The sequence below is a fragment of the Alligator mississippiensis genome, chromosome 5 (genome assembly GCF_030867095.1).
Source record: "Alligator mississippiensis isolate rAllMis1 chromosome 5, rAllMis1, whole genome shotgun sequence".
Lineage (NCBI taxonomy): Eukaryota > Metazoa > Chordata > Crocodylia > Alligatoridae > Alligator > Alligator mississippiensis.
The window spans coordinates 89,063,369-89,207,547 of record NC_081828.1 but is presented as its reverse complement, the minus strand read 5'-3'; the positions used below and the strand labels follow the sequence as shown (position 1 = coordinate 89,207,547).

At 43.8% G+C, this 144,179-nt stretch overlaps 1 long non-coding RNA gene across 1 annotated transcript; it reads left to right on the top strand.

The window, feature by feature from the left end:
- Window positions 1–34,665: 34,665 nt before the first annotated feature.
- LOC132250639 (uncharacterized) lies at window positions 34,666–97,427 on the top strand. The gene is made up of 3 exons (XR_009462236.1): window positions 34,666–34,819; window positions 70,912–70,988; window positions 95,508–97,427. It is a non-coding gene; the product is annotated as an uncharacterized LOC132250639 (long non-coding RNA).
- The last annotated feature ends 46,752 nt before the right edge of the window (window positions 97,428–144,179 follow it).

Below are 144,179 nucleotides of genomic sequence, written 5' to 3'. Positions count from 1 at the left end.
AGCACTTTGCAGCCACGTACTTCTGTTTGGTCATGGCTGTAGAGTGCTTTCAGGAGCCAGATTGGATGAAAATTGTCACTTCTGTCTGCTCCCATTGTGTATCAGTTGGTACATGAGAATGTTATATGAGACTAAGCCCCATGAAAAGTGCACTCTCTCAAACCTACCTTGAGCTGATATAGGGAAGGTTAATTTAGTCAGGTTTCATCTCTGAGAGTTACATTTATCATGATAAGCACAGACATTTTTTAAAATCTGTCTGGCCACTGCAGCCATTGGGATTCCAAAAACAATGCTTGGTCTAAAAATGTTTAAACTGAAAACTTTTAAAATGGGTACCACTCTCCTAAACAGTGGTAATCAGTCCAAAAGTTATAGTTATAGGGCTGGTGATCTCCTTGACCCTTCTTACATCTCTCCCAGTGCACCTCCATGGATGTCAAGCATTGTGCTTTTACCTGTGCTAAACTGGAAGCATGTACTACATCCCCTCTGAGGTTAGGCTACAGTCCATTCTAGTTTGTATTGACTAGGGTCCCCCGGCAGTGGATCCAACTGGGTTTATTACTATACAAACAACTATTTTCAGTGGAGAACAGTGTCTATTAGGCAATTTATGGAAGTAACTTGTTACAGTCTTTTTCCTTTCTGAGTTCTGTAAGATATGTCGAGCAAGGTAGAGCCAAGGATCTGCCTACCCTCATCCCTTTGCTTCTCCATTCTCCTTGTCTATGTGGAAGGGCTGTAATAACTTCATGTGAGTTATTATTTCACTTTGATTTTGTTCAGGAATTGGAATAGCATCCACACAACAGATCTTTCTACCCCTTTCTCACCCACCTATAGGCCGTTTCATAACTGAATCCATAGGAGAACTTTCTAGAAATGAGACTTGGGGCTTTCTTTCTCAATACTCCGCTCTGCCCTTCATTATCAGAATGCAGCTGGTTCTTCAGATGGTCAAAGCAATTCTATTCTTTATCAGTAATTTAGTCTGTAAAATATTTGCCACTATAGTAAAAGAAAAGCTCTTTTAAAATTGGGTTTGTTTTCCATGTATCCTAAAGTGGGTCACCAGACCGTGACTCTAAAGTCTGGTCAGGCAGAACCTCACGTTTGTCTGTTTTTTTTAAATTGATATTAGGGTCAGTTTTGATATATCTTGCCTCTGATAAATTTGTTCAAATGCTTCCCTTAATTGTTTGTTCTGCTCTGCATTCTCTGTGGAATCTCTCCTCACATCTTAAGGGCCTTACAAGAGGGTGTTGTAATTGTCACTGCCTCGTGAAGCCATGTTGTGAAGGAATAATGTTCATTCTAGGAAATTACCTTTTTTTCATGATGAAGATGCTAGTCAGCACAATGGTGTTACATCAAAACATCTTACTCTCATTCTCTCATGAGAAAATATTCAACTGCTGAACGCAGAGCCAAGAGATAGTGGCTGATCAGGTAGCTGTCTTCTGTCAAACTACACCTTTTATTTGAGAGAGAGAACAGTTAATTAAAATGTGTCTGTGAATGGTTTTGTTAATGCTCTTGCATTCAGAAATCATGCATTGGGTGGGTGAAGGAATGATAGAAAAATCCGAACAGTTGTTTTTCACCCCTCATCCAATTTTCTGAGTACTGTTTTCAAACTGACTGGGAGCACTCTAGTTCTCTAAATTAGGTAATTTAAAGTTCTGTAAAATTATCTAGCATTTACTAGTATGCTAAATATATACATACATATACACACAGAATGTGGCCTTCATAGTCATCATTGGGCTATTGGGGAGTTTTGCTGTATCCTGACCTGTCTTACAGAACCAGGAAATGTCATAAGACTTCATAGAGGGGAACACTGTCATCATTAATGCATCCCTAATTTGGTCCCTGTTTGGTTTTAATCAGAACTATGTAGTTATTCTAGCATAGTTTCTAAATGGGATTCTTCTGGGTATTTCAAATTACACCATAGGGGAAGAATATTGTCAGTTTTCATAAAATAAACTTCACATTATTAATTAAATGTTAAATTAATTTACTTGTTTTTCTTCCTTATTGCACTACTTATTCAGTACATTTTTAATGAGGCCCAAGGGGTTTAAAAAAAAAATAAATTCACTGTTTGTTTGGGGTATAACTACTCAGCTTCACTTCAGTCCTATGATATTCCCACATTGAAGTGTTTGTAAGACATTATATATTGGGAAAATTGTTACTGTATCATCAGAGCTGTGCTTCTAGTGTACAATAGCCTATACTTCTTAATTCAGAACACATGCTTGTTCATGATAACATTTCTAATTTGGAAAAGAGAGTTAATTGAATCACTAACTTGGAATCTGTAATATTTAACACCAGAAATATTTAACACCAGTAGCCATATTACTCTGGACATCTCATCCAGAATCCAAAGCTAAGCAGCATTGGGCCTGGTGACTGTTTGCATAGGAAATCCCCAGGAGGCTATAGGAAAGTAGGGTGCAATTCAAATAGAACAGGTTTTCATGTCAATACTGAGCCAATGCCTCTGCATCATTTTCAAATTTGCTTTCCCATGCATCTACAGCACCCCTGTACCAAGAATTCTGCAGGACAGGTTGGAAGAACTGGGGTAACTGATTCTGGGTGAAAAAAAAAGATTAAGTGAAAATTTGGTAACAGTCCTCAAATACAAAAGACTCTTAAAAAATGCAATTATTTTCTGTGTCCACAGGGGAATGGACAAGAAGTAATGGTCTTAAGTTGCAACAAAGGAAATTTACGCTAGGTACCAAGGGGCACGCTACACATGCATTTCATCCAGGAGCAGTTTACTTTCAAGTAAGCTACCTGAGAGTAAGAACTCCTGGGCAGGTGTCTACATGTGCAGGGAATTGGAAGCAGTTTGCAAATATGTTTCTGTTTCCTGGGGCCCTGCAACGAGCCCCTGCCACCACCACAGGAAGCTGGAGGCTCCAGCCATAGGTCCATTAATGCCCAAGTCAGGTGGGTCATAGCCCAGGGTCCTTCAGGAAATGGGAGCCCTGGGAGGGAGAGGCAGGCAGTGCAGCATGCATGTGTGCATATGCAGGCTGGCCGCAGGCATTTCTGGTGGCCAGGAGCCAACCCAGCCAAACAGAGTTGAACAGCTCACTTACTGCATGGTGATAAGTTTGTGGAAGGGAAAAAGGGGCGTGGGAGGTGGGGGAAAATTAAAGCTCCCACTGTGAGGGAGGGGGCCCGTGCTGGGGCCAGTGCAGCAGGGGCTAGGGCCATGGCACTGCCCAGCTCCAGCCAGGCCAGTGCATGCCTGGGGCAGAGAACAAGGTGATGGTGTTGGCAGGTGGCTTGCCCAGGGGACCATGGGTGGGAGGAGGGGCAGCTCCCTGTTGCTACATATATCTCAGGCCAGGGGAGGCATGGGGGTGGGGGGATGTGCCTCCCATATTTGTGCAGGGGTAGAGACAGGCTACACACTGTTTGCTCAGGTATGTGCCTATTGCCTTTGCTGGGGCCCTGGGGCCCCTCGCTGTCCTGCCAGAAGGGGGATAGCTTCCAGCCAGCCCCAGCTGGGTGAGGAAGCACAGAAGTCCCCAGTCTTAGTGCTTTTGGCTCCTGGCTCCTGTAGGAAGCCAGGAGGTGAGTGTGCTGGGATTGGGGGGAGACAGAGAGCTACCTTGTCCTGGTGTTGCTCAGCTCCTGGCTCCTGGGGGGAGCCAAGACCTGGGCACCACCAGGACCAGGGGATTTCCTTGTCCCCTGTGGTACCCTGGTTTTGGGACCAACAGGAAGAAAATTTCCTCTTGGTCAGCATCAACACATGAGCTACTGTGCAGTATCTACTGTGCAGTTAGTTTACTACCTATATTTACAGGTAGTACCTAACTGTGCAGTAGACTAATTTACTGTGCGGTAAACGGTGTACATTAGAGAGACCAACTGGCAGCTTCGGCAATGGTGTCTCGAGGCAGGCATCGGCTTCCTTGACAATGACCCGCACATCACGACGAGAGACATGTTCAGTTGGGATGGGCTTCACCTGTCCCCCAAAGGTAAGCGTGTGTTCTCTTCTAGGTTGGCGGATCTCCTCCAGGTGGGCTTTAAACTAGGCTCGTCCGGGGGAGGGGATGATGAGGACAGGGGAAGCCGTGGACAACCAAACCATGTGGCACCCACAAGAAGAAGCCTGCCTGAAGCCACCCAGCCTGAAGAAGGAGAACATCAGGAACCTGCAATGCATGGGGCGGCCATCAGTACAGCACAGGTAAGCAATAAGCAGGTAAGCAATAAGGGACCCCTTGGGATTCGGAGCTGGGGGGCAACAAAGGCGCCAGTCACAGAGCTCAAGTGCCTATACACTAATGCTAGGAGCATGGGGAGCAAGCAGGATGAACTAGCGCTCCTGCTTGCAGAAAACACCTATGACTTAGTAGGGCTAACAGAAACCTGGTGGGATTCTTCCCACGACTGGGCAGTACACATTGAGGATTATAAGCTGTACAGAAAGAATAAAGTGGGGAAGAGAGGGGGAGGGGTCAATGAGCGATATACATCGACCCTTATCAAAACAGAATCGGAGGAGGAGGAAGTAGAAGGATTGTGGGTTAGGTTACATGGAGGTCAAGGAGAAAGGGATTTGGTGGTAGGGGTCTGCTACAGACCCCCACACCAAGGGGAAGAACTAGATTTGGGGGTCCTGAGGCAGCTCTTGGAGACCATAAAAAGTAGGGAGGCAGTAGTCATGGGGGACCTAAACTACCCAGACATCTGCTGGGAGACACAGACAGCAAAGTCCCACCGTTCATGCAGGTTCCTATCCTGTGTACAGGACCTCCATCTGATGCAGAAGGTACATGGTCCCACTAGGGGGAATGCCTTACTGGACCTGGTATTGGCAACGGGGGATGACATGATAGGAGACTTACAGATCGGTGGTCACCTGGGGGACAGTGATCACCAAATAATAGAATTCATCATAAGACGTCGAGTGGGTAAGGTAACTAATAGGGTGAAAGTGCTAGACTTTAGGAAAGCTGATTTCAATGAACTCAGGCGTTTAGTCAAGGACGCACTGCAGAGTAAGAGTTTTGAGGAGATGAGATCCCAGGAAGGATGGCAGTGCCTTAAGGAAATGATCCTTCGGGCACAGAGGCAGACGATCCTGATGTGGGGAAAAAGGGGGAAAGGGGCCAGAGACTGACCAGAGAAATCCAGAGTAGCCTACAGGCAAAAAGGGGGGCATATAAAAAGTGGAAACAGGGAGAGATTACTAAAGAGGAGTATACCTCCTCTGCTCGCGCTTGTAGGGAGGCAGTTAGACAGGCCAAAGCTACCATGGAGCTGAGGATGGCATCCCAAGTTAAGGATAACAAAAAATTGTTTTTTAGATATATAGGGAGTAAAAGGAAGGCCCAGGGTGGAATAGGACCTCTACTAAATGGGCATAAGCAATTGGTGATGGACAGGGGGGACAAGGCTGAACTCCTCAATGAGTTCTTTGCCTCAGTGTTCCTAAGCGAGGGGCAAGACAAGGCTCTCACTGGGATTGTAGAGAGGCAGCAGCAGGGCGCCAGACTACCACGTGTAGACCCTGAGATAGTGCAGAGGCGCTTGGAGAAACTGGATGCGTTTAAGTCGGCAGCCCTGGATGAGCTCCATCCGAGGGTACTGAAGGCACTGGCTGACATCATTGCACAGCCACTGGCGGGAATATATGAACACTCGTGGCACATGAGCCAGGTCCCAGAGGACTGAAAAAGGGCCAGTGTGGTCCCCATTTTCAAGAAGGGGAGGAAGGAGGACCCAGGCAACTATAGGCCAGTCAGTCTCACCTCCATCCTTGGCAAAGTCTTTGAAAAAATTATCAAGGCTCACATTTGCGAGAGCCCGGCAGGAAAAATTATGCTGAGGGGAAACCAGCATGGGTTCGTAGCAGGTAGATCATGCCTGACTAATCTAGTCTCTTTTTATGACCACATTACAAAACACCTGGATGCAGGCGTAGGGGTTGACATCATTTACTTAGACTTCAGGAAGGCCTTCGATACGGTATCCCACACCATACTGGTGAACAAGTTAAGAGGCTGTGACTTGGATGACTACACAGTCCGGTGGGTGGCGACTTGGCTAGAGAGTCGTACCCAGAGAGTTGCAGTGGATGGGTTGGTATCAACCTGGAAGGGTGTGGGCAGAGGGGTCCAGCAGGGCTCGGTCCTTGGACCGATACTCTTCAATTTCTTCATCAGTGACTTGGACGAGGGAGTGAAGTGTACTCTGTCCAAGTTTGCGGATGACACAAAGCTGTGGGGAGAAGTGGACACACCGGAGGGCAGAGAACAACTACAAGCAGACCTGGACAGGTTGGACAAATGGGCAGAAAACAACAGAGTGCAGTTCAACAAGGAGAAATGCAAAGTACTGCACCTAGGGAGGAAAAATGTCCAGCATACCTACTGCCTAGGAAATGACCTGCTTGGAGGCACGGAAGCGGAAAGGGATCTTGGAGTCCTAGTGGACTCCATGATGAACATGAGTCGTCAGTGTGACAAAGTCATCAGAAAAGCTAATGGCACTTTATCGTGCATCAGCAGATGCATGATGAACAGAACCAAGGAGGTGATAATTCCCCTCTATCAGGCGCTGGTCAGACTGCAGTTGGAATACTGTGTGCAATTTTGGGCACCGCACTTCAAGAGGGATGTAGATAACCTGGAGAGGGTCCAGAGAAGGGCCACTCATATGGTTAAGGGCTTGCAGGCCAAGCCCTATGAGGAGAGACTAGGGCACCTGGACCTCTTCAGCCTCCGCAAGAGAAGGTTGAGAGGTGACCTTGTGGCTGCCTATAAGTTCATCATGGGGGCACAGAAGGGAATTGGTGAGGCTGTACTCACCAAGGCGCCCCTGGGGGTTACAAGAAATAATGGCCACAAGCTAGCAGAGAGCAGATTTAGACTAGACATTAGGAAGAACTTCTTCACAGTTCGAGTGGCCAAGGTCTGGAATGGGCTCCCAAGGGAGGTGGTGCTCTCCCCTACCCTGGGGGTCTTCAAGAGGAGGTTATATAGGCATCTAGTTGGGGTCATCTAAACCCAGCACTCTTTCCTGCCTATGCAGGGGGTCGGACTCGATGATCTATTGAGGTCCCTACCGACCCTAACATCTATGAATCTATGTGTAGACAATGATGCTTTACTGTGCAGTAGGTTAGTCTACTGTGCACTAAAGTATCTCATGTAGACATGCCCATTATGTCCTTTACTGCTTCAGGATTTGGAATGAGTCTGGAAGTGGGAGGAAATATTTAAATGTGGAATGCTACTAGCAGGACATGAATGCTAGAAATGTGAAGACAACAGCTGAATTAAGAATAAGGAGTTATGGGGTGAGGGAGGCAAAGAGAACCAGAAAAAGTCTCCATAATCTCAGAGACCAAGGATGGAGGATGGATAGACAGGATATAGACATAGTAGACTCATCAGAAGAGTGAGTTGTTCTTTTTTTTATGTGGCCAGTTTCAGGAGCACCTTGAAACCAGAAAGGGAAAGGAGAGAACGAAGGAGAATGTAAGAATCATAGGGGATGAGGTGCATGCGGAACAGGACAGTACCCAATATGGGATGAGGTAAATGAGGAACAGCTTTGGTGAATGAGGAACAGGATTTGGTTGCTTAAAGCCAAGAGTGAATATTAAAGTGTGTGCCTTTATCTTGTTGATGGGAGGGGAACTGGTCCAGGAGCTCATGTATTCACAGTAGACTTTTATTAGAGGCTCCCAGTTCCCCCTCCCCACCCCCTCCTTTCTGTGGTACTGTCAATGATGAATTGACAAGAGGAACATTTAAAGCTATTTGCTATTCAGTGCCTAAATGCAATCCTAATCCACCTTGTTTGGGTCCCCAAAAAATGTTTAATACAAAAAAGGGGTGGATTTTCCTCCTCCACATTGCCTTTTTTATGATTCTGAGTTAATGGCCAGATTATAGCATGGTACAAAAGTAGATCCATTAATAGATTTTCAGGGTTTTAACAGGGTAGAACAGAATTATGTTTTAGGTGCTTTCAGATCATGGTGAACTCTCCTGAGATCATACTTTTTTTTTTTTAGATTAATCACCGTTTGCCTGCAGGTGAATTATAGTTGGGAGTGATATTACACAAACTTTTGAGTTCAAAGTGCTCTTTCTTCACGTTTGGGGGAAAAAGCAGCGACATCCTAAGTGAACTACCAAATAAGATAATGACTTCTGTTTTAATTCCATATGTAGATTAAAACAGTCTCTTAAAATGGAATAAAGCTACTATTTTATGGACCAAAGATAAATTATCAGTACTAGCTACAGAAGACATGTAGGGGAGTAGAAATAGATAGCTTAATTTGTGTAAAATAGGAATGTAAAAGATATAGCCTGCAAAGCCATGGTGCCATCTGTGGGATTGAGACTAGCACCATGCTCTGCATGTAGCACATGCCAGCCCCAGCCCTGGCCCTGTGTGACATGTGGCATGTGGGTCCAGTCCAGAGTGCATGCTGTTTGTGATGCCCATGCTGGACTGGTTCTGCATGCTAGATTTAGGGACAACCTGAATCAGACCCACAGGTGGCACCAGGTCTAGCACACAGGGCATCTGCATGAAGTTTGTGTCCCAGATCAGCCCTGCGTGTGTATGTGGGAGGTAGGATTGGAGCTGGCAGAGTGTGTGCTGTGTTCAAAAGGGAAGATGGTCATTATTATCTGTTGAGTACAGTTTAGCAGTTAAATTGAATGAGCCACTAAAATATTATCTTTATTTTGTAATGTTTTTAGCATCCAGTAAAGTTATGAATTGATTTGGTTTGTGTGGCATATGTGTTTTGGTCCCAGGAAAGGAAATGGATAGGTTCCTTTTTAGCTGCTCTGGGGGAATAAGTATGGCTTCAAAAAGAGAAGTATAGGCTGTTTGCAGGTAAAGAAAGGAGAATAAAGATGACATGTAAAAAGTTTCCTTGACATCATTTTGGATGCTTATCTTGCTGGGATCCTATGACCCCAGCTCACTTCCTGCCCTTTGGGCAGGAGGCTGGACTCGATGATCTTCTGAGGTCCCTTCCAGCCCTAATGTCTATGAAATCTATGAAACTTTTATTCTTAATCTTCATAAGACTCCTATGGCAGAGGGTAGGGAATGGCCACTTATTTTCCAGAATTGTTGTCAAAAGGTCAGGGGGTAAGAAATGAGGTAACTGGTGGGGTAAACTTGCTTTAAGATGTCTTTCCTATTGGGTAACTTCATTCTAGCAATATGGGTCACCACTTATGAAAGGAGTATGCCAAAATAACATTATGGTATGTGTATACATACATGTGTCATGGTTAATTTTATGTCAGAGACAACCTATAGCAGAAGTACATAATAGAGAAAGACTGCAAAAACTGTTGTTGATCAGAGGAAGCTATAAAATGATGTTAAGCCAGGGGATAGGAAGAGTGGAGCTATGGGAAAGGTTCCTAGGCTTTCCCAAGACCAGGATTACCCTGATCTGGAAAAGGCATGGGGATTAGCAGTTTATCCCTACATATCTACAAGTTGGGATGGGAATCTCCCAGTTGCTTTTCATCTGTAAGAAGCAGACAGGGCCTTTGCCATGCTGCTCCCTCTTGGCTCTTGGGCACCGGGAGTGTAGCTCATGGAGCACTGTCCATTTCACTTGTCCCCCTTCTCAGCTGAGTGATAGGGGTGGTGAGCCAAGTTTGCAAGTCTAACTCCTGGACCTGCTGGATTTTCTTTGTGTACCCCTGCCACTCAGGTGAAGGGATGGGAATTTATAAGGTGGAGGATCTGGGAGCTGGACTTAAGGACAGTCTTGCCACCCTTTTGTTCCCACTTCTTAGATGGGAAATGGGGACAGTGATTTAAAAACCAAAGGGGCTGGGAACCTTGCATGTGGAGGCTCTCATCAAGCCCAACTCCCAGTCCTGCCAGCTTCCCCTTGCTGCCCAACTGACTTTGGGCAGAGCAGGGTAAGACACTGTGCTATGCCACTGCAGCATGGCTCAGGAGTCTTGCTGCCATGGTGAAATGCTTCCACCTTACCCGGCACTGTCCTGGGTCAGCACCTTCTGTACCCCTGCCACAAGGATCCCAGAGCCTTGTCCCAGCAACTGAGTGCCCCCCCCTCCCCCAGGAGAATGACCACCTCCTGCCAGTTAATTTATTGATGGGAAGAGAGGACATTCTCTCAGGGCAGGAAACTTCCTGTGCTGTCTGTGTCAGCTACTGCTTGGAAAACAGTCTCCTAGTGCTCCCTGGCTGGAAAGCCTGTCCGTGAAGTTCTCCAACCATTAAGTTGGAGGGCATCTGTATAGTCTAGCTCATTGGCTATTTTTCTACTGGAAGAAATTTCTTATGGAAGAGATGAATGCCTGTAAGCAGCCTTATTGACCTTGGAAATGCTATGCATCTTAAGACTATACTCACTTTTACTTGTGGTTCTTACCTTGGGTTCCCAATCCAGCATGTCTATGTATTAGTCACAAATAATGAGATGAATTTCAGTCCTGTTGAATTAAGTCACAGATCTTTCTCAATGTATGACGACATTTAGGCCAAGTGTAGATGAAAGGAGGGGCATGTGTGCAAGACACTTTAAAATGGGCTAAATGCTTTTGTCCCGCTTTAATGGGGTCAGTGCTTGCATGCGTTGGCAGTGCACTGCACATTAATTACAGACGCTGTAGGAAATTCAGCATCATAATGCACCTTCAATGGCTTGGGGCACGTGAAACTAAAAGTCCTTTGAGCAGTTTTAGTTTGCTGCCCTATGGCTGTGGAGCAAAGCACTGGGCTGGGTGCAGCTCAGGGGCTCTGCAGGAAGCCCTGCAGGGAGCCTGGCAGCAGCCCAGGAAAGCAGGCTCTACCCAAGGAAAGTGGCAAGTCTGATCTTTCCCTCCTCCCCCCCTGGAGCCTGCCTGCATGCATGAGCTGCACCATGTGCTTCCCTCCACAGCTGAAGCACCCAGTGCTTCCCTGCACAGCTGCAGTGCCCACCAGGACCACCCAAGCCGGGTGCCACCTGGGGGAAGGGAGCTGCCATGGATGGAAGCACCAGCCCTCCCCACCACAGCCCAGGAACCTCTTCACCTGCCAGCAGCTTGCCCTCCCCACTGCTGGAGAAGCAAGTAAGTGCAAGGTGTGTGCATGACATGGGGTTTTAAAGGGCCCTAAATTGAAGTGGTAGGTTTTTAAACTTCAATTTAGGGCCCCATTTTGTCTAGACATGCCCTCAGGTAACATAAGCACAGGCAATAGCTGAACATCTAAAACAAACACATTTTCCTAATTATATTCTGTTAATTTCTTAAAAAATCTCTGTTCTGGTATGAGTCCTGTTTATTAGGGGTGTGCAAAGCAGGCCCTATTCAGTTCAGATTCAGCCCAAATCAGGGAAAGTGATTCAATTTATTGATTCAGATCACTGTCCCTGATTTGATTCAGCTGAATCCAAATCTGGAGATTTGATGCCGATTCAGAGAATTAGCAATTCAGACATAGACACAGCTTTATATGTTTTTTCTACATACCTTGAGGTACCAGCATGGCTTATGAATGCTGCAATGTTGGTGCAGATGGAGCATCCCACAGGAGTGTGTGGGGGGGGGGGGGCCCTCCATGTGCTTGGCAATGAACCCAGAAGTGGACCAGAAGTACTTTTGGTCCACTTCTGCATCTGCCAGGGTGAGCCCCCGGTACCCACCTGGCTTAGTGATCAGCCTTAGGGGGACACCAGGTGACCTCCCCCAGACCCAGAAGGTACCAGTTGCCAAGCCAGGGAGATGCAGAAGGCCCCCCTGCGTGCTCCCTAGTGGACCCGCAAGTAGACAGGAAGTGCTTCTGATCTGCTTCTGGGTCTGCTGCCAAACACACTGGGGAGCCCCCTGTGCTTCTGTGGGATGCTCCATGTGCTCCAGCACTGAAGCATTCATGAACTGCCTGCTACCTAGAAGTATGTAGAAAAAATATTTAAAGCATTGTCTATGTCCAAGTCTCTGAATCAATTCAGAGGGTTCCACTTTGAATCAAAGAGATTAAAGAGTCCTCTGATTCAATTCGGATTTGGAGATTTGGCCACTGAATTGAGCTGAATCTCCACCAAATCAAAACAGGGACTGAAGTTTCACACAGCCCTACTGTTTATCTTCTGCTTAGTGGATCATCAGAAATCTCATATAGAAGTAGATCCTTATTTATCATTAGTCAGGGCTCTTTCAATACTGCCTGTAGTGTTCAGCACCTTTATCTGATAAATAATTAAGAAACTGTTCTCACTTGCAACACATCAAACAACCTTAGATTGTGTCATATAATGAGCTTTATGCTTGTGTTCCATCTTAATCAGCTCTTTCTACTTTTTTTTTTTTAATATATATAACAGGGGAACCTAGATGTTTTGAATTGCTAGAATTAACGTATGTGATCAGACTTGAATACTTCTTCTAACTAAAATATTCCAAAAATGTTATGCTTTCAAGTAGTTACAGTATTTTTTATTAGAAAGTAAATTCAAGTTCGTGTATGTTGCTTTGTAGGCTTCAGTTAATCTAAAGCATCTATGGGTATGTCTACGTGGCAAAATCCATTGCTATGCAGAGACCCAAGCAAGACCTAAATAAACCATCTCCAGGATGAAAAGCAGTGTAGCTATACCATATGCTTTGCAGGCCAGGTTAATTAACTCTGCTGGGAAGCAGGTTAATTCAGACAGAACACCACACTCATTTGGCTGTCCTGCTTTTGGTTAATGCACAAAGCAGCCTTAAGTCTTTGGTCCATGCCTGTTTCAGATTACAGGACTTCATGTTTTCTCTACTTTTGCTTAATCCATTTTCTTGCTTTGTGGGAAAACACTTGATTTTTATTTTCTTTCTTTTCTTTTGATGGGGCTAAAGTGATCCCGGTCAGTTAAGCTGATCACCTGTGTGGCCATTTAATTGCTCTTGATCTGCACTTATTTTCCTGTCCTGTCTGTTTTCTGTAATTACTAGGCTACAAACTATATGAGGAAAGGTTATGAAGCTACTTACATTTTGCCCTTCATTTTATAACAGGCTCTTTCAAGCTTTTATTTTCTTATTTTCCCAGAATAACCTACTAAAGAAAGGAAAGTTGTCAATCTCTCCTAGTTCCCCTCAAATTGTCATAAAATATATCCTAGTATTATTTGTTATTGTTGTTGGAGGTGTGAACCAGCACATGCTTTGTCATCCTCTAGACACTGGAACAATATAGTATGACTAATGGGGACAAATACTGAGACATAGAAAATTAGAAGATAAAGCAAGAATAAAGAATCTAATGTTTGGCTTTTTTCTTCTTCCCTGGGTTTAAATTAAAGAAAATGTGAGATAAGGCAATTTTAAAGCCTTTTTTTTAAAGAAAAGTATAAGCATCAGGTACAGGCAACCTTGCAAATGAGGTTCCAAAAATATACCAATTTAAATATCCTTTTCTTCTTGGAGAATCCTGATGTTGTGTTCAGCAAATCTTATGTAAAATTATTCTAATCTTAACTGTTTAGATGGAAAAATGGGAATTATTTTGGTGATGATTTTCCAGAAACGGGATGCCATTTTAACTGAAATATTTGACATGCATTTTCCCCTCTTTCCTTTAAATAGCCTTAAGCTCCTCACTTAAGTTGATTTGGTACATCCAATGCCAACCAGGATAGCAGTCTCAAGACTGGTTCTTTTCAAGCATTGCACATATGCAGCCATGTTTCTCAAAACCTTTCACCAACTTTTATTCATTAAACTCCATAAGTGATATTCATTTTAGAATGGATTCTGACCTTCCAAGTAAAGTAAGTTATCTCCATAATTAATCAGTTCTAATGATATGGTGGTAATAGCACTCTTTATATTGGCTAAGACTTCTTGATGCTACCTGTTGATCAGTTTTAAATAAACTTGTACATGCCTATGTGGTGAAGTAAAATAATAGATCAAGTCAGACTGAGACATTGCAAATCAGGCAAATTATAATCATTGGAAGCTGTTAAGAAAATGGATGACTCCCTCACTACCAAGAATTAGGGTCATCTGTTTGAAATGTCTCAGTTGCATTGGAGTGACACCCATCAATGGAATAATTTTCCTTCGTGTCAAAACAAATACAAAATGTCTAATTGGAATTGACTCATTTCATTTATCTGTTTTTACTCACTGAATGCACTTCCACATACAATTAATTCACCTGAGTTTTCTGTGCAGAAATTTGATCTGGGGATTTTTGCCTCAGCTCACATGTCCAGACATTCACTTTGGTGTGGGGCAAGTTGCGCCACTTGGGGCAAAATGACCCTGCCAAGTTCCTCCCGGATCTGCAGCCAAGGGGAGCTAGAGCCTGGGGCCAGCACCTGTGCTGGCCACAGCATTATAAAAACCTGCCCTGGCAAGCAGCTCAGGGCTACTCTTTCAGAAACTTCTGAGGGAAGAGCCTCTGGGAGGAAGTTAGCCATGTCCCTTCCTATCGTAGCTGCTGCTTTTGCAAGCTTGGTCTCAGCAGCTTCTGGGGAGAAGATAACTAGACTCCTTCCTGCCTTGGGCTACTGCTAGCTGCTGGCTTATTTTCAGAGCTTTTGGGGGTAAGTTGGCCACACCACTTCCTGCCTTGCGCTGCTGCTAGCTGTTGCTATCCCCCCATGGGGGAGTCCCCTGCTGCATGCTACTGCCTCCTCTTGAGGAGAGGGCCACCGGACTGCACCACACCCCAGCACTGTACCCCAGCTTCTGAACCCCTGTTCCAGCCTGCTACCCAGCCTACTGGCAAGCCATAATTGGGGGAGAGCCTCAGGAGGGAGCCTGTACTACCTGTGAGGCCTTCCCCCAACATCACTGCCAGAGCATAAAGGTGGCTTGCCTGCCCCAGCTGCCTTGGCAGGCCACCCCCGACCTTCACCTCCACTTTCACCTGAAGCACACCCTGAGTGGCTGAACTGGAAGGCTCCTACCATTACTGCTGCTGTTTGTTCTGCTGCTGCCCCCTCTCAGGAGAGAGGGTGATTCCCTGCTGCACCACCTTGCAGCACTCAATATCACACCTGCATTGGATTACTCCCTAATTGACTGATTACTCCTGCACTCTCCCACAGCTGCCTCACTGCATCAGATCCTGCTTTGTTTTCCTGCCTATTGCTCTGCTGCTGAGTGCCTGGCTGGAGGCCTGAGGGGCTCCTAGACTGATCTTCAACAAACAGCCCACCACCTCTCTAGCCATTTCTTATATCTGCCTCAGCAACCTTCCCTGTATGTTGTTACCCTTGTGTGGTAAGTCTTGTGGTCCACTCCCCCTGACCTGGTGTTTCTTGTGTGGTTGAGTAAGCCAGCTCAAATCTCTCCAGCCCTTGTGTGTGTTTCCTCCTCCCCCCACATCCCACAAGCATAGCCCTCCCAGTTTGATTTTTTTTTTCCTGTGGAGCTGTAGCTCAGTGAGCTTCACCACCCGCCCCCCCCTGCCATTTCCCCCCACAACCCCAGCCTGCCCCTATTAGATTCACTAGCCACACTATATAATTTAGTCCTCTTCATTTCCCTCATGTGAAGCAGTGGCAGAGTAGGAACATTTGGAGGGGGAGGAGGGTAGATGCCCCTACAGAGTTTCCACCATAGGGGCAGATCCCAGCCAAGCCCCCAAGGGGATGCATGACCCTGCAGCCCCTACCCCAGAGGCAAAGTCCAAATGACCTCCTCTGAGGCTGGAGAAGCTTGAGATCTCTGCTGCACAAGGAGGTGAGACTCCTGCAGGGAGCCAACAGGGCCAGGGGGTCTCCTGGACAGGCCCCTCCCAGAGAGGTTCCCAGCCCCCTTGCCCACCATCAAGGACCCAGGGCAAGGGCAGTGGGAAGGGCTCCTCTTCAGCCTCCTCTACAGCTGGGGATGGGAAAGGCAATGGCCCCACTCCCAAGCCTAGACTACCAGTGCCTGAGGGGATCAGGTGTGCCACACCAACCAGCAAACCCACTCAGCCTGTCCCTGGCCCTAGCCCTAGCCCTGGCCCCACCAATGCATCCCCCCAGTAGGGAAACTGCAGCTATGCACAGGTAGCTGTGGGTTACCCCACAGCCACCTGTGGGGCCTGGAACCTCCACCACTGGTCCTTCCAGCTTGGGGGGTGGCAACTCCTTTCAGGCACTCACCCACAGACATGGGGTGAAGTGCCAACAGTCCAAGTGGGAGAACCTTCACTTTGAGACCTGAGTGCAGGCCCTGGCTCTGGTAGTGGGGGCCCTCATAATTGTGATGGTCTCTAGCTTTTATGGCAAGAGGGTCTTTTTCCTTGCCTTGGAGGCTGCCACACACAAGGCAGTGGAGAGAGGGCTCATGGTGGAGGGTGAGTGTGTCCCCCCTCAAGTCCTTAGAAGATCTGGGTACCAGGGTGGTCCTTGGCTCCATCTCGCATTATATCCCTAATTGGTCCCTGTTCCCCCAGCTCCAAACCCTGGGGAGAGTTATCTCCCCAGTGGTGGCCCTTTCGCTGGGGTGCTGAGACCCCAGCCTCCACCATATGTGCTCATTCTATCATCAGGTCATGATCCAGCTGGTGGTGGGAGCATGGCTGGAGTTAGAGGACTACTTCATGATTCCTTTGCAGGGGACCCTAGTGAGGATTTTCTCTATGCTCTGAGACCTGTGATACTTTTGGTGCACTTGCATCATGAGTGCCCCATGGGCCAGGTGGGAAAGGCATCTGTAGGTCCCATTGTCAAAACAGGTGCCTCTACCACCACTGCCCCTTCCCCTCAGGCCACCTGGCACCCCAGCCACAACTACCAACACACCTGTCAACTCAGGGGACCCTGCCCCTCAACCAAGTTTGGTGGGATCCCGGGGAATGTAGCAGCAACCAGGGGAGAGAGGGAGCAGGGCCCCCCTGCCTATATTCATGCCCCTTCCATAGCTGCCTTACCACCCCCCCCAACCCTCACCTTCTCCTACTGGAGCCTGTCCACCTGAGGACCACCCCATGGCTGAATGGGTGCAGGTCCCCTCTGGGTGCAAAGGCAAGAGGAAGGCCTGAGTGCAGTTGGAGCCCTCTGATGTGGAGGACTTCTCACCACTTCCCAAGACCACCACATGGGGGGCCTCCCTGGCTGCACCTGACACCCCACCCCCAGGAAAGATCAGATGGGCAATCCCCATGGAGGAGTTTTCAGGGCTGCTGGACACTCCCAAAACAGCCTCTCACTCTGCTTCCCAGGACCTACCCGCTGAGACCATAGGCACAGAGGCTGAGGCCTTGGCTGATCCAAAGGAAGATCCAGCAGTGGACCACCTCAACAATCTGGGGGAGACAGGGACCTTGGGACTCACACTGATGAGCCCTGAGGAGGCAGGTCTCCTTCTCCAGGACCCCAAGGCAGACATCAAGGCCACCCCAGTGCCTGATCAGTCTCTTTTCTCCCCCTCCCAGAAAAACCTCACTTCCAGTCTGCCCCATGGTCTTGCACCAGAGGGGTTCAGGATGGGCTGCCCTAATCAACATGCTGATCTTCTTGTGGACCCTGAACACACCCCCTGGGGCTCCAGCTCTACCCTAGCATATTGTAGGATGAAGAATCCCCAACACATCTAGAGGCTCACCAGCACCATGACTGAAAGGCACCTATGGGTAATAATAGACCACAGTATGAATATAAGCCAACAGTGTGATGCTGTAGCCAGTAGGACAAATAATACTCTGGCATGCATCAATCAATGCATCTTCAGCAAAACCAAGGAGATGATTCTTCCACTGTACTCAGCACTGGTGAGACTGCAGCTGGATTACTGCATCCAGTTCTGGGCACCACATTTTAACAAGGACATGGACAAGATTGAGGGAGTCCAAAGAAGAGCTACCCATATGATCAGAGTCTTACTCAGCAAGCCATACATGGAAAGGTTGAGGGATCCGGGACTCTGCAGCTTGAAGAAAAGAAGGTTGAAAAGGGACCTGGTAGCAGCTTACTGCTACACTAGAAGAGTACATCAAGGGCTTGGTGAGCAACTGTTCACCAGGGCACCCCAAGGAAAAAACCAGGAGTAATGGCCACAAACTCCTGGAAGACCAATTCAGGCTCAACATTAGGAAAAACTTCTTCAGTCAGGATGTCCAGTCTGTGGAATAAGCTCCCCCCAGAGGTGGTGCAATAACCTACCCTGGAAATCTTCAAGAGGACACTAGACACCACCTTGCTGGGGTCACCTGACCCCCAATTATCTTTCCTGCTTGGTAAGAGGGTCACACCTGATGATCTTCTGAGGTCCCTTCTGGCCTTACAATCTATGACCCATCCCTGACAGTGAGCCCCACACTGAGCCACCAGCCTCGCCAATCCTGGGCATGTGGTAAGTCCCTCACTGGGGGAGGGCCCTTAGTCCTTAGAGCGGCCCTGCCCCTGCCCTCACTTCCTACCCAACCTGCCCACACTCCCCTGGCCCCAAGTTCCACCCCACAGCATGCAAAGAGGTGAGACACAGGCTTCTCATTAAAGTTTTGAACTATGTCCCCACAGCTGGGTGGGCACAGGCCTCTGACATGCCAAGGAAGGGGTCAATGCAGGTGTGCCTTGAGCACCAGCAGGATAAGCAGCAGCAGGGCGTAGTGACTTGGGCAGCCCTCTACCTGCACAAACAGCTCATTGTATACTGGCCAGGGCATATACAATGGCACACTTGGGGTGCAGCAGCGGCATGAAGCAATGTCAGCCCTGGGGCACCTTCCCAGAGAGGTCCCCAGCAGGAAGGATGGGGGTGCTGTCAGCTTCTCACCCACATTGTCTAGGAGCCCTACATGCTGAAGCCCAGGTGTCATGGGCTAGGCAGCAATCTGACAGAGTGCCTGGCCTGTAAGGAGAGTGTGGGGGGGAGTGGGGTCTGGTGCTGCCAGCAGCTTGGCCTAGCCCACCCTGGGAAGGGGGCAAGGGGAGCAGGCTGCCTGTGGCCAGCAGCCCCAAGGGAGCAAGCAGGGCCGGGACGCTTGGCTGGCAGCTGCCTGGACCCAGGCCTGCCCAGACAGCTTACCATGGTTCCTGGGCACCCACGCATGGCCAATCTCTGATCTGAGGCCAGGCAGTGAAGGGCGCATGGTACAGAGCATCTTATCTCTTCAATGCTGTAAACTCGCATAAAATTTAATTACTTCTCATTCTGGGACAGCTTTGACTTGTTCAAGATGAGATCTTCAGTTTCTTTAACTAGCCACAGCTGTACTAATATCAGCAGATTTCCTTCAGCTCTGATCTTCACGATTTCTGATGTTACGATCAGCTAAGAGGGCCAGTATTTGTGGGAGGTCCATAGTAATATTTTACTAAACTTTCACTGGAAATAATAATGGTTTGAAATAAAAGTTTCCACAGGAATATGTAAGGATAGATTTTTATACAAAAAACAAAACAAAACAGGGACAGTCTCTTGCCAACCCTTGAACACCAAAGTTCTGTTAGGGCTGTCTCCTAAGGTACAGAAAACTAAAGGCAAGCTTAAACCACAGGGGGAATGTGTCATATCCAGTCATTCCCACTCTCCATGCACAAAGTCCTAGTAATGAAGCAATATAGCCATCTTAGAGCAGATATGAGCACTGTAAAGCTTCCTGTCCTGGGTGTGCCTACTGGAGGAAGTTCAAGAGCAACTTTCACATAGTGGCACTGCCTCCATTCTGGTGCCTGGTATGGGTAGAGAGTTGTCCTTCATAGCAGTGTTTCCAGGAGCAGCAGAGACACACTATAAATGAGCTCTGAGATTCAAATCCCTAATTTTAATTAGGCAAAGCAGGGACTTGAAGCTGGGATGCCAATAGAAGTTCCCTAACCTTTGGGTTGCTGGACTCTTTAGGCTAGTGGTGACATGATCCATGTCTCTTCTCTGCCCTTTCTGCCAGGAGGAGGTGGAAAAGACTCTCTTCTATGGATTCCTGTACCTGCTATCCAAATCATAGAATCATAGAAAATTAGGGCTGGAAGGGACCTCAGGAGATCATCTAGTCCAACCCCCTGCTTCAAAGCAGGACCACCCACAACTAGATCATCCCAGCCAAAGCTTTGTCTATCTGGGTCTTAAAAACATCTGACGATGGAGAGTCCACAACCTCTCTAAGTAACCTCAGTGTTTTACTACCCTCCTAGTGAGAAAGTATTTCCTAATATCTAACCTAAATGTCCTTTGCTGCAACTTGAGACCATCACTCCTTTCTGTCATCTGCCACTCTCCATGGACACACTGCTACCATCAGCAGTCTCTTTGGTGAGATGGACTTGGAATTCTTTGAGACTGTGTACATAATCTCTATCCTGTATTGAGTGGTCAAAGGGATAGCAGTCTGCATGGCCAATTTCCTGTGATCCAGAAAGAAAAAAAAAAAGTCAGGAACCAGCTAGTGGGAGGCAGGGAGAGAAGTTTATAACCTGGGTGATGCTATTCTTCATTTGCAATTTTCTCTCATGCCATGCTATAGACACACAATGTAGGGCTCACCTCTGCAAAATCAATGATCATATATTCCAGAAGAATTTGTGTATTCCCCAAATTGAGTGTCAGTTGTTACAGCTGGTAGGCATATTTACCTAAAAGTCATTAATCAATTGAAGCTTTTCTTTTACAGCAAGCCCCTTCTTAGTTATTTAGTGTTTCTTAGGAGGGGTTCTGTGGATATTTTTAATACCATCCGAGTGTTTAAAGCTTTTGTATAAAACAAAACCCACAAAGTAATTCTAAACATTTTAAATCACTCTTAATTTCTTAATAGGACCTTTTATTCCGCCCCCCCCCCCGCTCCCAATTCTCAACATTGCTATCTTTGCATGTGAAAAACTGCATTTCACATTAAGGAGTACATTCTTAATGAACCTAGTTAATGTCATTGAATTCTTTTAATGTTAAAGGAGTTATTGCTTGCTTGTTTGCAGTAATGTAAGTGAAATCAGAATAATGCCTTTCAACCTGTGGATCACTGCTTCTATACTGTACTACCAAGCAGAATTCATATGATCACTCTTTCTGGTTACCATTATGGCAACCCTCTATTAAATTTTTGCTACTGACATTTTAGGGACCCATTTGTTACTAAGCAACTGAATACTTTTACAGCCTGCCTGCAGTGAAACTGTGCTTCCAGAATTAATGATCACTTGGGTGACCTTGATTAAAATAATCTTAGCATTTTCCTATATATCAGGAATATTTTCCTATACCAGATCATCTAATGGCTAAAAGCAAGATTTGGGATAGTAAAAAAGTATAGTATAAAGTAAATTCTATGTGAGGCCTCAAGAGGTACAGGGAGGACATAAATGGATATGAATAAAAAAAAAACACAATGAAAAAGTTTGTTAAACTAAGAGGTTGTGGAAGGGGACCGGGTGCCCATTATGTGTAAGATAAGTGGATCAGACGTTCATTTTTTATATATTTATGAAAGTGCAGACATTGCTTAACATGTAAAACTCAGCCATTCAAATTTAATTAATTCACCAACACCATTTTTTTTATGACTCCAGAATCCACAAGCCTGCTAATGGAATATTATTTTTCACCTTTGGCTCATGTTACATTTAGATCATCAAATTAATCTCTCAATTAGTGCAAAAACTCATTTGGAATATGCTCTTCTTTCTTTTGCCTGACATGAAGGGGAAAAAAAGTATGTGCAAAACTGAAATTACTCAGAAGGAACTCTACAAGAAAATATGTGGGATGCTTTTATCCCATTTCTCCTCCCTTACCTATTAATTTTAGCCTCAGTGTTCTAAAAGTGATATATGCTGTTACTGGTGAGATCAGAAACAAATTAAATATTTAACTTTTTTTTTTTCAAATGTGTGTGTTTCATGTCCAGAATATATGTGGTGAGACATAAAGAACCTGTTTCTCTATATTATTAAAAAAGAAAAACAAACAAAAAAACCCAATAAGCATAATACACAATTAAACATGCTCAAGCCAGGTTTATATCCTGGCCTGTATGCCCAGTCCTAGTAAAAGACAAGAACTTAGGACAAATCCAAATACATGCAGAAATCTGTGGGTGGACAACAGAATTTTACAGCTGCTACTGCATGTGCACAGCTTCTACATTCACTACCTCCCTCTTCAGAGATGTATGTTTTCTCTGTGCATCTTAATCATTCATCAACCAAATAAGATTCTGGCCTCTTTTTTTTTTTTTTTAACAAGAAAAATGTTTTTAAAAGTACATGTCTACACGTGCTTTTATTCATGCCTAAACTTAATGCTCATTTGCCTAATGTGTATTAGGTGATTTAGGCATACATCTACACATGTATGTCCTAAGGCACATTAATGTGGTGTGTGGACTGACTTGGGACTAAAGTTTGTCCCAAGTCAGTCAACATAAATAGTGCTAATGCACCTTAGTGTGTCTACATGTGCGTTAAGGCACTTTAGCTATTCGCATTTAAATTTGATACATGCTTTTGGAGGTATCAAATTTAGGCACGAATAGCCTAAAATCACCATTTTTAAGCAGGATTAAGGACATGCATATGAAGACTTCACCCCAAATGCACCTTAAAAATGACTAATGCATCTTAAATTGGTACATGCAGATGCTCCCATAGTGTCACAGCTGGAAGACCCCATATGGATTTGATGATCCAAAAAAAAATAAAAAATAAAAAAAAAATCAAAAAAAAAATCAAAAAAAAAAAATCACTGGAGGTATTCCTTTCATCCCTCCATGTGTAACTCCCAGCATGACGACTCCCATTTCTGGGCAGGGCTACTACTTATGGTTGACCACAAAGGTCCCCACCAACCCTGAAAACTCCTGAGCTCAAAAGACTATTTTGGTAACTGTCTCGGCCGGGCTGAGCCGACTCAAGGTGATTCAGAATTTACCCGTTCGTCAGGGCGGGCTGGTGAATGGAGAGGCTGACAAGGCTTAATGGTTGTAAAAAACTTTACTTACGTCACGGGTGGCTGCGACGGAAACGATTCGGTTGTCTGGACAACAACGTGAGTTGCTCCAGCTGGTGAGGCCAATGCCAGTAAACTCATCCGTAATTCAAGCCGGCAGGAAAAGGGTACGTCTGGGACTGCATTTGGTGATGGGAAGAAGGATCGATAGGTGATCAGTCTATCGATCAGCTAGCCACAAGTCGGATCTCTAAGAGGCACTCTGCAGCGTGCTCAAAGCTCTTCGACTTGGGCGGAAGTCGCACTAATTTTTAAACGGCCAGCAAGCCAATTACCGGCCACCACGTGTGAATAATTTAGCACTAGCCAATTGCGGGGCACGAATTTACATCCGAATGGCGGGAACTCTTTGCACCGTGCATCTCCGTGCTGCAAAGGGAAAATGCATCCTGCAAAGACAGCTGCAAATTGGCGGGAACTCTCTCCTGCACGCAGGTTCTTTATGCAGCAAAAACTCTTGCTGTGCAAGGGGCTCTCGTGTGTCAAGAAAATTCCATAATGCCGAGGCACCAAACTCACTGGGTTATGACATGACCCCTTGCCGACGGCACAACTGGAACTTTCGACACATGAGCACATTATACGAATTCACTGACTTGGCAAAGCCTTCGCAACCAATATATATATATAAATACATAAACAAATAACTTTTGAAAACATAACAACAACTGTTGATCATCGTCTGATTGGAGAACAGCCGCTTCAGTCCGTCTTCTCCTATAGCAGACAATGTCAGTAAACACTTAACAAAATAAAATAATGCCATAACAAGTCCTGAGTAGATGGGTTCTTTGCCATCTCAGTGCCTCCCTCGCAATTATCGCTTTCTGGCTTCGAATGGACTGCAGTCTGGTCTCACAATCAGGTGGTTGTAGATTACCGCTTTTGCTGGGGTCAAACCTGTGAAGAAAACAGAATAACAAGACAAAACACAACGAGAAAGAATCATAACTGGCTTCACTGTAAGGATACTGGGTGAACATCGGAACGGCGTGTCATCCAGTTGTGATGAACAACAATAGGGGGACAATCAGGCTTCTCTTCCAGTTGGACAGAATAGGTATTGGGATATTGTCCCGGCCGTTGAACTGTCCCTTTGTGAACTTGTGGATGAGACTGATGTGGGTGAGGTATTGAAATCCACACTAACTCGTCAGGTTGGAACTTGGGCTCCCAAGGTGGGGGTTTTTAGACATTAGCTTCGTCCCATAACGGTTTAGCAGTGTTTAGTGAAATAAGGACATCGTGATTAAATTTAGTCCAAATTTTAAACGTCCCTCCTCCTCTAAGGCGAAGCTGCTCCTTGTATAGACCTATGTGTCTCTCCACAACACAGTTGGACTGCAGATGGTATGGCAAATGAAGATGCCATGCCACATTGTGAAGACGAGCAAATTTATCCAGATCATTAGAGTTAAACAGAGGTCCTCCATCAGACTGAATTTCATGAGGGGGTTGCCAGGTGGCAAACACAGCAGTCAAGGCAGTAATAACAGCAGTGGCATTGCTTTTCCGTAAGGGAATAACCTGCAACTGTCTGGTCCCCAAATCAACCACAACTAGTCCTTTATTTGGTGGTTTAGACCCTGGGAGGGGTCCCAGCAGATTCACCTGCCAATCTTTTCCTGCCTGAAACTGTGAAGAATTGAAAGCTCCGATCTGATGCTTGGTTTTATGACACTTCTCTTTAGCACATGTTTCACAAGCCTGAGCTACCCTTTCCCAATCCCACCTGGCTCCATATGAGGCCGGCTCTGTAATGGTTCGGCACCAACGTTGATGACAAGCCCATGGTCCCGGGTGACCCCAATTTTCGTGAAGCCACGCGAAGAATGGATTTGCTTCAGGATCAGTGGTAGATGTGACAGGCAAAGCTATGTCGGTCCGGAGTGGATCCTCCAAGAGCTTATCAATTACCTCATGCACTGGATCAGTATCTGAATGATGGGACTTAGTGTGCCTAATCAACGGAAGGCGTATAAATCTAGTTAACGTCCTCCAGATGTCTCACCAATCATCCAAGTTTTCGGTGGGAAAAGCTATGCCCGTAAGGATTTTGTAGATATACTGCGAATCAATTGCGATGATCGGAACTGGGAGTGTATCGTTATGATATATCAAACAATGTTCCAGTACCTTCAGGAATCCTAATAATTCACATTTTTGGGACGAATTATCATCTGGGTCGGCTTGGAAAATTCCCCTATCATGACAAGCTTTACAGTAGTACCCATAGGCTCCTTCATGTCGGGAGGTTCCATCTGAGGCCATCCACGCTGGGGCTGAAGTTCCATACAGCGTAGGAACCTTTTCCTCATCCTCTGGGCTTGGATCAGGTACCGTGTCTTCCAACCTCCAACAATGCCAATTATAATGGTGGGTTAATACTAGCGTATTCCAGGTCTTAGACTCCCCTTGAAAATGTGGGTCTATTCTTCCTACGTCCAGCAAGGGTAACAATGTGGCACCAGGAGCGCGTAACGTCTCATGTCCCCTTGCTAACGGCTCCACCAGTTGTTCGGCTAGGAGAATCTTTCCCATAGCTCCATATCTATGTTGTGCCGCTTGAAGCGTCTTATGGGCTGTATATACCAACTCATCGCAGGGCTTATGCACGACAGCCCACACGTGATTGGTGGTGAATCCAAGGGTTATGGTTAGTGACTCACCCAGATCGATGGCATGGAGTTGTGTACCTTTAACCGTGGTTAGCAGGCGAAGCAGATTCTGCTGATTCCCTTCCGTCCAGGGCGTGGACCTTCGGGACTTGTCACGAATCTGTCGCTGTAATTTAGTGAGGAGTGCCAAATCGCCGGGTTCAACATAATGTCGATACCAATTTAAATGACCTAAAAGCTGTTGAAAATGCCTCTTAGTGACAGGGTGGAATGTTTTTAGCGGATTGATGTTAGGACCCTCATGCGAGACTCCGTGGCGGATGGAACCGGTGTATCGAGTGCCAAGGAACGTAATGTCATCTACAGGATGTAGGCTTGACTTTTCCTCGTTGATGGTCCATCCCTCACTTTGAAGGTGAGCAACTAGTTGGTTTACTACACTGGTAACTACAGAGCTATCGCGACCCATGATGGCAATATCATCCACATAACTCCAAATTTTTAACTCCTTTTCTGGCGGAAGAGAGTTCAAGGCTCGAAAATTCTTCAGGGTGTTATTCATGGCACCAGTGGCTAATGATGGAGCATTGAGATATCCTTGCGGACAAACTGTCCACCTGTACATGATGCCATCAATACACATATTCAGTATTCCCTCCGGGTCAGTTATTGGGATAGAAAAGAACGTATTTTTCAGATCTAATGTGACTCCGACCCACAGATTTTGCTGGAACTGTGCCATCTCAAACATACACTGTGGCAAAGTAGACGGATTAGGTTGTTGAAGTACTTGGCATCTTTTATTAACTTCTCGATAGTCTACAACCAACCGGGCTTCATTAGGCTTCCCAGGTTTCGCCACTCCCCATCCTGATGATAGGTAGGTGCTGGCTGTTACGGTCTTAATACAGCCTCGTCGCTCAAGTCGCTGCAGAAGGTTAGTAAGGAACTGTTTCAGAGAATCCTTAGTCAGGATTGGCAGATATCGCCAGGTGGAAGTGTCACGAACTGTTGGTCGATGCCAGTCCTGCTCTGGGATAATTACGGGTAATGCCCGTAGCACTTGCTCTTTGAGGTCAAGCACTTTTATCCCCGGGATTCCTAAAATGTTGATGCCCCCTAGAACAGCTTCTAGGGGATATCGGTGGTCCTGAACCCAAAACTTGACCTTCGTTGTGACGGCGATAGCGTTAAGCCCTTGTACCTTGATCGTCTTGGTGGTCTTTTGATGAGGTATCATTGAGGTAATCACACTGGTCTGAGCTCCAGTATCAAGAAGAAAGAATACCTGTTGTTGGTCATCCGGATCGGTACGGTTATAAACAGTGAGTTCAGCGTATGGTCGAGAATCAGTAGGATCAGGTCTGATTTGAGGAAGGCCACCGGCGGAGCTGACGGCCATTACTCGTTTTTTGACGGATCCTCAAAATTAAATCCCAATGCTTCAGGCATACTGGCCTGGCCTTTGTTTCCCAAAAGTCTCAATTGAGCCTTTGTTAGTCTGGAGTGAGCGAGAAGAAATCCGAACATAGTCCTTTCCTTCAGAGTTCTTTCCTTTGAGGTTCTTTCTTTTGGGGTCCTTGGAGGTGATCCCCATGGCTCTCGTCGAGGGGTATACCCTTGACGCCTAGGCCTCAATGTTGCAGCCAGGTACGCTGAAGGTAGATCCCTTGTGTCACCAGAAACTTCCTCATCCTGCTTCATAAGTGCCTGTAATCGTGGGAGATGGCCTAAAAGACTTCCCACTGGTTGACCTGCCATCGGGTTCAAGAAGAGTCGGAATGTAACAGCATTCGCTCCTCCGTATACCTCCACGCAGGCATCTATGGCTTCCAAGGGCGTTAGGATTGCCCCAGGGTCCGATAGGTGACGATGAGCCCATCTCTCTTTACGCTGGACTGCTGTTAGTCCTATTGGATTTGTTCTTGAGGTCCACGAGAGATACGACACTCCAACTATAGCCAGGAGAAGTTGTTCTGCAGTAGCCTTCTTCGGGCAACCCTCGTGCCAGGTGTGAAATTTGTGGTTTACCTGTCCTACCACAAGCGCCGGGAGCGGGATGGGCCAGCGGGCACTGTCCATGACCACATTCAAATCAGTAGCGCACCCTCCACTCCATGCCGCTTGTCGTGTCAGGGCACTCGCTTCTTCTTTATCCAGAGTGTCGGATCCAAATTCCACTATCAGTCTCCCTAACCATATGGTCAAGGTTTCTTCCGGCCTTATTTTGGATTCTTTACAAAGCTTTTGTATCTCTGGTCTGGTGCGTGTACAAGAAATAGCGGTGGTACGTGTAGCACCATCTTCATCCTCAACATGCTTCGTCACAGCTATCGGGTAAGCTGCGGCAGAGAGAGGGTTAAATTCTGCATCTGGGAGCATTGAGTATATCCCTCCTCCCATTGCCCCCTCCCTGTGGCAAAGAGGCGTGATTACAGGGAATGACGTCACCTCAGGGGGTGGGGTCACCAAGGGAATCCCCGCCGGGTCTTCCATAACTCCGCCCCTCCTTTCCGGGTTCCCCGGGTAGCTCGGGCTTCTTTCAGCACCATTTTCTGATAACAGCACCATGCGGCCGGCACTGTTAACAAACGCTGCTCCGGAGCCCTTTGCTGTCCGCTCCAGCGACTCTTTACCCGCAGTATACATCTGAGCCTCCAAATTCGCGTATTCCCTCAGTAGGCCCGTTACTGCACGGAACAGCACATTTATCATCTTTCCCTTTTTCCTTTTAATTACACCCCACTTCGGCTTGTGACGGCCCTTAGTTTCTAAATCCTCCCGTAGCTGAACGAGGAGCTCATGGCCCCGCGACTCGGGCACCAAATCCGGACAGTTGAACCAGTCTGCGGGGGTGGGTTCCCCCCCCCTCCTTTAAGTATCGGGCACATTGGGCGAACTCCTGAGGGGGGGTCAGCTGCTCTGCCTTCTGTGCTTTTACCCCGGCTAGGGATATGGTCGATGTTTCCTCCGGGGGCCAATAGTAAACCCGGTCGCTCCCCATTATGCATCCGAACTCCCCTAGGGATAGCTTTGTTCTCCATTCTTTCACCACAGCCTCTTCTCTTTTTACGGAGAAGTAACCATCAATACTTCTTTCCTCCCCTTCTACCGCCCGGTGGTAAGCGATATGCGCCCATAGATCGTTAGCGTTCTCTACGTGGCGGTTCCCAGTGCACCAGGGGCAGCACCCAATTAAGTTCTTCTCCATCACCGTGCCCTTTAATCCCACCCTCGTCACCATGTCTCGGCCGGGCTGAGCCGACTCGAGGTGATTCAGAATTTACCCGTTCGTCAGGGCGGGCTGGTGAATGGAGAGGCTGACAAGGCTTAATGGTTGCAAAAAATTTTACTTACGTCACGGGTGGCTGCGACGGAAACGATTCGGTCGTCTGGACAACAATGTAAGTTGCTCCAGCTGGCGAGGCCAATGCCAGTAAACTCGTCCGTAATTCAAGCTGGCGGGAAATGGGTACGTCTGGGACTGCGTTCGGCGACGGGAAGAAGGATCGATAGGTGATCAGTCTATCGATCAGCTAGCCACAAGTCGGATCTCTAAGAGGCACTCTGCAGCGTGCTCAAAGCTCTTCGACTTGGGCGGAAGTCGCACTAATTTTTAAACGGCCAGCAAGCCAATTACCGGCCGCCACGTGTGAATAATTTAGCACTAGCCAATTGCGGGGCATGAATTTACATCCGAATGGCGGGAACTCTTTGCACCGTGCATCTCTGTGCTGCAAAGGGAAAATGCATCCTGCAAAGACAGCTGCAAATTGGCGGGAACACTCTCCTGCACGCAGGTTCTTTATGCAGCAAAAACCCTTGCTGTGCAAGAGGCTCTCATGTGTCAAGAAAATTCCATAGTGCCGAGGCACCAAACTCACTGGGTTATGACAGTAACCATCCACCTCAAACCTGGAAGTTCTGCTGACCTACACAGCATGAGGCTAACTCTTCTAGTCCATCTCTCCACTCAGCAGATTTGAAACTTATTTGGAAGTTGCAGGACAGGAAATCTATCGGCAACAATCCTACAATCTCCTGTTCCTACTATCTAACCCTTCTCCACGTCACTTTCTGTCGCTATCACTTACAAGAGAGGCAAGTAGAGGACAGGCTGAGTTTTAGAAGAAAGCATGACCTGAGACAGTGACAAGGTGAGAAATTGATGGGAAGGGGTACCCATACAGCTTGAACTGATTGAGGGTAACTGAGAAACAATGGATACCAATCCTCAGTGGCCAGTCTTCAGCCTTATCACTTTTTCAGAACAAGTTATTAAAAGAAAAAAATCATTGTATTCCTTGGGACATTTCCCTCTGCTTAATAACCAGACAGGGTAGCCATTAACATCCATTAAACTGAAGGCTTTTATGTGGATCCCCTGAACTGGGATGAGATTGTTAATATTTTATATAAAACATTTTTTCTGTAAACAAACTTTTGCTTTTTTGAAGATTTGCAAATTTGGAAAGGGAAGGTCTTTTATTGCAAAAGCAAGTACAACAAACTGCATTTCTCTCGAAGTATAGATGCACCTATATTTGGAGCTGTTTCAGAAGGAGAGGGTGGAGCACCTGGTCTATCAAGAGGCCAAATCCATCTTGTGGTCTCAATCTGACATCTGGAGGAGGCACAGCAAGGCCCCATCCAGCTGCAGGGAGGGAGAAGGGGACAATCCAACCCTGCAGGGAGAAGGGGTTTTGATCTGCCGGGGGAAAGAAGGGGTGTGGCTCAGGACTGGCTCCTTCCCCTTCTGGGGTGGAAAGAGGGAAGCTTGGCCCTATGGGGACAACGGAGCATGACCCAGCTCTGCAGGGAGAGGGGAGAGCAGGTGTGGCCCAGCCTCAACCGAGCCCTGTGGGGGAAGAGGGTATGGCCTAGCTCCAACCTGGCAGCATGGAAGGAAGGGGGCATAGCCTGATTTTGACCCACTGCAGGGCTTGTGGTTTGGGAATTTGACAATGGGAGATAGTGGGTGTATCAATTGCCAGCAAATTTCCCAGCCCATAAGGGATCCTGCAGGCCAGGTGCCATGACTGTCTGGGCAGCACTGGTCCCTCAGGCTGTAGGTTGAGCACCCCTGAATTAGAATATAACAGCTAGTGCAAACTCCCCTTTTGAAACATTTTCCTTTTGCCATTGCTGCAAATTTATGCATGCCTCCACCTTAAGAAAAATATTAAGAAAAGGATGGGCTCTACTTGCATTCAAAAGTACATTCGTTTTAATATATATACCAATGTCAGTGTGTATGTGGATATGGAGGGAATAGTATTATTAACAAAACAATGAGAAAAAAAGAGACATTTAATACATTTGTAGTCCTCAGTTCTTAGATACTATACAAAGTTGGAAATTTGTTTTTCAATAAACTTGCAAAGAGCAGTCTGATTGCTGGTTTGTTTTTTTAAGCCATTTCAGTAAAGACTTTACCGTACATCTTCTACTCATAGTTTATCTTCTAAATTAGATATATACCCTTACAAACCTCTGACTTGCTGACACAAACTGCCCCCTGAAGTCAATGAGAATCTTTCACTGAGGTGCACTCATCTCTCTATAACCAGTTAAAGGTTGCCTGGGTGCTTCTTGCAAGCATAATATGCACTTAAAAATGAAGACCTTGATATCTGAGGAAAGAAGGGACAGTCCAATAGAGTTAAAGAATGAAAAGCACAAAGTTAGGTGGTGTCTGCACCATCTGTCCTGTCAAAGGAAAGTTACAGAGTTGCACCGCTTTAGAAAAAGGAAACATGGCCCTGAAAGAGAGAGAGTCCTGTTTGTGTTTCTATCTCTTTGTTTTCAAAGGGTAATAATCTGCCCCTGGTCCATATTTGTAGCAAATGAGCTCCCTTTTAGCTGGTTCAGCTGTGTTGGTCAAAGGTTAAGTAGTAAGTGTGTTATACTCAAAAGACCAAGACGTTGAACTTATAGGATGATAAAGCTTGTTTATTCCGACAGCCTTCTTAGCCTATTGATCTGCTCTTCTCTCTGGTTCTCTCCTGCAATTCCCAGGCCAATGTAACAAGTTATACATAACATTCTTGAAGGTTCCCCTTTACATGTAACATATCCCCAGGTAATACTCACGTTGGAAGTTTAGTCATTGTTAAAGCACATTTTAGCAGGTCTCTATTAGTTTTCATGTTGGCTTTTTATCTCTAAGTGATCTTCTCAGTTTCGCTGCTTTCTCAGTCCTTATTGGTTCAGTTCTTGTTTGATTTCCTTGTTCGGATGTCGCTACTTCTGTCATTTTCAAACTCCTCCATTGTTTCTTGTTCTCCTTTAGTAAATCTTATGATGCTGCTTCTTTTCTCCACTTTATAAGATGCAAGTGTTATCTGTTCCTTCTTAACACCTGCTCTTCCAGTGTGACTACCTTATAGGATCTGGGAGCTACTTGATGGGGAACTAGTGCTTTTTTTTTCCACATTCATTCATCTGAAATAAGCACTATATCTTTGTTGTGCAGTTGTGATAACTCCCTGGAACTGTCATAATACCATCTTTGTTTGAGTTCATCAATTTTTTTTAATGTTTTCACATTTTGTTTTTCATTCTGATGAGCAACATCAATAAGATTTAGCAGCCTGGTTTTGAGTTTCCTGTTAAACAGCATTTTTTCTGGGGACAATCTATGTTTCATGGGTGCTGTCGTGCAATTTAAGAGTGATAGGTAAAAACTGGTATGTGATTCTGTAGCTTTTTTAACCATTTCTTCACTTTTGTACTCCATTTTCCACCAAACCATTGGATTACAAGTATTTAGGACTTGAAGTGGTGTGAAGGAATCAAACATTTGTTTGCAAACTCTTTAAGCCCAAGACAGTTGAACTGAGGTCTGTTGTCTGTTCTCACAATTTGTGGAATCCCATGTCTAGCAAAAATCAATTTGATGCGAGTTATGACATGTTTTGCTGTTGTGCTTTTGAGCAATGCAATTTCAGGGTAGTAAGAAAAATAACCCAGCACTAATACATATTTTTTCCAGTATCTATGAATAAGTCTTGATACCACGGAGCTACAGGTTCCTCCATGATCATCATGGGCTCTTTTATTTGCACTGATCTGTACTGTAGGCACGTTGTACAAGCCTTTACAGCACCTTTTATGTCATTATTTATATTGGGCTAATATAGAGCACCTCTTGCTCTCCTTTTGCATTTTTCAATGCCTAGATGCCCTGATGTATTCTGTTTAACATGTCTTTCTTTAGCACTGCTGGAATAACAAGTCATGAACCTTTGAACAAAATGCCATCCTATACTGATGGCTCTTCCTTGAACTGGGAGTAGGGGCTAGGTGTATGTTTTCCAGGCTAATCAGCACAAATAGCTGTTATCACTTATTGTAATGTAGTGTCCTGAGCAGTGGCTTCTGTAATTAATGCCTATATTTTACCTGCGACAGGAATCACTCCTTTAGGTATATTAACATGTACTATGTCTAAGTCTGAAATTTTGTCATATTCCATTGTGTTGTATGCTCTGGGCAATATATCTGCAATAAGTAGATGTTTTATTGTCATGTACTGTATGTCCAAATCATATATTTGCAGTTGAAAGAAAAGCCTCTGTAATCTGGCTGGCATGTCTGATAACCCTTCAAAACAGAAATTACTTACAGCCATATACCAGAGCTAAACTTTCTTTCTCAATGTATGCACATAGACTCTCTGATTTAAAGAGTACCCTAGATGAAAATGCTACTGGTCTCCAGCTATCCCCATGTTTTTGAAGCAAAGCTGCTCCAGTGCCTTCTTTAGAAGCATCTGTTGACAACTGAACGGGTCTTTTAGCATCATAGTATTTTAATACCAGAGATTTTGTTATTTTTTCCTTCAAGTTTTAAAATTCAGTTTTATGTTCCCATATCCACTGAGCATTGTTTTGTAGGAGGGAGCTAAATTGTTTGGTCTGCTCTGCTAAGTTAAGTAGATATTTTCCTACAAAATTGACCATTTCCAATAATCTCTGCTCCCTTTCCTTATCTGTTGGCGGTATCATGTTTATACGGCTTTAACCCTTGCAGAATTGATTTGCACCCCTTTCTTAGAGAACTTTCCTCCCACGTGCGTTATTTCTTTGACCCTGAATTTGTATTTTTGTTTGTTCAGTTTCAAACCTGTTCTGCAAGCTCTTTCTAGTGCCTTTCTTAGCCTCAAGTCATGTTCTTCCATAGTATTTCCCCAAACGAATACATCATCAATATAAACCATAGTTCCATCCAGACCTTCAAAAATGTGTTGCAACTTTCTGTGAAATACTTAAGATGTAGAACACAAAAGGATGCCTACAAAAACAATACCTTCTGAAGGGTGTATTGAAAATACATAATCCAATGCTATTATTTTCTAGGGGAACTTGTCAAAACTCAAGAAGAGGAATCCAAAGTGGAGAAATATTTAGCATCTGCCACATTGCAAAAATCTCTTCCTTGGTGGGAATAGGAAAATGTTCCCTTTTGATGTACCTGTTCATTTGATTAGGATCCACTCACAATCTCAAGAATCCATCTTTATTTTCTATTATGAACACTGAATGAACCCAAAGCAGTTAGTTGCTCTAATTTTTCTATTATGTCCATGTTAACTAATCTAATTCCTCTTCAAGTTTCTCCCTAAATGCAAGGGGAATATTTATTGAAACATATATGGTGGGAGTATTTGATTCTGTCAGTTCTATCTTGTACTCAGTTGGCAGTTTCCCTATGCCTTGAAACACATCATAAAACTCTTCTTCTATGTTCCTGATCTCTTGTCCCTCAGTGGCATCCATTCTCTTAATCAAACCTAGAATTTACATGTGTGAAACCCAAAACTTGGCATTAACTTTCCTGGGACTGTTACAAACAGAACTTTTACTATATTACCCTTGTCTCTAACATGCAGTACACAAACATCCTTAGTTGCAATCATGTTCCCATTATATGTTCTAAGTTTCACTTTCTTATTCTCATTGTAGCAGGGCACTAATATGTACCTGTTCCTGTAAGGGCAGAAGCAGTCTAGCCAAAAAGCCCTGCAGGCTAGGCAGCTTTCACAGCTGCAGGTTGCCTGAGCAACAGCCTAATGGGGTAAATGGCCAGCACCTGCAGGTAATCAGATGACCAGAAGGAGGCAAGGCCCTGGAAACATATACGCTCAGGGCTAGAGCTAGCAAGTTTATCCTTTCTGGAGATTGCTAAGGGAAGGAGCCCAGGTTTAGAGACCTGGCCAGAGACATTTGGTAATCTGCTTTGCTGCTTATAAGGACTGCAGCTTCAGGAGCCTACAAGGTACCCAAGCTTAGAAGGCATGCTGTTCTAGGTTGGAGGTTTTGCCTTCTTAAAGGGACAGAACATGGTTGCTATTCTTATTGTTGTGTTGTAGCCTAGGAGCTTATGTTTGTATTATTATTTAACTGGTGGTTTTGGGATAAGTCTATAATGGGAGAAGGAGGTGGCCCCACTAGTTTCCAGTAGGTGGGGCACCCTACTGTGGAGGCCCTGGTGTCAGAGGGGCATGGAGACTCAGGACCAGAGGGTCTGGTACCATAAAGGTATCACAGACAGGGATGTGAAAGAGGCCCAGAATAGGGGCAGAATTCAGCCCCTGGAAAGAAGTTGAGTCAACTGTTTGTATCACATCTTTGAGGCATAGGACATGGTAAAGGGGAGGATGTGGAGCCACACAACTAGCCCATAAGGCTTGAGATGTCATGTAAGGGACCGTCTGAGGGGACCCAGTAAGGGGTCTGAAGGCCAGCATGTTCTAGTATGGTTTACTGTGACTGGGAGATGTGCAAAACCTTGGGGTCAGCCTCCCTATTTTTACCAGCAAGGCATGGTGGGTGAAATAAGAAGGCACCCTCAGGGCAGAGCTGGCCTGGTTATGGGGCACCAGGGAATGTCACAGCCACCCCTAGAACCCCCACCTGCCACACTCATAGTATACGGGTTTAGTTTTCACTTTTTTGAATAATATATTTTGATATTACATTGACTTGTGCCTCTGTATCAAATTTAAAAGTTACCATTAGCCCATTGGTGTCCTGGATGATTGCCCAATCCTTAGAAGAATGAATTATTTCTTGCCTTGTGCCAATAAGGAATTCTTCCTCTTCCTCACTGCATAATGCATGCACCTGCTGGTTTTGGGTGGTGTATCCTGCTTCTTTCTGTGAACTCTTGTAGAATGACTGAATATTGTGCATTTATTGCAGTTATTACAAAATGCAGGGCATTTCATGGGTTTGTGGTAACTCCCACAGCATCTGCAGCTGACTTTTTTTTTTATTAATTTTTTTTTCTTCATGCAGTTCTCTTTGGCCTCCACTTGCCTGCTTCATAGTGAGGTCCTCCTTTCTGTATTATTTGTGTATTGCCTTATGTTTTCACAGTCTTGTAATCTTGTCTAGTTCAACTTGTTCTCTTCCTGCCACCCCCCCCCCCCCCCCAGCTTCTGCAGCCTGGCGTTTGTCGTCTCAGCCCCTCGGTACATTATAACTGTGTTTTCCAAATTAAGCTCAGGTTCCTCTAACAGTATTTTCCTGAGGCTTGTATCTCTTGTATCTAATACTACTTGGTCTCCTATCATGGACTCTTTTAGGTCTCCACATTTGCATGTCTGGCTGAGCAGTCTGAGGTCTTTGACAAACCTCTTGTTGTCTCATTCTTTCTGAAGTCTCATCTGAATTAGATCATTCAAAGGTTTGTTTTTGTTTGGGTATACAGTATTCCTCAAACTTATTGTTATTGTTCTTCCATAGCATTTCTCTTCTGCTTCCAAGAGTTCTAGGTTATTAGAAAGAGACTGAGCTTCTGGGACTGCTTTATTTAAAAAAAAATAAAAATCTACCTTGAGTGGATCTTCCTTCTCTAGTTCTACTAGACATCATGTAGACAGTGAATTGCTGCTTAAATTTCTTCTAGTTTTCTGCTTTATTACTAGACAGCTTTAACTCTTCTTGAATTCTGAGATGCTCCATTTATTTCTGTCTTTGTTCATATCCCACTTCTGGTGCCATATATTTGTTTTGTTTCTTTTTTTTTTTTTTTCTCAAAAGACCAAGGAGTTGAACTTATAGAAAGATAACATTTGTTTATTCAGAGAGCCTTCTTAACCTACTGATATGCTGTTTCCTCTGGTCAACTCCTGCAATTCTTAGGCCAATGTAACAATTTATACATAACATTTTTAAAGGTATCCACACAGTAAACTAGTGCTTTACCTCCAATGTGTAATTTAAAAAAAAAAGAGAGAGAGAAAATATTGGACATAGAGCCACTGCTTTCTTCCTACCTCTTTCCATCTTGAAGAGTCTGTTTTGGTGCCAGGTGGATATCTTGCTCTCTGTTGGGCCACAGACACCAAGCTATAGCCTGGGTTAGTAACTTGGCATTAGTTACATATTCCGGTGTTGTGCAGAGCCAACTAACATGACCATCTTTGTTTTGGGTTAATACATTTTTAGAATCTTTTTAAATTGCATTGATTTCCACACTTTTTACCCTATTCCCTTTAGAACAATTATGTATCATTTGCTCTGTGTTGTCATCTTTTTCTACAAATTAACATTCATATCACTACCTTTTATCCATTTTAAGCAGATCAGGGACCCATGTTGATAACCTTGTAATTCCTATCTGTGTGCTTTGAGTAGGATTCTTTGTAGACCAAATCCTACATTCCTTACCTACCTCACTGAAATCAACAAATTAGGACTGATACAGGGTGGCATAATTTCTTGGTTTCAAGAATGAAACAAAATAGTCACTACTATCTTTCTTTTTTTTTTCTAAATTAAAAAAAAAAAAAAAAAAAAAAAAAGGAAGGAGCCAGTCCTTGGAGTTCTTCGAGCAAGTAAACGTGGGATAACAATTAATTACATATTCTTTCAACATCTTGACATTATATAAGTGTAGCAAAATTGAAATAATTCAGGGAAAGTTCTTTTATATTTGTTGCTCTTGTTAATTCAGTTTTATTTTTTAATATCATTAAAAATGTCAATGAAAGACAAATAACAATAACTTCTTGACTTCTTCTTTCAGAATGACCATAGGTATGATTTTTTTTTTTTTTTCCGTTGCCATGAATATTGTGTACTCATTTAGCCAATTTCAAATGCTCCTCCTAGTCTAGCAATCTACTTAAAGCACATGTTGTGCAAAAAAGTGAATAGTTCTGCTGTCTTCAAAGGAAGTACAAACAGGTGTATATATACTTGAGTGGTTCTGTGAAGCAAGGCTCATGTACAAAGTGGGTGTTTAAAAATAAATAAATAAAAAAATCCCAAATCGGTATTAGGCCCTTCCTTTGCAGAGGCGTAAATGATGATGCATGGAGCATTAGATGCTTTGGACATTTATATGCATATCTTTTCATCCTGCAATATGCTAGAGATCTGCTGCTTTGACCACACCATGCTGTGCCACATGCAATTTTATAAGCAGTGAAATGCATGCTGGTATGCAGCAAATGGTGGTGGTGTGCTTTTGAACTAAAGCACCTTCTGTGTGTGTCACTTCAAAAGCCCACCACTGCCATTTTCTCAGCACTGATGTGCATTTTGCTGGTTATAAAACTGCAAGCAACACAGTGCTGGGTGCTTTCATGTGTAAAAATGTTCTCTGATGTTAGGTGTGTGTGTACATATGTCTGCATAGAATTAAAGTGCTAAATGACTCCAGTGGACTCCCATTCTGTCTACTTACAGCAGGGGCAAGCAATTATTTCAGGTGGAGGGCTGCTTACTGAGTTCTGCAGAGCCATCAAAGGCTGCATGGATAGCCCTGCCCCTTTGACAGGTGTCCTGCCCCCGGTCACAATCTTGGGGTCAGAAGTCCTGCCCCTCTAACCCCTGACCTTTTGCCACCAGAAGTACCTCTCCTTCCCTCCTGGGAAAAATTCCTTTCAGCAAGGGATTTTGCTATCTCTGAACCAGAAAAATACCGAACTTATATTCTAAAAATCAAACGTACTACAACGTTCATTCATTTTATTTTAAAAAATAGATATATATTTTGTCCTGATTCACATGTTTGTGTAATATGTATATAGAGGTGATAGTATAATAGCTTAAAATGAGGTCTTACTCATGTATATTGGGATGAGGGCGCATAGGTTTGTGGGGTGTGTGGGATTTGTGGGGGATGGGTGGATAGGTGTGGGTTTTGGGGGGGGGGGTGTGGCGGCTGGGGAGGGTTGTGGTTTATGGAAGGGGAACATTTGCCCACAGACTGCCTTCTCACATGACAGGCACAGCCCCTACCAGTGCTCCTGTAAGCCTCGCCTTTGCGCTTCTGCCACTCCTGGCCCTGAGGCACCGGTGCCAGCCCCATGCTTCCATTCACTGCCACTTGCCCCCCATCTGCCACTGTTGCCCTTCTCCTCCTTCTGCTTCCCTGCCCTACCCCTCCCCACCACCACTCTGGCACCATGTCCCAGCTGCTCCTGCAGTCCTAGTGCTGCAGCTGGAAACCACATGGTGTTGAGTGGCTGGTAGGGGTGGGAGGAGTGGATCAGGGAAATGACTGCAGGAGGTGGGGGAGGAAGGGGCAGAGAGCTAGTGTGTGGAGCACAATAACAGCCAGGTGGGATCACAGGGCACAAGCCAGTGCACCAGGGCCAGCACTGGCAGGGCCCAGAGCAGGATGGCAGGAACATGGGGCTGGGCTGTCACAGACTCAATGGATCCAGGCTGCCTCCCTCCTCATGCTGCTTGAGCAGCTCAGCCTGGCTCCATAGAGCCCCTGGCAACCTGGCCCTGCACTCCTGCCACCTCACTCTGAGCCCTGCCAGCACTGGCTCCAAAGAACCAGTGCAGACTCCATGCCCCTGTCCAGCTGTCGCTGCACTCTGTGCACCTATTCACTGTCCCTTCCCCCACCCGTCACTGCCATTTCCCCACTCCCCTGCACCCGTATTGCTCCAGCACTATGTGGTTCCTTGCTGCAGCACCAGGATTGCAGGAGTTGGCCTGGCTGGCCATGAGGACTTGTGCGATCACCTGTGGTCCTTCCCTGCCTGCTTCTTGTCCTGCAGGCTGTAGTTTGCCCACCCCTGACTTAATTTTCTAAGATGAGTATTCAGGCCCCAAAGTCCTAATAGGACAGGCAGTAAATGGCTGTAATAAATGTACAGGCAGCTCAGTTCTAACTGGCTTTGTAGAGTATAAACAAAGTCTTATCTGTGTTGCGTATATAACCTTTCTAAGACTTTATACTTGTAAAGTCATTACAGAAAATTTTAATAAATAATGACTTGTACTATAAGGAGAATGTAAAGCAGATTTTTTATTATAGTGAGGAAATCATTAGCAAAATTTTGGCATACTATAGGAGTATGTGGTAGAACCCCTGCTCAATATAGGGGTTACTGGTAAGGATCGTGTATGTATACAGTTATCTACAGATCAGTAGCTGTGTTATCCTGCATTTCTGTATTGCATTAAATTTTGTTATGTAGTTATACAGCATTTCCATGGTGAAGAATTCTGTGCGACTTTTTTGCATTTTTGTGGAATTTTGACATCTCTATTAACCTCAAAGTGCCTGAATTATATGAGTGGCAGTGTCTATATATTCATTAATGCGCCATAATTACAGTACATTGTTTAGTACCTGTAATAACTTCATGCACTGTAATTGGTCTTACTGTGTAGTAGCATGAATGCACACTCATGATGCTGATGATCAGTAGAGTAATTCTACTGTGCATTAACATGGCTTTTGCCTGCCACACAAATGCAGAGTAGAATTAGTCTACACGAGACAATAAATGTGCAGTAGATGTGCCTAGTGTTTTACATCATTAATTTATTAATGCAACTGTTTTTAAATAACTTTGGCTTTAAAACGTTAAAAATCTAAAATTAAAAGTGAACGACTTTATCAGTAGACTACTTTGACCATTTACTTAGAAATCCAGTTATTCTGTCTTACAGGTGTGTAGGTTGTAGCTGTTTTGGTCTAAAGACACAGGCAGGCAAGTTTCTTTGGGTGAATCTGATATTATTTATTAGATATCAAATATATCATATCTTAAATAGTTGGAAGAGTTTAACATGCTTTCAGGTTTAAAAACCTGTTGTCAGGCTGAGGAAGCTTCTGCAGTTGGCGTGTGCTCTTCGTGGATGGAATGAATAGTAAAGAAGCCAGAGGCTGGGCTGGTATGCATGCAAGACAGGCAGTCACTGAAGGTATAAACTGAGGAGTCAGTGGGTGAGACACGGTGGGGGGGGGGGGGGTGGTAAAGAGGTATAAGGGATTAATGTAGCAGTTAAATAGTGGAGAGGTACCTGAGGAGTTGGATGTTAGGCAGATTATAATGTCATAAAACCAATGTCTATATTTAGTCCATGGGGGGGGGGGGGTTGTTTTGTTTTTGTTTTTGTTTTTTTTTATTCAGAAGGTTGTTGAAGTGAAGTTCATAGGCTTGTTTCTGAGAAGTGTTCTGTAAATTCCCTTTTGAGGATTAGAACTGAGAGATTGGAGAGAGTGGTTTTCTTGTGAGAAATGTGCCTCCACAGGTAATTGGGTATTCTTGTCTTTGATAGATTTCCAGTGTGCATTCATTCTGGTGCATAGCTGTTGTTTGGTCTCTCTCAAATGTTTTCCATCAGGGCATTTGGTGCATTGGATAAGATGTATTACATTTCTGAAGGTGCAGCTGTAAGATCCAGGAATGCTGATGGCTCTGTTGTGGGAGTAGTGGAGATGTGTTGGCAGGTTTTTGCATTTCTTGTCATGGCATGGTGATCTGGACCCTTTCGGTGTGTTCTGGGCCTCTGGAAGCTTGCTTCTGGTGATGAGGCTAGTGAAGTTTGGTGCTCGTTTGAAGGCTAGGATGGGTAGTTCTGGGAAGATGTCTTTAAGAATTAAAGAGAGAATCTTTGAATTAGTCTATATTAACATTTCTAGTGAGAAGTGAACCATATGGCTTGCTTATTGGTGTTTTTTTGTACAGTGGTCCTATTTTTATACCCTATTTGACATGTTATTAGTTTCCTATAGGTTAGGAACAGACATTGCATTTGGCCCTGGACAAGTTGTGCTTGTGTTTGTCCTGGATTAGAATTATGCCAGAATAGGCATTCACACACATCACCCTTCTAATCTGGTTTTATAGTAAGTAGCTCAATGAACTTTCCTTCTCCTAACATTGATATAATGATGCAATCCTAGGACACCCTTCAGATGCACATTATGATGTCCCTGGATAAACTGTCGGTTCTTCATATCCTGTAAACCTTTTTCCTAAAAAAATAAATAAATAAATAAAAAAAAAATGGACCTTGACATATTAAAGGTATACACTTTGTCTAAGAATAAAATGGTTTATCCTAGGACAACTGCATCACCTGCTTGTAGCTATAGATGTGAATACAGATTAAAACATTTTTTTTTTAATTAAAAAAAAAAAAGTTTTTAATAGACATGTTGATGCCTCTTCTCCCCCCCCCCCAAAAAAAACAAAACCAAACCAACAAACCACAACACCCTGTATTTAAACATGATTTGTGTGAATAGAGAGTTGCATTAATTGTTCCTCCAAAGGTTTTAGGAATTTGAAAGGCTTTTTGGATTTTTTTTTTCTGGTTGTGCTTTGTTTCTTTGTTTACTTTTTTGTTTTTGTTTGGAGAGCCTTGGTTATATTTACGTCTTCACGTCATGACCTTAACTCGGCATGTGTTGAGGCATCATACTCTGATAGAGAGCACAAAAAGACTATGGTCACATCTACCATCTTCCCATCCCACAAAGCATAGCTTCTCTTCCATGTCAAGGCACTAACCTACATTTAATCATAGTTAGAAGCCTGTGATAGCTCTGATGTTCAAGGGAAGGAATTCTGCTGCCATACTGGTAAATAGGAGGAAGGATGGAAGCAAACTTTTTTTTTTTTTTCCCTCAGTAAGAGCATTTTGGTTAAAAGTCGTTTTTAAAATTTGGGAATATCAGCAGCAAACTTCTTCTTTCCTGTATAAGAGAAATACAACAGAAGTATTTTGGGAGAATGGCCATAACTAAATCTTCCATGTTGAATGACTGTACACTGGATCTGAAGATGCACCAAATAAGAAGGTTGGCAAGGACTGTTGGTGGCAAAAACTATGTTTAAGGGTGCTCTGTACTAGTTCGTCTCTTCCATGGTATAATGATGGAGCCAAATGAACTGAGATAAGAATGCATACCCACCTTCAACTTAATCACGTTTACAGCTGTAATGGTGCTGCTTGAATGTGAATTGGAGTAGCATGGTCTGGCCTTAAGTTGAAATACAAAGTCAAAGTGCTATAGCTTAGCACCAACAGAGCAGTTGCCACTACTGCTAGGCATGTGGTGTAAACCCTAAGTATTTGTACTCATTGCAGCGCAAAATGATAGGGTAGTAAAAGGCTGAATAGGAACAATAGTGCAACAAAAGGTACAAAGGTGATGTGACTTAAGTTCACAACATATTGCAGCATGGCATAAATATATCCTAGCTGGCTCTGAATGAGTTGTTATGGGTACCTGAAGCAATGAAGTTACCTTACTACAGCACTTCAACGAAGGTAATATATTTTGCTTCTCTTCAGTATGCTAATAGGGCCATATTCCTGTAGAGGTTGGTCATGGTACTTCATTATGCCAGGGAGATGTACCTTTTAGAAGCAGTGGGCTGGTGAAAGCATTCATTTCATAGATTTATTTCATAGACATTAGGGCTGGAAGGGACCTCGGAAGATCATTGAGTCCAGCCCCCTGCCCAAAGGGCAGGAAGTCAGCCGGGTTCATAGGATCCCAGCAAGATGAGCATCCAGTTTGCTCTTGAAGGTGTTCAATGTGGGCGCTTGAACCACCTCCGGTGGCAGGCTGTTCCAGACCTTGGGGGCTCGGACAGCAAAGAAATTCTTCCTTATGTCCAGCCTGAAACGGTCTTGTAGTAGTTTATGACCATTCAACCTAGTCGTCATCCCTTGGAGTGCTCTGGTGAACAAACGTTCCCCCAGATACTGCTGGTCACCCCTGATAAACTTATAGGTGGCCATCAGATCACCCCTGAGCCTGCTCTTTTCCAGGCTAAAGAGCCCCAGGGCTCTCAGCCTGTCATCGTAGGGTCTGCTTCCCTGACCTCTGATCATGCACGTGGCTCTTCTCTGGACTCTCTCAAGCTTCTCCACATCCTTTTTGAATTGTGGAGCCCAAAACTGGACGCAGTACTCCAGGTGCAGCCTCACTAAGGTCGAGTACAAGGGGAGAATGACATCCCGGGATTTGCTTGAGAAGCATCTATGGATGCAAGCCAGGGTTTTGGTCGCTTTACCAGCCGCAGCATCGCACTGCAGACTCATGTTCATCTTGGGGGTCATCATTGACCACAGGTCTTTTTCTTGCATAGTGTTGGCCAACATAGCACTGCCGAGCCTATAAGGATGCTGTGGGTTTTTCTTCCCAAGATGGAGAACCTTGCATTTATCGGCGTTGAACACCACCAGATTCTCGTCCGCCCACTTGCTGAGCCTGTCCAGGTCAGCCTGGATCACCTGCCTGTCTTCTGGTGTGGATGCTTTTCCCCAAAGTTTGGTGTCATCAGTGAACTTGGCCCGTACATTTCTGACTCCAGTGTCCACATCATTAATGAAGATGTTGAACAGTATGGGCCCAAGGGCAGAGCCTTGGGGGAACCCACTGGTCACAGGACACCCTGATGAGTGACTTCCATCAATTACTACCCTCTGGGTCCGACCCTGGAGCCAGTTTTCCAGCCAGTGGATCATGGAGGACCCAAGGTGACAATTGGCCAGATTCTCTAAGAGGTGATTATGGGTCAAAGGCTTTTTTGAAGTCAGGATATATGACATCAATCTCTTCTTCCTTTGTCCAGGTGATAGGTCACCTGGTCGTAGAAGGAAATGAGATTGGTCAAGCAAGACCTACCCGCAACAAACCCGTGCTAGCTATCTCTTAAGATGTTGGCGTCGCCCAGTCCATTAAGGATGGCCTCTTTGATAAACTTTTCTAAGATCTTCCCTGGGATAGAAGTCAGGCTGATGGGCCTATAGTTAGCCGGATCCACTTTCCTCCCTTTCTTGAAGATAGGCACCACATTGGCCTTCTTCCAGTCTTCGGGCACTACACCAGAGCACCAAGAGTCTTCAAAGATCCGCACTAGAGGCTGGGCTATGATGCTCGCCAGCTCCTTGAGTACCCTGGGATGAAGATTGTCAGGACAGGCTGACTTGAAGTTATCCAGCTTCTCAAGACGTTCTTTCACGAAGTCAGCATCAATGGAGGGCAGGGGATCACCCTCACCCAGACTTCCCTGTCCCGTAGCGGGCATGGGCATCCCATGGGACTGATGAAAGACAGACGCAAAGTACCTATTTAATAGGTTGGCTTTTTCCTGGGAGTCAGTTGTCAGTTGCCCCATCTGGTTCAGCAGGGGTCCAACGTTGCCCCTGCTTTTCCTCCGGCTCCCCACATATCTGAAAAAGGACTTTTTATTGTCCTTGATGCTCAAAGCTAGTTGGAGTTCAGTTGCAGCCTTGGCTTCCCTGGTCTGCTCCCTACAGGACCGGACCAGTACAGAATAATCCTCCTTGGAGGTGACTCCCATCCTTTGTAGGCCTTTCTTTTTAGCCTCAGGAGGTCTGCTAGGTCCCTGGAGAGTCAGGGGGGCTGCTGTGCCCTCTTGCTGCCTTTCCTCCAAGATGGAATAGACTTAGTTTGTGCATTGAGGATCACTCCCTTGAGGAGCAACCACTCTTCTTGAACTCCCCTCTCCCCGTGGTCATGGTCCCTTAGGGCCTCACTGACAAGCCTCCTGAGCTTGTCAAAGTCGGCTTTCCTGAAGTCAAGGACTTCCGTGTTGCTGACTGACTTGCCAGCTTTTTGGCGAATGGTGTTAGGGACTGGAGCTGGAATTGAAGCAGAGCACTTTAGTTTCATTTAGCCCTGACACACTGAGAAGGGTAGTATAGGGGGTGAACTAGGTGTCAAAGAGGAAGTTGGGAGGGAATGATATGCCACAGGAACAGTTGTTTGTTAGACAGTTATGCTAGCAGTTAGGCAAACAAAAGCAAAAGACACCTGTCCAAGTTGCTGTGTAGGCTGATATTTTACTTATTCTTCGTAGAAACACATGGCTTGTCTATTGCTGTGTTTTACCAAAATAATGGTGCGTTAGTATCTGTGATTCAGAAGTATTGTCTATTGTCCAGGGGTGGCCCCTGGCTTATGCATGCAAGTCAATATGCTGACTGTAAGAAGAACCTTTAGATATGTGAACGCAATTTTTTTTAGTGACATAAGTGTTCTACAGATAATGGCAGGTAAGAATACAAGATTGACTACAAAGAATCACGTGCATTTTTTTTTTCGAACTACTTTTTTGTATCCCTTTTTCCTTTTTTTTTTTTTTTCCTTTCATCCCAGATATTACTTTCCATTCTATCTTCTTCCTCAGATCTCTAACCTCTCTGCTTTTATACCTTTCCTGGATCCCTCTCTCCAAAACCCTAGTTTCTCATTCTTCCTTCAGGTTCCTTTTCCTCTCTGGAATCTTCTCAACTCCCCAGTACCCATGTATTTACTAGCTGAACCATACTTCTTTCCTTTTTGATCTGCCACTTCATTCCTATCAGTTTTTCTCACCCTACTCTTTCTTTTCTGTCCCTCTGTTTGGTGTGTGTTTGCCCTCTTTGAATCTTGCAAACTCTCACCCATCTCTCTATCCTTCCATGTATCAACATTATCTCTTTGCTACCACCCCATTAGGGCATTACCTGGTCTTTCTCTCTCATCTTCTCCCCACAGGACTCCCTCTCCAATCTAAGTCTACACATGAATACCAAGTAGTACTACATACTGAATCAGACCACACACTTGCATCTGCTAAGAGTTTCTGTAAAGAGCTAGAGAGAAGGTGATTTTTTTTTTTTTCATTACATAACAAGTTTTGTCAGTCTTGAAAACCCCTGGAATTATATTGTACAGTGAGCACCATCTACTGGTTTCTGACTTTATACATGTATAACTTTTTATATGTACACAAGTAAAGGGTTTTTCGGGGCTGATATTTCTTGTTGGAACTACTGCATGGTTGGGACAAAGTTAGACAAGCTTTCAAATGCAAGGCATCTTGCACAGCAATGACTGAGATAAGTGGGTATAGCCTGTAAAATTGGAGAAAGTGAAATTCCCAGGGGTATTAGACAAAATTTAGCAAAAGCAGGGGGGGGGAGAGAAGCTTTTTCTACTGGGAGGTCAAGCCCTGTTAAAAGGGAGGAGGGTAATTATCATCTATAGTGTGCACAAAGAATTTTAGAAATCAGAGTATAGTCTGACATTAGGTCACTATCAGTGTTCACTCCTTGGTTCTTGGTGTCCAACCAGTTTTATGGATTTTGGTTCCCAAACTCCTTTTTTTAAAAGGTTTTTGGTAGATTTTTTCCTTTGAGCACAAAGATGGTGAGTTAATAAAGGGAGTAGTTGTTCTGTGGAAAATGTGCCCTTACTGCCACTTGTGTGTCTCTGTCCTTCATATATCTTTTTTTTTTTCTGTGCGAGTTTCTGTTTAGTTTCACCCAAGTAATTACTATGAGGAATTTTGGTACTTTGGATCAGATGCATTATTTGTGGAAGGCATGTGTGAAACTTGTGAATTCTGATGGGTTCATTGGTGGGTAGTGTTAGGCTTTTTGAGGGCTTTTGTTTTACTTTTTTTGTAGTAGTAGAGGTATATTGATGGGTTCATTTATCCTTAAGGAAAAGTAGCGTCCTTTTTTGAAGTGGGGATGTTGCTTCTGATGAGTTGAGCATTAAAGGGGTTTTTGAAAGCCAGTGGGGCAGAAGGCCTGGGGGTATTTATCTCAAGGTCTGATCTTTGAAATATACATTGTAATTATTTGATTCATCTAATCAGTTACAGTGTGGGGTAGTAGGTGACCAACAACCCTTTGCAGTCATAAGGTGACTTATCTTTGTATTGTAATAGGTTACTGAAGAATATTTGACTGATGTACTTCTGCTCTTGCTTCCACTCCTGCTTGTGTACATGACTGCATTGTATGTGACTGTAGCAGAAGGCTTGGTGATCCTGTTTCTTCAAGAGAAGGCAGGTTGCAGATGGAGCAATCTGCAGCAGGCAATTGGGGATCACATGACCCCAAAGGGGGCTGGGCTTGCAAGTCATAAGTCCAGAAGAGCCTGAGCAGGGGCACTAGTCTGAACCTGGTAGCTGAGATGTGAAGAACTCCTGAACAGCCGAGCTCCCGCCAAGCACCAAAGCTGGAGTAAGCAGACTGGTGGTCTGGGTTTGAGACAAAGGCGGGTAAGGTGGTCTCAGATGGCCCATGAATGGGGCCAGAGCTTAAAAGATTACGAATTGAGGTCAAAGAGCAGGCCACATCTGAAGGGTCATGAGAGCAAGGAGTGTTGAGACATATATGCCTGCAAGGAGTGAGCATGAGAGACGTGTAGTCTAGGAGGGGCACACGGGGCCAGGGAGCCCAGAGGTGTCAACTGGCCTAGGAGTGGGGCAAGGGGCCAAAGGTCAAAGAGGGGCCTCAGCCACATACCAACAGGGTCAGGGAACCCTAGCCCAAAGAAGGGTGAAGTTGGGGCCAGAGGCCCAGTGCCTCAAGAGCAGCAGGATTAGGGTCAGAGACCCAGGATGGGCCAGAGATCCCAGAAGTATGTAAGTGAGGGGTGAGTGCCAGCAGGGCCAGAGAACCTAGTGGTCAGAGGACTGGGGCTAGCAACCCATGGGTCAGAGCACATGTTAGCAGGAATGAGTAACATCTGTGAAGCATGTGCATGGTATAAGGAATGGTTGGAGCCTTATGGCAATGAGCACAGACACCTGTGTTCGTGGGAAATCTGACTAGGGCAGCCCTGGAGCAGCCTCCTTGTTTCATCAAGGTGTGGCAGGTGAGTAAAGGGGTGATTGCTCAGAGTGAAACTTAAGGTCTGTGGGGGTTCCGGGGGTATCATGGCAACCCCTGGAGATGAAACCAATTACAGTCATATAAAGTGTGACTAGTTTTTGTTAAAAGTTACTAAAATGCTTCATTTGGATCTAAACAATCAAAATAAATCATGTTACTTATGTCTTTGTAATTTGGCAGACTGAGGTGTCCATTGTTACTCTTTTTCCCTTCCAGTAGTGGGGAGACTGAGTGTCCAGGAACGAACCAAGTCCTAGAGGTAGCCTGATGAAGGTTACTCCAAGTTATGGATTAGATAGTGGGGAAACATGTGACTGTGAACTAGACCGAGTTAGATGTGTCAGAGATGGGAGCAGGTAGTATGTCGGTGAAGATGTGGCAGTCAGGTAATTGCATAGACTTTTCTTTAGTGGGCAAGCATAGATATATTAATGCCCAGGGGCTGCTGCCAATAAGGGCCCCCTGGGTGCTTGGGTTCCCACAGGAAACAGCAGGTTTCCCCTTGCAGGTGGACAGCATTGTAGCTTGCAAGGGGTTGCTTGAGGCTTCTGGGAGTGAGATGTAGGGGACACCACATATCTGCATGCATGTGCATGGCCTGGAACACAGCCAGGCAGCATAGACAGCAGCTCCATGCTGGTAAGTATATGCGGAGGGGGGGAAAAGGGGCAGGCAGAGGGGGCAGATAGAAGCTGCCTTGGTGAGGGAGGGAATGGGGCTTGGATGCTGCTTGGTGAGGGTTGTGCATGAAACCGAGGGCCAGGACAGGGAGCAGGATCATCCAGGGGATCTGGTGGGGGAGCAGGTCTCCACCACCACATGCACCTCAAGGGGAAACATGGGGGGGGCATGGGCCCCTCATATTTGTGCTCAAGGTGAATGCAGGCTGTTAGATGTGGGCTCAGAGCTCTCCACTCTGACTTTGCCCTGTGGGTGCTACACCAGCTGTGCACCCCCTGCCCATCTGGCCACCATGAAGATGGAAAGTTGTGACTCCAGCTGCTGTGCAGGCAAGGGGCATGCATCCAGTACAGAGCCCCCAGGGCAAAGGCAGTAAAACAGAGCTCCAAGCCCACAACAAGCAGCCTTCATCTTCCCTTGCCCTACTCAGCTCCATATGGGCTGTGGGTGGGGGGGGGGGGGTGTAGCAGGGAGGAAAGGCAGACATATGCCACCCCACCTGCAGCCCATCCAGGTCCACCCAGCATCCCCTGTGGGCAGGGGTGGCATCAGCATCTTCCTGGTGGGGGTGGGAAGGGAGGCTGGGCTGGGGCTGAGCTCAGCCAGGTCATGGGCTATATTCACCTTAATCCCCCACCCCACTGTAGCCACCCTTCCCAGAGCCCCTTCCGCTGATGCCTGCGCAGCCCAGTTTCCCCTCCCCCCCCCCCACTGGGAAGAGGCTGCTGCCACCTGTACAAGGAGTACTGTCCCTTTGCAGGCTCAGTTGAGTGGGGCAGGTTGATGGTGGTGCCGGGGGGTGGTGCTAAGGCAAATTTTGGGGTGGCTATAGCTTCCCTGCCCATGCCTCCCTGCCCCTACTGTAACCCAGGGCCCCAGTAAATCTTAATCTGCCTCTGTGGGAAAGTTGTCTTGTGTTCTTTTGTCATAGAGATGCAGTAATGTTTTAGTGAAGAGATGTTTCATGTTAAGTGTCACAGGCGTTGGATTTCATGCCTAGCTCTAACACTGCCCACAATGCAATTGACTTCATTTCCAAGTGCTGGCTCTCCAGATAATCCTTTGTATGGGTTGTTTGAGATTGAGATCCTCAGGGTTTCTTCCTTAGTTGTGCCTAGAAGCCCCTAAACTACAAACAACAACAAAAAATAACCTTACCTGTAAACAATTAGTGGAACTTCTAGCTTGAGTGTCTAAAGTTTAATAAACTGTTTACAGTTCAGAAGTTGAATCATCACTAGAATAGCACTTTCTAGCTTTTAATATGGTTTCAGTGCTTAACTTTGACATCCAAATTTTGAAAGATTTTTTTTGTACCTCTTATAACTACATTTCAATCATACTCATGCCTTTCAAATGCAATTACCATTAAATTCAAAGGAAAATTTGGGTACTGGATTATAGCTGCAGGATGTCATATGATAGGACTCTTTGTAGTTAATCCAGTTTACCATTATACTAATAGTTATGGGCAAGCACTAATTCTTTTCAATAAAATAAACTTGTTTCTGACTTATTAGTATAGCCAAGAAACTGGTTTAAAAAAAAAAATAAATCCTCCAAAACATGATCACTCTTCCCCATACATACCAGCTTGACTGATTTGTGGGCACCTGGGAAGTACTTCACATGGGAATCTCTGTAAATAATGGTATGTAACATCTACACAATCCTAGATCATAGGCAGAGTGTTCTTTAGAGATTAAAATTACAAAACTTGAGTTTCAGTGAGTCTAACAAGTAAACTAGTGGCTGTTTAGAATAAAAACATAAGTGATACAAAGCCCAATCTGTGGAAACTGTTGGTCCAGATGTAATACCAAGACACTTGCAGTGTATGAGTCCCTTTTAGACTTTAGGATAGTGACATTAGAAATTATCATCAGCAACCATCTGGTGGCTATGAACTGGCAATACTGTTCTGTCACTTTATCATAGTACAGTTCCTATGGGGAGCTCAATGTGCTTAGAGAAACTGTGAACTATGTTCTAAATTGCAAAAATGCAAACTTGCCAGAAAAGAGACTTACTCCTTTTCCATTTTTAATTTGTTACTTAAAATACAATTACTCCTCAGGTTTGTAAATCAGCTAGAGGGTATCCCAGCTTAGTACATGGTAAATCAAGGAATATAGTCTACAGTGAAAATAAGTACATTAGTCTAATGATCACCCTGAAAACAGATTTGGTTTTCTCTAGTTTAGTGACTAGTCCAATTTTGTATAACATAATATTTAAATTTTATTTCTTTGATATATAGGGCGCATTCCACAATCATTGAAGTCAGAATCATAGCTGACTTAAAGATGAACATGAATCAACAATGTGACAAAGTGATCAGTAGAGCTAATCACACACTATTGTGCATTAACAGGTGCATCATGAACAGGTCTAGAGAACTGATACTATCCCTCCTATGTGGCATTGGTAAGGCTGCAGCTGAAGTACTGCATCCAGTTCTGGGCACCTCACTTGAAGAAGGATGTGGATAATCTTGAAAGGGTCCAGAGGAGGCCCACTCATATGGTTAGGGGCCTGCAGGAAAGGTGGAAGCGGGGAGGAGGGGGGACAAGGAATAGGAGATACTCCAAGGTGCACCTTGGTAAACAGAGTAACTAGGAACAACAGTCATGAACTGAGAGCAGATTTAGATTAGACATTAAGAAGAACTATTTTACAGTAAGGGTTACCAGAATCTGCAATGGGCTTCCAAGGGAGGTCATGCTCTCCCCTACCCTGGAGGTCTTTAAGAGGAAACTGGACAAACACCTGGCTGGAGTCATCTGACCCCAGCACACTTTCCTGCCCAGGGCAGGGGTCAGACTTGATCTTCCAAGGCCCCTTCTGACCCTAAAAAATTATTAAAATGCTTATTGGAAAGTAAATCCATTTTTCTGCAGGCACAGGATTAGTTCCCATAGCCAGCTGATTCACAGCTAGGATGTGGCATGCTGGACAGCCATGAGATCCTTAGGGGCTTTACACAATAATAGCACTTCTAGGTGTGTAGACACTACATGTGATTCACTGAGAGCTTGTCCAGACATGCATGGATGTTTGGTTCCCTGGCAACAATTAGGAGTGGAGTGCCTGTCCTGGCCACAGGCGATGACCTGATGAGGGGACTGCAGGTCCTCAGCCACCTGGGTGATAGGGATCATCCCCTATTGGAATTCGCTGTCCAGCGCAGGGTGTCAAAGACCTGCAGCAAGGCAGCAGCCCTGGACTTCAGGAAGGATGCCTTCCCCCCCCCCCCCCCCCATGAGTTAAGGAGATTAGTTGGGGAGGCAGTGAGGTCCCAGAGGGGAGGGGAGTTGGGAGTCCAAGATGAGTGGTCGTTTCTTAAGGAAACAATCCTCCAAGCCCAAAGGGTAACAGTCCCAATGCGGATCAAAGGGAGCAAGAGTGCTCAAAAGTCCCCATGGCTCACCAAAGGCATCCAAGAACATCTCAAAGCTAAAAAGAGGCATACGCTCAATGGAAGGGAGGGGCCATCGCCAAGGAGGATTATACCTCCATTGCTCGAGATTGTAGTGGGGCTGTTAGGAAGGCTAAGGTGGAGACTGATCTGGGTTGCTAGTCCCAGTTCTAAGATAACAAGAAGTCCTATAGGCCCATTAGTCTTGCCTCAGTCCTGGGAAAGCTCTTTGAGAATTATCCAGAAGCACATCTGCGAGGGAACAGCAGGGGAGACTATGCTTAGGGGCAATCAACAGGGGTTCATTAGAGGCAGGTCCTGTCAGACCAACCTGGTGGCCTTCTATGACCAGGTCACAAAATCCTTGGATGCAGGGGTAGCAGTGGACGTAGTCTTTCTGGACTTCAGGAAGGCCTTCGACACTGTCTCTCACCCCGTTCTCATCTTAAAAATTAAGCGACTGTGGTGTTGATGCCTACCCAGTCAGCTGGCCCACAAATTGGCTGGAGGGCCGCACCCCGAGTGGTGGTGGACAGGTCGTTTTCGACCTGGAGGGATGTGGGAAGCGAGGTTCCCCAGGGCTCGGTCCTCGGGCCTGGACTGTTCAACATCTTTATCAGTGACTTGGACAAGGGGGTGAAAAGCACCTGGTCATCTGCGAATTTGAACACTAAGATGTGGGGAGAAGTGGGCACGCTAGAAGAGAGGGACAGGCTACAACTAGATCTGGATGGGTTACAGGGGTGGGCAGATGAGAATAGGGTGGGTTTCAATACTGACAAGTGCAAGGTATTGCACCTGGGAAGGAAGAATCAGCAGCATACCTACAGGCTGGGGAACTCCCTTCTCATCAGCACAGAGGCAGAAAAGGATCTTGGAGCTGCTATTGATTCCAAGATGAACATGGGCTGCCAATGTGGTCAGTAAGGCTAACTGCACCTTGTTGTGCATCCACAGATGCATCATGAGCAGGTCCAAGGAGGTGGTCCTCCCCTCTATGCGACACTGGTCAGGCCACAGTTGGAGTACTGCATCCAGTTCTGGGCACCACACTTCAGGAGGGATGTGGACAGCATTGAGAGCCTCCAAAGGAGGGCCACTTACATGGTCAGGGGGCAGCAGTAAAGGCCCTACGAGGAGTAACTACAGGACCTGAACCAGTTCAGCCTCCACAAGAGAAGGCTGAGAGGGGATCTGGTGGCTGTCTGTAAACTTGCCAAAGGGGATCAGCAGGCAATGGGAGAGTCCCTGTACCCCAAGCACTACTGGGTATAATGGCCATAAGCTGACTGAGAGTAGATTCAAGGTAGACATCAGGAGGCACTACTTCACAGTCAGGGTGGCTAAGATCTGGAACCAACTTCCAAGGGAAGTGGTGCTTGCTCCTACCCTGGGGGCCTTCAGAAGGAGGCTAGATGATCACCTAGCTGGGGTTGTTTGACCCCAGCATTGTTTCCTGCCTGTGGCAGGGGGTTGGACCTGATGATCTGCTCAGGTCCCTTCTGACCCTACCGAGTGTGAAAACTTGCAACTGCCACTGTCCTTGGGGAATGCCTGTGTCATGCACTTTGGCATGTGGCAAGTTGTTCTGGGTGGCATAGGGGAGGCTGAGGCCAGCACTGCGCTGGCCCCAGCAGCTTTTCATGGGATCCTGGGGGTCTTCTGGAGCTGCAAATATGGTGATACTGCTGGGCAAAGCCTGGGCTTCAAATGGCCTGGCTCCACTTTTTAAGAGTGTGTGCTGCCTGAGCATGCGCTGCTCTTGGTTTATTTTTCCACTCTTTTACCCCTGGATAACCTCAGGCCATGTCCAGATGAGAAGGGTCATACGGTATGTGGTGCTGCAAACACATTTGCAGCACCACTTACCACACAGTCTGGAGTTCTCTGCACTGCAAGGGCACACTGCCTGAGTGTGTGCTGCTCCACTTTTTTTGACAATCTCCAGGGGTCAAAAAAAACAAACAAACCATGGAGCAGCACAAGTTCAGGGAGCATGCCCTTGCAGCACAGAGATCTCCAGACTGTGTGGTAAGCGGTAACATGATTGCAGCACCACATACTGCATGACCACACTCATCTGGACATGCTTTAATATTTCAAAAAGGAATCCAGAGTATCAAAAACATTCTGACTAGAGCTGTGCAAAATGGCACCATTTCAGTTCAACTTATACTACAGATAATAGTGGTTGAAAAGGAATAGTCTAGATTCATCTCATCATACTCACCCAATTCCCTGACAGATGTATTGTTCTTAAACTTTCAATTTATGGCAGCATAAATCCTCCAAGAATAAATAACAATAAATCTAGCTTAAACTAAGAAACATTGCCCCCCCTCCCTTCCTCACCCCCTAGTAATATCAGTTACAGCTTCAGCTGGTCCACAGCCTACATATTGTGGCTTGATGCTAAAGTGCACGAAGCTAACGGTAAGAGAAAGATCACCCACTATTCAAAACCTTGAAAATATCTGTGTCTGATGGAAAGAGTCAGGGACAACTTGTTTCTCATCATAATGCCTAGCCTTGTTTTAGTAGTTTAATTTCTGAGCATTAATTAAAAGAAATTCATAGATTACTCACCTTTTTAATATCTAAATATTAGGGCTGTACAAAACAGCACCATTCTGTTTTGACTTCCATTTTGATAGGTCAGTGTTTTGTTTCGAGTTTTGTTTTGTTTTGAAACCACTGTTCTGTTTCATTAAAACTGTTTTGCTGCTTCATTTCGTCCATAGGCTGTAATGGGGAAGCACAACATTGCCTATAACTTTGTCATTACTTGCCTGATTTGGATGAAACATGCAGGGATGGCAGCCCCTGCTGAGGCCACAAAGCCTGCCAAGCTTCCTGGAGATAGGTGCAGGGGTTTCTGGGAAACTGCGTCTCAGGCTGCTGACAAGCAAAACTTGTGGGGGGTGTGTGTGTGTGTGTAAGGCATGTCCTTGCTGGTACTGCGACCTCTGTATGACACAGTAGTGTGCCCTAGTGCTCCTTCTCCCCTACAGCCTCAGCCTGGTTCACCACTTTAAAAGAAAGCAGGTAATAAAATAACTTAGTGAGCAACACCAGCAGCCAGCTCTCCCTGCCAGCCCCAGCCCTGGGGCTTAGATGTGCCCAGAGCCCTGCATCCTTCCATTCAGGTGCTAAGGGTGTCTAAGGACATGGCAGTAGCACACAAGGTCCTTTGGGTCAATCTAATCTGGGATCTTTTAGCAGACCAACTGAATAGTTATAGAAAGAAAGAAATCTTAGCAAGCTTTCATGTTGCAAAACCCTTCATCGGGCTGAGGAAGCATCTGCATTTGGGCGGTGTGTGTGTGCTGTTCCTGGATTGAAGGAATAGTAAAGAAGCCAGAGGCTGGCATGCAATGCAAGCAAGAAAGCCAATCAATGGAAATGGAGGTGTTGGGGGCTGAGGGACAGGCTAGGGTGAGGTGAGGAGGAGTGGAATGTAGCAGTACAAGTAAAAGTGCAGAGGTACCTGGGAGTCAGATGTCCAGCAGGTTGTAGTGTGTCAGAATTCCACTGTCTATATTGAGTCCATGAATTTCTGTACCTAGGAGGTTGATGACGTGCACTCCATAGGCTTGTCTATGAAAAGTGGCTTGTAAATTCAAACAAGCACTGAACCTTGCTAACCTAGTCACCAAAGCCAACTTCCTACAGCCCAAAATGCATTGAATGGATCCAGGCCATGCCATGACAAGATGCGCAAAACCTGCCAGGAATATCTCCAGTACTGAGGTCTTCATAACACAATACATATCTCCATCAAGGTGCACCAGGTCCCCTGATGGAAAATTATGTGGAGACACCAAGCAACAACTGAGTACCAGAATGAGTGCACACTTAAAATCTATCAAAGACAACAGAACACCACCTGTCTCCAATCTCTCAGGCCTGATCCTCAAAGAAAATTTACAGACCACAGTTGTGGGGGGAGGAAGAACGACACTGACATTTCTCCCTCTACCCCCTCTTACGCCAGCTTCATGGTGTTTCATAGTGTCTTGTTTTTAATAATATGTGTAAATATGTATATGTGCCTTCCTATATAAATTGTATATTATAATATGCTGCAAGATGCATTATATCTGCCATGGTATATAAATTCTATAGTATAATATCCAATATAATTATGAAATTGAAAAGAATCAATGAATATAATAATAAAATAAGAGGGTCTAGAAAGAAAAGAAAAGGTATTGTGGAATCCCACTTGCTAGGCTACCAAGTAGGAAATCAAATCAATGGTAGTAGTAGCCTTTATTGTCTAATGCTCCGGGGCTGCTGGAAGATAGCTCAGTAACTGTCAGACCCCCAAGGCAGAAAGCAGCCGGGTTCAAACTTCTATGCTGTTTTCTATCCCTCCCCTAGAGCACTGGGATTGGAAGGGACCTTGGGGGAAGTCCCTGGTCAGCTACACAGTTGATATGAAAGCTATCCTTTTCTCCCCCCTACCCCCCTTCCCTCTCCCTCTCCTTGCTTTCTGTTTCCCTGCAGGCAAGCCCAACTTTGGAACTTGAAATGTTCTGAAACATTTCTACTACCCTCATTTCACTTCAAGCCCTTCATTTTGTTTTGATTTCACTGCTTCAAGCTTGAAAAGAGTCGAAACAGACAGTGAAATTTCGCACAGCCCTAATTCTGACATGTTTTAGTCTTTCTGCATTCTTTGCAACAGAAGAATTGCTCTACTTTTCACTTGTGTGTTTGTTTTTTACGTTAGAAAGCTAAAAGCTGGCATTGTCTGAGCAGTGCCTTGAAGCAGAAAACCACTGCTATAGCCATTCCAACTATTGTTAATCAGCCTATGTTGTAACAGGTGTAAATGAAAGAGCTTCTACCATTTCGACAAGTTAATGTATGTCACTGTAAGAAAGTTCTTCCTGTAATCATTCTTTCCTTATTTCAGGTCTTATCTCCTTACAGTGATCACTCTTCTCCATACTAAATTCTTCTTTTTCTTGGGTTTTAAGTTGCATAGACTAATGCCTCTCTATTTTCGAAATAAGCATCATTCTAATTGGACTAGCCATTTTCTAGATCTCACTGATTTTTTCAATATTAGAGGGACTACTTAAGCAAATTTATACATGTGTGTCAGGGTATGACCTATAGGCAATGCTTAGGGAGGGCATGCCCCCCCTAAAACTGGCCCTCACTGGCTGGGGAGTGGGGATGACCAGCCGGTGCCCTGCTCCAAGAAGCACTGGCGGCACTTCTGGTTTTCCACTGGCACTCCTACCAGTGGCAGCAATCGGCCTCTGGGGACCCCTTTCCCCTCCATTGGTAATCGGCAGCTGGTGCCATCCCAGAGCCAGGACATACCAGTCATCTGTGGTATGACCTGTACTCAGCTTTTCACAACTTTACTAAGGCATTATTACTTAGAGCCTTATTCACCTTTTTGCATAGCTTGATCATACCTCCATGAAGCTGGTCACCTTTATTACTCAGAACACCATTGGCTCCCAACTGCCGATAGCAGCACTGATTGTGGTTGAGATGAGTTACAAAATTGCCCAGTGTGAGTGGGTTGGTTAAATCTTTCTAACTTAAATTAGTTTGCTACCTACAGTTAGACTTTTATCAGACTGTGAGTCACTCTAGAGTACTGTTACAGATGGTCTTAAGTTTTTTTTGTAATTGTAAGCTTAGGCAGCTAGGACCAGATTTGTAAAAAGTATTTTTATGCTTAACTGCAACTGAAATCAATCATGAAGTGGGAACTTGTGCTTTGTTGTGCCTTGAAAGACTTTTGAGGCAGTACAAAATGACCATGGCACATGTAAATCAGCTTGCCGCACTGCATATTTGCAGAGCAGTGGCAAGATTAGATACCAAGATTTCCTGGTATCTTAATACCCCCTTCCCCCCCCCCCCCCCAAAAAAAAAAAAAAAAAAAAAAAGGGAGAACACTGTGCACCTGCCAGCAGTATACAATGCCTGAAACTAGAGCCTGGCCAGCTAGAGCTGCCCTCTGGTTGCCAACCAGGCTCCACGCACCCAGATGGTAGCTGCTGCTGGAGTCCCAGGAGGCCCCCAGGATCCTAGATAAGGCTACTGGAAGCAGCCCAAGTGCTGGCCCCAACCTCCCTAGTGCCATCTGAGGCAATATTGGCCCCAGTTTCTTCCAATCAGAAAAGTTCCAAGATCAGCCCAAGCATAAATGGTCTACTAGGCAATTTTACTGAAGGTACTAGAGTCCATAGCTAATAGCCCAAGAAAGAGCAATGGGTCAAGCATTTTGTCCACTTCACTTTTTTAAGTTCCTCTTCTTGAACAACCAATTATAACTGGGTCAAAAGCATAGTTAGTAAAAATCCAGAACCAAGTTCAAACTCATGCCAGAGAAAGGCATCTTTACCACTGTCACAGAACCAGATCGTAGAAATTCCTGTCTTCAGTTGTACTACAATTTCATTTTTAGAAGCTGAGAATAGCAGTAGGAAATAGTGTGTGTTCAAGTTCATTGTAGCCCACGTGTACAGAATAAACTTTACAGAGTAGTAGAAGAAGTGTAAATATTGAGCAGAGTTCCTATTTGAGGAAATTGTAATGTATAGATAAGAATTACACTGTTACCTGTCAGTCTGATTGTCTCGCTGTTAAGGATTCATTTGTTTTTGGATTTGTATCAGCTGGAAACAAAGAATAAAAACATAAGTAAACAATAGAAATATGTTGAGTGAACAGGTCAATCCCAATAGTTAACCCAGTGTTTGGACACTACACATTTTATAATGGAGTTTAAGTTCCAAGTACACCAGTTGAATAGTCTTCGTCAGCTTTATGTTTCCCGACAACACATGTATCATGGTATAGAGGAAAAGACATAAAACAACACAGTATTTGTGACCAATTTAAATCAAAGTGTTTGGAAAGGAATGGGAGAACAAACTTTGCTTTTCTTTCTTTTTTAAGGCAGTTTTTACTGGAACACAGCGCAGCAAAAAATCTGTGCCTAAAAATGGAGTTGCAGAGCTGTCATATGTCCCAAAAATAAAAATTTCTGATAGAAGCAAAAAGTACTGAAGTCAAGAGAAGAGTCTGTATTAACCTGAAAGACTAATGCCCAGCAAACAGGCAGGGATGATACTTGAACATATAAAAAAAAAAAATTGCACGTGTGCATGTGTATACACACTAAGCCACATGAGAAGCCAGAATAATTCAAAGATCTACTTGATGGATTAGAAAGTACCTCTTACCTCTCTCAAATTGTTTGTTTTGGGTTTTTTTCTCTATTAAAGTTTAGAGAAAAAAATTGACCTTTCACAATTTTTTTTTTTTTTTTTTTTTTACTATCTCTTCCATATCCAACCAAAACAGCTCTGTGCACATGGCATAGCTCTATTTCTATATCTGTTTGTTCTGAAACAGTTAATATCATCATTTTCCATCTTGAGCATCATTACACCACAAAGCTTCTCACATTTTGAGACCAGATCTCATCTATCTGTTAGTTCCACATGAAATGTTTAGAGCTCTGCCACTTCTGGCTGAAGATATTCTTTTTTCCTCTGGCCAAAGAGCAGGTGATAGTTTCCAGCAATGAGGATAAATGGGGATCTTGACTCCTTGCAAGTTTTAATTTCTGTCAATTTTTTGTCTGACTCGGGTAAACTGGAGATGACTAGATGAAAATGTGCAGCAAATGCAACCATATATTGTCATGCCCTAAAAGAAAAAAAATCCTTCAGGTGTCAGTGTCTGGGATATACTTTTCTGGTCTGTTTATTTAAAATATTGTGTTTTTGAACAGAAGTGATTATTATATTTTGTTTTTTAGCTTTTGCGGTGCTACAGCAAGGTCTTACTGCCCCTCAGAATGATTTACTTCCAAGAGCATCCAACTAGATGCCACAGAAATATCTCCCTTACATATAAATTCAAACTGTTACAATTCAGTAAAATCTTTCTCACCCCCCCCCCCCCCCCCGTGTGAATTTTATTTCTATGGCTGGCTTTCCTACTGGCAACAACACCACCAAGTTTTACACATCCTGTGAACCCTTACCCCTTTTGTTAGCATCATGTGTACAGTACCAGCACTTTGTTTTGATAAAGGCAAATGTCACGCCAGTTAGTGGTGCCAAGGCTTCTGCAAAGTATAGTTCCCATATGAAAAGGCCATGCCATAGAATTATTGTTGGACCCCTGACAACTTATTTGATTTCTCTGTGCCGTATGCTCCCTTTATAGATTGGGATAATATTCCTTTTCTCCAATCCTTATTGTGAGGGTTACAAAGCCTTCAGGAAAAGAACTCTTAGGGCTTTGTTATACATTACACTAAAAGCTTCTCAGATGTTGATTAGTGTTAGCTCAAGTTCAGAACAGTCACGCATTGGAGCTAAAAGCCTTCTCTGGTTGCCCCCTACCTGCACAGCTGTGACCTGCCTTTAGGGGGCTACTGAGCAGAGGCCTGACTAGGAACAACAGCTATGAGTTGCCACTAGATGACTGGTGAGCCAGAACATGCTTCTATCTATGCTGTAGGTGGGGGTAGGTTTGAGAGCTTGGTTGGTGGAGGCAGAAGTATGGGGCTGGAAGGGGGAGAGTTTAATGATGGGGGCTGGGTAGTGAAATGAGAGAAGTTGGCTGTGGGAACCACTAAAGGATAAAATGAAGTAAAAAAAAAAAAAAAAAGAAAAAAGAAGTAAATTAAAGAGCCTCATGTTTTAATAGATTGCCATAAGGATGGGGACTGGGTAGCCCCAGCTCACAGGTACACTGGCCCTGTCCCAGGAGGGGAGGCCCAGCTCACAGAGACTCCAATCTGGCTCCTTTGTTCTCTTCTTTGCCCTCCCTATCCTTTCTTTCTAGACTGCTGTGTTCCCCTGCGAGCTGTCTGGCTAGGTCATACCTCTGGGATGGGAGAGGGAGGCTTTAGTGTTAGAACTGCCCCTGGGCAGTAGAATTCAGGGAGTGGAAAGTTTGTCCACACATTACAGGAGGGTGGGGGGACATTGAATCCTGGGATGCTGAAGGACTGAAACTTGGCCTGGTTATCTAAGGGGATGGGGTAGGGTGGAGGAGGTCGGTAGAACATGAGCAGGGTAACACAGATTGCAGAGAAACCTTCTATGGAGTGTCATAACTTAAAGATTTTTAAAGGATGCTTAAAAATAGTTTACACATCTTAATATGTGGATAATCCAGGGGATAAATGCTCCTTGAGCACCCAAAATGACTATATAACAAAGTCTTTACTATGTATATGCACAGAGCCTAATGCAATGGGTCCCTGACATCATGAAAAGATTTGGGCTACAAATATCTGTCACATTTGTCCCCGAAAAAACCATTTTATCCAATGACTGGGTGCAGTCATTCAGACATCTATGCCTGGTGTCCTGGGAGAAGTCCTAAAAAGGATTCACAGGATAAGAAATGGTAACTATTTGTTGCAAGACATTGTGAAACGCATCTGAATAGTTGTACTAGGACTAAATCATTGAATCGATTAGCAGAAAAGCGGCAGTGCATTCAGATGCTCACATAACCTTGACTGGAAGGGCAATGTGTATACCAGTTTGTTGTGGATTTTTCTCTTTCAGGACAAACAAAGGAATAACATACCAGGACAAATGTAACATCTGTTCTTAGTCTTAGGAACCTAATTCATTTATGTACTCTTTTTTTTCAAATTTCACTCGCCTTTCACTTTTCCTAATCTTTAAAATTAAAAATAAAAAAAAGTCTTTACTAGTCCTGAGCACCACCCTGGAACTATTTGATTTACTAACCACAGCACAGGTGTTACACCTCCAAGGAGGGTGACTGTACCTCCTCTGCTGGAAGTGTGTTCCAGATTCTGGCGACCCTTACAGAAAAAATGTTTTTCCTTCTGTCTAGCTTGAATTTACCCACTAAGGGCACATCCGCATGGGCATGCACGTGCCTCTTGCAGCATCTCAAATCCCCTTGAGATGCCACAAGACATGCGTGGGAACAAAAAATATTCCTTTCGCTGCATATATGAGCACTGGCTCAACATTTGGTACCTGGACATCCATGTACCAAAATAAAACCTGGGTGAAAAAAGCAGGGTCCTGGACCATGCCCTAAGGGAACCAGAGGCTCGGGTTCTCCAGAGAGCTGCTCTGGTAGCCAGCCAGAGCATCTCTATGACTGGCTGTTACCCTGGTGCTGAAGCACACTGCCTGCCTCTGCAGGACAAGCAGCATGCAGACTACAGGGACCTGGGCTCTGTGCCAGATAAGTAGGAGTTGGGGGAGGCTGAAAGAGGGGTGAGTGTACCATGGGGGCCCCACTTTGTTCCCCTAGCCCCCACTTATTCCCCTAGCTGCCCCCTGCTCATTCTGCCTGGCCCCATTTCATCTCTTCCCCCACCCCCTGGACAGCCTGCAATCACTGGCAGTAGCAGCAGCAATCTCTGGGCTCTTGGAGCCTCATGACAGAGTGCCTGCACATGGCATGGGGTAGTGGAGGGCAGCAAGGCTTGGCCCCGGCCCCAGCCACCTGGCACCCACACTGTCTCTGCTGCATTGTGTGGGTGCGGCCCAGCTTGGCAAGGGGCCGTGCAATGCCACACAACATCTGGCAGCTCATTGCCACTGGGGCTGAGTGTCACTGGCCCTGGGTGACAGCCAGAGCAGTCCTGAGCTGCCAGACTGCACCCAGCATCCTGCTGAGCCAGGCTGCACCCATGCAATGTGGCACCAGCTGAGCCCTGCTTCTCTCTGCTGCATGGGGGGGAGGGGGTCTCTGCCGTGGGTCCCTGTAGCCTGCATGCTGCTTGCCCTACACAAGTCTCTGTCAACCCTATCAGATCAAATCCCTCATTAACCAGAAGGATTGCCAGTTCTTCCTGTTTATTCCCCATGCTTCTGCCATTCCCATAAAGACACCTGAGCTCTCCCCTACTCACTTCAGGTTTTCTGTCACGCCGCCTGTGTCTCGGGATGTCAGTACTTATCTGGTTGTCCACTGCTTGAACGCCCTCTCATGTGTCATTGTGGCTAATGGATTCATGTACAGCAGTGGAACCTTTGCCCCAGCCCCCAGACACGCCTAGTTTAAAGTCTTCCTCAATAAGTAAGCAACTCTCACAATAAGGAGCTTCTTCCCTCTGCTTGTGACATGAATACCATCCCTTACACGTAGACTGCTGTAGTTAAACTGTGTACTAAGGTCAAGGTATCCAAAACCCACATGATGACACCATCTCCTAAGAGTTCAGTTGACCTCCTCGATGCACTCCTCCCTCCGACGGCCATAACCTCTGTCCAAAAGGATTGCAGAGAACACTGCTTGTGCTCCTAGGTCCTTGAGCTTCACCTCCATGGTCTTGTGGTCTCTCATGATCCTCCTAGGGCTACCTCTCACTGTATTGTTGATGCCCACATAGACAAAGAGCATGGGGTCAGTAGGGTGGACCAGTTTAGGGATTCTTGCCATAACATTTCTAATCCTGGCTCCTGGAAGGCAGTAGACCTCTTGAGGAAAGGGGCCTGGATGACAAATGGCTCCCTCTGTGCCCCACAGCAAGGAGTCTCCCATGACTATCACCCTACATTGTTTCCTTGCTCAGGTCGGCTGATCCCGCATGGGTGCATCATCCATCAATGGTGTTATCTTCATAGATGTTAGGGTCAGAAGGGACCTCAGTAGGTCATTGAGTCCAACCCTCTGCCCTGGCCAGGAAAGAGTGCTGGGGTCAGATGACCTCAGCTAGGTGCTTGTCCAGTGTCCTCTTGAAGGCTCCCAAGGTAGGGGAGAGAACCACTTCCCTAGGAAGCCCATTCCAGATTCTGAGGGCTCCATAGCTGTTGTGCAAGGTTATTGGTGGGATAACTGATGCAAGTTGTGGTTTCAGTCCTGATGTGACCAATTTCCATCTGCTATCAGTTGGGGTGTCTTGTTCATGCCCACTCTTCAGCCCAGTCTCTGTGGTATCATTCCCCAGGTGCAGGGCCTGGCAGTAAGCATCCATCTCTGGCTCATGTTCTCTGATAATCTGCAGCCTGTCTATCTTGTCCTGTAGCTCCCTCACCTGGCCCTCCAGGGTCTCCACCAGCGAGCACATCCTACAAGTGGGAGCACTCATGCCCCTGATCCCAGCATCCAGCAGATATGCCAGGCAGCCCCCACAGCCTGGAGTCAAGGGCTCTATCTGCATGGAGGCTGAAACCATAGGCTTTGTCTGGGTGGAGGCCTCTGAGGCACTGGGGAGGGTGGCCCATCCAGTCCAGGAAGCTTAGGGGTGCAGCGCGTACCCATCACCATATTGTAGGGTGACCACGGTTGAATGGCTGCCTTGGTGTTTGTATAAGTAGGAGACCAGGTGGGTGCTATTGCCCCTACGTGGTCTTCATCAGGTGCTGCTGCCATTGCTGCAGTTTAGCAGGCAGGCTTGAGCAGCTGCCTGTGGGGGGGGATCCCCTACCTTCCCAGCTTCCCAATAACTCAGGGGATTCCCAGGGTCTCCCGGTCCCTCCCTGGAGGGGGGAGAGGGTTGGTTCATTATTCCCATTACCTGATGTCCAGCACTAGAGGACTTTCCTCGATTGGGGGTTCCGTTGCCCTGGTTATGTTGTGCCATGCATGGGGCATCTGAGGGGCAACCCATGACTGAGAGTGCCTGCCAATAGCCCTTTTGCATGCCCTCCTATGCAAACTCAGGCCCCGGGTCCTACAGTCATGTGGCTCCCTGGGGGGTGGGCTAAGTAGGAGCTGTGGGGGGGCATGACACTCCTTGGCACCACTCAGCTGCCCCTACTACCTAATGCCCACCACTGTGGGCCTCACTTACCTCACTGCTCCACTCTGGGGATCGGGTCAGGGTCTGCTGGGGTCCTGGGCTCATGGGGGCACAAGGGGCTTTCACCCATGTGTCTCTCACCGAAGCCAGACCCAGCTAATGCTTTTGGCCATTGAGGGCCCTTTTCAAAATCCTGCAATGAAAGAGAAAATGAGATGTTCCCTTCACAATAGGTAACTGGTATGTAGGGCACTTATGTGGATATAAAAGCCCAAGTTCTTGATTTGCATAAGGTGGAGCTCTTGTGTCTTTTCACTAAAGATTTTGCGAAGCCTTGCTCTCATTTTTTCCTTCCAGGTTAGGCACAAAACACATTTTGAAACTTCAACATTTGTTTTGCAAAACATAAATTTTATTTTCCAATTGATAATCTCATGAAAAACATAAAGAACCTGTGTAAAACCATGTGCAGAGAGACTGAATATAAGCACCAAGGAATGTATATATGAATAATCTGATACAAAACATTCTAGGAGTACATGAAAATATATGGTTCATATTCATAGTATGACTTCTTTTCCTTTGTCTGTTATCAGTATGTACTGCTTGGGAGTCACAAGCATCACAGGATAGTCTTACACATAATGTAGTCATAAATGTCACAGGATGTTTAATTGATTGCATTGACAGATGCTGGAGAAAGAGATGTAGGGCCATTTCTTTTAGAAAGAATGTCTACCACCAATAAAAGTGAGCTTGCTTCTCTGACTGAAATAATTTCTCAGGTGTAGAGCTGCTGCCTCCAGCAAACAAGCAGAAAGTAAGAATTACATGGTGCTAAAACATGAGTCAGGATTATTTTGGGAAATGTAACAATAGTTTGGGCATGGTTCTCCTCCCAATGAAATCAATACAAGTCTCCTAAAACCCCAGTGGGACCAGGAGCCATGCCTTAATTAGCAGTTATGTGCATGTTTAACATTTAAGCTAAGCAGAGTAGTGTTGCATTCAGACTAAATGAATACACAGTGAAGCACTGTACATTATGAATTGTATTATCGAGGGATCAGTGAGGCTTTCTTGTTGTTTGTATTACAATTTAATATAAACGAAGGACTTTTAAATAAATAATCCTCATTTTATAAATCACCTGTGGCAATGTTCAAATTATAAAACCTACTGTCTCTCTTTTGTACCAGAAGCAGTTTATGGAAGTTTGATAAGAGACACTGTGGAATTCCAGGAATAAAAGGAGAGTCACTCTGCCTATTTAATGGCTAGTAGACTTTAGGACAAATTGGTTTATAAGAACCTTGATTTCTTAAGAACTTTCCACAATAAATCCTATAACCAAATTACTAGTATGCCTGCTTGATAGAGTCAAATCTTTCTCAGCCATTTCTAAGTAAAACTATCTCCAATCCAACAATACATCAAAGTACACACCATTCCTCTCTTCTCATTGAGTTATGAAAGAGTGCATTTATGTGTTTCACTAACAGTTGTTTTGGGGAAAGCTTGAAAAGAAGGTAAGGAGTAGAGAACCATCCTATCTTAATGAAATTATATACCCCCCCCCCCAAAAAAAAAAAAAAAGCCAAGAAAGGATAACATAAATAAAACAATAGTACATGACAGTCTTCTGAGATCCAGCTATGGACTATTAACATGAGATTTGGCTATGGAAAGAAATTTGCATCATGTAAAAGACAAATTCTACCAGGAATTGCATCTTTATGGGAGACTAACTTCCCAGATGTAGACTGGAGAACAAATACTACCTATAATGGAAAAGCTCAAATATACTTGGATATATTGGCTATCATTTTATTTTCTAACACACAGTAACTAATGAGTAACAAATTATGCTAAGTTTTTGTTGTTGATAACATAATGAGATTGTAGAAGGGCTGGTCATAGAAAATAATCTTGGATCACAAATTAAATCAATTTAAACAAAATGGAAGAATAGAAAAAAAAAAACAGGCATACAATGAAGGTTCTCAATTTCAAAAGAGCAAACTTTGGGGGGAAAAATTGAATTCAGTAAGTGCAGTCAAAAAAGTCAAGATGTTTAAGACTCTGAATGTGGAGGAAATTTGAAATGTCATGTCCAAGGTTTAGGAATATAAACCTAAAACTCACCAGAGGGGATCAGTGGAAAATAGGTGAGGCTCTGTTCCCTGAGGCACCACCTGGGATAACAAGGAATAACGGCCACAAATTGATTGACAGTAGGTTCAGGCTTGGTATTAAGAGGCATTACTTTATGGTTAGGGCTGGCAGGCTCTGGAATGGGCTCCCAAGGGAGGTGGTGCTCTCCCCTACCTTGGGGTCTTCGAGAGGAGGTTGGATAGATATCTGGCTGGGGTATTATGATTCCTGCCCAGAGCAGGGGGTTGGACTTGATGATCTGTTCAGGTCCCTTCTAACCCTACAAACCTAGAAACTATGAAACACACATGCACTTTTTCCCTCAGATATCCTGTTTTACATCTTTACAGTTATTGCAATTCACTCCAGGCCCAAGCTGGTTATGCTGTGGTCTCTCTCTGGCCACCTACGGGCAAAGAAGCAGCAATGCAGCCCAAAAGATTGCCATGCCAGTTTTAATCCTGGCCCAATACTGGGACAATCAATCCTGAATAAGATGAAATGTCTGCTTGCAGCCAGATGCAAAAGCTTCTATTTATATATGTGTTTAACCTAGATATGTACCTTTACCTTTGACTTAAGAAGAGTGTGTGTGTGATTCTTTCTGTCTAGAAGAAAGCTTTTTGTTCTGGGATTATGCAAACATACATATCTATAATTCTGCTTCAAGTCCCTCTGAAGTATATATTATGAGATCATAATTAACTGTTTCTCTTTACTGGTGAACCTAAATAACAAGATTTTTTTTTTCTTCTTTAGTACTCAAAGGATGTTAAATTGATGTAACCAAAAGTTTTCTTATTTGTACTTTTCCTATGTCACAAATTTATTTTGATAGTTTACCATTGTACCTTAACTTTGACTTGTAGGAGTTCTCTAATTATAGTGGGTCAATACCCTTGTTCTCTCTGAGGTTGCCAACCAGACTGCCAATTAGTGTCATTTATTAAATGAAAAACTGTTCACTGTGAATTCACAAAGGCATCTGGGCTAGGGCTGTGCAACATGGCACAGGCAGTGCCAGGCAGCCAGGGCCCACCCATACTGCCCTGCATTGTGCAGAGAGGCTGTGCCACGAGGCCCCAAGTGCCCTGATGGCCACTTCTGTTGCCAGTGAGCTGTGAGCTGTGCAGGGGGCTGGGACCATGCAGGGGCAGGCGGGGGACCCACCCCTCCAGAGCTGTCCCCACCACGGTCCCCCCACTTCCTACTTACTTGGAGTGGAGCCCAGGTCGAGGTCCCTGCAGCCTGCACCAGTGTGCCCTGCACAGGCAGGCAGCACGCTTCAGCACCAGGTCAAGGGGCAGCCATAGAGGTGCTCTGGCTGGCTACCAGAGCACCTCTTTGGAGGACGTGAGCCTCTGGTTACCTCAGGGCATAGTCCTGGACCATGCCCTGTCCTGCTTTATTCCCCCATGTTTTATTTTGATACCTGGATATCCAGGTATCAAAATAATTTTGAACCCCCACTACAAATATACAGTGCAGGGAATGGGATTTTTTTTGTTACCAGCGTGCCTCTTGCCATGTCTCAAACTGCTTTGAGATGTGGCAAGAGGTATATGTGGGCTTGTCTGGATATGCCAAAAAGTTAAAAACAGACATTGCTTTTGTCCTAGAAGAAAGCTTTTTGTCCTGAGATCATGCATATATACATGCCTATAATCCTGCTTCAAATCTTTCTGAAGGGACTCGAAGCTATAAAATTAAAACACCATATACATATATATGGTTTTAATTTTATGTCTCTGTTGCTTTTTTTCTATCAATGAGCACTCTTAAATCTGATTATTTGCACTGGAAACTTGCACTGATCAAGGTTCTGTAAGATAATGTGATATCATGTAATGCCCGAGTAGCTTAAATTTCAGACATTAAATGATCATAACTTGTTCATTGTGAGTAATTGAGAGTAAACACTCTGAGTAAACAGATTAAAAATTCCTTTCAGGTATTCGGCATATGTGAAAAGCAAGTGCATTTGAGTAAAAACAGAAGCTATTTGCAGAGAAAAGAGAGACTGGTAATTTCTAATAAAGTGAATTGTAAATTAAATACAGTATTATATCTGTATAAAGCTGTGCAAAAAAATAAGGATTTTTTGTATAAAATTTGTAACAGATTTCAGTGAAGTTTCAAATTCAAAATGCATCAGTTTCATGTAACATCAGCCTCATTTAAAAAGTGTCTTATGATCTGATCTATTCATTAAAAAATCCCATCTGGTACAGAATTGATGAAAAAAAAAAAACAAAACACACTTTAAAATAATTATAAAGATTCAGCCTAGGAGTGTGTTATTTTTTTTCCTTTATTCTTTCTATCACCAGATGTGCTTTTGTCCCTTCTGTTGTTCCATGGCTACTTTACAGATTCCACAAGTAAGGCCATGAAACATTTCTTTAGCATGACATCTTGCCTCTTCCCCTTTGTTATGCTACTTTTTATGTTTCCTACTTTTACAAGTTGCAGCTTTTTTTCTTTGAACTCATGATTGCATTTGGAATGCAAAAAATTGCCCAACATGACACAGCCCTACTACCCAGAGCTCATCACTGCTTCTTGATTAATCAAGTAAAGCTCTAAAAACCACTGAGCTCTGCATCATGTTTGTCTGAAATACTTGGCATTCCTAGAGTTATAGATGTATAAATTTTAAGACTAAACACAATCATTGTGACCATCTAGGGTGACTTCCTACATAACAAATGCTCCTGAATTTCTCCCAGTAATCCCTGCATCAAATCTAGAGGCCAACTAGGGGAGAAGTTCTTGATTTGCTGCCCACAAATGGGGAGAAATCTAGTTGAGAAGGTGAAGGTGGAAGATACTTGGGTCATAGGGTGCCTGTACATGAGCCAGGAAGCTGCTCCAATGTGTTGTAATTACAGCACATCAGAGTTGACTTGACTAATCATTTCTTTTGGAGTGTTGTAATTACCATGCAAGCCCTCCACATTTTGTGTATCAGTGTCCCTGCACTTCAAAATGATGGTGGAGATGCTTTAATTAAAACTCGTTCAATGAGCCCCCACTACCACTTTTGAAGTGTGGGACACTGATACATAAGACACTTTGGCCACTTTAATTAGAGCAGCTCTGAGAGTTCAAGATTGTAAGGAAAGAAAGGAAGGAGAGCAGCAGAATAAAGATGCACAATTTCAGAAAAGTAGACTTTAACAAAGTCAGGGAGCTGGTGGGTGGAATCCCCTGGGGGGCCAGTATAAGGGGGAAAAGGAGTCCAGGAGAGCTGGCTGTATTTTAAGGAGGCTGCATTAAGGGCTCAGAAGCTCTGAAAACATGAATAAAAAGTGAACTCGCTTTTCAAATATATAGGGAGGATGAAGAAGGCACCAGGAAATGTGGGGCCCCTGCAAGATGCGCTGGGCAATCTGGTGGTTGCGCCAGGGGAGAAGGCAGACATCTTTAACAAATTCTTCACCTCCGTTTTCTTGTGCAGGGACCAGGACTCCCCCACCGTCATTCAAGACGGACTCGAGGAGAACGCCTCAAGACCTAAGGTTGAGGAGGACCGAGGTAAAGTGCTTCTGGAGGGGCTGGATGTGTTCAAATCAGCAGGTCTAGATGCTCTCCACCCCAGGGTGTTGAGGGAGCTAGCAGGGGTTATTGCTGGGCCCTTGGCACAGCTTTACGAGCGCTTGTGGTGCTCGGGCCAGGTGCCAGATGATTGGAAGATAGCCGATGTGGTCCCCATCTTTATGAAAGGGAGGAGGGAGGACCCGGGCAACTATAGGCCCATCAGTCTTACCTCAATCCTGGGAAAACTCTTTGAGAAGATCATCAAGGAGCACATCTGTGATGGGCTGGCATCGGGGATGATGCTCAGGGGCAACCAGCATGGTTTCATTAGGGGCAGGTCATGTCAGACCAACCTGATTGCCTTTTACGATCAGGTCACAAAAGCATTGGATGCAGGTGTCGCCATGGATGTAGTCTTTCTGGACTTCAGCAAGGCCTTTGACACTGTATCCAACCCCATCCTCATTAAAAAAGTAGGCGACTATGGAATCGATGCCTACACAGTCAGATGGATTGCTAATTGGCTGAAGGGTCGTACTCAGAGGGTGGTGGTGGACAGGTCATATTTGACCTGGGGGGAAGTGGGCAGCGGAGTCCCCCAGGGCTCGGTCCTTGAGCCCGCACTGTTCAATTTCTTTATCAGCGATTTGGACAATGGGGTGAAAAGCAACCTGTTCAAATTTGCTGATGATACGAAAATTCGGGATGAGGTGGGCACGCTAGTAGGGAGGGAAAGACTGCAGAAAGACCTGGATAGGTTGGAAGGGTGGGCTAACAAAAACAGGATGCGTTTCAATACGGACAAGTGCAGGGTGCTGAACTTGGGCAGTAGTAACCAGCAGTGCACTTATAAGATGGGAAACTCCCTTCTTGAGAACACAGAGGCAGAAAGGGATCTTGGAGTCATCATTGACTCCAAGATGAACATGGGCCAACAGTGCGAGGTCACGGTCAGCAGGGCTAACTGGACCCTATTGTTCATCCATAGGTGCATCTCAAGTAGGGCCAAGGAGGTGATCCTCCACCTCTACGCAACACTGGTCAGGCCACAGCTGGAGTACTGTATCCAGTTCTGGGCACCCCACTTCAAGAGGAATGTGGACAACATTGAGAGGGTCCAGAGGAGGGCCACCTGCATGATCCGGGGACAGCAGGGCAGACCCTATAATGAGAGGCTATGGGACCTGAACCTGTTCAGCCTTCACAAGAGAAGGCTGAGGGGGAACTTTGTGACCGTCTATAAACTCACTAGGGGGGACCAGAAGAGTTTGGAGGAGACCTTGTTTCCCCTAGCGCCCCCCGGGATAACAAGGAATAATGGCCACAATTTGTTGGAGAGTAGGTTTAGATTAAACATCCGTAGGAACTACTTCACAGTTAGAGCGGCTAGGATCTGGAACCAACTTCCAAGGGAAGTGGTGCTGGCTCCTACCCTGGGAGTGTTTAAGAAGTGGCTCGATGCCTACCTGGCTGGGGTCACTTGAGCCCAATTTCCCTCGTGCCCAGGCAGGCGGTCGGACTTGAAGCTCTACAAGGTCCCTTCCGACCCTACTTGTATGATTCTACGACATTAGGGGTATGCAAAGCGGGCCATATTTGATTCGGATTCGGGCCAGTTCATGGGACAGTGATCCGATTCATTGAGTCGAATCACTGTTCTGATTCGATTTGGCCAAATCCGAATTTGAAGATTACATGCTGATTTGGAGAATCAGCAATTTGGCCATAGACACAGCTTTAAATGTTTCTTTTATATACCTTGAGGTAGCAGGCATGGCTTGTGAACACTGAGATGGTGGAGTAGATGGAGCATCCCATAGAAGCATGGGGGAGCAGTACTGCAGAAAAGGACCTATGGGTCACAATTGGCCATAAGCCAACATTTTTGTTGCAAAAAAACCCCCAAAGCATTCAGCTGCTTTGTTCAGTGCACTGTGGGAGTGACATGCACCAAAATATAGTCTCCTGTGTGGATCTGTGCTCCTTGCTTGTCTGTGATGTGTGTTTCTGTTGTTGCCATCTCTGTTATGGTAACTTTCACCACAACCCTGTGTTTATTTGTACTGTCTGCTGTTGGTGAGTACCAAACTCGTTTTACAAAAGTGGTAGAAATGGGTCCTGGGGTTCAGTACAGTTGAGGTCTTGGAACAAATTTGTTACAATGTAAAGTGGGTTCCCTTTATGCGAATTCAAGTTATGTGCCATTTTCCAGGAACACATGTACAGCATAAAGCAAGGGAAACCTCTATAGAGTTTGGGAAAGAAAAGACTAAGAGTTGATTTGATAAGTATTCTAGTACTTGAAAAGTGGATAGTGGATGGAGGTATCTACTATTCCCTGTGGTTTCAGGGGGCAAAACAAATAACTGTCTTAAATTACAAGTGAAATTTAGGTTGGATATTAGGAATAACTTTCTTACTATAAAGGTGGAACATTGCAACAGGCTACCCATAGAGGCTGTAGAATCTCCATCTTTGGACATTTTTAAAAGAATGATTTAGTCAGGGACAATCATGCATTGAGCAGGGGTTTGGACTAGGTCAAGGATGGCCAACCTGTGGCATGCCTGCGACAAGTGGCATTGCACAGCTTCTGCGTGTAACATGTTGCAGGTTAGGGGAGGAGACAGGCAGCACATTGTCAGATAGGACAGGGAATAAAAAGCAGAGCTCAGGCAGGGGAAGATGATCAGAGTGGCACTTGAGGAGGGTGGAGGGCTAATGTGTGGCACTCCTGGCAAAAAAAGGTCATCCTACACTAGACTATGTGACCTCCTGTGGTCATTTTCAATCTTAGTATTCTATAATTCTGACTAATCTGCCTTGATTTTTTATGTTTTATTTTTTTACTAATATCATATATAATATTGAATATATTATGTTAAAATTGCATATATATTTAAAATGAAAATGTCAGTACTTTCATAATTAATATTACCCTCAATTTATTAAAGATAAATTAGTTTTTGAAATCAGATGAACTTTCTTGCTCAAGCTCTTCACACTCAATTGCACCAGTTTATAGACTAGGCTCTGAACTAATTTTTAGTTGTCATGTTAGTTTAGTGTTGCATTATTTGTCTTCTAAATCCTAAATCATAATACTTAATTAAATCTTGTCTCTGCCCACCACAAATGTTTCTCTACAGCATTTAGCCACACAGTATTTTCATTGTTGATGGATCTAGCTCTGCCAGGTTGATTCTCTCATGCTATGGGCAGAGGATTTGAGACAGTTTCCATATTAAAAGTTTTGAGTAGTTGTAGAATTATAGAAAAGTAGAGCTGAAAGAGACCTTAGGAGTATATCTACTATAACTTCTTGCTGAAGGCAGGATCATCTCTGCCTCAACTCTCTTAGATAATTATTTACCTAACCAACATTTAACCTTTCAGATGGAGTTCAGTTAGAATAAAGGCATTTATTCTGAAAAAGAATCAACCCAGCAAGCACATATCTTATGGATTTTCTTTTTCTAAATGAAAGCTTTTTTATCCTATTGTCTAGATGTCCTTATCTAGAAATTTTTCTACTCCTTGTTGGACACAAAGAGTTCCAACCAAGGGGGAAAGGGCTGAGTTTTTCAGAAGACTTAGCTAGATGTTACCTAGAATAAGCCAGAGCATTTAAAACATTACACAGATTGTACTGCAGTTCAGCTGATTGTATTTTACAGTTTGATTTCTGCAGAGCTCTTAAAGGACATAGTATATTGGGAGGCCATAAGGAGCTTCTAACCCTTGTACCAAAACAGGAACTGTCCAGAGTCAACAAACCTAGATTCTCTATCCTGTCTTATCCTGCATGAGAAAAGCATTGTGTACCCTTTAAAGAAGTATAGCAGCTTGTGTGTTATGTTATACACTGGTCTCATAGTTTCATAGTTGTTAGGGTTGGAAGGGACCTAAACAGATCATCAAGTCTGACCCCCTGCTCTGGGCAAGAAAGAGTGCTGGGTTCATATGACCCCAGCTAGGTGCTTGTCCAGTCTCTTGTCTAGGTCACATATGAATGGGTCAAGGGTGATATTTTGTACAGGAACACCTAAGTACACTAGGAAATGTTTCCTCAACAGACAAGGGCATTTAAAAAATGGAGATAGCCCAATGCAGTCCTGTGCCTACATTGACAAACTTATTCTTAGACATTAAAGCAGAAAGACTTGCATGTCTTGTTATGTAATTCATAAGGCAGTGAAAACTCAAGCAGAAATCAGAACCTTGTTTACTACCATTAGTAGCATCAACTCAATTTCTGTGGTGGTAGTACCAATGGCCTTACTCTAAAATTGCCCACTATATGACTAGACCAGGGGTGAGCACTTATTTGTCCCAAGGACTACTTAACGAGTTTTGGTGAGCTGCCACAGCCAGGGTTGGCAGCCCAACAACCATGTCAGCACCTCCCCTTTTTGCTAGGCAGGGAAGCTGGGATGGAGCTGTGGGCATATGGGGAGCAGGATGAGTAGATGGGCCTGGCACTTGGATTGTGGGGCAGTGACAGCACAGGGTTGAGTCTTGGGACAGAGCCACACTTTGCACACCCCTACGATGGACACTGGTTCTACAGGCAGGGACATGTGGGGAGCAGATCATGGCTCTGCCCCAGGACCTGGCCCTGCACTGTCATCACCCTGCAATCCCGGGGTCTCCATAGAGACCATCTGGGACTCCTGAAGTCAGGGTGCATGGCCAAGCAGACAGGATTGGGCCATGGACAGCTCCCAGAGCTGCATCTGGGAGTGGGACAGGCAGGCAGGACTGGGTCCAGGATCTGGATCTGGGAGGTAAGGGGGCAAAAAAGCCCCCTTGGCTGAGCAGGGAACTCCAGGAGAGTCTGGGGGCAAAGAAAGATATATATAGGCAATGGAAGCAGGGAGCATCCACCAAGGAGGAATATATCTCCCTGGCGCACTATTGCAGGGAATCAGTTAGACAGGCCAAGGCGGAGCTTGAGCTCAGGCTGGCTTCAACAATCAAGGACAATAAAAAGTCCTTCTTCAGGTATATAGCGGGCAAAAGGAAAGCTCAGAGCAACATAGGGCCCCTGCAGGACAAATCAGGACAGTTGGTGGTTGACGTGGGGAAAAAAGCAGAGCTCTTCAATGATTTCTTCGCTTCAGTATTTCTATGTACCGACCAAGCCAATTCCCCCACCTTGATCACTGACGGATGTCCATATGGCACCAGTCTCCCTACAGTTAGTTCTGAAATAGTTAAGGAGCTCCTGGAGGAGCTGGATGGGTGCAAGTCAGCAGGCCCGGATGACCTCCATCCATGGCTGCTGAAAGAATTGGCCAGTGTCATAGCTGAGCTGCTGGCACAGCTGTTTGAGCACTCGTGGTGCTCCGGCCAGGTCCCTGAGGACTGGAGTAGGGCCAATGTGGTGCCCATTTTCAAGAAAGGGAGAAGGGATGAGCCGGGTAACTTTAGACCAGTCAGTCCTACTTCTATTCCTGGGAAGATGCTAGAGAAAATAATCGAAGAACACATTTGTGCAGGCCCAGCAGGGGAAACGATGCTGAGGGGAAACCAGCATGGGTTTGTCACAGATAGATCCTACCTGACAAACCTTGTAGCCTTCTATGACCAGGTCACACACTGCCTGGACACGGGAGCTGAGGCTGATGTCATCTTCCTGGACTTTAGAAAGGCCTTCGGCACAGTTTCGCACCCTATCCTCATTGGGAAGCTAGCCGACTGTGGAGTGGATGCCTACACCGTCAGGTGGGTGGCCAACTGGCTTAGGGACCGCACCCAGAGAGTGGTGGTAGATGGTTCCTTCTCGGCCTGGAGGGAGGTGGGCAGTGGGGTCCCTTAGGGTTCGGTCCTCAGACCAATATTATTGAATATCTTCATCAGCGATTTGGACGAGGGCGTGGACAGCATCCTCTCCAAGTTTGCTGATGATACCAAGTTATGGGGCAAAGTTAGTACACCAGAGGGCAGGGAGCAGATTCAGGCTGACCTGGACAGTTTGGATCAATGGGCAGAGAGAAATAGGATGCAATTTAATAAAGATAAATGTAAGGTACTCCACCTGGGAGGGAGGAATCCCCAGCACACCTATAGGTTGGGGAGTGTCCTTCTCAGCAGCCTGGAGGCAGAGAGGGATCTTGGAGTCATAACTGACTCCAATATGAACATGAGCCAGCAGTGTAATGAGGCCATCAACAAGGCCAATCGGACCTTGTCATGCATTAGCAGGTGCATGATTAATAGATCAAAGGAGGTGATGCTCCCCTTCTATTGTCTGATATTGCCTCATGATCCCAGCCCCTCCTGTCCCACTTCCAGACACTTCTCCCCCCTGACCATGGCCCCATCCCACCTGCCCAGCCACATGCAGGTGAGTGCAGAGCAGATGGTCCTGGTGCCTGGGCAGTGGGGCCAGGTCTGGCAGTGGTGGTAGCTGGAAGGAGCCACTGCTGCCAGGGCTGCTAGGGGCTTGCAGGACCAGCCACACATGCCATGGCCCAAGTTGTCCCCTGTACCTTGGCTGGGTGGGACCATGGGTCCCATCGCAGGCCAGACAAAATCCCTTAGTGGGCCAGATCTGGCCCACAGGCCATGTTTTGCCCACCCTGGACTACGTAGCTCTTGTGGCAAAGGCTTTTCCTCCATGCTGTTTCCAAGGTACTGAATCTTCAGCTGTCCTTCTGAAAACAAACATTTGGTATTACCACATCAGAATGCAGGAGACTTTCTTCTCTAGGGCTGTCATTTTTTTTCCTGAACTTCACAAACTAACGTGTAAAATGGAATGAAAGTAAAATACTATTTGTGTTCTCTTACATTTGAACATGGTTAGAACAGTGCTGGCTCAGTCTTTTACAAGGTCAGCTTTATCTTGCATTTTGCTCAGGAAAAGAACCTGAATCAAAACTGAACTTCTGCCAGTTTTATTACCTGTTCTTAAATGTACTGTAAATGGTTTAGTGAAAGGGCTTTTAACCTCTCTCTTTTCATATGCAGTACCTTTCAACACAAATAAAATGTTGCCTTAAAGATTTGCTTCTTGTACTGTGTTACTATAGCAACTCTGGAAAAAAAATACCCTATTTGCTAATCTTTAACAATAACAATTTGATTTAATTGATACATACCCTGTAAATGAAGAAAATATGTCTTTGGCTATTCCCTTTCTAACCTGAACAGCTATGACAATAAAATACTGTTCTATGGATCTACTGTGGTTGCATTAATATTACCTATAGAACATTTTAGGTTAGCACAGATGTTTCTCTAGAGGTAGGAGATTATTCAGATACAAGTCTTATACTAATTATTCTCGTGGTTATTAAAGAATTTTGTAATTTCATTTAATTTTTAGTTTAAACTTAAAGATAATTAGCCACAATGTTAACCCAAGTAAATCAACAGAGTTCTGTTGAAGTTAAAGGAGCTAAGCCAACTTACAACATCTGGGGACCTGAATATTGTAGTAAGTTTAAGGTATTATGGATATGATGATATACTATTGCATTATAGACATTATACAATAATAAGACAATATTATAGTATTAAATTCATGAAAAGAAATGTTTTCTTCAAATTTGTATAGGTAGCTGGCAATTCCAGTAGCAAGAAGACAGCAATTGCTTCAATTAGTATTAATAAAACTTTGAGTTAATTTGATTTGCACACACTGGTTTGCACTGACTGTCCAAGGCTATTGCCCAAATCCTGAAATTAACTGGGAACCTCTAGACAGTACAATGTCTCACCATTTTTATATTGTTGGGAAATCCCTGCAAAATCCACTGGCAGTGTATTGCTTCCATCTCACCAGTGCTATCAACTGCTCTGTTGGCACAAGGGCTGAGTGATGGGTCTAAATGTTCCCATTCTGATGATGACCCATCTGGATGTTAAATATGATGTATATCTTTTTCCAGTTGGCTGCTTAAAAACCACTTAACAAATCTAGCCTAGAAAATTACACAGAAAAAGTATCTTAAAAGAACATTAGGATTGCAAAACCAAATAACCAAGGTTTAGGAAATGCAAGAATTAAATGCAATCCTAATTTGCCCCACTTGTGCATCTGGATTACAATAGGTTGAATCTTCTTATCATATACTAGTTTTCAACAGGGGTCCCTGCTTGATTCATTTTCCAGGACAAATGTTATTCTACAAACATGTATACATGCCCTAGATAGCTCAGGGAAAATACTTATATTATAGATAGTTTTGACCTTAATCTTAGGTCAGTTTGTCAGGTCATATACATATGGTATGGTCATTACATATGGTATCCTCAGGTCACTATATATTTAGATGTAAATGTATTGTTGTTCAGTGTGTGAACCCATGTTTTATTTACCACATGCCATTCAAACCCTATTCTGAATATAGACTAATTTTCTCATGCAATTTCCAATACAGCTTATCCCCACAGTATCTGAGTATTTCACAGATATAAATAAATTATCTTCAGAACATCCCCTGTGAAAAGAGTTGATATTATCACCACTTTACAGATGGTGACCTGAGGTAGTGACCTAAGATTGAGGTCAAAACTATCTGTAATATGGGTATTTGCCCTGAGATATCTAGGTTCTGATATTTCAGAGTATTTAATGCTAAGTAGCTCTTCCTATGTTCAAAACTCAGCTGTCTTTGAATTTACTGCAGCTGTGAGTGCTCCACAGTTCTTCACATCAGACACTATGGTCTGAATATAGGCACCCAGTAACGAGGAGCACAAAATTAATAACCACCTCTTAAAATTTTGTGTCAAGTATTTTGCATAGTATCATGTTGAACTTAATGGCAGAGATCAAGATGGAGACATGTTCTCTAAGAAAGCATTCAGTTTCTTTAACCATGAGATTTGTCCTTTCTTTTTCTACTATGTCTTGTAAGTTGTGGAACAAATGAAACAGGCATTCTATAGACAACAGCTTTCTACATTAAACAAGCTAATTCATCTATATAGGCCTGAATGAAGAACCTATGGAAAAAACAAACAAACTATGGAACCTGTGCGTTGTGGATATGCTGTTTAAAACTATTTAATAATGTATAGGCATAAGTATGGCTAAGTAAGGTAAAGAGAGGTATTTAGCCATATTAGTACAAAGTCAGGCAGAAGGCAGGGTAGATTTGAACCCTTAAAGACTGATTAAATCAAAGATGTATGACATGAGCTGTCATAAACAGAGGGCTTACTTCAGATGCTGTGAAGGGACTGAAAGACGCAGAGCTGCTAAATAGAAAGCAGTGATTAGAATACAAAGGATAGGAACAGGGGAAGGAAAATGAAGGGGGATACTTTAACTAGGGGCAGAAATTACACATAAACTAGTATAAGTGATTGAAAATCTGTCACATAACTGAAGTTCAGTGCACATACACTGTTTTCATAATGGCCAAAACCAGTTTAAGATCAACCTGCATGCATGTAGTATCAGACTTAACTGATTTAGGTTAAATCGGTTTATTGAACTTTTTTTCCCAGATCCCTTTTAGATTAAAGTTAACTCACAGTTCCCTAGCATCTCAAGATGCCTTGCGTCTCCCCTGTAAGCCTACCCTCACATGGCAAGTGAGCTAGCCTTGGCCCAAGCTATCTGCTCCAGGCAAGCAGGGAGGCATGCTCTAAAACCCTCTGGCTTCTGGCCTGAGCCACTACAGTCATATGGCTGCATTTCCAGAATCAAAAGTGAATATCTGTTCACTTGCTTATTGGTTCAATCTAGAGTTTAAACCAACCTGCAAAGATTAAATCAATTCAACCTTGGGCTTTTTTACTCTGTAAAAAGTACTCTGTACTTGGCCCTTATGTAAAGTGACACAGACCCTGTTCTAGGAAATTTCTATGCAACTTTTCCTAAATGTTGACTGCTTGACTTTGCAAACTTAGCATTGTTTTTATTAAGATTTTTTTTTTGGTCATGTTTACCAGAATTATACACAACCACTCGCATAGTCAGTGAGCTGCGTTGTAGAGAGCACAGTAATTTGCATAATACATTTAAGGTCCTTCATAAAAGCTGTATCAAACTAAGTTAAATTGTGTCATCCAAAATAAGCTAAAAAGGCTCAAAAAGGTTTTTGTTTCACGTTGTAGTACTGCCCTGTAAAATTAGAGATCTACTTCAGAATGTAGCACTTCTATTTGAAGGAAAAATTAAGGAAATACTATTTATTTTAAATAATTTCATTTTAAATACTTTCAGAGTCTCAAGCTATTCTGGTAACTTTCCTCCATATATATAAGATATTCAATCAAAAATATTATAGCTTTTATGTGCCCCATTGACCATGTTCGAAATAGCTCCTTATTATGTGTAAGATAAATGCTTAGCAGATAAAGTTTATTAAAATTAAATACTTATATTATAAAAGAAAGTTGCTTAATAGAGGAACAGATGGTTAATGGACTGTGACTAGCCACAAATGGGTTGTGAATATTAGAGCAAGAATCTATCAACAGATAGGAAAATGATTCTGGACAAGGACCAATTGCCTGGAGTCAGTACACAATCTAATTTTAGACCCTTTCATTTTGATTTTTTTTTTTTTTTCAAATAACATGAACAATATGATGGAGTCACTTCGCTGGAAACAATTGAACAGAACTGACAAATTCATGATGCTTCAGACCATGAAATCCCAATTGGTCCAATCACAGATACATTTATCATGCCTGTAGAGATATTATTATAGCTACAAGTTATAGTCTTTCCCACTGTGATAACTGTTCTTTGGAAATGGGCCAGTTCTACACTGTAATCCACTCAAATAAATTTCTTCAGAAGATCCAGCACAATAATTTTTTTTAATCGGAGGGCTCTTTTGTCATTTTATTTTTCTTCCTAAGCATACACTTGACAAGCACTATAACAAAGCTCTTAAGATACAAGAGGTCACTTAAAAACATTGTTTTTTGTGTGTTTACAAAGATATTTTCAACACTGAAAAGGCATGACAAATGTAGTGACTGGGCACATCTACATGAGATACTATGTCACCATAGCAGTGGGCTACAGTGACATAGCGTTGATGGTCATGAATTGTGACATTGACGCTACTGTGCAGGAGCAACGAGCTACTCCACAGTGGTATTGGAAACAACCTGTGTGGCACTGGGACTATGCAGTAACAGTTTAAGCAAGTACTAAATGACTGTGCAGTAGCAACTGTCCATGAAATGCATCCACTGTGTTGTATTTAATAAAAAATGATCTCTCATATAAACAGTCCTATTCTGGGTAATGGAATGTTAGGTCAGTTCACCCCACTCATGCATTTCATAAAGATTTAAAATATAGATATAGAATTCTATTTTTTTCCATAAACCATGTATAGGACATCATTTAATGAAGTCAAACAAAACCTAATAAGGATAAAGCAGGATCACAAATATCATTGTGAGTTAGGTTAAGCTTAGTTGAAACTTCAGGTAGAGGACAGCATGAGGGTAGGTGGCAAAGGTATTATCACAGCTTTTCATTTAACAATGACTTCATGTCAGAAGCCATTAATGTTCTATATGAACCAGATAGCTAAAAGACTAGGCGTCTCCAATCAAAATTTCTGTGACTTAATTACTGTCTGAATTGGAACATATCTTCCATTAGAAAAATACTTCTAGTGATACAGAGTCCCATGTTGGCTATTCTATGAGTTAATCTTATTGTTAAAAATATGTGCGTTTTATCTTTGGTCTGAAATAGTCTAGTTTCAACTTCTACATCTAAGGAAAAGTTATTTCTTTCTCTGCTAAACAGGACCATTTATCAAATTTACATTCCCTGTGTAGATACTTATAGAGTGATCAAGTCACCAGCTTCTCTTTGATAACTTGAATAGCCTGAGCTCCTGGAGTCTTTCAGTGTAAGGCATATGCTTCCTATAGTATTTCCAATTTTTCAACATCCTTCTTGAAGCATGGAACTGCTTAGCAGTGGCTGTGTGAATGGCAACTCCATACCTCCCTAGTTGATGTATTCAGGGATTTAATTAATCCTCTAAGTGTCTCCATTATACAAAAGCTCATATTCAGCTGCCTACTAGCCAGAATCCCCAGTCTTTTAGGGTGTGTCCAGATGACTGTGACTGCGTACTTGGTGCCACAGACTGATGTCCAGTGCCATAAACCACGTGTACCACACATGTAGGCGTTTGCTGCATTGCTAATTAGCAGCACAGCAGGATATTTTGACACTAGGAGACACTAGTGTAAAAAAAAACACTCCTAAAAAAGTCAGGTAGTGAACATAGTGGCAGCATGTGCTGCCCAAAAATGGAGCCTGGATGGCTGGATCCACACTCTGGCTTCTGGCCAGGGTCTGCATGCCAGATCACCACTGCTGAATCCCCAGGACACCAGGTAAGACTACTGGGCCAGTCCAGGCGCTGGCCCTAGCCTCCCTTATCCCACCCAGGGCAATTAACTGGATGTCAGAGCATGTGTGCATGGACATTCCATGGGAACAAGTACTACTTGCACAACTATGTGCCATTTCTATTTGTCCCTGGGGAAACACATATGCATGCTTGTCTGGATACACTCTCAGAGTCGCTTCTTTTTAGGATAGAATCCCCACCTTGTGACCATGGCTTACATTGATCTTAATTGCTTATTTTTGGCTCTCTTGAATTTGTGTGTGTGTGTGTGTGTGTGCATGCGCGTGCGTGTGTGCATGCACACACACATTGGGGTTATTTTTGGGAGGGCTGGGGAGGGGTGGGTAGGGAGTTGCTTGCACCCAGTTTACCAAGCTATTTAGACAGTTGTATATCACTGTCTTTTGATTATTTACCACTCTTCCAAGCAGTAGACAAACTGCAAACCTTAGTAGTGGTGGTCTCATGTTCTCTTCTAGTCTACTGACACAAATATTTAATATCAGTTAGTCCTAAGATGATTTAAGGCTGTAAATAGATGTTGCATTTTTCCTGGAGACAAAGCATTTTTCCCTGTGACCTTGTAGATGTATAAGTTCACTGTCTTGCTTCAGGTCCCACCAAATTATGGAGGAGAAAATGTACTATCACTTTTTTCTGCAACATCACTGTACACATCTGTAAGGTTTTTGTGGGTCATTCTGAGGACAAACTGACCAAGATATATGCTCTCCCCAGCTACCTACTGGTGAAGGAGAAGTAGTGGATCTCAGAAAGGCAGTGTGTGTAATGACCAGTGATTTGTGTTTTCTGTTTGCCGTGGAAAAACATGGGAAGGAGAAAAACTCAGAAAACCACAGGTATTTCCTTGCAAACTGGCAGAGTTCCAGCCTGCAATGGGCTGCTTAGGATTGTGGGAAGTGGGACACAGGGGGCAGGGGAAGCCATGTGCATGTGGTGGAGAGCATTTCCTGCAGCTCCCTCCAAGTAGATCTATGGGGACCTGGGGGAGGGGCACATAAACAATAAGTTGAGGGGGCAGGGAAGCACAGGCAACACAGCATGGGGTCATAGGCAACATGGCGGGGGGGGGGCACAGGTGACATGTCAGGAGGCAGAAGTGGTATGTGTACCTTCCACATTTATATCCCACAGTGGAGTGTGGGATGTGGGGCTGCAGCCTGATCGAATCATCTCTGGGCAGGAGCTGCCTTTGCAGCCCAGTGGGTAGGACCCAGCATAGGAGGGAGTGCCATTCCACCATGGCCACCAATGTGAGGCACCCCTGCACACCTGGCAGTAGTGAGGGGTACAACTAGGTGCTACTTCCAACACAACTGCCATGCCAAACCTCAGGAGTGAGGGGCACAAGTAGGGCTGGGGGATTTTTAAACATAGAAAGCCAGGGTCCCTGGCAATGTCTCTATTCTCCTGTTTTGATTCAGGTCAAACCCTGGGACAATCAGACATGCATCAGATTTACAACCTGAGCAGTTCAGATACATAAAGGAGTAAAAAAACAAACAAACCTTCACCTTTTTTTTTAGTTCTGGAATGTATTTAATTTACCATGGAAGCATGCATGGAGAAATAGTTCTAAGTGATAAAAGTTAAATACACTTCTGTGGCAATGACTCAACATCCTGAATATCTTGGGTATCTAGCATATATTTTGGATTTACTATAAGTATGTACATACTACATAAACCCTTTCCCAAAAAATTAGCCCTACAAAATTGGAATGTCTCTCCAAAAGACCCCTACAAAATTGGAATGACGTGGGAGTGGTGAGAGATGCGCGGGTGAAAGCCCACTGTGCCCCCACTCCCCTGAAGCCCCCCAGAAACCCTCCATCAGCTGCGGAACCCCCCACCAACCCCCAGCACAGCCGGAGGTAAGTGGGGCCCATGGAGAGAGGGGGCTAACCCCTTAGTGTGTGTGTGGGAGGAGGCGGCTGAATGGAGCCAGGCCGGATCAAGCCCCGCCCAGGCCCCTACTTCACCCAGCCCCCCAGGGAGCCACGCAAACAGGCTGCGCAAACAGGTGCGCTTCTCTGTTAGCGCAGAGTTCACATGGGAGGGGCCAAGACCCTGCCTGTGCACCCCCCAGGGTAGACAGTCCCAGCCATAGCCAGCCTCCCAGAAGCATCCCCTCGGGCTCCGCGGCCCCCCCTCTGGCACCTCAGAGACAGCCACCCAGATGGAGCCCCTGGTTCTGGCCTCCACGCAGTCGGAGCCCCTGGCTCTTGGCTGCAGGGGCTGCCTGTCCCTTTTTCAGGCTCTGGGGCCTGGGAGCATGGTGACCTCCCCTTGTGGGGTCTGCTCCCTTTTGGGGTCTCTGGCGCGCCAGCTGGAGGAGCTCCAGGCCACAGTCCAGAGACTGCATGCCATCAGGGACTGCGAGCAGGAGATAGACTCCTACTGCCAGGCCCTTCTCCCCCGGGAGGTGGAGGGTAGACCACAGTCTCCCTCCAGGCCAAAGAAGGACTCCGGGACCTCCCGCTCTGTCCAGCCAGGGGCATAGACCAAGGTGGTCAAGGGCCCTAAGGCCTGCCGCACCAAGGCCCCTACCCCGCCAGAGCTGAGCAACAGGTACACACCTCTTGCCGCTCCAGCAGAGCCTGCTGAGTTGCCGGCTCCCGCAGGCAACATGGGCCCAACTGCAGCTACCGCCCCTGCTCTCCCCAAGACAAAACGTAAGGTGTTTGTTGTGGGAGACTCCCTCCTGAGGGAGAGAGGGAGCACAGGTGAATGTGTTGTAGGGCAGCAAGCTAAAACTCCTTGGAAGAGCTTTAGTTTTCTGTGCCTCATGTCATTTAAGGTGCATTATGCTGCCAAATTTGCTACAGCGGCTGGAATTACTGTGCAGTACACCACCAACGCATGCAAACAGCAACACCATTAAAGCAGTGAAAAAACATTTAACCCGCTTTAAAGTGTTGTGCCCACATGCCCCTCGTTCCATCTATACATGGCCTTAGATTCCAAAAATGTCTGGAATGATTCTAGGATTGTCTAAAATGTCTTTCTAACTCAAAGTTACAGCTTTAATAAATTTCTATCAATTCTACTCTTCAGTTATAGTTTTCTTTTGATATTTTTAAAATAAGTTTGTTGAATACTTTGTATACTAGTAGGCTGAGTTTTTCTGCCCAAGAGAAAAAAAAAATCTATTTTAATAATCTAATTAAGAAGCTGATGAACCATATATGTTATGGCTTCATTTTAATTTATGCCCATTAGGGGTTGTTTTTTTTTCTTCTTTTTAAATCATTCTAATGATTCATTTTCCTTGTTTGATAACATTAGTTTATCTATTTTTTTTCAGGGATGTCAGTGCCAAATAAAACCCCATGAACACAGTCAACATATAAATCAACTCCCAATAAACAATAAATCATATAGTGCAGCTCAGTTAAATGATGGATGTGGGTTATAAAAAGAGATGGCTTGTGATATCTTGGAAAATGTGGTTATTCAAACCTTCTCATAAATATTAGGTACCTGCATGATTCTTCACGAATAAGGTGTCCTTTTATTCTGCACAAGCAAAATGTACCTATTTTGCACAGTTATATTTGTCTCCCTCATTATCCCCATGGATAATAAACAAAGCGTCTTTCATCAACAATCCAATGCCGCACCCTATTTGTGTCAATGAGAGTTTGGAGTACATAAGGCATGCAGTTCTGAACCGTTTCCTAAGTTTAAACTGTTAAGTAGGTTACCTAGAGAAATCGTGGAGTCTCCATGCTTGGGGACTTTTTGAAGCAGGTTAGACAGACATTTGGATTAAAAATTATGCTTACACATGGAGACAAGCACCATATTTACTCAACTATAAGATGAAATTATTTCCCCACAATTAGTATGGGAAAAAATGGTTCTCATCTTATATATGCATACAAGGAAACCTCATTAAACACATTGCCTTTCATTAAAGTGTTGCCAAAAACATCATATGATCAGTAATGGAAGCCAACTGTAAAGTTGATTAAATGCAGCCAATACTGAAAATTACTATAAAACACCTGGCCAATATTGGACAAGCATATGAATGGGAACCTACCACAAAGATAGGTTAGTGCAGCCTATCTGCATAAACCATGTGATAGTGCCCACTGTGCTCAGTTCTGCTTAGAAATCACTCTTTTTTTCAAGTCATGGTGTGCTACTGCATTAAATACATTTTAACTTCCTTTTCACTCACACAGCTAAGCTGTAACTTTCTTTCCCATTTCCAATGATTCCAGTTTTTTCCAGCAGCCTTAAATGTCTGGCAAACATCACCAAATCGGGACCCAAACAGTTCAACCAGAATCTCTCTGTCACCCTTTCTCTTGGTCTGTTGCATATGATTAGTGTGGCCCCATATTCCACGAGGTGCACCTGGAGCATGTTGTTTTGAATAGCATCTGCAAATACATTTTGGAGGATCCCAGGACTTGTGACAAGAACACCCAGTTCCAGTCATGAATGTGGGTGGCTAATTAGCACATAGATCCTTTGTGTGGAGTTTCTGGAGTATGTACACATAACCAGATGTGCTGAGTGTGGAGTCACCATGGCTTGAAAATCTGTGATATATATCTGTAATCTAATTTTTGGGGGCTCATCTTATATTCAGAGTCATCTTATATTTGAGTAATTATAGTAAATATGATTTACTCTTATAATAGATTTAAAGCACTGTTGAAAATGCTATATTTACTTTCATACCATATACATTTCAAATCATCCCTCACTTAGTTTTGCTATCTATTCACAACTCAGTGAGAGAAAATCCACTTTTTTCTACTAGGCATATGTATGTACAACGATTGCATGAACATAAAAAAGGGGGGAAAACAAAATGATATTCAGTTTTAGCTATAGCATCTCATGTTCACCAAGAAACACTTTGAGAAGTACAAAATGAAATTGCTGATTCTATAAATGTCTAAAATGTCTTTCTCACTCAGAGTTACAGCTTTAATCAGTTTCTATCATTACTACTATTCAATGGTACAGTTTTCTTTTGATTTTTTTTTAAATAACCTTGCTGAATACTTCATACTAATAGGTGAGAATAAATGCCTAAGTAGGAAAACATTTTTTTCAGTGGAATAGAAGTATGCAGGCATTCTGTTGTAATGGCTCCCAAGATTGCTGTCTTGGGCCCAGCAAGCCATACCCTCCTCTAGTCACTGACCGAACTGACTCTGTCACATGGCCCCACTACTGCACCATGTGTTAATGTCTTCCCGACTGCACTATGTACATGCTTCCTCCCATCCCTGTTACACTACATACCTGCCTGGTCCCAGACTCACCCTCAAGTCCCTGGACCACACTCTGCTGCATTGCTCTGCTCCTGGGGTGGGGAAAGCAGTGAAAGGTAGAGGAAGGAGGGGTAACTCAGATACTGGCTGTTATTGCAACTGAAACACTGGGGGCAAGGTGAAATGGAGGCCAGACAGGAGTTCAGGGGTGGCATCTTAGCCCCTTGCAGGCTGCATATAGCCTGTGGGCTGCCAATTGGACAGGCCTGACCTAGTGCATTAGGCTACTTGTAGTGAAAGACCAAGGAAGTTTCCCCAACCTTCTGAGCATTATGGTCAAATCCTGGCACTTGTTCTAAACAGGAGTTATGTCATGAATGATTCCATTGGCTGATTTCACAGAAAGGCAACATTGGTCCCTTTTCTTCTTGATTATAAATCATTATGATAATATCCTGGTGCTCTTATTCATGTTGGGCAGGGTAATGATCTTTTATCAGTCCCATTGAAATCAATTGAGCTACTTGCAGAGTAAGGTACTTCTCACCTTCAGTGTTCTTACCCCCCCAATCGTGATTCTTTACATTTTTTCCATACAGGGTCTTGTGCTATATTAAACACTTTACATCTCTCCACAGTACTCTGTTTAACTTCTCTCAACTAGGGGTTTCACATCTTAATCACTGTAATCTAATAGAAAAAATAGGACATCTCCACTACATAGATATATTAGACCTACTGTAGATTTCTTGTTATCATAGCTCTATAAACTACTGTGGTAGAGGTCCCACAGAGTTTCTCCATTCTTTGGGATGGGCTACAGAAAAAAGAATCTTGTTTGATTATGTTTTAAAGTTCTAAGAGACTGGGCAAATGTTTCATTTAACAACTTCAGAGTAAACTACTTGAAATGTTTTCACCCACACTGCACATTCATTCAGCAGAGTGCTTGTTCATCTTTTCTATAACTTTTAATAGGCATTTTTATTCCAGTTGTGTTATAAATATTTAAATAGATTTATGTTAACATTTAAACACAAAGGTAGAAAAATTAATTTCAACCTCCCGGGTGACATAACAAGAGTAACAGATACATAATGGACCTTTGGAGAGGGGACAGGGAAGGGAAGTTTGGGAGAAATTACACTATACCATGTAACTGAGCTTTATTTTTTCTTCTTTGAGTTTTTTAATTTTGTTATGTTTCTTCAAAAACAACAAGCAAAATATATGTTTTTTTTATAATTAAAATAGCTGTTTTAATTGGATCAGCAAAAACCTTAATTCAGTAATTCCATTGAGAGGGCCAACTATTTAAAAGTCACATCCATCCCCATTTTATGCTTGAAATTGAGTGCTACCCTTAATATTAGATCCAACTGAGAAGGCATATAACTTCTGCAATCCCACTGCTCTCTAAGGTATAGTAACTACTATACTTAAAGCTCAGCATCTAATACTTTAGGCTATGTACAGACATTACAAATAATCTAGAGGAAATGCTTGGAACTTGAATGAAACCCCCAACCATATAGAAGGTTAGGGCACATAGATTGGACTAAAAATGGTAGTCCTGGATTAATGTATACTTAATCTTATGTGAATTAGGCTAGCCCAGTGCATCAAACTTCTGTACCAGATCCCCAATCTAATCAAGTTAGGTTACTGTCTGCCAGGCACCCTGGGCTCTTTTGTGGTCCCAACTAGTCCCCTCTCACAGGAAGGTGTGCTAGAACTTGCCCATGTTTGCTGTTTTGGATGAGTTTCCTATCCCCAGACTGTCACAGAACAGAATCAGTAAAGCCTCTGTCCCCAGCCCCACCCCCTGCCTCTGTCCAGCAGTCAGCCCTAGGCAGGACAGAGGTGGAAGGGAGGGACTGGGGCTAGTGAGATGCAGGGGTGGGAGGCAGTACCAGCAGCACTTGCCACATTCCCACCCTGAATCAGTGGGACACCCTGTGTCCCTTCCATGTCCTGGTTTCTTCTGAATCCCTGGACCTGTGCACTGGAGCAGCTCTGGGAAGGGCTCAGAGGAGGATCACATTGTGATCTGCGGGGTATGCAATGAGTGTGCATAAGCATGTATGTACCAGAGTCTTTCCTGGGGTCTTTTGCCTTGGCCTGGCACTGCAGCCCCTTGGCCTCATTTGGCTAGACACAGCTGTGGCCACCTTTGTCTGAGCCAACCCCTTCTGCAACCCTTCCCCTCCCTGATGTCTGTGGCACTGCTCTCCAGAGGTGAAGCTGCCAGCTCAGCAGGGTGCATTGTTGAACAGGCACCCCCACCCTCGGCACTAGATTCACAGTGCTAGAATCCTCCCCCTGCCAAGAGCTGCAGCTACAAAGACATGGCTGCCTTCCCACCCTCCCCAGAGACTGGAGCCCCATGGCTGTGGGGGGAACTGGCTTCAGCTGAGAACTCACCACTGGCTCTGGGTGGGTTACTGGAAATCCTCTGAAACCTCCCTGGAACTGTTCCAGTGCACAGGTCTTGGGGTTTGGATGGAACTGAGACAGGCGAGGGAGACTCTGGTCCCTGATGACCCCTGCCAGGGATTAGGGTTGTGCTGCTGGCATATCTCCCCTGGCAGTTTATAAGCCCCACTCCCCCCCCCCCCACTTCTATCCTACCTGGGACAGAGCCCTGTGCCCCCCATCCCAGATAAGACCCATGGACTCCCATGCCACTGCAAGTTGGGGGAGCCCCACAGAGCCAAAGCCTGACAAGACTGCAGGGAAAGCACACCTCCATCCACTGGCTACCTGTGGCTGATGGGTGATGTAGCGTGGGAGGGCGGTGTTTGCTGAGCAGCCAATCAGGAGTGGCCCAGCCACTCAGCTGCACTTGGTTGCTCATTAGCCTGGGGAGACTGCTGGGAGGCTTGCAGGAGTTCCTCCAACATCCTTGGCCAGTGTAGGGGACATATGTTCTGTTCATTTCCAGTCTAACTTAGAATAAAGAGCGTAACTTAGGTCGATTCTGGCTCAGGCTTTTGGAATGCCTTGGTTTCTTTTGTTTTCATGTGTTTGTTTTTTCCCAGGAAAAGAGTTCTAAAATTTAGAAAGTGCTCTTGGGTGCAGTGTTCTTAAGATGGAGCATAATAAACTAGGCCAGTGCTTATAGAAACTGTATGTTTATTATTAAGGTGATTTTGTTTACAGAGTAGAAAGTACAAATTCACTGAAGACTGAAATCTGGTGTGCCATAATAAACAAGAAACCACTCTCCTCCCATTGGTTGAGCAGCTATGATGGAATTGGGGTCCTGCAGGGCTCAGTCCTTGGACCGATACTCTTCAATGTCTTCATCAGCGACTTGGATGAGGGAGTGAAATGTACTCTGTCCAAGTTTGCAGATGACACAAAGCTATGGGGAGAAGTTGACACGCCGGAGGGCAGGGAACAGCCGCAAGCAGACCTGGACAGGTTAGACAAGTGGGCAGAAAACAACAGAATGCAGTTCCACAAGGAGAAATGCAAAGTGCTGCACCTAGGGAGGAAAAATGTCCAGCACACCTACAGCCTAGGGAATGACGTGCTGGGTGGCACGGAAGTGGAAAGGGATCTTGGAGTGCCAGTGGACTCCAAGATGAACATAAGTCGGCAGTGTGACTAAGCCATCAGAAAAGCCAATGGCACTTTATCGTGCATCAGCAGATGCATGACGAATAGGTCCAAGGAGGTGATACTTCCCCTCTATCAGGCGCTGGTCAGACCGCAGTTGGAGTACTGCGTGCAATTCTGGGCACCGCACTTCAAGAGGGATGTGGATAACCTGGAGAGGGTCCAGAGAAGGGCCACTCGTATGGTCAAGGGCCTGCAGACCAAGCCCTACGAGGAGAGACTAGAGAACCTGGACCTTTTCAGCCTCTGCAAGAGAAGGTTGAGAGGCGACCTTGTGGCTGCCTATAAGTTCATCACGGGGGCACAGAAGGGAATTGGTGAGTTTTTATTCACCAAGGCGCCCCCGGGGGTTACAAGAAATAATGGCCACAAGCTAGCAGAGGGCAGATTTAGATTGGACATTAGGAAGAACTTCTTCACAGTTAGAGTGGCCAAGGTCTGGAATGGGCTCCCAAGGGAGGTGGTGCTCTCCTTTACCCTGGGGGTCTTCAAGAGGAGGTTGGATATGCATCTAGCTTGGGTCATCTAGACCCAGCACTCTTTCCTGCCTATGCAGGGGGTCGGACTCGATGATCTATTGAGGTCCCTTCCGACCCTAACGTCTATGAATCTATGAATAGAACTCACCTCTGTATACATTATAAATTCCTGATTATCTGACATCTTCCAGAAATCTATACATCTAGGCCTCAAGATTCTAAACAGCATTTCTTTTTTAATTCATCCTCTATTTTAGGCCTTCAAAATCTTGTGCTCATAGACAGCAGCTACTGCAATACACCTAAAAATAGACAAATTCAATCCCTAGACCACACTACATTTTATATAGCGTCTCTTCTGTAATTTCTTCTTTTTCTAAAGTTAAATCTGCATTTTATCTTAAGTGCATGAAACAACATAGAACTCTAAATGTGCTACCGTGTCATTAAGTTCTTCAGTTTGTTAGAATGTTTGTGATATTAGGTTCTTTCCTTAAAGCACCAGCTCTTGGAATACTTTTATTGATAATTTTTTTTAAATGAAAATAGCTTCTAATGAAGCTGGGAGCTGTAGCAAAAAGTATGATGAAGTAGTCATAAAAGGTCAAAATAGTAGATAAGTAAGAATAAAAATATAATCATAGCTTTTAGAATAATATCAGGATTTGGGGGGCTGGTTCATGATTGTGAACATCAGGGTTAACTCTGCTGAATGCATTCATAGAAATGTTGACAGTGTTTACACAAACCATAGACTTGTTTTTAATTTTGATGGCAAGTGTTCAGAATTTGTATCCAGACAGCTATATAGAGAAATTATACTGTAGGATTCCATCTGGAGATTGTGGGCAGTGTTCTTGATTTCCATGGGCACAAATGAGAAAAAAACTTTTCCACTACCCTACCACCACAGTAGCACAATTACTTGGTGACTATTGCTTAAGCAACACTGCTGAGTTAACTTCCACAGCCATCTGACAGTAACAGACTCTTGGGAAATTTAAGTGTATCTGGCAGTTGACTATATCTTATATATAATTGAAATTTTCGATGAAGAGATTTTTTTTTCTCGCGCAGTATTAACCCTTTAATCCCATTTATTTGGATATTGAAAACCAAGCATAGACCCTCTTGAAACACTTTTCTAGTGACCATATATGCAATAACAGGCCCTCCTTGCTAGGAATCTGTCCTTATAGGGAGATATTTGCAGTAGGTTATTCTGGATTTGACATCTGGACAAGGATGTATTATTGTTCTTTTAAAGTGGCTATTGTGTCAATTTCTGTTGTTTGCTTCATGTACATTTTTTTGTTGTGGTGAACATCCTAACTCGCTCTATTTACTTTCACTATATATTTTTTCTCTTTTCATTCATGACATAATGCTGTATCCTAATAGGAGCAAGCGGGGCCAGAATGTTTAAATGTCTCAATAGCACCAGTGACATGTATATGTATATACCTTTCTTCAACTTTGGTAACAGTTGCCATTAATGTAATTGTGATATGAAAGATACTGTAACAGAAAGCTACATTATTTTGGTATTCTGATGATTCAATTGTCTTATTAGGCTGTAATGCAGTATTTCTGTCAAGTATTTACTACTGTGGGGGTAGAGGGGAGGTGGGGAGAAGAGCTACCAGTGTGAAGTAATAGCCTTTCAATTATTCATAAATGTGTCATAAACTTTATACTATGCAGAAAGTTATTGTTAGGGAAAAGAACATGAGTTTGAGTTGGTGAAAGTATAGGCAAAATATTAAAAATACAAAACATAAACCTAGACTTTCTTTGCAGATCTAATAGCTTGCAACTAGAAAAACAGGAGGGGCTTAGAAGCTATTGATAGGGAATAAAGTTGATGTTCAGTGTTTGGCCGACGCCTCTAGTCTCTTACTTCTTACCCACTACTGCAGACAAATGTTTATGTCTGTGGAGTCTGCAGCACAAAGTCACCTGACTAATTCAGTTGACAGATTTAGAGGTAATCTACCCCACTAACATTCAGAAGAAGCACTAAAGAGGCAATCCACCCCCTTCTTATCTTCTCCTGCTTCCTTTTCTAAGTCTCTCTATGGGAGAGACCAGCTTAAATGTACTGATAACTGATAAGATTTGGAGTACAGGCAGTCCTCGGACTTATGACACAATTGGTTCCTGAAAACCAGACTCCGTTGCCTTCATGAACTTGGAACTGGGCTTCTATTAATGCAACTTTAAACTTACTGGGTGCATCAACATGTGTGCTTTACTGCAGAGTTGTCCAATTTGCTCTGGAGTAAAGGATCACCATCTACACATGCACTGGTATTAGGACATGGTAAACTGATTAACTTTGCCATAGGATAGTACTGTTGGGGACAGTACTATCTTACAGTGGAGTAAGGAGGGTGTCAATTTATAAATGTAAGTTTTTCCTCGGATATAGGTGCACTTTGGAGGTGGCATGTGGTTACACAATGGGGTATTATGTAATCCACTGGTGATAGTCTAAGAGGTTCCCTGGCACCTGTTATAAGTCATGGCATTGGGTCTTCAGTTCCAGCTATGGGGCATAGACTTTAAGCTCTGGAGATTCTGGTTCACTTTGAATGCATCAGTGAAGATGACAATGCTCATTTCAAAGCTAATGTTTGTTATCAGTTAATATCTTGCACTTTCCACAATACTTTGTAGAGGGAAAATGTTGTTATTTACCATCAGATACACGATAGATATGTTTTTCTTTTTTTTTTAGTAACACTGGAACACGTGCTTATGAGAGGGTAATAGTTATTTGGCCTTTCAACAGGGTATTCATGAGGCACAGAAGCAACAAGTGCTGAAAAGGGAATAAGCAGCTGAAGGGCATGTCCACCAAGATGAGAGGCTCGGGAAGCAATGGATTTTAAACTCGTTTTTGGCAGTCCTCAAGGCAGACCAAGTTCTAACTGGCATGGAAGTACAGCTACCATTGTTCAAAGCCCTGGAGACGAAGTTTGGGGAGTAGTATGGAAAATGAGCACTAGCAATTTAATTTCTCTGGATAAGCAAGAGGGAGTTGAAGAGGGTCTGTATGCTCCAATAGAGGTTGACGTTAGCACTCAAGAAGGAAATGAATATAAAATGAAAGAAAGAAAAAAATGAATACTTCATCTCTGCACAGAAATATATGTATATCAATTTCCTAAGACACTGTCAGAGAAGAGTACAATAGTAAATTGTGCTTATGATGAAAGCAGTTAAATAGCATTGCATGACCTTATACAAAAAAAATGTTGCAGCTTCCGTTTTCTTCTAGCTTAAGCTTTTAAACTGAAGCATGTTTCTGTTTACTTTGTGAAGTCATTAGTAATACCACTACAAGTTCATTTCATTTTCACATTGATTCACACAGTTTATATCAGGTGCACCTCTGTTAATGGAAGTGTGGTAAAAATCCTGTAGGGGCAGTCATTATCTACTGTTTTTCCTGTTGATAGGAAATGAAATCGAACAGGAGGTGTTTCGTTATAATAAGATTGTTGAAAACAAACCAATGCGATTGCCTGACCTCCCATTTCAACATCTGAGATGCATTGAAATATTTCTGAAATAAATAGGAGTCTTGTGGCAATTTTTACCTCAAATACAGAACTTTTAGCAGCTTTGCTTATTGAGGATTGAAAAACCTTTTGCCAAAGTTGCTCAGTTGGATGAGACTTTTACTGAAGATTTAAAGCCCATTTCAACAGGTTGAAAGCCTATTTTAATACTGGGCTTTGACAATTCTCTGTTTCCTGTTGCGGTTGGAATAGATGATGGTTGAGGTTATTTCCAACCCTGTAAGTCAGGTTTCCATGGTTGGAGATCCTGAAAAGCCTGATTCTGCTCCCTTTAAAGTCAACAGCAATGCCAATTTTGTTAATATCAATGAAAAAAATGAAAAATGAGTATTGGGCCCAATCAATTGAATCTATTGTTCTTCTTTTTTTACTATTGTTAAATAATTATGCAGTGCAAAGAACTTACATTTTTGCAGTCCTACAGAAGTGTGAGTGCTTGTGAGGAGGTAGGGGGAAGGAATAATGGCAAAGATAAAATTTTCTCAGATACTTGTTCCAGATTTAAAATGTGATGTTTTTAATGTCAGCATGGTACACTGTTGACTGATTCCTTTGCTTTCTCTAAACATATAGTCTCTTGGTTCCAGCCATAAAATGCAGAGGGTTTTGTGTACTTGTTAAAATTTTACCTTAAGTAACAGAAAATTTTGCATAATTTCCTTGTTGCTTGAATTCATTTCCTTCAAAAAGGGTCTGATCCTTTGAAATCATATGACTAACAGATTTTTTTTCCTGCCACAAGAAGTCTTGTTATTGAAGACAATGGGCAGTGACTGTAGAATCCAGACTTAATTGTCCATCCTACTTAACAAGCAGCAAGTCCAAATTTTCTGCTTGCAAGTGTTATCTTTTTCTTTCCCTGTTTGTCTGCTGTCTGTTTAGACTGGAAACTCTCTTGGGCATAAGCTATTGCATACTGTGTGTTTGTAGAAAAAAACTATCAAAATATGGTTCTGTAGTAAAGTTTATTCAGAGAATAATTCTGCTTTTTGTAGATATTTTAACATTCACATAACAATTCATTCAAACCAATACTCTCTACCTATCTCTAAGCTATTTTATTATTGTCCACATTATGTCCTGTGCATACAGACTACATGGAGTGGATCCAGAGCTCATGAAAAGCTGTAAAGACCAGTATTAATTATATGAATCATAAAGTAAAATTCAGAATAAGAAAATATGTTTTAAAAATTGACTTTTGTTTGTAATCAAAACAACTGTTTAAATGAGTAACTATTTTATAAATGAGGCATGTACATCAAGGCATAAGCTTTTGTAGGCAATAGCCTACTTGGTTAGATGATATGAAACTACTCAGGAGGGTTGTTGGCTACAAAAGCTTATGCCTCCTTAAACAAGTTAGTCTCCAAGGCCAGGCACATGTGGTTTGTGGTGCTGCAAACCTTTTGTGGAGTCACAAATTGCATACGTTGCATGTTAAATCATGCACAGTGCTGCTAATTTGCAATGACAGGGCAAAATTTGCTACCAGGATTTCCTGGCAGTGGAAAAAAAAACCCCAAAACAAAGCCAACCCCCTTCCCCCCCAACCCCCTGAAAAAAAAGTGGTGTAAAGAATGCCAAAGTGGCATGTACCAGGACAGATGTGGAGATGGGGAAGTTGGCAGCACAGGGCTACCTGCTCCCTCTCTCCACATGCTGCAGAGCCCTCACACTGAGGCACCCTGTGCCCCAGGCACCTACTCCATGCCTGGCTGGGGTGCAGTATGCCTCAGCATGGGGGCTTTACCACAGAGCCGTCGCACTGAGGTATGTGAGAGAGAGGTTGCCTGCTCCCCTGTCCTGAGGCACACTTCTCCCCAGCCCCCTGTCTCCACATGCTGCTGCCCAGTTGGCTAGCTCCACAGTGAGGCACCCTGTGCCCCAGCCAGCTCCTCATGGAGCATTGTGTCCTGCTGAAAAGCTCATGGGGAGGGGTATGCACTGTGTCACAAAGGCATGGCACAAATTTTTGCTGCTATTTGCACTGCTGCAAACGCTTGTGTGGATGTGGCCCGAGATGCCATCCTGCTGTGGTTTCTACCTTAGGAATAACATCTCTAACACTTCTCTCAATTAATATATATTACACACTCATGCATATTTCTGGAGCCATTTTACATATGTATTATTACATATTATTATGTCTGGGTCTGGGTCTCTGTCTGCCTGTCTCTAGATAGGTAGATAGAGTTATATAGTAATATATCAGTTTGGGTTACAGGTTCAAGAAATATTGTTCTATATTTAATATGATTAAACTAAAATTTTAACACCTGTGTTCTATAATTATGGACTATAATTATGTTTTTAATGCTTTCTAAGAGTCAGATCTTGGAAAGTTTCTAAATGTGTTAAATAATTTAATTAATTAATTAATTAATTAAACCAACCCTCCATTTGATTTCTTTAAAGAACTGTAGGAAATGTGTGCATGATGATTCATTATTTTATAAATAGGGCCCTTAGTAAAATCATAGTTGAAAAGGAAGGCTTTAAAAAAAAAACAGTTATCCTTAATCTAACTAATCTTGCTGTTCAGAGAGGTTTATTAAATGGTGTTGAATAAATAGCTGGAGGCACTGAACACAGCTACAGAAAAAATCGACTCAGCAGGATACAGTTCAGTTCCATCCAAGTTCCCATCTTAAATATCACAAACTAAATTCAGAAGGGAATTTTGCTAATGAAGAAGAACCAAATACTTTTGTATGCCACAAAAACAGGAATTCTAACTTAACTCATCATATATAATTGACGTCCTTTACTTTTTGGAGAAATTCATTCATTCAAAAATTCATTTCAATAAACAGCCAAATATAGAAGTTTAATTCCTCTATTTTAACATTTTGGGTGACCTTTAAAAAAGTGGGACATGTCCCCCCCCAAAAAAACCAACCAACCAACCAACCAACCAACCAACCAAACAAACAAACAAACAAACAAACAAACAAACAAAAAAACAAAGATTTTCACCTAATATCTTGTATTCCATTAATCTGATTCACATATGCTTGACACCAATCCTTGGAGGTAGGTGAATAGTATGAGCCCTATAATACAGATAAGGAAAATGAATCCAAGAAGAAATGCCAGTTCCAAAGACAATTTAATACTGTAATTCAAAAAGCCCTACCAAGTACCTGCCTAACCTGGAGGCACCTAAGCTCATGAATGCTCTCCCATTTTGACCTGAAAGTACAGTCTTGTCTTCTGCACATGCTCAAAACTACTTTGTTTCGAGTTCCTAGCTCCTACCTAAACTCCATTTGGATCCAGAAACTAGGTGGAGCAATGCCTAAATTCCTCCCTAGGGGCCTAATCTGACTGTTGTACTCAAAACATATCTAGAACACACTTACAGTCTTGAGTTCAGCTCAAAAACCAGAAGTTATGGATACTAACACTTAAAACAGAGCTGGAAGAGGAGAACATGGTAGCAGAGATCACCTTAACTATAACACCCAAGTCTGCTTACAGAGGTTAAAAAAATAAAAAAGCGCCCTTTACCAGAAGAAGCAGAACATTACTTCAACCCAGCTTCACAGCATCTGTATAGATTGGGCACTTCAGTAGGGCTTTTTGGCACTTTCATCTAATAGCTGATTCAATCAGTTATTAGATAAAAGAATAAAAAAAGCTGCATTATAAAGTGCCCAATCTATACAGATGCTGGGTGATCTGGGTCCAACTAATGTGCTGCGTCTTCTGGGCATGTGCTGGGTTCACCACAGGAGTGCACCAAGTTTAAGACAAAGTGGGGGGGGGGGGTTATATTTGCAAGCATCCTAAGTGGTTAGAGTGTTCATTCAAGAAACTGGAGACATGGATTCTAGGCCAGCCTTAATTTGAGAAGGTTCAGACCCATCCTCTGAAGAACATAAAGCTAAGGTTGGGATGAATGGGAGCAATGTATACTTAATCTGTTGATGCTTGCTTACAATACCAAGAGGAATGCAAGATCTGTATGGCCAAAAGGCGAGTAAACAAGAAGGATCCTAGGTCTGTAGCCTTGTATTATACTCTCCCAGGCAATATTGGTGAAACCTTCAAGTTGAGGAGATATAAGGGTCCTGACCACATAAGTTGTTTTCCACTACCATCTCTGGTGGCCATGGCTTATGCTTGCAAGCTCACACTTGAGAGACAACTCCAGCTTCTGTATCCCATGGTGACTCATAGATTCATAGATTGTAGAGTCAGAAGGGATCACAAAGGGTCATTGTGTCCAATCTCCTGCCCCTGGCAGGAAAGAGGACCAAGATCAGATGATCACAGGCAACTATCAAGCCTCCTCTTGAAGACCTCCAAGTTAGGTGATAGTACCACCTCTCTTGGAAGCCCATTCCAGATTCTGGCCACCTTTACTTTAAAAAATTTCTTCCTAATCTCTAATCTGAATCTGCTCTCCACTAGTTTGTACCCATTATTCCTAGTTACTCCTAGGGATGCTCTGGTAAATAGCACTTCTCCAATTCCCTGTTGTCCCCCCTTGATAAACTTATTGGTGGCTACAAGGTCTCCCCTCATCTGTCTCTTGTGAAGACTGAAGAGATCCAGATCCCTCAACCTCCCCTCATAGGGTCTTTCACAGAGGTCATTAATCATGCGAGTGACTCTCCTCTGAACCCTCTCCAGATTTTCTGTGTCCCTCTCGAAGTGTGGCGCCCAAAACTGGACACTGTACTCCAACTGCGGCCTGACCAATGCCGCATAGAGGGCGAGCATCACCTCCCTCAATCTGTTGGTCATGTATCTACTAATGCATGACAAGGTGCGATTGGCCTTGTTGATGGGCTCATTACACTGTCAGCTCATGCTCATCTTGAAGTCAACTATGACTCCAAGATCCATCTCAGCTGCTGAGCTGCCAAGGAGGTCTCCTCTCAACCTACAGGTGTGCTGGGGATTCCTCCTCCCTAGGTGGAGTACCTTACATTTATCTTTGTTGAATTGCATCCTATTTCATTCTGTCCATTGATCCACCCTGTCCAGATCTGCCTGTATCTGCTCCCTGCTCTCCAGTGTATTAACTTTGCCCCATAACTTGGTATCATCTGCCAACTTGGAGAGGGTGCTCTCTAGACCTTCATCCAAGTCACTGATGAAGATATTAAATAACACTGGTCCAAGGACTGAACCCTGTGGGACCCCACTGCCCACTTCCTTCCAGGCTGAGAATGACCCATTCATCACCACTTTCTGAGTGCAGTCCTTAAGCCAGATGGCCACCCACCTGACTGTAAGTGTTCACTCCACAGCCTGCCAGCTGCCCTATGAGAATAGGATGCAAAACTGTGTCGAAGGCCTTCTTAAAAACCAGGTAGATGGCATCAGCTTCAGCTCCCGTGTCAAGGCAGTGTGTGACCTGGTCATAAAAGCTTATAAGGTTTGTCAGGCAGGATCTACCTGTGACAAACCCATGCTGGTTTCCTTTCAGCATCCTTTCCCCTGCTGGGCCTTTGCAAATGCAGTCTGATTTTTTCCAGTATCCTCTGAAGGACAGAAGTAAGACTGAATGGCCTAAAGTTACCCAGCTCATCCCTTCTCCCCTTCTTAAAAATGGCCACTACATTGATCCTTTTCCAGTCCTCAGGGACCTGGCCAGAGCACCATGAATACTCAAACAGCCATGCCAGTGGCTCAGCTGTGACAGTGGCCAATTCCTTCAGCACCCATGGATGGAGGTCATCCGGGCCTGCTGACTTGTACCCATCCAGCCCTTCCAAGTGCTCCTTAACTAAGTCAGCACAAACCTTTGGCAGTCTGGTGCCTTTTGGACATCCATCTGTTTTCAGGGTGGGGGAATTGTCTTCGTCAGTACTTAAGAATACTGAAGCAAAGAACTCATTGAAGAGCTCCACCTTTTTCCTTGTGTCAACCACCAACTGTCCTGATTTGTCCTACAGGGGCCCAATGTTACTCTGCGCCTTCCTTTTGCTTGCTATGTATCTGTAGAAGGACTTTTTATTGTCCTTAATTGTTGAAGCCAGCCTAAGCTCCAGTCCTGCCTCGGCTTGCCTAACTGATTCCCTGCAATAGCACGCCAAGGAGGTGTATTCCTCCTTGGTGGCTGCCCCCTGATTCCACTGCCTATAAATCTCTTTCTTTGCCCCCAATCTTTTCTGAAGTTCCCTCTTCAGCCGGGGGGGGGGGGGGGTTACCCCCTTACCTCCTTACCTCCTTTAATCCATAAGGGGATAGATTTCTTTTGTGCCCAAAGGATCACTCTCTTGAGAAACCTCCAACCCTCCTGGACTCCCCATTTGCTTGATATTCTTGAGTTCTGCCACCTCAATAACTAGCCTTCTAAGTTTACTAAAGTTGGCCCTTCTGAAGTCTAACACTTTAGCCTCAATGGATATTTTTCTTACCCTTCTCTGGATAGTGAACTCTACCAAGTGATGATTGCTATCATCCAGGTTACTGTGTACTCATAGGTTCCCCATGAGATCACCCCCTGTTGCTAAGACCATTTCTAGCAAGGTGCTACCCCTGGTGGGACTGGTCACCACCTGGGCTAGGTAGAGGTCCTGCACACAGTGTAAGGACCTATATGAGCAGTTTGTTTTGGCTGTCTGCTCCTCCCAGCAGATGTCCGGGTAATTTAGATCCCCCATGACCGCTGCCTCCCTCACCTGAATAGCCTCTGAGAGCTGCCTGGAGAATACCTCATGCAGCTCATCATCCTGAAGAGGAGGTCTATAGTAGACCCCCACTATGAAGTCCTTTTCCGCTGCCCCCCCCCCCCCCCGGACCCTGACTCACAATGCCTCGGTATTTCCCTCCTCTACCACCACCTTGATGACAGAAGATGTGTACTGCTCCCTAACAGAGAGCTACACCCCCACCTTTTTCCCCACTCTGTCCTGCCTATACAACCTGTACCCTTCAATGCCTACTGCCCAGTCGTGCATAAAATCCCACCATGTTTCAGTTAAGCCAACTAGGTTATACTGCATGCTAGCAAGCAGGAGTGTGATCTCCTCCTGTTTATTCCCCATATAGAGGATGGGTCTGAACCTTCTCAGACTAAGGCTGGCCTACAATCCATGTTTCCAGTTTGTTGAATGAGCACTCTAACCACTTAGGATGCTTGCAGATATAAGTCCCCCAACCCAAAACAAACAAACAAACAAACATGTTTTACCTTAAACTTGGTGCACTCCTGTGGTGAGCCCAGCACATGCCCAGAAGATGCAGCACATTAGTTGGACCTAGATCACCCAACATCTGCATACATTGGGCACTTTATAGTGTGGATTTTTTTATTCTTAGTGACAGAGATCCTGTCACTAAGTGAAGGGAAAAGACAGAGTGACAGAGACTATTATGTTGTGTTTGGTAACATAACATCTTCCAGAAGTGTATGCATTCAAAGGATGCATTGTATGCATGTAGTGGATGCAGTATATGCATTCAAAGAATGAATTATCAAAGGCATTCCATTTCTACGTCCTACTCTATTTCATTCCCATTTATTCATATGTAACATTTTGCCTAGCCTCAGATAAGTTCAGTTCAGTAAGTCAAGATCTTTCTTGTGTAGTCTTTGTCCTAGCTGTATACCCCTGCACTCTCTTAGACACAGCATCAGATGGATACAAGGAAAACCAAACTGCATAAAATCTTCCTAAAGCCACAAGTTCCATTTAATTGTGTAAACCTTCACTGAAGAATATAGAAGGTAAATATTCAATACAATACACAGCATCACTATGCCTTTCAGTTTTTATAAGCCTCATTACATTAAGTTCTTTTCTTAATGTGCCAGCTCTTGTAGTCATATTATCTAGATGTTTTTCTTATTTCCTTCTTTTGGAACCACAGTACTGGTCTAGCAGAGTGGTTACGCAACAGAATTTCCCCTTGATTTTACTCCATGACATATGACCAGCTGGCAGAAGGTGCTATTAAAGGGCCTGGACACTAGATAGTGGGGGAACCAGATTGCACTGAACAAACAGCTACTGTGGGGTGAAACTGAGTAGAGGAGGGGACACATGATTGGTAACTTACAGTAGTGTATAGTTGTTCTAAGGGGTCTGCTCCAGTTTTACTCTACTTGTAAAATGTAGTATATCTTCATTTAACAGCAACTGTGAAACACCATTACTCCAGTACTGAAAAAATCTTATGAGAAATAGGAGGTGCTCCTTTCTTCTCAAACGAGACAATGAATGTAATCTTTGTCTTTTATGTTCTGGATGCTTCTCCCAACCTATCTTCATCACCTCAGTTTTATGGATTAAGCTCCAAACAACACCTTTTATGCATGCTCACTGTCTCTATTCATATTAGTTCCTTTTTTTCAACCACAGGATTTAAATTAATTATCTCTTTTTATTAAGAAAAGCTAAACCTATAACCAAGTAAAAAAAATCAGTCTTGCCAAATGGTCGAGTCTGAAAAGTTTGTCACTATCAATATTAATTAGAGAAAAAAAAACAGTAAAAATATATCATCTCCATCCTTGCTGTCATTCCATATGTCACTTTTAAATTGTTCTTTTCTGTTTTAAAAGAATTGATACTTATTATGTAAAAGGAATGAGGTAGTCTTATACAAAACTAGTTGATAGCCTCTTAGTTGATAGTCTTTAGCTATTTGGTTTAATGACTTACACAAACTTTTCTATCTGTTATTTCTAACAGCTAAATTCTAGCAGGCTATGACCATGTAATGGGGATTACTTTCATTAAGTGTGCCCAGAAAACTTTTGAAAAAATAAAAAAGATTATTTTTCTCCATAGAACTTACCTTGAGAAAGCTCTATGTCCATTATTTATGACCCTCACTTGAATGTAAGAGATGTGGGGGTCAAGCTTTTGCTAGGTATCGGGTAGATTGTGACTTGAACCTGTGTCCCCAAGTGCCTTCACCCTATGATTTCACCAGAAATTCCATCCTGGGTTTCAAAAACATCTCAGTGAAGATTTGTTTAATACAGATGCATTTCCAAGAAAAGTTTCAATTACTCTGATTTTATATTGTTTGATGAAAAGTAAAACAAAACTCAAACCAAAAAAAAAAGGAAAATCCCAACCAACTTTTTTTTTTTTTTATCTTATTCATAAATATGCAGATCAGCTGTGGTAAAAGTGGTCTGGTAAACCAAGGCCTTTATTGCACTGTAACTTAAACACTGTAAAACTAGTAGGTAGGTTATGGTAACTGCACACACATACTAACTTGTGACTGTGAAATTGTTGTGTACATGTAAATTAAATCACTTCTCTTATATTTGTATGATATAACTAGGGATCTACCCTATTTGGAATTTGTTTTTTTGTGGAAACCAGAAAAAAAGAGGTTTCCACAACCCCCACAAAAATGTTGATCCTTGCAATTTTGGCATGGAATCACCAGAAAAAAAATATTAAAAATGCTGGCTTGGCAGTGGGTGCCGTGGTCCTCAGGGCCACTGTAACCCTGTCTTTAAATCCACAAGGGTTGCTGCAGAAGGGAAGCAGCAAAAATAGCAGCTGCTCTCTGCCCCTCACTGCTGATTGGCAGAGAGGGATGATCATTATGACCCCACCCCATTCTACCATGATGGGCAGCCTTCTTGAATAATAAGTAGTGAGAGGTGGGCTGCCAAGGCTAATCAGTAGTGGGGAAGGGCCGCCTTGAAAGACCATGAAAATATTACCAAGTGCTATGAGCAGCTCATGATTTTTTCCTAACCTCTTCAGAAATTAAGTAGATCCTATGCATGTCTACATGTGGTGTTATTATGAAGCAAGAAACTCTATTGCATATCATGCCAGATTTTATTGCTCCTGGGATCCGCAACTGAGTGTGCACCCAGGACTATGGCATGTAGAGCTCGGGTGAAGTAGCCCCAGCTAGCAGGAGGCCCCAGGGGTCAGCTTGCTAGGGCTGCTCTAACCTGGCTCAGTGTGCTACAGAGGGGCTGGCTGTAGTACAAGTGTACTTCAGTGCAGCGCTAGCTGGCAGGCAGCCCCCCACGCTGAGGCACCCTCATGCCCCAGCCTGCCAAGTCAGGTCTACACATGCTGTTGCACATGAAAAAAAAAACAACCCTGCAGCAGGTTAGTACTTGTATCTACATCAACCAATGAATAGATAGGAATCTATAGAAAAAATATTGTTTGAAGTTTTTGAATGTTAAACCAGAACATTTGAATTGCATGGTCACCTTTCCTAACCGGAAGACATGGGGAATTTCATATGGGAGCTGAGACAATTATGAGGATTTTTGGAAGATGTATGCAGCAGTAGGTGAAACAGAAGAACTGAAGGGGATACATTTTATTGCAGGAGAAAAGACAAAAGAAAGGACAATAATTATGCTTGAGATGGTTAGGGATAGATAAATGGTTGGGAAATTTATTTACAAAAACTTCTATATGTTGAGAAGATATGTGATAAATATGGTATATGCATGGAATTGTGGAGAGCTCGGGGGTAATGAGGGTCTATGAAGGGACTCCTGGTGGGATAATACATTTACCACCAGTAATCCAAGTAGGGCCATATCAAGGGTTTACAGTGTATTTCAGACAGGCTAAACTCTGTGGCAAGTATGGGCACACTTGGCCACATACTGTCAGTATACAATATGCTACAGATGTAAATGGAAAGTGCACAGGGCATTAGAGTGCCAAAAAAATACTGAAGTGCATTATTTGTGGGGAAGAGGAACACTTACAGTGCCACTCACATAAAGCTAAATCTACAAAGGAGCAGCAGAGACAGGAAAGGGAGAGTGGGCAAGAAGGAGGGAAGAGAGGGAAAGATAATTGGAACAAGTAACTTTGAGACAGAGGAGAGAGAAGAGAAAGAGGAGAAAATGATACAGGAAGAAGGAGGAGTGAGGATAGAGCAGGAAAAAGAAGAGAGGCCAATTGGAAAAAGAAAAAAATCACATGCTATGAAGCTTAGACAAGTAAGCAGACAAAGAAAGAGGGCGAGAGAGACAGGTTGACCAAAAGCACATTGGAGCTGATGTGGGCTGTGTCTACTGGAAAGGGGAAATGGAAGTGGGGGAAGTCGAAAGGTCACGGGGAACCTTTCTTAAATGTTAAAGCAATAAAACAACTGGCAAAGACTACTGGGATGCAAAGAGGAGGAGGATTAGAGCTGACAGCATCAACCACATAAAGTTGTAGAGGTGTGAAATTTAAATGGATAAGCATGATTTTGTGTATTGCATCTATAAATGTCAGAAGTAAGGACAAGGAAGGGATGAAATAAGATGATACCAATATTGAGTGAGGTAAAAGCAGATATAATATGTTTGTAGGAGTGTGGAATCCCATGGAAGAGGACTGCAAGTGTTTTGTAAAGAGATGGGGCTGGGGACCATTGTGGTAGGCAGGGTCAGATGCAAACAAAGCAGCTGGAGGTTACAATTTTGCTCAAGAGTGAGGAAGTGGAAGTGCAGCAAGTGCAAGTCATTATGGAAGGGAGACTGCAATGGATAGTGGTGGAGCTAGAAAAGAAAGTGTTAGAGATTAATATATATGGGCCAGCTGGAAGGGAAGGAAGGATCACCCTGCTTAAGAAATTAGGGGTGTATATAGGCAGAGGTAGCCAGCAAACTCTAGTGGGAGATAGGAGACAGGATGGAGGGAAGGAAGACCTAGACAGCTTGTCAAAAGTACTGATTAGTATCATAAAAGAAGAAGGTTTGAAGGATGTATGGGCTGGGGAAAAGGTGATTACAAGGACTGAACAGAGTGGGAGACAGGTGTTAAGGATTGATTTTGTATTAATATCAAATGTGCTAGGGATTTGAAAGGAGAGCTTATATGTGACCATCAGTGATCAGTACATGCTGAGGATGGAAGTGTGTGAGGCCCATCCCAAAGAGGCTTCTGGGAGAAGGCCAAGTTGACACCCTGAAGTGGGGGTCAGCTTTTTAGAACCTAGAAGCCATGGGATAGTGACCTAATGCATCTGCTGCTGTTTGCTGATGTGCAGAGACAAAAAAAAGAAAGGGACCTGCCCTTGCCCGACCAATGGCTCTGGAAAGTCCAGGCCGAAGAGGAACTTAAAGATGACAGCTTTTTACTTAGAAATGACAGCTTTGCAAAATGAGATAATAGCTTGGCTCTAATCCCAGAAAGAAAGTAAGGCTAAAAGTGAACCCCCTTCTGGAAGAGATAGTTAATGAGAGAGAGGGTATAAAAGTCAGAAAAATTGAGCTTCAGGCAGAACTGCTTCGGGGAGGACAAGGCTGAGGACCCGTTAAAGGAGGTAGTCTCGCCACCCTGGACGCAGGGTGGGGTTCCCGAGACCTATCAGGTAATAACACAGAACAGGGTGGGGAGTGCCTTTCCTCCAGCCCGACGCACTTGCAGCTTGTAAGCTTTTAGTATTGACTTGGCGTGTGGTGTTTTCTGCAATAAAAAGTTATACTTGTTGTTTTAACATTGGCATGTTAACTTGTGGGTTACTCACCTTCCCCTTGAGAAGGGAGGGGGCCCTAACAAAGTGACTTCAGACAAAAGTGAAGGTAGGGGGAAAGGGATGTGGAAGTTAAATGTCCAATTATTACAAGTCCTATAAAAATATTTAGAACTGTATAAAGGATGGAGGACTCTGAAGAGAGATTATAAAATCATCTAGCAGTGGTGGACTACAATAAAGAGAAAAGAAAGAGATTTTTTTTACAAATATTGGTTGAAGAGAAGCAATGAATAGGGTGGAAGTGTGGGAAAAACTGCAAGTAAAGAAGCAGGAATTATTAAAGAAAGTGGTAAGAGGAGTACAAGTGAGAGAACTGGAAGACATAAAGAATGGATTAAAGAATGGAAAGAAAAACAGATGAGAAAATCTTTCTGATCAGAGCACCTTGGGTGGAAAAGGGGGTAAGTATTTTTTTGGCAAAACTGAGGAAAAGAAGGAAGGAACTGAATAGAAAGATTCTGAATTGAAGGGATAAGGAGAGTATATAGGCAGATACACATTTTTTTTGAGGTGGAAGTAAAAGAGAAAGGGTAGCCAGAAAGGGTAGCTAGGATACAAAGCCAGGGAATAGGAAGTTGGGGAATGCCAGATTTGGAAAGCTTTGTGTATACTTACTTTACAAGTGTACCCCTTCTGCTGGGCACCAGTTGGCAGCAGCAAGGGCCAGGTTCAATTTTGATATACTAAATATATTTTTCCTTGGCTCAAGCCCCCATCCAGAACACCTGAGAAACACTAAATGAATTACTAGGATGTCCTACACAAACCAAAAACCCCTCCTCGCAAACAGAGTAAACACAAAAGACAGATTTATTACAGAAAACAGAGGAAAACACCAGATGCAATTTAAAACACGGCTAACTACAAGACAGTCTATAGGATGTGCAGTGCCAGGGGAATCTTCTAGAGAGCATGGGTCCTTCCACAGTGCAAGGGGCCCTTCGTTGTTCTTGGAGGAAGGGTAGTATGCCAATCTTTGCTCCCATGTAGAGGCTGTATTTGTGTGTGGGGAGTGACTGCAACTCCACACACCCTAAAACTTGTATGGGTTAATGCCCAAAGGACTGGAGACACAGGGTGCATCTATACAAGACACTAAAAGTGCAGTAGACTAATTCACAGCAAAAACTTCACTAAAAAGGCATGCGCTTGAGCTACTCCGCAGTAGCACAGGAGTCAGTTTCTCTCCTTCCCTATGACTAATGTTGCGCAAAGTAGTAAGGTTCTCAGTCTCTGTGGGCATGTGTACATGTGTCATATCAGAGACTGAGAACCTTACTACTTTGTACGACAGTAGTGATAGGGAGGGTGAGAAACCTACTTTTGGTCAAGGGACTGGCTTTCACCAGAAGAGAATGTTTGGAGTTGACAATATATAAACTGAATATGAATATTATGTAGATCAACATGCAGATGAGATGGGAAAGGAGAAGGCAGAGAAGACAGGGAGGACAAAAGAATTGCAGTGTTGCTTCCAAAAGGACAAAGGGATGGAGTGAAAGTTTTTGCTCCCTCCTGGGTTGGGGGTGGCTTGTGAGAGGTTAATGTGTTAATGGTGAGAAGGAATGGAAGAAAAAAACAGGTATAATGGGAGATTGTCAAAGTTTTATGTTAATGTAGTGTCTTTTAGTTGTATTATAAAAAAAAAAGAAAAGAAAAAAAAAGACTCTCATCAGTATGTTTTCCTAACTTGACCTACGTGTTTTACAGCCATACTTAGTATTGGTTAAATTTAATCAACTTCACAGGTGGTTTCCATAATGGTAGGTAATGTATTTAGTGAGATTCCCATTTTAAAACCCCCATACCAATTGGGTCGGGGGGAGGAAATCCTTATCTTCATTTTGAGTAAATACAGTACATACACACAAAGCCCTCATCAGAAAACGTTTAATAATCTTAGAAATACTCCATATTATTTCAAAGAAAATGTTTTAACGCTAATATGTCTTTCAAGCTGTATAGTTCTTCATAATTATAGAGACTCTACAGGAAAACTAGATTGATACATTTTCTGTTTACATAAGATGATTTCATTTGCTGATGCTATGTGCCAACACTATACAGCTGTATTTAACATTACAAAACTTCAGTAAAGTACTGAAAAACAAATATCTTTTTGTTGACATTTGCAATATGTCAATACAGTACATTCATTTTCTAAAGCCGTCTGTTTTAAAGACCTCAGTGTTGCCACTTTAGAAACCAGGAAATAACAACAACAACAAATGGTTTCAATATCCTAAGCAAAAAAAGGTAAAATTTTAACCATGCTTGTGTTAGAAATCTGTCCCCAGGATAAAGGTCTTTAAAAGTCAACTACTGTCAAGACTGAAATGAACTAAGCCTAGTGAGTACCCATACCTGTAATTGGGAGAATTTAAAGGATCACTGTTTTATGTGTTGCTGAGACTAAGATCCATGGATTGTTTCACTTCAGCTAAGTAAAACAAAAACATAGCTCCTTTGAACCTTTTGGGGGTTCTTTGATATAGTTTTCTCAATGCTGTCTAAAGTTATTTAGAAAAAAAAAGTGTTTGAAGTTTTTTGGGATAGTATCTACAGGGTGCTCAGTCTTTTAATGAAAAACGTGTTATTTAGTAGCACAGATTACCTTGCTGAGTGCTTATTTCTGAGTTCTGCATGAGTTCTTATAATGTTTTTTAATGAACAAAAAAAAAAGAATTTTGTTTTGATTCCTGGACCTATTTAGTAAAAAAAATACGTCCCATTAAAAAAACATAGGTACAAGTCAATAATATAGATTTTTTCCATCCTCTGTCACATTTTTCTAAGATTTCTGTTATCTAGGCAACGTTTCCTACCTGCATTCCTAAAGTGAGCTGATTTGACAACAGACACATATTTCTGATTAAGAGTGAAATCAGCTTTCCCTTTAAGGCTTTATAGTTTCCTTTGATCATTTTCTCAGGCAACTTCTTACTTCCCGTAACGAATTTGTAACATCTGAAAATAAAAATATCTTCATTACATATTGTTTAATCTCAATGATTTATTTAACTTCTTGGGTTATAATTGCTTTAGAGTATAAGCATCAGTAAATACTGTGGTTGAGTAAACAAAAATTTTCCATTGAGTTTTTCTGCTCAAAATATCTTTTCAAACACTTCATATTTAATTTCAGCAAAAATATGACTGACTTGAAAGTTCAGAAATCACTTTCTAACATTTGAATTATCTGTATATCGGGGGTGTAGGGGTGAGGGAGAAGAACCAAACTTAAATATTACTCTAATATTTTGCTGTATTTACTTAAAGTCTTAATTCTTATCAGTGGGACTTTTAAATATTAAATTAACATTTCCTCTGGAAGGAATAAAGTGTATGCTTTATTATTTTAAAATGTGAATTATTGCTACATTTTTAAATTCACAAAAGCTAAAATTAAATGTCTGAGTACATGCACATGGCACTACTGTGAGCAAAAACAACTGTGTAGGTCATGACTGAATTGGCTCACTTATGGCAGAAAAAAATAGAGTCACTGAAATATGCATCTGTGGGAGTTCAAAGAAAAAGTATTTCTTCAGTGCTGGAAATGGATACCTTTAAAAAGAAGTTGCAAGGAAGCAGTTAGGATTACATACCAATTTGATGTATGCACCGTCACTTATATGTTTAAAAAAAAAATCCCAATCATTTATTTTTCACCCCAATCCATTCTTTGAAATTGACTCCTTATAGAATGTAACACGAGAAAATTATCTGATGGCACTTCTGGGAATGAAAAATGTGATGCCTAACATCAATGCCAAAACGCCTTGTGGAGATAATAGGGTGGTCAGAGAACATCTGGAGTTATGCTTTGCATGAGGGACTGAGGACTAGATCTGAAAACTATGTCTACCCTGGCTCTGATAAGGTCATACCATTTGTTTTTGTGTTAACATTCTCCTTCTTATTTAATATTCTTTCTTCCTTGCCAGTGTTTATCCTCTTCTCCCCCTCCCTTTTCTTTCCTCCTGATGTATTAATAAAGAATACTCCCCTTTCCTCTCAGCCTGTATTTTGCTAGACTAAAGCTCAGGTCTTCTAATTTCCTCCTACAAGACAAGCATTTCCTGTTTAGCGCAGTAATCTTCTCTGACCTGTTCCAGTTTGCATTTATCTTTTTGTTGTTGTTTATTGTTTTGAGCAAGGATAACCAAAATGTACACCGTAGCCTAGAGGAGTTTTCACTAGTACCTTGTATAATGTTGCTAGGTCCCTGTTTCCAGAAGACGGCGTTGTACTCAGGATCCTCAGTGGATGTGGGGATAAATCCATTTATATGCTTAAATGCAATTTTCTTGCACCGTGCTCAAGTCCCCAAAAAACAGTTAATTAGAAGGTTGGGTGAATCCTCCTCACTGCTCCCTGACTGTCTTAATGATCAGATGATGATGTGTTACAAAACTAGATGCATTATGGATTTCAGGACATGAATAGAGTGAAATAGAATCACATTTAAGTGCTGAAATCCACTTAAATGCCTAATAGGTGGAATAGAATCTGGTACTTAATGGGAATCGGGTGCTAAAGCTCCAGAGAGGTGAACACCCTGTCACCTCCAAGCAACTCCCTGCTTAGCATCTGGGATCTCTCTGTCACCCTTCAGAGGCATCAGACTCTCCCAATTGATTATATAGGGACCCTTGGCCACTAACCCCTGTTTCTTTGGATCTCCTTTCTGGTTAGATTTAGGGTAGAAGTTGGAGGTATTTCAAGGGCCCATATGAATTTGTCCCTCAATGCCAGTTTAAAATAATCCAGAGCTTTTATCACAATGTTAACTTATTTTTCCTTCCATTGTACTTCCTATTTTGTGTGTTGGTTGGCTAATTTTAATAGGCTTGTACATATGGTTTTTGAAGAGAAAATGCTGCACTAAATGTTGTTATTTAACAATTAATTTGTCCTCTTTTTTTCTCTCTACTCTATCTCCCTCCTTTCTTCTCTTATTTCATTGTTAATCTTTTTCACTTTTATACACCTATAGTATTAATTTGTGCTTGGAATCCTCCTTTGCATATCAGGTTTTTTTTCTAGTTTACGAGATGCTGGTTTAATCCAAGTAAGGGCTAATAAGCTAGAAGTGTCTGTTTAGAGCAGTCCAATATTAAATATTTCAAACTCTTAAAAAACAGTAAGATTTGTTTATTTTCTGCTTATAATACATTGTAAGTCCATGGTCTAAAATATTGTGCTTCTTTTCCTTATGAGACAAATCAGCAAGTTTTTGTGTAAAAGATCGAAGAAAAAAGAACAAAAAAATAGACCTTTGAAATTAGGATGGGAAGATGCTATGGGCATGTGTAGACAAAGTGAGGGGCATGTGCGCATGATACTTTAAAGCAAGTTAAATGTTTTTGCACCGCTTTAATGGTGTTGGTGTTTGCACGCATCAGAGGTGTATTATGCATTAATTCCAGCTGCTGTAGCACATTTGGCGGCATAATGCACCATAAATTACTTTGGGGTACAGCAAACTAAAACACCCAAGGAGTTTTAGTTTGCTGCCTTACAGCTGCAGAGGGAAGCACCAGGCTATGTGCAGGTCAGTGGCTGTGCAGGTAGCCTGTGCAGGCAGCTGGCAGCAAGGCAGGTTTTACCGAAGAAACAAAAAAAGCAGCAAGCCTGATCTTTTTTTGTGCCTTCCCCCACCTGGAGCCTCCCTGCCTACATGAGCTGTGCAGGGACTCAGTCCTTCCCTCTACGGCTGCGGTGCCTCCCGGTACCACCCAAACCAGGTGCCTGCAAGCAGGTGCTACCTGGGATGGGGGCACTGCTGCCACGGAGGGAAGCACTAGCCCCTGCCCCCCACAGCTCAGATACTGCTTCGCTCACTGGCAGCTCACCCTTCCCACTGCTGAAAAAGTAGATAAGACAAGGACGCACATGACACGGGGGTTTACTTAATCCTAAATTGAAGCGGTTTTTTTAAAAACCCACCACTTCTATTTAGCGCCCTCATTTTATCTACATCCGCCCTATGACTTTTTGTTGTTGTTTGAAACTCAGGTACACAGATAAAATTAATGAGTGAAATTGTAGGTGACAGGTGACATTTATTCTGGGAAATATATGAACAATATAAAATCATGGTCTTGTCTATCAAATGTTATATAAGAATATCAACAATACAAAAACAAAATCTTAGGTAAGATCTACATTCAGCCAGAAATTTATAGGCTCAAAATTGCTATTGCTAGAAAGATTGCATTTTGTTTTACTTCTTCAGATCAAAGCATAGAATTTTAACAGTAGCTTTTCTCTATCTTCTTTTTATTATCACTTTTCAAAAATATAAAATTCAATGTTTCAACACCCTGTAAAGTAATGATTAACATATTCATACTGATTTGCCTGTTTCTTCTTCCTTGCAGATGCACTACAGGAATGGGTCTATTATTGTTCATTTGACTAACTACACATCCAGATATTACAGATCACTTTGAAGCTTTCATAAAGTATGAGAGACAACATTCTTTTAAAGTACTTTCAGTACCTGCCAGTTTGATAAATACATGCATTTACTGTCATAAGGCACAGAAAATGAGGGGTATTAGAAAATTTGCTGCTATATCTTTGCATGTTTTAGAAGGTTTTATTCATTATATATTTGTCACAGTTTGATTGAAGGCTGTTACACAGTAATGTTTTCTGGGTAAAAGTATTTTTACTAACCTTAACTACTCTCTAGAAATTACAAGTTCATGTATTTTTAAGAATGGAATGATATTTTCTTTAACATAAAAATGGATGGTACAACTGGATGTATTCCTAGTGCAAAAATGTCCCACTTCAAATGATGTGCATAGCTATCTAACACAAAGGTCAAATAGTCCATTTCAGTTAAAAATATCAATATTCTTCTTTTTTTATAATACCTTATTTTCTTTTTATTTTTGAGACATACTTTGATCTTGATATAGTACCGGCTTCTAGTATAGGGCCCGTCTCAATTCCCCAATCCTTGCTGAAAAGAATACTAAATCTGACTTTCTTATTCCTTTTCTCCTTTGATCTTGCCTTGATGCATTTTTTTGTACATTGAGAGCCCTTTAGCCAAATAAAAGTTAGGCAGTAGTTATATGCTCATGCCAAATGTAGCATTTGGACAATGAGGCTTATGTCATACGGAATACAGCTCCCCTGTTCTTGCCAATTAGGCCTTTTATGGAAACATTGAAGAGAAAGAACCCATCAATTAGAGCCCCTGGCATTTTAATCATTTAGATAAACTTATTTCAAGGAGTAGGTTTCTCAAAAAAATTGGGATGTGTATATTAAGATTTTCTTTAAACCAACATTAGCCTATACACATTCATGTTACACTAGCAATTGGTTAAGCAGTCAGGCTACAGGAGACAGGAGACCAGGAAAAAGGGTGATGTTGGGAATTATGGCTTATAATTATCTGACTTTTTATGTTGTCTCAACATGGTAATTTCCCTTTATTATTCCTACTCACTACAGTGAGTTGGAACTCTTGTTCAGAATTTAAATTTACCATTTTCCAGCTCCACCTACATATGCCATTTCCCGGCTCCACCTACATATCAGAAACAACAGCCACTAAACACCGTTTCATAGTAGCTAGGGTCAGGAGGGACCTGAACAGATCATCCAGCCTGACCCCCTGCCACAGGCAGGAATGAATTCTGGGTTCACAAGACCCCAGACAGGTGATCATCCAACCTCCTCTTGAATTTGCCCAAGGTAGGGGTGAGGACCACTTCCCTGGGAAGTTGGTTCCAGATTTTGGCCACCCTAACTGTAAAATATTGCCTTCTGATCTCTAACCTAAACCTATTCTCCATCAGCTTATTACCATTGTTCCTTGTTACCTCAGGTGGTGCTAGGGAGAAAAGGGCTCTGCCTATTTGCTGTTGATCTCCCCTGATGAGTTTGTAGGCAGCCACTAGGTCTCCCCTCAGCCTCCTCTTGCTGAAGCTGAACAGTTTCAGGTCCTTCAGTCACTCCTGGTAGGGCTTGTCCTGCTGCCCTCTCACCAAGTGGGTGGCCCTCCTCTGAACCCTCTCCAGGCTGGGCACATCCCTTTTGAAGTGTGGTGCCCAATACTGGACGCAGTACTCCAACTGCGGCCTGACCAAAGTCACATAGAGGGAAGCAAACATATTCAGTAACCATCACTGGGATTCCAGGATTCTTTTTCTTTGTAAGACATAAAAACTCATAAAACACATGTACTTTGTACAGCACATCAACTTTACTAAAACAATGAAGTCTGAACAATAAAAATAGCTAGTCAATGTACAACTACATAATGGACCATCTGATCAATTTCAATAGCTTGAGCTAGGTTTCAGAGTTGAATGTTCTTTGCACCTTTCGCTTTCTTTTAGGGCAGTGAGTCAAAATGAAAGGGATAAAATATAATAGCCTTCCTTGTTGTTAAATGCAGTTTCTCACTCCTTCCATGTTGGCAAAACACTGAACGAAGCTTGGGCCACTTAAGCTTTTGATACCCCACAAAGATGGTATAGCCCAGTAGTAGTCAACCTTTGGCCCTCTGGGCTGGATGAGTGGCATGGGGTTCATCTTCATGACACAGTCCCTTTGGGGTCAGTCTGTAGGTGTGATTCTGGATGCCAGCCTGGCGTGAATGCAGCAATGAACTTCCCTGATGCTGCACATTGGATGCAACCACATGCCAGCCTGATCCCACATGCCGGATCCAGTCATGCACTGTCACAACTCCATGCACCTCAATCCAGCTGTGCATTGGTTCATCCCTGAACATCCTTATCTACCCATGGGTGACACTATGTGCCTGCTCAACCACATTCTGGGAAATAAATTAATGTAGCACATGAGGGCCATGTTATATAGACTGCAGGGCTTCTCACAGGTCCAGAAATGCAGCAGGGGAGTGGCAGTTAACCCTGCCACTACTCCTTTACCACTAAATGTTCAGACCTGTGATAAGCCCCACTAGATGATCTGCAAAGGGTAATTGGTAAGTGTCAGGTTTCAATACTATTGTTAGCTTATTTATCTGCAATTCTGGATCCTACTGCTTGTAAGGTACTATTGACTCTTAAGCCCAGTCCAGGCAAGGAGGAGCGTGTGCTTGCAGCAGCACAAATGCTAGTGGCACAGATTTGTGCTGCTACTTTGTGCCACAGTGCATGCCCCTGCGTGTGCACTTTGTGGTGGGGCACATTGTCCCACTGTGGGAAAATTGCCTGTGCCTAGATCCTCCCGGCTCCTGGTGCATTGCTCCATCAAGCTCCATGTGCATGGGGGGAGAGAGGGTTGGCTGGAGCACAGGGTGCCTCAGTACAGGGCTAGCTGGCAGGTAGCCCCTGCACTGAGGCACCCTGTGCCTCAGCCAGCTGGGGAGTGGCACCCAGAGATGGGGAGCAGGCAGCTCTGGGCTCCCTGCTCTCCTTTCTCTGCATGCTGCAGAGCCCCAGGCTAAGGTACACTGTGGCATGTGGAAAGTGGAGAGTGGCATGTGGAAAGGGGAGCAGCCAGCACTGTGGGCGTTTGCAGTGGTATGGTCTTTCACAGCAGTGTATCTCAGCATGACGGGGGGGAGTTGTTTCCACGTTTCTCCCAGTGCATTCTACTTCGACGTGCTTTGCACCACTTTTTTTTCTGCGCTGCTTTTTTGTCTGTTTGTTTGTTTGCTACCAGGAAATCCAGTAGTAAATTAGCAGTGCCACGCATGGTTTCACATGCAGTTTGTGGCACCACAAAGAGGTCTGTGGTACCACAAACTGCATATGCCTGTATGTGTGGACATGGACTTAGAGTCACTCTGAACAGCATTTTACACCTTTTATCCTCAGATATTCTCGTGATGCTGGCAAATTGTCTTCTAGTGTTTTCTTCTCAGATGTAAGGGCTCAAAAGGTTTGTGCTTCTCACAAATTAGAGTTCCCAATAACTTTGTAATGTGTTCACTCACCTACAAAGGTCATCTCCTCTTCATTTTGTATTTTCTTCATGTGTTTGATCTGCTTGGATATTAGACTTTACTGGGGCTAGATGCTTTTAGCAGTTACTACTAATGTGTAGTATAGTGCATCAAGTGAGATAATGTATTATTTGTGGCCCTTCAAAGTCAATGAGATATTCTTAAATAATATTGTTGTTTGTAGTAGTTGTACTGTTAGGTAAGTGCCAAAACACTGTGGTGAAAATTACAGTGTATCCGGCTGCTATGGAAGGTAAAAGTAGTGCTTCTACATGTTGGACATGTAGATAAACTAATACAAAACTGTTTAAATTCTCAAAACTGAATTATAGCAATGTCCCTGATGTACTATGGGTTGTGTAGCTAAATAGGAAGCTATGGTCCTGGCACTGAGTGCTTTGGCCAATTAAAACAGCTGGGAATATTAATGCCCACAGGCTACAGAAAGGGGGTATAGGTCCTCCAGTGGGAATCTTAGAAAAAGCAGTTATCTGCTCCAGAAATACTAAGGGGAAAAGTATAAACCATGGGTGTCCTGTCTGAAAATCAGGTTAAAATTTCATTCCAACATGCTTTTTAATACTAGCTGATACTATACAATATATGCTATATTTCTCTAACATTGAGTGCCTGAGAACTCTACTTCAGAGTGGCAGCATAAGGATGAAAGAATGACCTGAGCTTTTCCTGACTTCATGCCATGCAGAACTCTTTCCAAAGCAATTCTCCTTTTGCCTCTAGGGGAATCTTGTCAAGTGCATAAAAACCAGAATAGCTTATTTGAAGGGACAGTTTTGGAAGTGACTGTTTAGTCTGTGTCTTTTTGGGTGATGTAGGGAACATTCTTTTACAAGTCCTGTTTCTTTGGTCCTTGTACAGCAGCAGCACTTTTCACCAGGTTTCAGTTTTCAATTAGACTACCATAACTAATTTTCTAAAATATCAAGACAGCCATATCTATGCCTAGACAACTGAGTGAAAGGGTACCTTCAAAGCAAGATGTCTCTTTTGGTCTCAGAATACTGTACATATTGTTTCATTCCTCAGAGATATCTATAAACCAGGGGCTCTAAAGCAGGATGCCTGGAGAGCTCTTCCGGATGTGGCAGTGGGGTTGCTCCTGCAACCAGGTGAAACTGTTCTGTGTGCAGCAAGACTAGGAAGGGCTGTGGTAGGAGTATGTGCTCTTGCTGCAGTCCTTCCCAGGCTAGCCCTGCATACTCCTTATGGAAAGAGAGGCACAAGTGGAACTGTACCATACACTTGTTTCCAGGAGGAGCTTTGTGGGGTTTGACTTGCAAAGGGCTTTGGCAAGAGCAGATGCTCCTGCCCGCCTTAGGCTTATCAGATAACCTTAATTCAGGCAAAATTCTGCCCTCCTGCCTAGTAAACTATGGTGGGACAGAGGGTTAACAGCCCTGGATGTCAACTTAAAGGGAGCACCAGAATGGCAATCCCCACACCCTTGTAGTCTTTGTCATGGCAGAAACAACTCTTCACTGGGTGCATCTACACATGCCATTTAGTTCACAGCAATACATGGGGGAGTTTATTGCTTTGCAGTTCATTGCACCTGGAAAGCTTTGCATGTGCACCTGTACCACAACACATTGAGCTGGGTCATAGCAGCCCCATCTGGCAGGCATTGTCTGGCTAGTCAGTAGAATGTAACCAGCTTATTTTTAAATCTATGTGAACAGTTACATTAAAAGGCAGTTGCAAAATGAAATGTTTAGCTCTAAATTTTGTCCTGGGATGACCACACAGGGCTTATATTGGTACCAGTGAACTAAAATAATATCAGTGGATATTTTCCATCCCAAAAGATATTGCATGCAATTTGCTTAGCTGCTTGAGGCTGAAAGCATGCATATATGTGGAGCAGATAGGACCCATACAGTTTCCAAGATCCCAGTCATATCAGCAAAGTTTTTGGCTTGAGATGCTAGTCATGTCAGGAAAAATTGGCTCACCTGAGTAAAAACTAGGCATGGCTGAACACAATCATTTTATTGGCAAAACAAAAATAACAAAACATAAAAAATCAAGTTTTAGTATTTGGTCTGGTTCTGTCTCGGAATGAATACAAATGAAAACATGCTTCAGAATATCGAGAAGCCTCTTTTAAGTTAGGGTGCTTACTTGGGAAGTGGGAGATCAGGTATTAACATATTTTTTCCAGACTTGCCTCTTCAATATCAAATGTGAGTGGACTATCACTGGTCAGCTTGCTATTCTTAGGGTGCATGTTTCTGTCATTTTCATTTTCACCAGGAATTTCATCTTAGACCTGGGAAACCTTTCCCTATGGAAATATAATTAAAAATCAATATATTTCTGGAATGTTTCAGTTTCTACAAATTGGTATTTTTCAATGCTTCACTGAAAAGTTTCTTTGAAAAAAATCCTGACCAGCTATACTGAAAAGTAGTCTGTACCATATTTATGAATAGATCAAACACTCATTGATATTCCTAAATCAGAATAAATTCCTAATTCAGTGGCATAAATATCTCCTGTTTATGAGTTAGCATAGTTGTCTGTCACCTCAGAAAATATTAGAGGGTCAATAGGTATGTTCTTCTAGGACAGTAATTGTTTCCAAGACATTGGGTGGAGCTATATATGCCATTAAGGTGATGTGATAAACTCCAGTGCAGTTTGCATATGCACTATTTACATATGTACTCAGGAGCCAGTACTTTGAGCTGTGGTGAAGCAACCCCAGGCTGGAAGGGGGCCTGGAGGTCAGCTTCAGGCTCCGGGTGGTGGCATCGGGCAGCGGAGGGGCTTCCTGGATCACCAGGATGCTAAAGTACGGAGCCAGGAGACAGGAAGCCCCCACACTTTAGCACCCTCATGCCCCAGCCAACTCCTGTCATTGTCTACATGTGCATTTCACCAGAGTAAATTACTCCATCATAGGATAGTACTGTCCTGGATAGTACTATCCTATGGCAGAGTGAATTAATTTACTGTTCCCTAATACCGGTGCATGTGTAGACTGTGACACCTTACTGCAGACCTAGTTGGTCAACTCAGCAATAAAGCACATGAGTGGATATGCCTATTATTCTTAATAATATTATTGTTATTATTGAAAGTAAATAGTAATTTTTTTTCCTGATTCTCTAAGTATATACTTATACTACAGATAATAGTGGTTGAAAAGGAATAGTCTGAATTCATCTTGTCATATTCACCCAATTTCCTGATAGTTTTATTGTTCTTATGCTCCCATAAATTGAAAGCTAAATCCTCCATGAATAAATAACAATAAATCTCAGTTAAACTAAGAAACACGCCCCCATACATATGCCCAGGAATATGTCACAGATTCAGTTGGTCCACAGCCTACTTATTGTGGTTTGATACTAAACTGCAGAAAGCTAACAGTAAAAGAAAGATCACCCACTGTTCAAAATCTTGAAAATATCTGTGTCTGATGGAAAGAGCCAGGGACAAAATGTTTCTCATCATAATGCCTAGCCTTGTTTTAGTGGTTTCATTTCTGAGCATTAATTAAAATAAATTAATAGATTACTTATCTTTACTAGCTAAATATTAGGGCTGTGCAAAATGTCTCTGGGTGTTTAGTTTTGAAATGAAACAAAAGGCTTCAAAACAGATTTGAAATAAAATGAGGGCACTCAAAACATTTTGAAAGTTTTGAAACATTTTGAGTTTCAAAGCTGGACTTGCTTGGCTTCAGCACTGGCCCCAGGTGGCAGCAGCAGCTTCCTTTCATGCAACGCACAGATCTGGGGGCCCGCATCCCTGGGAGGGCTGTGGGGCTGTATCAGACTCCTCTTGGGGGTATGAGCGCCTGCATCTGTGTGCCAGACAAGAGGAGGCTGCAGCAATCTTCTCCAGTACTGGGCACTAGGGGTGTGCATAATGGGTTGTATTCAATTTGGATTTCGATTTGGCCCAAATCAGAGACAGTGATTTGATTCAGTGATTCAATGATTCATTGATTCAGAAGATTCGATGCTGATTCAGAGAATCAGTGATTCAGCCATAAACACAGCTTTAAATGTTTTTTCTACATACCTTGAGGTACCAGGCACAGCTTGTGAACGCTGCAGTGCAGTGCGGATGGTGCATCCCAAGGGACAGATGAAGCGTCCCACAGGAGCACGGAGGGGTGGGCTCCCACGTGCTCAGTGGCAAACCCAGAAGTGGACCAGAAGTACCATCAAAAGTTCAGGGGGTACCCCCTGTGCCCCCCCAGCTCAGCAATTGGCTGAGGGGGGACCCCAGGTGCCCTCCCAGACCCAAGAGGCACCAGACACTGAGGCAGGAGGTGCAATGGGGGGCACCCAGCATGCTCCCTGGTGAGCCCAGAAGTGGACCAGAAGCAGCTCTCTGTCCACTTCCGGGTGTGCTGCTAAGTGCACTGGGTACCCACCTCACGCTCCTGTGGGATGCCCCAGATCTGCATACCAGATGAGAGCAGGCTGCTGCTGCCACTTGGGACATGTGCCATCAGCAATCTTCTCTGGTACTGGGTGCAGCCCAAGCCTAGCACCAGTCCCAGGTGGCAGAGGCAACCTCCTCTCATCTGGGGCACAGATCCAGGGGCTCACACCCCTGGGAGGAGTCCAACACAGCCCTGAAGCCCTCTCAGAGGTGTAGGCCCCAGGATCTGTGTGCCAGATGAGAGGAGGCTGTTGCCTGGGACAGGCAGCAGCAGTAATCTTCTCCAGTGCTGGGCACAGCCCATGCCCAGTGCCAGTTCCAGGTTGCAGAGGCAGCCTTCTCTCATCTGGGGTGCAGATCTGGGGACTAACTCCCCCAGAAGAGCTGACAGGCTGTGCTGGACTCCTCCCAGGGGTGAGTCCCTAAAGCTGTCCAGCTGTCACTGGATGAGAGGAGGCTACTGCTGCCACCTGGGACAGTCAGCAGCAGCAAACTTCTCCTGTGCTGGGTGCGGGCTGTGGCAGTGCCAGCCTCCTCTCATCCAGCATGCAGATCCAGGGGTCTGCACCCCTGGGAGGAGTCTGGCACAGCCCCACAGCCCTCCCTGGGGTGTGAGCCCCAGGATCTGCTCACCAGATGAGAGGAGGCTGCTGCAGCCGGCAACTGTCAGGATTTGTGTTTTGAACAGTTTGAGGTGCTGTTTCCCAGAAACCTCTGCATCTGTCTTCTTGAAACTTGGCAGGTTTCATGCCCTTAGAAGGGGCTACCATCCCTGCAACTTGCATCCAGATCAGGCACAAAATGACAGCATTTTAGGCTTTCACATGATTCTTCCTTATAGCCTATGGGCAAAACATTATGCTTACCAGTAATGCTCAAAGAAAACTTCTGAAATTTGAAGCCAGTTATAGTGTCATCCAACTACCAAAATGCCATTTAAAAATGTGTAAAGTATAATTTTTTATGTGAAGCTGATAAGGCAAAGTATGCCCTGGGAACTGAAATATCACTGCAGGGTATTGCAGAGGACTGCAATGAAAACAAGAATTTATTTATGCACCAAACTAACCAAACATCAAAAGAACTAGCCAGTAGCATAATGTGTTGTGGGGGGTGAAGAGTGATGACCAAGGCAGCATCTGTAGGTATGTCACCTTTTTAGTGGGGCACCAAAATAGCTGACACCACAGTGGCATCTGACTGCACCACTGTGATTGACACTGCAGCAGTTGGTGCTGCTCTATGTGTTGGGGCTGCCCTGGGCTCACCAGCACTGCCCTGTAATTTCTAACAATAAAAGGTCTGTAGCTATGTCATATACTTCATGGCAACCAGTCTACATGAATCTGCATATAGCACAGTCTTAATCCACCTTATTCAACACATTTGTTCTTCAACAGTACTTGTCAGATAAGCATGCTTATAAACTATAAGTAATGTAGGCCTTTTAATGTAGGCCTTTGAATATGGTTGTGCTTGAACAACCATAATGTACACAACATGATGGGTTTATTTTGGAATTTTACTAGTCCTTTGTCTCCAGATACAGCGCAAAAATTTGTACCTGCTTCACAAATGTACGTAAATTGGTAGTTTTCTTTCATTTCAACACTTTACTAAGGGCTAATTTGTGCCACCTTTGCTCATGCAATACACGGATAATTAAGTGATAAACCTGAAGCAAACCTGTGTATAAGTGATAAAAGAAGGGAGAAATAGTAATTACCTAATCCTTTTTTTCTCCTGGCTGCAAATGCAAATGAAACAGGCAGAAGCCAGCCTCAGAGCAATTTACAACATCGCTCTATACCCGGGGGGAGGTGACAGTGAAAGAACCCTATCACCTCTTGGAGAAGCTCTTGTCATACTGAATTCTTCTTAAGATTTGATTTTGGTCTGATGGGATTTCAGAGAGCTGAACTATTATAAAGTGTCTATTTGATTCTCAAGGCAATGGAATCGTGTTCCTACCACTACCTGCTTCCTCCCAAAGATCTTCCATATTCTGTTCTTTCTCTAGTACAATATAATACATGTACTGTCCTATCGGGAATTCCATAGTCTCCTCACCAGCCATCCCAGAACAACCAGTGGGCAAAGAAACTGACAGAAATAAGAAGTGATAGAGAGAGCTTGAATGGATTTCAGAACGGGTTTCCTATCAAAACCAGAATAGCCAGTAGGAGCTAAGGAAGAAACAACCAGAGGGAGAGCTGAGGGAAATACTTCATGGAGTAGAACACTCATAAAATGGTGTGGGAGGAGCTACAGAAAAGGTCACCACTGCACAGTGGGATCACTGAACCACTTGATATGAAATAAGGTCTCTGTTCCATGCTATCAGTACATGTTTTTAAACGTGGATACCTCAACATAAAACTTAAATCTAGGAGGAATTGTGCCTAACTACAGTGTTCCTAACTATATTTTAAAATGTTGGGCTTTGTTGTTTGTTTAGCTTGCCACAACACTCGCTGAAACAGTGGAAAGAATTGATGAGATCTACATCATAGATGAGATCTACATCATAATGTAAAGCATAGGACACAAATGTGTTCAGAGGTGCATGTGGTTATTGTTGATGGAACAAAAGAGCTTGTAAGCTATTTAAAATGCATAGCATATTGCCTAGTTTAGGATCAGAAGAATAAATGTTGACATAACCAAGGATTGAACAATACCCAAGGATGTTAAATCCTGAAAGATGCTAAAAAATGTATATTTGAAGTTCCATTTAGGGTTAATTCATAGCAATGACAGGTTAGAAGCACTGGCTTTAATAGGCTAACAATTGGTTTCTTACCCTTCCTGAGCACATTCCTATGAGTGCACACATGCAGTTTGTAGCACCTCAAAGCCATTTAAGGCACTGGAAACCACATGTGGCATATGTGTACCCATGTGTTATGCTGCAAATTAGCAGCACAGTGGGGTTTTCTGATACTAGGAGATCCTGGTGTAAAAAAAAATAAAAACAAAACCATCACTAAAAAAGCAACCAGCAGCGTATGCCACCAGAAACTGGAGTCTGGCTGGCCAGAGCCATGCTGTGCCTACCAGCTAGACTCCAAGTGGATGGATCATAGCTGCTGCTGTCCTGGGAGGTCCCCAGATAAGATTTCTGGGGCCAGCACATGACCTGGCTCCAGACTTCCCTACCCCACCTGGGTCAATTTGCCATGCGCTGTAATGCAGGGGCATGCCTCGGGACAAATAGCAGTGGCACAAGTATGTACCACTGCTATTTGTCTCATGGGAAATGTACACCCCTGCACATGTGTGCTTATGAAAACACACCCCTTGTTTTGAACTACTGCTGACAACAATTTATTCCAATCTACATACAGCTTCTTTCCTTTATTATTTTCTAAGTTAATTTGATGTATGTTAATTAAATTCCATAGATTTCATAAATTTCATAGACATTAGGGCTGGAAGGGACCTCAGAAGATCATTGAGTCCAGCCCCCTGTGCCAGGGGCAGGAAGTCAGCAGGGGTCATAGGATCGCAGCAAGATCAACATCCACATTTTTCTTGAAGATGTTCAAAGTAGGTGCCTGAACCACCTCTGGTGGCAGTCTATTCTAAACCTTGGGGGCTTGGACTGTAAAGAAGTTCTTCCTTATATCCAGCCTGAAACGGTCCTGAAGGAGTTTGTGACCATTTGACCTTGTCATCCCCTGGGGTACTCTGGTGAACAGACATTCCCCCAGATCCTGGTGAGGACCCCTGATAAAGTTACAGGTGGTCACCTGATCACCCCTGAGCCTGCGCTTTTCCAAGCTGAAGAGTCCCATAGCTCTCAGCCTCTCATTATAAGTTCTGTTTTCCTGACCTCTGATCATGCATGTGGCTCTCCTCTGGACTTTCTCAAGCTTCTTCACGTCCTTTTTGAATTGTGGAGCCAAAAACTGGATGCAGTACTCCAGTTGTGGCCTCTCCAAGGCTGAGTGCAATGGGAGAATGATGTCCTGTGTTTTGCTTGAGAAGCATCTATGGATGCAAGCCAGCGTTTTGCTTGCTTTACTAGCTGCAGCATCACACTGAAGGCTCATGTTCATCTTGCGGTCAATCATGACTGGACATTAGAAGACACTATTTCACAGTCAGGGCAGCTAGGATCTGGAACTAACTTCCAAGGGAAGTGTTGCTGGTTCCTACCTCAGGGGTCTTAAAGAGAAGGCTTGACAATTACCTAGCTGGGGTCATATGAGCCCAGTATTCTCACCTGCCTAGGACGGGGGGTTGGACTTGCTGATCTACTTAGGTCCCTTCCGACCCTACATCTATGAATCTATGAATGACCCCCAAGTCCTTTTCATCCATAGGGCTAGCCAGTGTAGCACTGCCAAGTCTATAAGCATGCTGTGAGTTTTTCTTCCCAAGGTGGAGAACCTTGCATTTTTTTATATTAAACGTGATCAGGTTCTCATCCGCCCATTTCCTGAGCCTGTCAAGGTCAGCCTTGATCACCTTTCTATCCTCAGGTGTGGACGCTTTACCCCAGAGTTTGGTGTCGGCAGTGAAATTGGCCAGTCTGCTTCTGATACCAATGCCCACATCATTAATGAAGATGTTGAATAGTGTTGGCCCAAGGACAGAGCCTTGAGGGACCCCACTGGTCAAAGCACACCACAACGATTTGTTGCCCTAGGTGGTCAGGCCAACTCTCAGGATCTCAATATTGCACTGTTAGACAGGAGGGTGTGACATAAATGCAGATATACAAAACACACACAAATCAATTAGGTGCATACACATGCACACTACCAGCTCAGGCACATACACATCCAAACCAGCCTAGGCACATGAATACTTATCACCAATTCAAGCACATACACTATATACCCCAAAAATTAGACACTGATCACTAATTCGTATATCATGCACACAATGCCATATATATAGATATAGATACACACACACACACACACACACACACACAAACTAGCAACTCAGATACACACACATTCAAAATAACTAGTCTAGGTTCATGCAAACCTATCACTAGTTTAAGCCCATACATGCTACACACACCACATTTAGACAGAATCAGTTAGCAGTTACCAACACGTGCACAACCAATACACATATGTGGATTACTAATTCATATACCACACACACACACACACACAATGATATCTATATGTGTGTGTGTGTGTATTCACTAATTTACACACACACCACCCACATACACACAGGTGAGTTCCTAAGTTGAATATTGTGATGTGAATGTATGTATGTGCTTGGTGTACTTGGGATACCTGGGGAAAGGTTAAGGTAAGAAAGTAGAAATGTAGGGAGTTAAAGTTACCAGGACCGGGGCTAGAACCAGTAGACTTCAGGGGCCTGGCCTGAAGAACTGAGGCTTGGGGGTAACTTTAGGTTAATCGATCTTAAATGATTAAAAGACAATGCCCAGAGCCTGAAGAGCAGGGAAGTGATGCCGGGACTGGAGCCAGAGCTACGGGGGAGCTGAAAAGGTAGGTGCTGGAGAGGGAAAGTGGGGACTAAGGGAAAGTGTGGATGTTAAAGAGGGGCTCTGGGTGTGGGGAGCAAGAGGATGGCTCCGGGGCAGCTAGAGAAGTTGCAAGGAGTGGCAGTAGGTGCTGGGAGCTGGAGAAAAGCTCCAGCTGCTGGAGAAAACTGCAGGACAGCTAAGAGGAGCTGGGAAGCGTTAGTGGGGGGGGGGGAGGATTACAGAAGGTGCAGGGGAACCCTGAAAACAGAGAGATGGACAGCAGAAAATCACAGGAAAAGCAGCAGGTGGCAGGGCAGCAGGAAAACAGAGAAAGGCAGCAGAAAGTCACAGGGAAAAGGCAGTAGGAGCAGGGGAGGCTGAGAGGTGTCAGAAAAGGGAAGATGGAATTGGGAGGAGAGTGGGAAACCAGCAGAGAGGGTGGGGACCGGAGCTGAGAGAGAGAGAGAGGGAGGGAATGAGGCTGGAATTTAAGATAGGGAAGGGACTGGGATTTAGTAAAGCATGACCCAACTCGGGGTTGCAAATGACAGTGGTTTTATTGAACAGGGGAGATGGTGACACAATGTCTTATTGGTTCCCTTGCACCCACCCACACACACACACACATACATGCACACATACACAATGGCAGCAGGGGTTAGAGAGGCTTGGTGCAGGGGCTGAAGTCCACAAGGAGAGAGAGAGAGAGAGAGCGAGTCCAAATTGTAGGAGTAGGTGTGCAGGTAATATCTACCTATCAAGGCTGGAAGGAGTCCTTGTCCAGTAGGTGTTGTCCAGAGAGGGGTCACTAGCAGGGCCTCTGGGTGGATAGGTGGTGTGGCATGGTGTTGGTCCAGATGAAGAGGGTGTCCCACTGGGTCTGTCTTCACTGCCCCTTTTTATAGGGGAAGACCTTGTGTGGCCCTAGTGACAGGAGGCATGCCCAGGCAGGGGTCAGCCCTGGTGTACTGAGCATGTGTGCTCCATGCAGGGATGTGCAGTTTCAGGTGTCTGTAATGGTGAGAGTTGGTGGTTTTGCAGGGTCTTTTGTCTTGCGAATGCTGGTCTTGTCTCTGTTCCTGGATGAGGTCCGTGGTTTCTGGATGAATCAATGCGAGGTGATGGCTCAGTCATTACAGGCCATTTAGTAGAGGCCTGCTACCATTGTATTTCAATCATTCACAATCATTCTCATTCATCCAGGAACCAATTTACCAATTGGAGGGGTATGTGACTCATACAGTTGCAACATGGGATGCCCAGGCAGAGGACACAAGATGGAGGCTTGGCATATAAAATGGAAACTTGACATGACTTTGATTCACTTACAAACACAGGCCTAAAGCATACAATATCCATATGAAACAATAAAAATCAATACGAAAATGATAATAATACAATATACAACAGTAAGAATCAATACAAACCTAATAATAATACAATATAAAACAGTGGATATCCAACATCAAAAACTTGCTATCAAAATAAAAATGTTTAAAGCTTATCCTAAGTCTGAGCTCACTTTTACATAGCGATAGGGAATAGAGAGGGAGAGAAAAGGTCAGAAATGGTTGGGGAAGGGGAGGGAATGCATTTAAAAATAAATACCAAAAAAAAGAAGAAAACCTGTGAGTTTTGCTACAGATTGACTTCCATCAATCACCACCCTCTGGGTCTGACCATGGAGCCAATTCCCCAGCCAGCAGATCGTGGTGAAGCTGAGGCCCCAGTTGGCCAGTTTTATCAAGAGGTGATCATGGGATACCAGATCAAAGACTTTTTCAAAGTCAAGATATATTACATCAATCTCTTCTCCCTTGTCCAGGTGATAGATCACTTAGTTGTAAAAGGAAATAAGATTGGTCAAGCATGACCTACCCGCAACAAACCCGTGCTGGCTATCCCTCAGGATGCTGCCATCAGCCAGTCTGTTAAGAATGGCCTCTTTGATAATCTTTTCTAAGACCTTCCCTGGGATAGAGTTCAGGCTGATGGGCCTGTAGTTTGCCAGATCTACTTTCCTCCTGTTCTTGAAGACAGGCACCACATTGGCCTTCTTCCAGTCTTCGGGCACTTCACCAGATCACCAAGAGTTCTCGAAGATCTGTGCCAGTGGCTGAGCTATGTGCCAGCTCTTTGAGTACCCTGGGGTGTAAACTCTCAGAGCCGTCTGACTTGAAGTTATCCAGCCTGACAAGGTGTTCCTTCACAAGGTCAGCATTGATGGAGGGTAAGGGATCATCCTCACCCAGGCGTTGCCGTCGTGTAATGGGCAGGGGCGCCCCTTGGGACTGGTGAAAAACTGATGCAAAGTACCCATTTAGCAAGTTTTCTTTTTCCTGGGCATCGGTTGTCCGTTGTCCCATCTGGTTTAGCAGGGGTCCGATGTTGCCCTTGCTTTTCCTCTGGTTCCCCACATATCTAAAAAAGGACTTTTCATTGTCCTTGATAGTTGTAGCCAGTTGGAGTTCAGTTGCAGCCTTGGTTTTCCTGGTTTGCTCCCTGCAGGTCTGGACCAGTGCAGAATATTCCTCCTTGGAGGTGGATCCAGTCCTCCATCCTTTGTAGGTCTTTCTTTTTAGATGTAGGATATCTTCTAGTTCCCTGCAGAGCCAGGGGGCTGCTGTGCCCTTTTGCTGCCTTTCCTTCAAGATGGAATAGACTGAGCTTGAGCATCCATGATCGCTCCCTTGAGGAGCAACAACTCATCCTGAACCCCCCTCCCCTTTGGGTCATGGTCCCTTAGGGCCTCATCTACAAGCCTCCTGAGCTTGTCAAAGTCAGCTTTCCTGAAGTCGAGGACTTCTGTGTTGATGACTGACTGGCCAGCTTTATGGTGGATAGTGAAGGTGATCCGCTCATCGTCACTGTCACCCAGCTTCCCTTCGATCATTAGGTCACTGATTATGTTGTCCCCTAATAGCTTAACTGTTTCTTTTCAGACATAGGAAGGTGGCAGAATCAGAATAATATGTGTATAGGTTTTCTTTTTTTTTTCTAGCAGTGACCTGGATATACCTGTTATTCAGGTTCAGGACATTAAAGCTAGCCTGAGTAGGCTGTCATCTGAGATGATCCCTGCCTTTCCTTAATCCATTTCCCATCCCCCTAAAGACCTCTCCATCTCATTCCTTAAAGTATGGAAGATGGAGGCTTCCTGCTTAATAAGACTGATGGCTGATTATCAGTCTCAGCCCCAGGACTGAACTGAGGTTGATTTCAGAGCCCCTCCATGCAACCAGTATTAGTCTGAATGGTGGGGACCCTGCTACACAGTCACTTTAAAGTGCAATAAGAACCATCCACAAAATCATTACACATTCACATTATATTGTCTACACTCCAATCACAGCTATGACTACCATGTGTAGTCTAGACACCTCAAGTATTGATAGCATGGAAGATCTGGTGGCATAGAATTCAGGATCTTGGGTAGGCTTGTATGCTGCTATAACTTGGCTGCTATCAATATTGAGCGCACTGGAGAAAAACCAGTTTGAGCACTGTGCATCTCTCAATTATGTAAACAGAGGTTGAATATTTGCATAAGGATTTTTCATTCAAAAGTAAACTGATAAAATGGCTGCTTTGTAGAGAACTACAAGGTCCTTTAGCATGGCCTGATATTGTCTTGTTATTCCCTTTCTGTAGGATTTTCCACCTAGATTCGGTAGTATTCACAGTGGTAAGCTTCCTATTTGGGCCACTACACAAGTGGCTTAGAATTGGCCAGTGAACCAGAGCTCTCATTAGAATAAAGAAGCAATTAACATAAATATATCCCCAGGAAAACTGCCTATCTCCGTCTCTCAAAGCTCACATCTTTCAGTCTGTACATTGGCTGGGTTACAGGCACCCCTATGCTGTGATAGCTCCCATAGGATTTTAATAAGGGCATGTACACTGGTAGCCAGAAGATATCTGCTTGACTGCACCTCTACTTTTACTGAATACAGGCACACTAAATACTACCTAGTACACTGTGCCAAACTAAAGGTATTTGAATAAAGGATAAGCCCAGCATATACAAAATACAGTTTAATTTACCTTTGAAGCTTAATGTGTAATTGTCCCTTGTGATCACTTTTCCTTTTCTTATTGATTGTCCACATCTGAGAAGACAGCCATCCCTATCTTGATATCTGGGCAATTGATATTAAATAGAAATTAATAGTGCATTAAGAATTGCATTAAGAATAATTGTGAAACGCTATAGTTTGATCCCTGACACAAACTATCTTGTGCTAATAAAACAGTGATTTTTTTGTCAAAATATCCTAGTTAACTCTTCTGAAAGCAGTAAATATAACTTCACTTGTTATGATTAGGGGTGCACTGATAGAGAATTTTTTGGCTGATTACCGATGTCTGATTTTTTTTAACAAGCCATATTGGCTAATACTGATCCGATTGTTGCTATGGAGCCTGGCAGTTAGGAGAGCAGCACTGGGTTGGTAAGTCTGTTGTGGGGGAAGGGGTGTGGGGGAAGGAAGTGGGGCAGATTTAGGCCCCCATGGTGAGAGAGGGAGTGGGGCTGGGGCAGGGACAGGTGCTGCACAGTGGGGGTGAGGTGTGGGACAGAGCCACGGGGCAGGAGGTGGCTCCTGCTGCTGCATGCACCCCAGGAGGTCATGGGGGGGTGTGTGTGTGACCACCCTCCCAGGAGGGCATGGGGAGGTGTGTGTGACCACCCCTTCTTCAGGCATAGGGAGCCGCTGCTGGTCTGAGACTTCAAGGAATTTTAATTTGAGGGTTCTCTCTTGAATCTTCTGAATCTTAACTTTTAATTCACTGGTGAAAAGGGAGAAGACATCAGCACTGGTCACCAGCTCATTCTAAATATTGTGAGCTGTATCTACAATTAAGACTTCTCAGCTTATACTTGGAAATTGTAAACATTGTCAGTGTTCACTTTAATCTTAGGTTTTGTAAATGGTAAACTACATTGCCCTTTTGCAGTAATACTACTTATTACAAAAGGGCTTATCCTACTTCTGAGGATGCATCTCAAGGATGCATATCAAAAAGTGACAATGAGAAATAGATGGAAAAAATTATCTGGGAACCAGTTGCCCGGGGTTGGAAAACAAAACAAAACAAAACCAACCAAAAAACTGAAAAAGTTTTTTTCTGCGAGCTTTTGGGCTTAAACACACTTCATCAAGCTCTACAAGTTTAAAACAGCTTGCAGAATTTTTTAATTTTTTTTTGCAATTTCCTAGTTGATATTATTATTTCTGAAGGAGTTCTAGATTTTTGCAGATTAAGTGTTAAGCACCTAAAATCAGCACCTTAGTGTTTTAAAGGAATGTTGCTTAGAAGTCTGGGCTACTGGTTCCTGCTGGTTTCTTTAATCAAATTCAGAGTGAGAATAAACCAACCCAGCATATAAGGTTAGCAGGTGCAGCCATATCCAGACATATAAGGGAAAGAAAAGTTGACAACACTACACCTTCAGCAGCCTGTCTGGAAATATTCAGTACAAACAATAGACAAAAAAACCCTTTCATCTACTTCTGGTATGTATAGAATCAAGTTGAAATAAACATCAAAGCATCTTACCTTGGTAAAAGCTAGATTCTAATTCTGTTATTTTCTGCAATTTTCAGGAAAAAGGATACATTGAATAAATTACCCCATACAATGAAACTAATGTAGCTCATTTCAGGAATAAAAATTAAGTAACTCAAGCCTCAAACTTTATTTTATTTATTAGCTTTGCCTTGTTTACTTGGTTAATGAACTATTGCCTGCAGTCCTTCTGTGATCTCCCCACCCTCATGAAAGTCTTACTCCTTCAATATTTACTTGATCCTTCACACTGCTGTGGGTCTCCTGACAGCACAGAGGACTGACTACTTTTCTGAGAACAGACTGTCTTTATTCTCACTGGCAAGGATGGCAAATCTCCATGAGTTTCTCTGTAGAGGTCTTATCTGCCAGCATTTGCTGGCAGACAGGTTTCAGATTATGATGAATAATGCCAACTAATGACCCTTAATTAACAATATTTCTGTATATAACTGTGCTGTGTAATACTTCTCTACCAATTCTTAGAGACATGCACCACATAATTTTAAAGGTATAAAGGTATAAAGAAAATGTGAAGTGCATACAAAAAAACAACACAGTGATTCACCATGAAAGGCCACCTACAGACAAAGAAAAGTAGTAATTTATGTCTTATTATAAAGCAGGGTGGTTTAGAATTCAACCTTAGCTGTGCAGTTGTGACGAGAGCTTTTGTAAAACAAACATTTTTGTTGCTGGTTCCTGTCAAAACTGTATATAATTAAAGGTGTGTCTGTTAGATTACTTGGTATAAAAGTGTCATAGGGCTGCATATTAAGGCAATAGATTAGCAACATAGTGAAGGGGTGACCAATCTGCAGCATGCATGCCACAAGTGACATGGGCAACCTTTGTGTATGGCGTGCAGCAGATCAGGGAGGGAGCAGTAAACACAGAGGCAGAGAGGGAAAGAAGCAGAAGGCAGAGCAACAGATAAGGTGGCAGGGATGGGGATCTGAATGGCACTCAGGAAGGGTGTGAGGTTGATTTTGTAGCATGCCTGTCAAGAAAAAAAAATGTGAAGGGTATAAATATTTCTCTTTTCTCCTGCAAGCAGAAGGAACAGTAAAAATAATAGTGTAAGTATCTATGGAATATTGCATTTTAAATCTTTTTGTGGTAAAATTTTGTGATTATGAATTCAACCCACCCTTTGACTTTATGTATTATTACCTGAGCTTTCTCCTGGTATCAGAAACAAAATATTCCTTTGGTTTAAATTTATAGTAAAAAAAACTAAAAAAATGAGTTTCAAGCTTTATTTTCTTGACAGTTTGCAGACTCAGCAAAGATGACAGAGGGTTTAGCTTTTAAGCACTTAATCTGAGGGGGGGAAAGGTTGATTTTTTATTAGTGTAGTACTTTGGCTGTGATTCTATACTGATACCATTTTTGATGGTGAATAAAATTACACAAACTCTAAAAATGGATTTGATCTTTTTTACTCTATATTATATCAAACTGCAGATGACACTGAGCGAAATCCTGATCAGAATAATGCTTAATATAAATAACAGAGTACAGCAAGTCAGTCACCTACCATTGATGTATTTTCATGAAGAAGAACAATTTCCTAGCTAGCACCAGACCCTCCTATAATAGTTCTCTCCCTCAGCCTCTAGTAGACTTCATCCTGCTTCGTCTGTTGAGAGTCTAGCATGTAGGGAATCTGCCTATAGATTTTGGTAATAGGTTTGTCCTGAGGATATGGAGGTGGCCAAGACTATCTGCTAAGAAACACTCGGTCTCTGTGATCTGGGGACATTATGGGCACCTTTTCATTCCTTGGCTGTATGATTCAAGTATTGAGTACAAAGGAACCTGATACCTCTGATGTTAACTGAGTCAACTGAACTTGGTAACATGTTTTCAGTTGTATACATCGGTGGAGTATGTTGTGTTCTGTCATGCAGAAATACCTATTTTGGTATATCAGACACTGTTGGTCAGCAGCAGAGAAACAGAAGATACCTACATATTTGAAAGCAGGAGGAAGAACAGAAAAGTGAAGGAATAAGAAAAGCTATTTTTTAGGGAAACAGGATCCCCCTCACTTATGTTGTTTCCAGTAAGCCTAGAGAGGCTGCTTTAGCTCTGTGACAGCAAGGGGAAGGGCCCCTTGGCTGAGCTGGAGCAGACAAGCTGGGGTGGAGACTAGTCCACCTAATCTGTGAGGGGGAATTGTTTTGGATGGGATGAAGTAAGATGAGAGACTTTTTTGAACTCTGAATTCATAAGAACAACAACTCCCTATGACCAGGTTACGAAACTATGACCAGGTTACGAAACGCCTGGACACAGGAGGAGGGGTGGATGTCGTATACTTAGACTTCAGGAAGGCCTTCGATACGGTATCCCACCCCATACTGGTGAACAAGCTAAGAGGCTGTGATGTGGATGACTGCACAGTCCGGTGGGTGGCGAATTGGCTAGAGGGTCGCACCCAAAGAGCTGGATGGGTCGGTCTCGACCTGGAAGGGTGTGGGCAGTGGGGTCCCGCAGGGCTCGGTCCTTGGACCGATACTCTTTAATGTCTTTATCAGCGACTTGGACGAGGGAATCAAATGTACTCTGTCCAAGTTTGCAGATGACACAAAGCTATGGGGAGAAGTGGACTCGCCGGAGGGCAGGGAACAGCTGCAGGCAGACCTGGATAGGTTGGACAAGTGGGCAGAAAACAACAGGATGCAGTTCAACAAGGAGAAATGCAAAGTGCTGCACCTAGGGAGGAAAAATGTCCAGCACACCTACAGCCTAGGGAATGACCTGCTGGGTGGCACAGAGGTGGAAAGGGATCTTGGAGTCCTAGTGGACTCCAAGATGAACATGAGCCGGCAGTGTGACGAAGCCATCAGAAAAGCCAATGGCACTTTATCGTGCATCAGCAGATGCATGACGAATAGGTCCAAGGAGGTGATACTTCCCCTCTATCGGGCGCTGGTCAGACCGCAGTTGGAGTACTGCGTGCAATTCTGGGCGCCACACTTCAAGAAGGATGCGGATAACCTGGAGAGGGTCCAGAGAAGGGCAACTCGTATGGTCAAGGGCCTGCAGACCAAGCCCTACGAGGAGAGACTAGAGAAACTGGACCTATTCAGCCTCCGCAAGAGAAGGTTGAGAGGCGACCTTGTGGCTGCCTATAAGTTCATCACGAGGGCACAGAAGGGAATTGGTGAGGATTTATTCACCAAGGCGCCCCTGGGGGTTACAAGAAACAATGGCCACAAGCTAGCAGAGAGCAGATTTAGATTGGACATTAGGAAGAACTTCTTCACAGTTCGAGTGGCCAAGTTCTGGAATGGGCTCCCAAGGGAGGTGGTGCTCTCCCCTACCCTGGGGGTCTTCAAGAGGAGGTTAGATGAGTATCTAGCTGGGGTCATCTAGACCCAGCACTCTTTCCTGCTTATGCAGGGGGTCGGACTCGATGATCTATTGAGGTCCCTTCCGACCCTAACATCTATGAATCTATAAATCAATGAATCCCTATCAGGGGTGAGTACGAGGGAAGGCCTAGTTGTACAAGTAAAGCATGGGAAGCTTGACAAAGGCAGTAATCTAATATTAGTGTTGACATTGTCTCTTGCCTACCCACACAATCATTAATTCCTTGGGCACTTCATGTATTAAGTATTTGATTCATCAATATGCTTTATCTTGAGGCCTGTATATGTAGCACATTAGGTCTCAGTAATTCTGTTTATAGGCAGTGCAAGTCGGTAAGGCTGGGGACAAACATTACACACAAACTGGTATAAGTGATCAGAGATTGGTTTAAACTTGTAACAGAACAGAAGTTCAGTGCACATAGATCAATTTTAAAATGGCGGAAATTGGTTTAAGATAGACCTGGATGGATGTAGTATCAGACTCAACCAAATTAAGTTAAACCAGTGTAGCAAACTTCTGTCACAGATCCCTCCCAACACAAGTTAAGTTTCAGTCCCCTTGCAGCCCAGGGTGCATTGTAGTCCCTGCTAACCTCCCCTCATGGGTTAGGTGGACTAGTCTCCACCCCAGATTGTCTGTTCCAGCTGAGCAAAGGGGGCCCATCCCAGCTGTCACAGAGCTAAAGCAGCCTCCCTAGCCCTAGCCCTAGCCCTACTGGAAACAGCATAAGTGAGGGGGACCCTGGGCCATGCTGGCCCTGTCTGCCTTCAGCTGGGGTCTTCACAGTGGGGGAAATAGCAGGAAGCCCCTTGAAGTGGGCATTTTCCCACCTGCAGTGAAGTTCTGATGCCCTATCCCCACCCCCTCACCACCTCCAGCCCCCACCTCTCAGCCACAGTGGGGTGGACAACAAGGAGGAATGGACCCCTGCTCTGGCCCCAAGCCCCAAACCAAGGTCTACACAGTGGATCGGGGGAGGGAGAAGCCCCTGAGGCAGGGGCCTTCTACCCTGCAGCATGGCTTTGCTGAGCTGCAAACACATCAGCCTCACCCCCTCAGCAGCCCCCTGCCTGTCAGCCATGGAGGGGGAGGCATGAGTGGGGGGTAATGGAGCCCTGCTCCAGCTCCACAACTGGGGGCTCCACAGTCTCCAGCCCCCTGAAGCAGGTGCTTTCCCTCCTTCACTGTGGCTCCATTTCTCCCTCCTACCCCAGTGTGCAAAGCTCAGTTGGGGAGCCAGAGTTAGTATCCATCCCCCCCCTCCATCCACCCCCTTGCAGCTGACAGGTTAGGGACTGGGGCATTCATGGAACTTTTCCCCACACTGTGCAGACACTGGCTTGGCAGCTGAACTGGACATCCATTTACCCCAGCCCCTCATAGCTGACAGGCAGAGGGCACAGGGCATTTGCAGCCCAGCTGAGCAGGGAGGAATGCATGAGCACCCCCCACCTTTTGGCCTTGACCAATTGATAAGTGAATGTGTGTTGTGTTTGTTAATGGTTCAATCTACACAGTTTATAGAAAGCTTCATAGATTGAATGAATTCCCCCTCAGGCATTCTGACTCTCTGTACTTAGCCTAAGTGGCTGCAAAACTGAAACTGTACCATCTCTACAACATGACAATGCATTGTAATTTACCTGCTGTGAAATATTGTTCCAAAAGCTTTTTTTGATGGATTGAATAACAGGATTACTGTCCACAAGAGAAATGAGAATTTGGAGGACTACAGAAAAGTAATTTTATACTCGATTTTTACTAGTACTGATTTTATTGACACTTTGTTTTTCTTTTTCACTTAAGATTTTTTAAACTGTAACATCTATTGACATCTTTAGATAACAAACAAGACACTTTAAAGAGAGATTGTCAATAGCAAAATCCTTCTATTACAGATTTTCCTTTTTTTTTTTAATAAGTGTATTCACTTTTACTAAAGCAGCAAGCCATGATGACCTAGCCTGATAAACTTTCCCCTCCCATAATACAGGACAGAAAATGTCATGCAGCATTACACTCAGGGGACATGTCTACATATGCTATTAAGGCAAAGCATTATTGCTCCTGGGTGTCATGTTTACATGTGCACCTGGGATCACAGCATGTTGAGCCAGGTTGGAGTACTCTCAGCTGGTAGAGGACCCAGGACTCAACCTTCCAACCCAGCTTAAAGTGGTGCACAGGTGCTGCCTGGAGTTTGAGGGTTCTCCAGTGCAGGGGTATCCAGCAGGCAGCCCCCACACTGAAGTACCCTTATACCCCAGCCAGCTGCATCAACATCTACATGTGCAGTGCTGCACAATAAAAAAAAAACAAACAAACATCACAGCAGGGTAGTAGTTGTATTTACAAGTACTACCCTGCTCCTGAGTTTATTAGTTTCCTGCAGTCTAATGGGGCTGTGACAGCACACCTTTTGGTGCTTGCCACTTTAAGGGCTGGAGGCAGACACCTGGCAGGTGTCTGAATAGGGCAGCCATTTTAAGACCCAGTTTATATAGGGTGAGGCAGCAGTTTGCTGCCAGTGGCCAAGAGAGGAACATCTTGGAGGTAAGGGCAGGAGCTATGGGGATGGCTTGGAGGCTCCTAGTCCTGGGCATGACCTAAAACTGCACCCTGCCGGGTAAGGGGGGATCTGGCAGGCTGTCTGTGGTGGGACAGCCCCCAAGCAATACCAGACCAGTCACACTCCAATGAAAGGTGGGTAGAGGTGTCTTAACCCTGGCCCTCTACCATCTGGTGGGTAGTTGTGAGAACTGTGGAAGCAGGGGGACCAGGTATGCCTCTTAATAGGCACCTGAGCCCAGCAGGGGAAAAGGGTCCCAGAGAACCTGGAGGGGGGTAGTGATATTGTCAATAGTGATGGTGTGGGCCCAGTCAGAGTATGGTGTAATAAGGGGAGCCTGAAGGACTGAGTGTGTGGGGTGCAGAGTAGGGCTTCTGAGGGTGGCCTGAAGGGCTGCACCAGAGGTGTACTGAGTAGGGCTGCTCGGGCAGCTTGAAGGGTGGTACATGGACCAACCCCAGGTGTGTGTGGGAAATCAGTTGCCCGGTGAGGGGATAGGAGCAAAAGCAGCCCAGTATTTGGCACAAGGAAAGGCCATGTAGAAAAGAGGAGCTTGAGCAAACCAGCAGTGCTGCCTGTGACATGCCAGAGCAGGAGTAGGTAAGCCCAATGGCCCAGAGGGGGTAGCTCAATGTATCAGGGCAGTAGAGAGTGGCTCAGTGATGGGTGGAGTGTAAGAGGCACCTGTGAGAGGCGAGTGGAGTAAGCGTATGCATAATAGAAGCCCAACAGTGGACTGAATTTGACCCAGCCATTAACCAGGGTGAACAATAATAATTTGGATGCCATCTTTGAGGTATGGGCCATGGTGTAGGGAAGGTTCGCAGCCGTGGATAGTGCCCCCAGGCATTGGGGTAGTGTAAAGGCAGCCTCCTGCTTAATAAATAATGTTAATATTCCAATCATGGCAGGTGAGTCAGGGCAAACTCCCCTAGGCAGGTGAGTGAGCCAACTTGAGATCTGGCCTTGAGTTTGTCCCCTGTCACAGGGGCCATACATGTAGATGTGTGACATGTATTTCAGAGCTAATTAATCTACTCTGCAGTAACCATCTCATGTAGTCATGCCCAGGATGTTCTACTTTGTTTCTTAGTAAGACCATCAGTCTTGATTTACAAGACATCAAGTGACAGACTCCTCAATAGCTTAATTATTTTTGTTGTGTTTAAAACTCCCTGGTATATGACAATTATGCATCATTCTCTTGGCTCTCATTTTACCATATTATATTGCAACTAATGATTTCCCTCTTCTAGTATCTCTTCAACCTTCACTCTATTATTGTGCAATCATGAGCAAATGACTTAGATTATTTTCATTTTTCACTTTAAGTTTTGCATACTACTTCAATATAACCCTAGTAGCAAAATACACTTGCAATGCCTTTAGTACATACAGGGGAAAAAAGTCAAGAGATCGGGAGAGGGTGGGTTTCTAAATACTTTCATGGAGAAAATTGCCTCTTATGAATGAAGCATGACTTGAATCAGTCAAAGTGCTAGGTGCTTTCATTATATACAATTAATGATTAAATCAAGGTTTGGACTGAAATACATAATACTATATGCTCTCCTGTATATTCATGTTATGTATATGAAATAATTATTACTCTACAGCTTAAAGTTAGATTGCAAGCTGACACACCTTTTTGCTGACTACAGTTCTGTCTAAAACACTGATAGCACTCAGCTGTGATGAGGCAACACTCCCAGCTCATTGACATGAGTTGTGATTCCTCTGAGCAGGAGAGATCAAAAATCTTTTTGGGGATTTTGGTCTGGGGCCACATAGTGCTTCAGTGAAATCCATCTTACATTTAATTTAGAACTGGACCAGTGTCAAGCCTCCCTGACTTGAATGACTGGTTTTCAGGTTACAGGAAAGTTGGACCAGCTCTATGTCCAACTCTATTTGGCCATGTAAGTTGAATACTATTCTAACTATTTTCACTCCCTCTGGTTTCTGGATCAGATCTCTTTAAATTGTGCAGGATCCCCTGATCACTTTTATGAATCTAAAAGGTTTTTTTTTTTTTCTTTTTTCTATGAAGTTGAACAGTTGAGAAACTTTGTGGATTTTGTGCACCTTCTTCTCAGCATCCAGGTATTTTGTTCACTTGGGTGCCATTCATTTCACAGTTCCACACATAAGTTTCCAGTGTGCATTGAATCAACTTTGGGGTCTTGAACATCAGACAGGGGATGGACACACATTAGTTTTGGGCATTCATGTGGCAGTGTAGAGGTGCGGTGACTAGTGCCTTGAACTGTGTAGAAAACCATTCAACAAAGGGGTCAGGATGACTTGGGATTTTGCAGGTGAAAAATTATTTCTTTTAAATTTTAGCGGGAAAGCTAAAGAAACCTTCCTCTTTAATTCCCTCCTTCACTTCCCCTCCCCCCCCCCCACCTCCAATGTGGCCCTTGGTTGCATCTTACAATCAATTATTGAAAAGTTTGGCTAGGATTTAAAGGGATATTGATTACCTCCATTACAACTAATGGCTAATATATGAAACTAAACTATATGCTTTTAACTATAACCTTGTGTTAATGTGTCTGCATGGTTCTATTTGGCTTAATGCATGTGGAAAAAGCACTTTGAACCTTGTACTCAAAAATGACCTGTAGCACATGGAAATTCACTTCCTTTTAAAATATAAATCCTATTTTTTATAATTATCTTAAGTGATTTGAGTTCAGATTATCAAATTAGGATACTCTGGGCATGTCTACACATTGCCCTATGGTGATGTTGTTACTGCACCATGCTATAGCACTTCCTTTTGCAAATATTAAAGCACAGTGCAGTAACTGCCTGTACAATGCCACACGCATGGTGCACAGTTAGGTTTAGCTGCTACATCGCAATAGTGACACACTAAAATGGGGAAGCATACCACTATGGAGAAGTAGCTTCCATTCACATGCATAGGTGTTGGAAGGCTGGGGTTAATGGGGGTAGCCCCCTGCCCCAAACTGGGCTGGAGATAGTGGCTCCAGCACCACCACTGCTGCAGTGCCACTGCCAGTGCCCATGCTGTGCACTCCACTTCCGCGTTCACAGCACTAGTGTGTGTCGGCCCTGGAATGGCTTTGAGAGAGGTAGGGGCGGGGTCAGACTCCACACCTCCCAGTCCTCCCAAATAATATTTTCTAGTGCTGCTTATGGTCAAATGTAGACTCACGTGATCACTACATCACTGTAGTGTGTTGTATAGTGATGTAGCATATCACTACAGCAACATAGGTTGAGGTGTAGATATGCCTTCTGCCTGCAATATTTCAGTATTAAATATATGTATGTATTATTCTCATTAATCTATCAGAGTAAAAGCTATCATTTAATAGCTTCATAGCTGTATTTACATCTTCTATCCTATAATATCCTTTCAGACAATGGCGCAGTTATGATCTTGGAACTGTGATTCCTGTTATACTACACATTGAAATATTTTAAGTAATGGCCTAAGAATGTAGTCCCACTCTGACAGCCTAAGTATCTATACAAAGAACACAGATAGCTAGAGAAAAAAATGTCCTGACTAATGTCTGCTCATAGATCCCATGTGCAGGGTGTGTTGGGGCCAGAAGTTGGCACTGAAGTAGTTATAGAAGAATTTCTGAAGTGTATACTGCTATGACGCTTCTTGACTGCTGACTGCTTCAAAGCATCTCAGAGGTAACACTAAGAGTAGCATCATTAAATAGTAGGATGGTGTTTGATTGCTGTTCTTCATGTTGGAAACCACACTGATCCCTGGAGAAGACCCTAATAGATAGGGTGACCATACATCCTGGTATGTGTTTGTGTGCATGCATGTGCATGAGTACGTATATGTGGTGCCCAGGAGTAAATTTGTATTTTGGTGACATTTGGCACTTCTTTGAGCAATAGCTGGAGGTGAGGGGAGGGCTGGGCTGGGCAATGTTCCTCTTGCCTGGGGCAGGGATCAGCTGTGGGGGAAGGGAGTATCCCAGGTTTCCTTAAAAATACTATGGTCACTCTGCTAATAGAAGTGTCCCACAGACATCTCGTGGGAAGAGCACTCGGCCAAATCTGAGTGGTCACAAAGTTTT